This window comes from Rissa tridactyla, chromosome 20 (assembly GCF_028500815.1).
Source record: "Rissa tridactyla isolate bRisTri1 chromosome 20, bRisTri1.patW.cur.20221130, whole genome shotgun sequence".
NCBI classification, from domain to species: Eukaryota; Metazoa; Chordata; class Aves; order Charadriiformes; family Laridae; genus Rissa; species Rissa tridactyla.
The window spans coordinates 3,477,453-3,587,903 of NC_071485.1; the positions used below are offsets into that span (position 1 = coordinate 3,477,453).

General features: G+C 44.2%; 5 protein-coding genes across 10 annotated transcripts in view; 3 read left to right on the forward strand and 2 right to left on the reverse strand.

Annotated features, from left to right (window-relative positions):
• The window catches only part of VDAC3 (voltage dependent anion channel 3), a 12,814-nt gene extending 10,330 nt beyond the window's left edge, over nt 1-2,484 (forward strand). For all 3 annotated transcript variants that reach the window (XM_054224903.1, XM_054224904.1, XM_054224905.1), the window contains 4 exons: nt 1-181; nt 395-545; nt 1,694-1,751; nt 1,988-2,484. The exon at nt 1-181 is cut by the window's left edge and continues 47 nt beyond it. In XM_054224903.1, the coding sequence (XP_054080878.1) occupies nt 1-181; nt 395-545; nt 1,694-1,751; nt 1,988-2,079 (482 nt within the window). In that variant the 3' untranslated portion in view covers nt 2,080-2,484. The remainder of the gene's footprint in view (nt 182-394; nt 546-1,693; nt 1,752-1,987) is intronic.
• A 266-nt stretch (nt 2,485-2,750) lies between these two features.
• IKBKB (inhibitor of nuclear factor kappa B kinase subunit beta) lies at nt 2,751-14,300 on the reverse strand. The gene is made up of 21 exons (XM_054224895.1): nt 14,134-14,300; nt 13,948-14,042; nt 13,109-13,226; nt 12,307-12,376; nt 10,843-10,931; nt 10,271-10,360; nt 9,781-9,905; nt 9,337-9,444; nt 8,891-9,020; nt 8,249-8,443; nt 7,891-8,005; nt 7,381-7,504; nt 6,981-7,132; nt 6,805-6,866; nt 6,345-6,454; nt 6,036-6,085; nt 5,403-5,502; nt 5,022-5,169; nt 4,683-4,810; nt 3,858-3,948; nt 2,751-3,298 (listed from the first exon to the last, which is right to left on the reverse strand). The coding sequence occupies exons 1-21, from the start codon at nt 14,236-14,238 to the stop codon at nt 3,230-3,232; spliced, it is 2,274 nt and encodes a 757-aa protein (XP_054080870.1). The 5' UTR covers nt 14,239-14,300; the 3' UTR covers nt 2,751-3,229.
• Nucleotides 14,301-16,826: 2,526 nt separating this feature from the next.
• Nucleotides 16,827-31,703, forward strand: PLAT (plasminogen activator, tissue type). 3 transcript variants are annotated; one of them, XM_054224896.1, is made up of 14 exons: nt 16,969-17,097; nt 21,894-21,995; nt 23,014-23,053; nt 23,469-23,600; nt 24,012-24,125; nt 24,489-24,663; nt 25,231-25,322; nt 25,582-25,756; nt 26,096-26,181; nt 26,586-26,781; nt 27,249-27,385; nt 27,477-27,617; nt 29,081-29,229; nt 30,010-31,703. In XM_054224896.1, the coding sequence occupies exons 2-14, from the start codon at nt 21,915-21,917 to the stop codon at nt 30,166-30,168; spliced, it is 1,677 nt and encodes a 558-aa protein (XP_054080871.1). In that variant the 5' UTR covers nt 16,969-17,097; nt 21,894-21,914; the 3' UTR covers nt 30,169-31,703. The 3 variants fall into 3 exon arrangements, with proteins under 3 accessions (XP_054080872.1, XP_054080871.1, XP_054080873.1); XM_054224897.1 differs by lacking the exon at nt 23,014-23,053 and having other exon boundaries at nt 16,827-17,097; XM_054224898.1 differs by lacking the exon at nt 23,469-23,600.
• A 751-nt stretch (nt 31,704-32,454) lies between these two features.
• Nucleotides 32,455-41,100, reverse strand: AP3M2 (adaptor related protein complex 3 subunit mu 2). The gene is made up of 8 exons (XM_054224900.1): nt 40,742-41,100; nt 38,427-38,598; nt 37,787-37,924; nt 37,160-37,245; nt 36,486-36,619; nt 35,405-35,612; nt 34,473-34,617; nt 32,455-34,131 (listed from the first exon to the last, which is right to left on the reverse strand). Exons 1-8 carry the CDS (start codon nt 41,012-41,014, stop codon nt 34,031-34,033), a joined length of 1,257 nt encoding a protein of 418 aa, XP_054080875.1. The 5' UTR covers nt 41,015-41,100; the 3' UTR covers nt 32,455-34,030.
• Nucleotides 41,101-45,066: 3,966 nt separating this feature from the next.
• On the forward strand, nt 45,067-86,823 carry KAT6A (lysine acetyltransferase 6A). 2 transcript variants are annotated; one of them, XM_054224883.1, is made up of 18 exons: nt 45,067-45,208; nt 46,969-47,018; nt 47,132-47,902; nt 61,570-61,678; nt 62,238-62,353; nt 62,611-62,692; nt 63,008-63,143; nt 64,146-64,483; nt 66,511-66,629; nt 67,599-67,714; nt 69,913-70,054; nt 70,493-70,654; nt 71,674-71,767; nt 73,046-73,277; nt 73,976-74,186; nt 75,180-75,872; nt 76,671-76,986; nt 81,724-86,823. In XM_054224883.1, the coding sequence occupies exons 3-18, from the start codon at nt 47,300-47,302 to the stop codon at nt 84,309-84,311; spliced, it is 6,057 nt and encodes a 2,018-aa protein (XP_054080858.1). In that variant the 5' UTR covers nt 45,067-45,208; nt 46,969-47,018; nt 47,132-47,299; the 3' UTR covers nt 84,312-86,823. The 2 variants fall into 2 exon arrangements, with proteins under 2 accessions (XP_054080858.1, XP_054080859.1); XM_054224884.1 differs by having other exon boundaries at nt 64,146-64,459.
• The last annotated feature ends 23,628 nt before the right edge of the window (nt 86,824-110,451 follow it).

A 110,451-nucleotide genomic window follows, 5' to 3' on the forward strand; every position in this document is an offset into this window, starting at 1 on the left:
ATCTAGGCTGCAACATAGACATTGATCTCTCTGGACCAACCATCTATGGCTGGGCAGTGTTGGGCTACGAAGGCTGGCTTGCTGGCTACCAGATGGCTTTTGATACAGCCAAGTCTAAGCTTTCGCAAAATAACTTTGCCTTGGGATATAAGGCAGGAGACTTTCAGCTGCATACTAATGTGTAAGTATTATCTGAGCCTAGAAAAACATTATCAGAGGACTAAATGAATATTGAGCATTAATGGAGTTAGGTGAAAGGCAGGTCGGTGGAAGGGCATGCTGACTTGTTTCGAAATAATTTATATTTGGTTTTTTCATGTTCAGTACAACTAAAATGGGGGCAACTTTCCAACTCTTGGCTGTCTTCTGACACGCTTGCATCTATTACAAACAGGAATGATGGCACCGAGTTTGGTGGGTCTATTTATCAGAAGGTTAACAATAAGGTTGAGACATCAGTGAATCTTGCATGGACCGCTGGCAGTAACAACACGCGTTTTGGTATTGCTGCCAAGTACCAACTGGATGAGAAGACTTCCATTGTGGTAAGAATTTTGTTACCAGGACAAGTATTTCAAGCTCCCTTAAATACTGAAAATCTGTGGCATGAAGTAGTTGCTTTAAATAGTTACTGAGAAAGTATGGCACATGGCAAACTGTGGCTTCTGTTGTGGTTCAAATTTAAATTGGGACTCAGATCCTATTTGTGAAACAATGAAAAAAAGACAAAAAAAAATCTAAAGCACTCTTTTGTCCATGGTGAAGTAGTTGCTACTCTTGAGTAGTGTGCTTGGAGACTAAGCAAGATGTGTTTTCAAAACGTAATGAGAGGATGCAGTGTCCTTTTAATTCTGTAATTCTTATCTAATGCAGAATGTAAAACTGTACTGTAGTAAAAGGATGGAAGTTCAACTGAGCTTACATGCTTCTCCTAACAATTGGTTAACACTTGAAAGTCAGATGAGGTCCTCGGATAAGTGTTGTTTCCGATGCTTTCAAATTCTTGCAGAAACGTTAGAGCCAAAAAAACCAAAATAGTTTAAGTATCACTATTGAGTTAATAGAGAGAAAAAGAGAGAGAGGGGTTCAGGAGACAAAACATGTCCACAGGGAAGTGACAGTGAATAAGACTAATTATGTGTACGTTCTAACACTAAGAACTGAAGCAGCAAACATTTGTTATGCCTTAAAACAAGAATTAGTTCCAAGACAATTCAGCCAAAATTAAAGATGGGAAATACTATTGTAAACAGCTCAAAACTTACTAATGCAAAAATGAGTATGCATATTCAAATATTTATTGCTCACTTTAAAAAAAATCACTACTAAGCAATTTGTGAACAGGGGTCTGTGAACAAGACAGACTTCATTGGCTACTAAGGGACTGTAGTAACTAGCCCTTTAAAGGATATAAAGAGACATTGCTGGGGACAGTGAAGGCCAGGGTGGCATTTTATGCGGGCATAATGGTCATAATTTGAGGGAAAGATTGGAACTGTTACTTAAGCCCGTTACAGCTTAAACTGGAAACTCTTGAGGAGAAATGCAAGATTGGAATATGCCTCTGCTAGAGGTTAGTCTACAAGTAGCTGGAGGAGTTACTGCATAAATCACCTTCTCAGGGTGCTAAGACGGTTCTGGCTGAATACTTATACACAGTGTATAAATGGTGTGGTTTCTTGTTTTGCTGTAGGCTAAAGTGAATAATGCCAGCCTGATTGGAATTGGTTACACTCATGCCCTCCGACCAGGTATGTACGTCCAACTGGTAGCAGCAAATAGTACTGCTCTGTGGGTTATTTTACTGCCATCTCTAGAACAGAACAGATAAACAAATTAGCTAGAAAGCTTACATAGACTCACAGAAGGATGTGTACGTACAGAAGTTCCTATAGCAACTAAGACACATCAGTGAAGCTCAAGTACTTGAGGGAGGGCATTGTCCAGGCATATCAGTGCGTGAAGGGTCTCATTACTTCTTTCCTAGGTGTAAAGCTGACCCTCTCGGGCTTGATCGACGGCAAGAATTTCAGTGCTGGAGGTCACAAAGTTGGGCTGGGATTTGAGCTGGAAGCTTAATGCAGCTTTAAGTAGAACAACAGGTGGTGCTCTGGAAGATGAAGGAAAAGTGTACCCAGTGTGTTTCGGCCTTAATATTACTCTGAAATTTCAAGAAGTGTGAACTTTCTACTCTTCCAAAGAATCATTTTAACCCAACATTGAAGTGCAGAGAGTGCCAGCACATCAAAGGAAGATACTTGAAGGCATGCATGGAAGCCGTGATGTTTGTGCCACATTTCACTTCAGTCTCCTGTATTTTATTCTGTTCCTAAAAACAGATGAAAACCCCACCTCTCCCCACCATTATTATATTGCATCCTGCATGTCCTATACTTCACAACCTGTTACAAAAGGTGGTCTCTGCTGTAGTGAAAACTTGGGTTTACATCAGAATGAAATAAACTGGTCACAGTTGGAACGTGATTTGGTGTGTCTTGTCTCTCAGCGAGGTTCAGAAAAGCTATGTTCCATGCAGCAGTGTTTTCTGGTTGGTTTTTTTTTAAACTGTAAGCATGGTTAATAGATAATCTGCAAATGCTTTGCTAAACTATATGTGCACACAAGATTTTCTTCTCTGGCATCTCTAGGATCATATCCTTACACCTCTCATGTTTCAGAGACCTGTACGGTAAAAGCAGCTACATTAAAGTGTTACTGAGGATATCAAAAAGAACAGACCAAATACATGGTTTTTAGATAATTTCGTTCACATATAGGAAACAAGTATTAGGTAAGTACCACTGTTACACTTAAGGAAAAAAGTGCAAATCAGCAAATTTAAGAAGCTAAGTTCACAGTTCAAGTGTATTAGGAAGGTGACATCTACCAGTGACTGTGCAAGCTGATTGCATGCATTGTCCATTAGAAAGCCTAAAAGGCAGCAAAACAACCACATGTGATGCCTAAGGGACGATACATCAGGACAGAGGATAAGAATATCTGCTGTCTTAAGGCACAATTAAGAACTTTTCCCAAGCAGTTAGAACAGGCAGTTCCCTGTATCTTTGTGAAAAAAAGTGTTTGAGAGGTGGATACTAAGAGCTAGGCCACATGTGTCACATAAGCAGTGACAGTTGAAGGAGGCACTTGAAATTCCCTTCTCAGAGGCAGCAGCTCTTCACAGTTTGCTTCCTAAAGTAGCATGTCTTCAGAGGCAACTGAAGTGATTTTACATCTGGGTTTGTTCTGGACTGTTTGTTTCTTCTACCTGAAGCTGCAGCCAGCTCCAATCTAGAGCCTAAAGAATAAACAGTTAGAAATACAAAGTTCGACAAGAGCTTACAGTTGTGATTTGTCCAGAATAAAGGGGAAGGGATTTAAAAGATTTTAAAATTTTACTGTGAACAAGTTGGTCAATGTGGTTTTGCGATGAACCATGCAACTGCAGTAAAAGAAACCCTTAAGCTACTTATTTTCTCTAATATTTAACTTTCTTTTCAATAGTCTGTTTCATTAAATAAGTATCCCTGCCCACCACTGTATTGCCACCACAAAACCGTCCCAATTTTTAAAGTGCAATTTTACAGTATTTTTGTACAACAGCCAAGCACCTTCCCCCCATCATTTATTGCTCAGCACAACTTAAGTCCCCAGCACACAGCTCCTGGTCTCAGCAAGCAGGGAATATGTCGGTCAGCAGTTCAAGTTGGGCAACGGTGGCTTTCTATCTCCCCTAACTCCTACTCTCCTTCTCCAAAAGAGTAACATGCAGATTTTTATTAGCCGTATTACACATGCAGAAGTTTGAAGCCATGAGCTTCCCCAGTCCATTTATAGAAGAATATAAAATACGTTACCATGAAGCTCTGCTCCTGATCCTTCATTGTGTCATGCATCACATCTTCCAGTTGGCTACAGAGTTTCTGGGATTCCAGCAATAGCTCCTCACTGAAAGGGACAATTATTACACAATTATCTTCCACGGCAGTTTTGTTTAAAGAGATGCTGCCTCTACCTTTAAGAAATATTTCTGGCAGGAATACTGCCGAGCACTGAAGAATATTAACCTTTACCAGTCAGCTCATAAGCTGGTAATTCATATTGCGACTGGGAAAGTCAGTGGCATCCCCAGATTTAATGGGACAGGGGAAAGGAAGCATGTTCCAAGTTGGAGCTGGGTTCCTAATATGTGGAGTCACTGTTGATGGAGAAAAAGTTGTAAAACAGCCTATAAACTAAAGGATTAAGCAACATACAAATAAAAAAACCAAGGTCTTTTATTTCAACTGGTGATCCAGTTCATTTAAGCAAGACCAAACTACATGTGCTTGGTTATAGGAGTCTCTCCTTTATGATATAGCTCAGCTGCTATCACCTCACATGACAATGCTCCAACAATTCCTGTTGGCAACTTACTTCCAGTGAGCCAGCCATTCCAGATAAATCAACCCCCCCACCTATCGAGGCAGGGGGAAGTGAAGCTGTACATTATTCCCTGTTTTTCATAAGGAAGATTCACAACCCCCCAGGAAGGCCAGCTATTAGGTAGAGAAGACTGATAATGGAAGCTGAACACAAAGCGTAAAATGTGAGAAAGCCTGTGTGTCATTATTTCACAAAGCAGGAGCCACAGCTTTGTAGTGCTAGCATTAGCAGCTACAGAACTCCAGGCTTTGCCTCACCTTTTCCTGACAGATTCTGATAAATTGTAGGTTCCAGAAGGGACCTGCAGCAGCAGCTGACCAGGGTTACCAAGACGTGATGTGTTCATGCTCTCTGGGCTGCCAGTAACAGGACCGCGTACTTTACTCTGAAGAAAACACAGAAGATTCAGACTGCAGTTATTTCCACTAATTTCCAGCAGCCAGGAGTATGAGACAGCCTGAAACTTGGCTTTAATACCAATTCAAAAATAACAGAGAAAAGAACCATAGGACATATTAAATTTACTATTAATTATTTCAGTAACCTGTGCTACAAACCGTACTTTCAGGTTAAACTGAAGTTTTTATTTTACTTACACAAGCAATTTTCAGCAAGTTCCACAGTTCTTTCTGTCGTTTCTCCTGGAGCCTAACAACTGTTTCCTCATCTTCATTCATCAGATTCATCACTTTCTCCACTCTGGGGAACAATTCCAGTGCCTTCTGCTTGCAAACTACGGTTTTACTATTAAAAAAAAATAATCAGATCACACATGTGCAACTGCAGTAGGGGAGCATTTCTGAAGCTTCTTATTTCCTATAACACACTGAGATCTCATTAGCTGTACATGCTGGTTTTTAAATCTCTAGAACAAAACCTCTTACTGAAAAAGAAAAAGAATCAGCTTTTATTGGAGGGTTGAGAGAAAGCATTTTCTTTTTCAACCCTCCAATAAAAGCTGATTCTACAAGGCTCACCTGAGCTGAGCATAAATGACTCGGACTTTTTTTTCAAAGGTCTGGATTGCCTGTAGGAGCAGCCGTACTATTTCTTGGCTGTCACCGCTTGTCCTCTGATCTGGAATGAGAGTCAGAATATTACACAGAAAGGTAGAATTATACGACAGAGTGAGAGGATTCCTAGTGGCTTGTTTCCACTGCTGCTTCAATCCTGAAACATCCCGAGTTCAGGGCATGCAAGTCTGCATGGGATGAACTGCACTGGATTTTAGCCACCTTCTTCAAAATGATGAGAATTGGAAATCAGAGTTGTCAGGATGGGTATAATGCCTTGGGGCCGAAGAGCTGCGCAAAGGAACAGCTATGTCTTTCATCCTTCCTACACAGAAGCAGCAGCATATGCTTGCAGCAACGGCTTACTGAGAAAAGCTCCAGAGGAGTTTCAAGAAGAGCTCAGAAGGCGCCAAGAAAGCAAGGCTGGCCTAGTTTAAAACTGACTCCCCTCTCCAAAAAAAGGCAAGTCTAGTAGAGACCACGTGCAGCTAGAGGAGTATGGGCAGGCCTAGAATGCAGGGAAAGTTTTCTCAGTGCTCATTATTGCATCTCCAAAGTTACTATCCACACAAAGCAAGCCTGAGCTAAGTCTTTTACCTCTTGGCTTCTCTCTCAATCTCCGATACAGCTCTCTGGCTTGTTCTTCCCTAGAAGACAAAGGCACAGAACATAAAGGACTGCTCTAGAACCTAAATTACAAACAAGTAGTTCAAGAACTCGTCTTTTATATACCAATCTGCCATTTCAGACTAGTGACAGGTAAGGAGTCAAAAACTGTCTCTCAATGTCAAAGTCCTCCCAGTCTCCATAATTTGTGCTGAAGAGATAGCACTTTCATTGTCCTGCAGTGAATAAGCTTAGCTAGCAATAACTCCTGCATCTGAAGTTCATGGTAGTTCAACTCACAAATCCTCCAGTGTTCCTCCTTGTTTACGACCTAGTGGGCTTCTCTGCAGGTCCACAATGTCTGTCTGCAGGGCCATCATCCTCTTCACTAGCTGATCCACATCATCCTCCTGAAAACAGGGCAGAACATAACCTATGTTCCACATCCCCGTTTCAGCTATCCTGCCTCCAGGATTGGGACAGCAGGACACCCAAGAGCAACCACTGCAAAATCTCCTCTCGCATTCCCAAAGATGTCCCTTTTTCCCCTAAGCCTTACGAACACAGTAAGCTTCATGAAGTACTGGCAATGGACAAAAATGGTGCCACCCAAACCAAGGCAATGTGACATCTGGAATCAGCCTAGACGCAAGAAGCTTCTATTTAAGGTAGGACAATGCAGGAAAAAAAAAAAAAAAAAAAAAAGGAAAAGAACAAGCCTGTTTTTCTTTAGGATAAGCAGTTAGGTTTAGAAACATACCCGCCCACAAAGTTCCACAGCTTGCTCCATCTCTTTCCAGGCAAACAGCAGCTTCTCAGAAGCTACAGGAATGAAAGAAGAGCGATTGCTTTTCTCAGGTTCATACAAGAAAAGGTAGATACTTTGTGGGAATAAGAGGCATAAAAAGACCTCTGTTTGCCAGATGCTATACTCACTAATTCCAAATTCAATCTGCTCTTTATACTTCTCCAGATCAATTTGGATACTTGTTTTAAAGAAGTCCAGCTTTGCTTTCAGCTGCTGGGAAAGGGAAGCCATAGAATTCTTCATCTTTGAGAGGGTACTATTGTAACGCAATAGATTCATCCTGCACGGACAAGAAAAAGGTCCTGTTACCCTCACAAACTAAAAACGCAGACTTCCACTTATATCAAAAGTGGGTACTTCAGAGTGTAGCAATAAGCACAAAAGCAGTTGTGTCAGAGGACAGAGCACTCAGCTTTTCATTAATTGCTAACAGCTCCACTCAAGGGTTTCCCTTCCAACAGGGTCCCATTCCTGTTCTTTCCCTTAGCAAAGGCAGAAATAAGTGTTCTAGAGAAACTGCCACCGTACATGGCTGCTCGCTGCCCCTGCTGAAGCCGGTTACAATCCTCTTTCAGCATCCGGATTGTGTGCCAGATCTGACCCCACACTTTCCGCAGCTGGAAAAAGTGGAGATTCTTCTTTGGATCCTGAACTGGAAAAAGAGGCGGGGGGGGGGGTGGGGGTGGGGGGGGGTGGGGGAGGAAGGGAGGGAGGGAAACATACGTATCAGAATGAAGCCTATAAATAGTGTTATCACATGACAAACCAGATCAAAACATCACTCCTTTCAGAGGCATGTTACCTCTCGCAAAGCTTATAGTTGGCTAACCCCTACGCAGCTTCCCCAATATATCAAAATCAAACACTTCCTTTCCTCAGTTATTTTGACAAATTGAAAGAATGCTATGCCAGTCCGTTCTACTGCTCCTTCAGCCCCAATACGCCAAAGCGCTCTCTACTCCTTGCACATGATACAGAACACAGGCATCCCTCTCAACATGGACAACCTCTCACATTCACGCTAGAGAAAGTCCTTACGGATGCAGTCAACACTTTCTGGATGAGGACGCAAGGCAACCTGAGCCTCATAGGACACTTTCTGGTTATCGAAGAGGAAGAGGAGGTCTGTGTCTGCAGCTGCGGTATCATTCACCTGCAGAAGACAAAAGACCCAACTAGGTTCTCTCAGAAAAAGCAAGCCTCAGTAACACCATAAACAGAATATTCCTCCTCAGCCAAAGACTGAACGCCAAGGGCAAGAGGGTGTCTGTTCTGCAAGGGCTGTTAGGTCTGTGTGGTTACTATGACAAAAGCCTGCCAGAACAGCAGGGAGTGCTAAGCTAGAGCAGTGCCTGCCGATTCACTCAACAGCAAGGAAGGGAGTATCCAGACTCACCTTGCTGTCAGCTATATGTTTAGTGGCCAACTTCTGAGAAAACAATGCAAGTCCAGCTTCCTGCAGTAGCTCCTGGTCCTGTTCTGGGATTCCTGTATCTGACTGGATCCTGGCCTTCACCGTCTGCAGAGTGTCCTCCTCCGTCACAGGGTAGGTGTGCACAGTTCCCGTAACCATGTTCAAAACATGAAGCAGCTACAAGAAGAGTAGTATGACATGAGAAGGGATAAAGATACATTGGTCATGTTCAAGCAGAGATACCAGAACTGAGACACTGGCCACTGATAAACTGTTCAAAGCACTCGCAGGGCTCAAAAAGTCACTTCACAGCTACTTCATAACATTATGCCGAAGTCCTTGTCCTCCATCAACTGGAAGTGAGGCCACATGGCACCTAAACAGCTTCAGACACAGAATACGGAACCAAGCACATACAGAAGCTATTTGCTACTCCCAACAAGCTCAGGGAGTATTTGACCTCAAATAAGCACGAGGAAAGCACCTATCACAAACCATCAGAAGGCAGCTAAGTGAGATCCTGTACTGCTCCTCCTAGGTCTATTATTCAAGCCTCTTCTCTCATGGGCTACAGACAACTGCTCTCTGGAAAACTTTTCAGGGTAATACAGACCCACTGCTCACCTTCAAGTTCAAAATGTCATCCAAAGCTTTGAAACACCCATTGGGTCCATATGTAGGATCTGTACCCCTCTGCCGTGGATGCCACATTAACATGAGTTGCAGCCATTTCTCCAGTCTCCCAGCCAAAACACTGAAGGAACAGAACAAGGAGATCAGAAGAGGTAAAAGTGCATTTGCAGTCACCATACGGCCTGGTCCCTGCAAGAGGACTGACAAACAGCTTCCCCACCCCATTCCTCCCTCCGGCCCCGATCACAAATGCAGTGTTTAGAAGGCAGAAACAGTGACTCACAACTACACAAGTCTGATAAGGGACACAAGCATTCTTTGTGTCATGCGCTCAATTGATTCACAGATTAACATAGTAAGGTATATAATATAAACCTGGTCCTTTTGCAGAAGAAACAGTTTATCCCAGTGTGGCATAACAGATTTCTAGTCCTCACCTGTTTAGATTGTTCGGGCAGGGTAAACTGCTAGAAAATTTGACTTCTCCAGATAAGTCTTCTGAAACAACAATATCCAGCTCACTCTTCTGTCGCACTTTTGTATGCCTAATGAATTCAAGCAAGTACAATGATGAAATAATCACCTGCCTTTCCCAGCCTGCCTGTTAGTAGGCTCTTAAAGCTACTCTTGAGGTATTTAATACAGATGCCACTTTGGTTTTGGCTACCTGCCCTGCAGGAGTCAGTCCTGATCCCAAAGAGCAAGTATCAGGAATGCTGAACTTGCTCAGCTAGGTCAAACTCCTGTAAAGGGAGTCAGCCTCCAGAAGGGCAAGGAACATAGGGATACTACCCTAAGAATCAAGGGCCCACACTTCTTCATGTAAACAGGACAGTGGCATTGTACGCGCTCTTCTTATCACCTGTCCCCAGCTCACTCACCATTGCACTGGCTGCCAGTTGGGTAGGAATGGTCGAAAGCCTGTAATGCACTCAAAGGCCAGTGTGCCAAAGCTCCAGTAATCCACTGTCACCGTATACTTCTGCTGTTCCAGCAGCTCTGGAGCCTGAGACAGTTTACACACACATGAGACAACGCCACCCATCTCTTTGCTCTATCCCGTAAGAGCTCACTAACGTTTCTACAACAGATCAAAGATGGTGCTGAATGCTCTGCCTCTCACGAGCTTTGAGATCCTCTCCGAGTGAACAGCAGAGGTTATTGTCACTCCTGCTCTCATTTATAACAGACAGAGCTAGCAGACACTGTGAAAAACCAGTGTCAGCAAAAAAGCCACCTTTGCTAGCTGCAGCATCCCAAACGCACCCCGTAATAGGACAAGTACTTCTTCCCAGCCCAAAGCCTGATAGCAGTCAACCCCATCCCGACTGCAAAGTGGTAGCTGCTCTTCTAGCTGAATTCCTTCCTTACCAAGTACTGTAGAGTCCCAACAAAGGACGTGCAGAGGCTACCTTGATCCAACTCCTTAGCATAACCAAGGTCAATGATTTTGTGTATTAACTGAAACACACAACAGAGAATAAGAACACTGGAGAGAAGTCCTGTTAAAAGCACACCATACAGCAGAGAAAGAAAAGGTTCAGCTCTTCGAAGGTAGGCAGGAAAGGTGTCAACAAAGAGGTGGAAGTGGAAATGGGAGGCTCCTGTAGATTCCTAAAACCACAAAGTATGTAAAGTTGTTATTGGCTTGATACACACAGAGCTGGAGACATTACTGCTAATTCAGATCGTTGGTCAAATGGTACAGTCTGATTATTTCCTTAATAGTTGAAAGTCAAAACGTCGGGTGTTATCAGAAGACTAATACAACCTTTCATCTCAGCAGCACACAGAATACTGTTCATCTGACACATGGATCTGAGCTAGCTGTTATCCTGTGTTGAGTGCTCTTGCAGAGGGACCACTGTAACTGCATGAAGCACATGCATGTTCCTCTTACACTTACTAGTCTGGGCAGGCAAAGACATCTGGTTCCTGCTTACCCTTTGCTCTCCTTGCTGCAGCACAATGTTCTCTGGTTTCAAGTCTCTGTGGATGATCCTGTTCTCATGAAGGTACCTGAGAGCAGAAGCTGAGACAGAAAAAGCTACTTGTAAGAGTGGAACTAACAGTACCTAGCATGAACTTAGTAAGGATTCATTTCTACCTAGTATAAACATGGCTTTTGGGTCAAATCCCTTACAATCAAACATACAACAAAACACCAAGTGCAAGAGGAAAAGTCAGCATCAGCACTTCTGGACACTAACAGAGTTTGCTCTCTAGGTCTTCCCTCACACCCTTTCCGTAAATCGGAATAACTAGCTTCCAGTCAGCAGGGACCTCCCTAGACTTACAAGACCTTTGGTAGATGATCAAGAGGGGTCCTGCCATAACATCCACCAGCTCCTTCAGTACTCTGGGGTGAATCCCGTCAGGCCCCATGGACTTGTGAATACTCAGCTGATACAGCTGGTCCCTTACAATTTCAGCGTCCACAAATGGAATATCACTGTTCCTGCACTTGTGGTCCTCTGACTCAGGGCACCAGGGAGCCCAAGGTCTATCAGTATTATTAAAGACTGAGGAAAAAAAAAAAAAAAAAAGCACTGAATGCCTCCACTTTTTCTTTGCCCCCAATTATTCGGGTGACCTTCTCCAACAAGTATCAATCCAATGTTTTCTTTAGACCTCCTTTTGCTATTAACGGACTCTAAAAAGACTTTCTTGTTGTCTGACACAACACTGGCCAGTTTCAACCCTAACTGAGCTTTGGCCCTTCATGTCTTCTCCCTGCATTTATGAACCACAGCTCCATAATCTTCCTGCGAAGACTGACCTTGTTTCCAGAGATCATACAATTTCTTTTTCCTCTTGAGTTCCACGAGGAGTTCCCTGTTCAGCCAAGCTGCTCTTCGGTCCCGCTCGCTTGACTTACAACACACTGGAATTGCCTGCTCCTATGCTTCTAAAAGGTGGTTCTTAAAAACTGACCAGCACTGACGGACTCCTAAACTCTAAAAAGCAGATTCCCAGGGTACTCCACTAAATAGCTCCCTGAATAGCTTGAAGTTTGCTGTCTTGAATTCCAGGGTAGCAACTCTGCTGTCCTTTTTTTCTTATTACACTGAAAATTTTAAACTCAACCGTTGCACAATCACCGTGGCCAAGACAGCCACCCACCACCACAACTCCTTCTCTATTCACAAAATAGCAAGTCTAGGAGGGCATCTTTCCTAGTTGGCTGAGTACTTGTGACAAGAAGTTATCTCCCACAAACTTCAAGAATTTCCAAGACCTGATCGCCATAGCAGGGAGGGCGGTCACGCAAGACAGGAAACAAGCATACTCTGCAAAGGTCAGTTTAAGATGGAGTCATTAAGGTCACTGCTGCGTATCCTTTGAGTGGATTTGGCACTGAAAGGGCTTCCATAGTCCAGACAACTGAAGGTACTGCTACCACTTACCAATATCAGATAACAAGATGAGGATAGCTTCTTCCCGCAAACCACAGCAATTCTCCAGCTGATTCAAGTACTGCAAGAAAACATCCCTCTTGTATCCTGAGCGAGGCTCACAGTCCCACAAACTCTCACAGATACAAGAAGTTCCAGTAACAGCAATGCAACTTCTAGAAGCACAAAACTCTACGTGATTGTGACCTCTGGTAGGAGCAATTACAGCTTTGGGCCTTGGTCTAACCGCACGGGAAAAGAGTGGGTGAAAGAAGTCAGTGTCATCCCCGTTCTCTTCCTTCTACGTGCTCCATCCTGCATAGCCATTTCCCCTGTGCCTGGCCGTATCAGCTCAAATCTCAACTCTAAGCTCTGGGTTTTATCTATGGGCAGATTACAGCAAAGGTTAGAAAAACAGTAAGATTAGAATTAATGTGTTATTTTTTCCTATGACAGATAGGAGTTAACCACTCTCAGGAAGGGTATAGCCCACAGACGTACCATGCCCTACAATGGTCTTAGCCATACTCACATCCTGTTGCACATCCCTTACACATGCCCTCATCCTCTATGTGCAAACTCCTCACAGAGTCACTTGCAGCCAAACAAACATGAAAAACTTCATAAAGCATTTAAGTCTTCAAAAGCTGAACATAATATCAAGGACCAACCCACCAAAACCTTTTGGTGCCATGACAAGAATTAAGAAGCATCAGGATGTGAAAACACAGGTTTTACAGGGAAACTTCACTAGAAACCCTAGGATCAGCTGAGAAGCTGATCCAGCCCTTGGTCACCATCCTAGGGACCTCACCTTGCGGAGGTCTCCACCTTGGCAGTACTCCATGGCCAGCAATGGTAAGTCATTTGGTGCAAGCTTCTGCATCCCTTCGGGGACGTCACGGGCAGCTACCACATTGGGATGGTTCAGCCTGAGGAGTGGAAATGAGGCAAGTACACATGATGAGCGTGACCAGAGTGACACCTGAAAGACAATTGTTCTGCAACAGCTATGCAGTTTCACCTGCTCACGGTCAACACGCAAAGTCCTACAAGGACATTGGTCCTTTTAGAAACTCTAAAGGTCTGCAATTCATCCATCCTTCATGGACCTAATGTCATCCTGACTCCTTGCGTTTCACATGCAGTCAGTGCATTCCCTCAGTGCACATGGACAAGACCTGCCCAGGCGCTACAGGACCATGCCTTGCCAAGGTGTGACAAAGTCTGTTGTCACCCTCCAGAAAAGGCCCAAACCGCAATCAGACCACTGCATCCTATAAAACCAACCCAACGCCCCAAAGGATGACCCAGCACAGCCATGAGGCTGGGCGAGGCTGGGCAGAAGGGCAGCGATGCCGCAGCACGGTTCCAACGCAGAAGGCAGTGGCACAAGTGCCGAAGGAGGCCTGAGACCCGAGACTGACCAAACACAACGCCAGCTTTTCCTCAGCGTGCGCTTACCGCGCACCTGCCCTCGCGGCGGGCCGGGCGCCCGCAGCCTCTCCCGCCATTTACCACAGCGCAGCCGTTAGACCCGCGCTCGATGCCGCGCCCGCTGACGCGACCCCGCCCCGCCCCGCCCCGGCGGCCCCGGCTCCTCGCAGCCCGGCCGGCAGCGCCGGAGCCAGGGCCGGCCGCCGCCCCCCTTACCGCTTCATGATCTGGATCTCCAACGCCCAGCGGTCGCGGTTGCGCGGGCTCAGCTCCTGCCGGCACTGCTTGATGGCTACCTGCTCGCCGGTCTCCTGCGGACACAGCACGGGCCGGGCTCAGCGCGGGCCCCGGCCGGGCCGCGCCGGGGCGGGAGGGAAGGTGGGGGGGCCGGCCGCCGCCTACCTTGTTGTGCCAGCGAATGACGTTGCCGAAGCCGCCCGTGCCGAGGCGCTCCTTCATCTCCCAGGGGCCGCAGGTCTGCGCCTGCAGGGCCGGCGGCCGGCTCATGGCGGGGCCGCCGCGCTCCGGCTCTACAGGGCCCCGGCCGCCTCCGCCGACGCTTCCGGCTCCGGCGCCGGGCGCCCGCCCACCCGCCCGCCCTTAAAGGAGCCGCGCGGGGCGCGGGCCTCCGGCCCTGTCGCTAAGGGCAGAGTGGTCGCCGTGGTGGCGGCCGCCATCCTCCCCGGAGTCAGGGTCTCGGGTAGAAAGGGTAGAGCTCGAGGGCTGTTGAAGTGAAATAGGAGAATAGCGGAGCTGCTGTCTGCCTCCCACGGCTTCTGTAAAATCTGCTAAGTGTACTGAAACGTGCTATTCTTCTCAGCTCCCACCTTGCCACCCAAGCCAAAACGCTATTCCGTGCATTACGTCGCATTGAGATTCTGCGTCCTCGTACCTACAACATTAAGCTCCGCGGTGCCAGGGCAGGGGCATGCAGTGCAACCGCAGCAGGGCCAGCGGTGTGTCCCGTGAGGGGGTGCAGGCCTGCTGCAGGGTGTCATGGTGACACGCTTCATAGGATCATGGAACGGCTTGGGTTGGAAGGGACCTTGAAGTGTTGGAAGGACACATCCAGTGTCACCCCCTGCCTAGTGGGACACCTCCCACCAGCCCAGGTTGCTCCAAGCCCCGGCCAACCTGGCCTTGAACCCCTCCAGGGATGGCGCAGCCACAGCTTCTCTGGGCAACCTGGGCAACCTGGGCCAGGGGCTCACCACCCTCACAGCAAAGAATTTCTTCCTAATGTCTAGTCTAAATCTCCCCTCTTTCAGTTTAAAACCGTTACCCTTCATCCCATGGCTCCCATCTGTGATCAAGAGTCCCTCCCCAGCTTTCCTGGAACCCCTTTAGGGATTGGAAGGGGCTATAACTTCTGAAATCTTCCCTCACTTTGTGGGGTCCATTACTTTGTTGGCATCTTTAGTCTACACGTCCAGCAGCAAATAGCTGTTATCTTCAAAAATAATATAAATTTACCCCTGCTCACTCATCAGTGTCCAATCGTATTTTTCTCAACAACTGGGAGTCCCTTCTGGAAAGTCAAACACAGCTGCCCTTAAATCAGATTTATGGCAGTAATGTTACCGCTAGCACTGAGAAATACATGTGATAATTTTGACATAGATTTCCATACAGAGAACAGCTAAACATTCAGAGTAACCAGTGTTTCATCTTTGCCAATATGCAAAATAACCGCTGCCATGCTTCCCAACCGGGGACTCTATGCAGCTGCTTCCTGAAGACGGAGATCCCTCACACACCATTTCTTATGTCTGCGCTTACACTGAATTGTATCAGGAAACCTCATTTCTAGTGAATCAGTTCCTAAAAGTTAGGACACATCCATTAATGTAACAATCGCATCACCGACAGTTTTCATAACCCAGCCCTAAGTTCTAAAACCAATCATTCAGATTTGTCTGCCACACTTTGATAACTCAGTACCTCATGACCGCACCCTAGTGAGTAGGATTAATTTCGTAGGATGGACAGTATCAGCAAACATTTAACTCTTCAGCCCTCAACATACTATTCCTTATTTCTAGCTAAGGATCCTTGGAAGTTTTGCTCATTGTCCCCACTTAACTGGAATGCTCCTCCGACCGTTCTTCTCCCAGTGGCACTGTTCCTGGCATGCGCTGCTCCACAGATGGGTCAGGGTCTCTCTGCCAAAGATTATCAATGGATGCCTGTTCTGATTTGAGAAAATCCGTAACAATTTATTGTCGTTTAGACAATCATTCTATCACCCGATGACCCCTCCCCACCAGGAAAGGGGAATCCGGGAAAGCAAGGAAACACGAGGGTTGAAATATAGATTTAATAGGATAAGACTAAATAATTAACAATAATACTAAAGAACCAGTATTAATCCCAATACCAATATAAGATATACAAGAATTATAGTCAGCTAATTATATCAGTAGAAAGCTGTGCACTGCCAGCAGTGGACAGTAAATGTTGGACACTGTGAGCGCAACAGCTTCGGGGGGAAAGGAAGGCCTCAGGGATCCGGCACCAGGGCAAGCAGCTCTCTGGACTGCTGCCATCAAGGGAGAGAGAAACTACGCAGCAAACTTTCTATCGAATGTGACATTCATGGCATGAAATAATCCTGTTGGCCATCCTGGGTCAAATGCCCAGGCTCACTCCTCCTCACCCTGCACCTGGGCAAGGCTCAAACACAGTGAGACCCTGAATCCCACATAGCCTAGCTGGCTATAAAGTAAATATTTTCCCGAATTCAGACACTAGAGTCTTCCAAAAGTGGAGTTTCCCCCAGTATCAGAAGAGAAATTAGTCCTGTGTCACTCAACCCAGGACGGCGCCATTCAGAGCAGGGCACACGATGCTCTTGCTTCAAACAGGAGTTTCTCAGTACGAGGACTAAGTCTAGGGATTGCAGACCCCGGGGCATGTTAGAAATAATACACCTGTGCGTTCACCTAGGGCACTGCCTGGGCAGACCCCGCCTCATTCCTAGAAGCTGGATGGGACAGTTCCTTAGGGATTCGTGCTATTGTCGCTTAAGGTGTTCATTGGGGAAAAGTTGCTTTTTCAATTGCTGTTGAAGCTGAAGGTGTTCAATGGGGAAAAATTGCTACGAAGACCGAACCTGCTCTGCGACTGGAAGAGAGACAGAACAAACTGAACCGGCTGTACCCCCCAGCCCGCCCGCCGGCGGGGTCCCCTCTCCATCCCGCACCCCGTCCCGGCGGGACCAGCCCCGCCGCCGCCGCAGTCTCCTCCCCCTCCAGCCGGGCTTTAAGGGCAGGAGCTGTTCAGAGAGACCAGAGACGAGACGCAGAAAAGATAAAGCCAGGCTGGCGTGGAAAGGAAATCTGCGGCAGCAAACGGAAAAGCAAAAAGGTAGGTACTGCTCTGCACCAGTTTCAGAAAGTGCATTTCCCGTTTTCAACGCCAATGGCATTGCCATTAAATACTATTAAATATTATTATTTGATAAATCCCACTGAAGCACCGTGGTAGTTAACTAACTGAGCGACTGCCTTTCAGCTTTTGAAGAGATTCATAATGGTGGGTAAAGCTGCTTGCTTTCGGTTGTTTCAAGAAGGCTTTAGCTGTTGCAGGGAAAGGGCTGACAGCCTCGGGCTCTGACCAGTTAGCAGGGAGGAGCCTCCTGCTAAAGGACATCAGCAAAAGAACTTAAAACAAAGGAAGAGTTACGGACAAATATCTTGATGGTAAGGAGAGACCCAGAGAGCTAGCTGTGAAAGGATAACCTATCCTCCTCCTGGGAGATCAGGCTGTGCCTTTCACCCCAGGCTTCCAACCAGGATAACGGAGGGACAAAGCAGAGGAGGGTGGGTTGTCTTGCAGTTCTCCCGAAACGAGCTTCTTTTCAAATGTAGCCAAAACCGCAGTAAATATTGAGAATGATTCCCAAAACGAAGCCAGAGTTTGAAATATTTTCTATTTCCTGTGATGCCTTCAAAGACTACAGAATCTTTTTTTGTTTTGTTGTTTTTAATTCTTTTCCCCAAAAGCAGAGGTCTGTCCACTGGTCTATTTTAAACAGAAATAGTACAAGTCTAATATTCATCTGCTCAGTTTAGAAAAGAGCTACAGAAGCGTTTTCTCCATTCGGCAGGAAAAGGCAGCGAGGATCTGCAGTCTTTTGCTTGGAACTAGATCAAGATAACTGTTCATCATCAAGAAAGCTGTTAGTGCTATAGATTCAGAATCAAAGTACTCTGGAATGGTCATACTAGGTTATTGGGAGGCATACAGGGGGGTGGGAGCTACTTTTAATTTCTGTTAATGACTTTTTGGTTGACCTTGATAATATACATTGCTTTTTTAGCTCTTATTCCACATCAATAATACTCACACTCTTACAGCTTAGAAGGACTGTTGTTAATAATAAATTAATATGTGGGATTTAAAAGTATTCCTGCTGATGATGCTTCCTCAGTGAGAGATAAATGTATGGTATTGAGTATCTTTATGTCCTAATGTACCTGAAAGCGTAGAATCAAAACGTCAGCACACCACATGGAGGTCTCTGGCTTATTGCTAGAGTATTTTTGATGAGAGAGGAAGCAAAGGGCGAGAGCAGAAGGCACAAACCGTTTAGCAGAGCCCTACCAGAAGGCACATTGCTTGCAGGTTTCTGCTTGGAGTCTTGTAAACATGGTATTTTTCAAACAGCCATATGCTTTTAGTTTGATAGGGCTTATCATTTGGAACATTCCAAGTGACTGGCCTAAGTTGTACCTTTCCCGAAATTGAAAATAAACATCTGGCAACATCTGTTAGCAGTTTTCCATGCATTTGGAGAGCAGCCACCAGTTTATGGGCAGGAGAAGGGGAAAGGAGGGGGAAAGGGCTGCAGCATGTGACACAGGGCTACGGCAGCAACCAGATGGCTCTCAGCAGAATTCACATCATCCGTTGCAGCTTTGGGAACATTGCTATGTAGTTCAGATTCAATTGAAGTCAATGCTTGCTTGGCAATCACTCTTACAGCTTTTAAAAAGGCCTGCTATACAATGTAAAACGCTCCTTAAGACGTGAGAAAGGGCTTGAAAGTATATAAAAAGTATACTGCAGAATCCCTGAGAAATTCTCTGAATTACAAGGATCCCATCATCAAGATGTGACCTAAAGATGAGACCTGGAGTAACTAAGGTTCTTGGAAGCTGTTCCTGTGAATCTTTTCAGTCTGACTTGCAACTTAAGTCTCCTCTTTGTGCAGTCTAATGATGAGAAACCACAGCCTAAACTATCCCGCTGTACTCCAGTTCTGCTTCAGAGATGAGTATTTCTGCCTTTTGCTTTTTCTTTGAAGAAATCTTTAAAAAAAAACCCAACCCAAACACAAACGCTTCCCCCTTTTTTAGCCTTGAATCCCAATTTATGACTCATTCATCTGTCATACTCCTATTTCACTAGCTGTTATCTGGTTTTATATAAACAGAGTCTGAGCTCCTAATTTCTGTAAGTAGTAGTAACTATTACTTTTAGGAAGAAAATTATAGGTTCAAGTCAGGAAACGTGTGATAAAGTTATTTGTCTTATTGTAAGAGTTCAGATTACGTAGTAATAACAACTCCAGTCCTTAAAAGCTATTACTCACTGTGAAAATCAATAATACTTGGACCTGTTGGAGTGGGTCCAGAGGAGGGCCACAAAGATGATCCGAGGGCTGGAGCACCTCTCCTATGAAGACAAGCTGAGAGAGTTGGGGTTGTTCAGCCTGGAGAAGAGAACGCTCCGGGGAGACCTTACAGTGGCCTTCTAGTACCCGAAGGGGGCCTATAAGAAAGCTGGGGAGGGGCTGTTTGCAAGGGCATGGAGCGATAGGACGAGGGGCAATGGTTTTAAACTAGAGCAGGGCAGGATTAGATAAGACATTAGGAAGAAGTTCTTTACACTGAGGGTGGTGAGACACTGGCCCAGGTTGCCCAGAGAGGGGGTGGAGGCCCCATCCCTGGAGACATTCGAGGCCAGGCTGGATGAGGCTCTGAGCAACCTGATCTAGTTGATGTCCGTGGTCACTGCAGGGGGTTGGACTAGATGGGCTTTAGAGGTCCCTTCCAACCCGACACATTCTATGATGCTTTGATTCTGCTTTCCCAGTTTTTAATAGATGTATTGGACTTTGCTATTTAATGCCATATTTCCGAAAAGTCCCATAGGCACAAAGTTTCTAAACTTCTGACACTGTATAATCATTTGTATCCACCTTACTAATTTAAGTTTTGACATGAACAACAGCTGCTGCCTCCCCCCGCAACAGAGAGTCCTGTTGGTACATCAGTAAATTCTCGTTTAAAGTCCTCAAGTTTGTCAGTGTTTCTAAATATAAAATAGAACTTTGCTAGCTACCAAACTCATGCTGCGAAGGTCAGGCTGTAATGGAGTTCTTTGACATACATACATTTGCCTGATCTTTTCCTGTTACTACAAGGTCACCAAGATAAAAGAATGGGCAAAATACATCTTCTTGGGGGTTTTTCCTACAGCAAAGCGCATTGCGTTCATAGGCAGCAGACCACCTCAGGAAGCCCTTCACTGCCTTTGTGTGTCACATCCAGTGTATTTTTCCACTATGCGGATGAGATGAGAAATGGCATTTAGTGCAGCAAGGGAAAAAAACCTGTGTTGCTTAATTTCAGTGGTAAAATTTTCTATAAAATCGAGACTATGCTGTGTTACGAGTGCACTCCCTGCTGCTCAGAATTTTCTCTCCTCCCAGCAGCTGCCCTGAATCGGGCAGCGCTTACACAAGGTGCTTGGCTTCGGTGAAAGAAATCATTTTTCCTCCTTTGTCAGGAAAAAAACTGGAGGAGGGGAAACCAGGGCACAAGATGGTAGCATATCTCACTGCAGTCAGTGACTACAGAAATCTAAATTCATGCTTCCGCCAAGAAACTTGCCTGCTCAAGGCCAGACAGAAATAAATTTTGCTACAGTAGGAAGAAATACAGATGGATTACAGTACCCAAATGTCCTTCCTATACCTATCTGTGGCCAGGTCAGAGCAGCAATTTCACCAACTAGGAAATTAACCTCTGATGAGTGAAGAGAGAAGTAGATTTTCAAAGCAAACAAGATGAATGGAAGCAGAAATTCCAGATTCATCCTTAACCCCAGCCACACCATAGCAGCCGGCGATCTCCCACAAGAGATCGTTGGAGGTTCTCTCCCAGGACTTCTGCTGTGGGAGACAGACTGTGTAAATCAGCCTGGAGGAAGCAGAAACTCTTGCTGTGGTATGGAAGAGGGCTTTGTCTGAAGTGTAAAGCCGCTGAAGGGATTAGAGGGAATAAGACGTAGCTGTGACTGCACAGAAGTGACACACGGAAAGAAATGCTGCAATGAATAAATGAGAACACCAGACCAAAAGCCATCCTGCCAGCTAACTGCTGTACTCTCCCTTTTTAGTAAAAGCATATGACAATAGCTCATTAGCAAGTGAAAATTTCATGAATGAATTAATGATTTTTCATTAGCAAATGAAAAGCTCAGCTGGGGAGAAGCTGTAGCAATACTGAAAATCAAAGACGTAGCGGTGCTGCCCCCACCCATCATCAACCAAAGTCTCCTTGCCGAGGGATCCTCTACACAGAGAGAAGCCCTCACTCTCACCCAAAGAAGAAGTCTGTGCAGAAAATGAAAATTTTCTTGAACCACTATTATCACAGACTGACCCTTCAGCATATTTTTGTGCCCCTGCAAGAGATCTCTTCAGTGGGCCTCAGTGACCTAAATCTCAATTAACACTTTCCAATCAGCATTACACTCCTTCATTAGACAAGTCCATCTCTCTAATAATGCACACGATACTGTTGGCTTCCAGCAACTTTGGGAAAAAGGATCGGAATTTACTTCTACCAGTCTTACTCCCCAGGAAACACCCTACGAGTTTCCTCCAGACCTGAAAGGGTGTGCTTTAGCGTGTCGGGTTTCTAAGTTTATCAAGTAAAAGCACATCTGTGTCCACCCTGGCAGTTTCCCCTGTCCAGGGACACCAGGACAGCTAGACCAGGTGGCTGAGAAACGCAGAGTAGAAAGTGTGTTTTAATGTAACAAGAATTTTCATAATTTAAAACCTTTATTTAAACTTATGACCTTGAACTCCACTCACACTGCAAAAAAAGCCTTTGTTCAACATCTTGTTTTTTCTTTTGTCTCTAAAGATAATTTGAGATTTGGAGGTGATGTGGAAGACGCTCGGAATGGAAGGCAAACTCCCATGTCTCCTCCTGCTGGTGGGAGCAGTCATGACTGCTCAATGCCAGGTAAGAGGTTAATGCATCGAATAATGCTCTTGCCATCCTCCTGTGTTTTTAGCAGCACTTCTTACCATCGACTCCAGCTGCCTGCATCAGACAGGAGAAGAATCTGGTTGTATCCCTAGAAATCAGAGGAAGGAAAACCTTACAAAGTAGTCTACCTCTAGACTGGGATTCCCAGTAATGTGTTATCCTGGCTGGTTTTCATTTCAGTAAGCAAGTCTTCTCCAAATCTTCTTGGTGTATCTGTGCACTGTCACCTTTCACTGTTAGTAAGAGTTCCATTGTGATCACCGTTTAATTTTCTTTCTATTGGCATCACCTTCATTATTAGTCTCACTTACAACTGGTGGTTCCCGTGTCCCCTCACTTTAAGCCTCACATCACACAGCTTGAGTGAACCCTACACAATTCTAAAATGTTTAGACTCTCAAAAAATTGCTATCCCAGCCTTCCTCTTTCTTTTTATGTTATTCTTTCTCATGTGGCCTGATCAAAGTAGTTTTCTAAGTCGGTTTCTTCCTTAAGACTTTATCCAAAATATCTTATTTAATTGGCTGCAGGAGACATATGTCTCAAAGGTAATCAAGCTACAGAGGCTTATGGGGAAACTGCATGTCAATGAGCAAAAATAACTGCTTGTTCACATTTACTTCTTTGGAATTATTTGTTTGAACCTCCTTCAAATAGCAGAAAGCTGACAAGCTTTAGTTATCACTTGCAATGCTCCAAGAGCACATCACCACTTCACGCATGATGTGAGCACAGCACACCCCAAGTTCATGTCACTTGGATGACAAGCAATCACCTGGGACTCTGTGGCAACTCGATTATTACAATTCTTGGTACCCGTGCTGAGGTACTAGAGGCACTTTTCACTGTACTGTCTGAGGAGGGCAGACAGTTGCCCAGAGCTCCGCTGATTTACAAGACCTCAAGAAGAGGATTGGCTCCTCGGAGGCACTTGTTCTCCCAGTTTTCTTAACAGAGCAGGTACTCACGGAATAACCTTCTTTGCTTGCAGGGCTTACACGTGCGTTTCAAACGGGGAGCCAGATCCAGAGGTAAGCCAGGCAAACTACAACCGTGTTACCTGGAGCTTTATGAACACAGGAGAGGAAGGCAGATGATGCTGAGGGAATGGGGACTGAAAGCTGTTTGTCGTGGTTATTTGGATGAGAGATTCAGAAAGCAAAATACCAGACCATTAATACCATCCACAACTCACAAGAACAGCTTTTTCCTCTCCCTCTGCTCTTCTTCAAAGAACAAGAGGCCGGTCAATAGTGGAACAGTACATCCAACAACGCAGCAGTAAGAGAGACGGGCCAGCTGCGGTCTGAGAAGGAAAAAGGGCGGCCCGTTAGACTGACGCTCCCGTCACAGATACTTTTCTCCCAGAAAGAGAAGGAAGTTCTTTTGCTCAGCCAGGTCTTTTCCCTGAATCTCTAAAAGAGGATTTCCTTTCTCCAATTGCAGCCATTTGCACAGACAGTTCATCTGGAGAAATATACCAGCACAGGGGGACCTGGCTGAGGCTCTCAGGGAGCAGAATAGAATACTGTAGGTGCGACAGTGGTCGGAGTCGCTGCCACACTGTGCCTATCAGAGGTGAGTATGAAGAAGAAAAAGAGAAAGGAAATGCTGGGCCAGGAGAGACTGTCCATCTAATCATCCTAAATAAGAGCTTGCTGTCAGGGGAGGCATTATCACACAGAAAATTTGGCTTGAAATAGAGTAAGATAGAAATTAAAATACCAATATATACTGATGCAGGCCAGACTAAGCGGGAGCGGGCAAGGGGCTGAGGAAAGCTCCTAATAGAGTATGTGGAGAGGATGGAGCAGAGGAAGAACATAAGCACTACACGAAAAGACTGTAAGCACCTGACAATAACAGGTAGGCAGGGAAAAACAGACCAGGCTAAAGGAGACTGACAGGAGAGGAAAGATGGGTATACACTGCCAGCTTCTTACTTCTGTGAAATCTAATGGTGTTTCCTGGCTTTTGCTTATTCAACAGCCTGCACTAGAAATAAGTGCTACAACGGGGGCCAGTGTTCACAGGCGTATTATTCCCCACAGCTCTTCATCTGCCAGTGCCACCAAGGTTTCTCTGGGAAGCAGTGTGAAATAGGTGAGTAAACTATGTCAGTCGCTGTGAACAATGCTACCGGTTTTAGCTATGCCGTGCAGAAGGATGAGTACCCAGAAGCTGCTGCTGTATACTGGGCTCTCTGTTAAGTTGCCTCTTTTTATTCTAAAGCTAATACTACAAAGAACTTACAAGGACGACACCTGGGCTGTTCTCAGTGTCTCTTAATAAAACTCTGAATTTTGTATCTGAAGACCTTTGTGTATACTTACAGTCTGCCCAGCAAGGCATTTTCACCGACTTACTAGACAAGACATCTGGGAGCCAAGTTTAAACAGAAGAGAGATGGGGAATCAGCGTTTGGGATGCTGTCATCATAGTAGTATTTTCTTCACTTTTGTTCAGATACTGAAGTTAAGTGCTACCAAGATGCTGGAGTAACATACAGGGGTACGTGGAGCATGACAGAGAGCGGAACTGAGTGTTTAAATTGGAATAGCAACGGCTTGATGGACCGGACGTATAGCGGCCGAAGAGAGGACGCTGCTGAGCTGGGACTGGGCAACCACAACTATTGCAGGTGAGGGGCTGCTGGCACCGGTCAGAGCCACAGGAATCAGCCCATTCTAAGAGCTTGGAGCAAAGGAATGGCTGTTTGCAATGGCCTAATACCAAGCGAGAACACTCTGCACAGGTGGAAGTACAGCACAGCCCATGAGCAGCAACTGCAACTTCTGTAGACGTATACGAGCTTCAGCTCTATCTAGACTGGATCCTTATGACAGACAACAAAATGCATACATCTCTTGCCCCATAGTCCTTCCCTTGTCCCTTCTTAGTGCCTAAAACACCCTTTGTAAGCTAGTTTCCTGCAGCTCCAGATCCCGCTCAAAGCTCTAAAAAGACAGTGCTTCCTGCACATGAACTAAACTGCACAAACAAGCTGTCACTCCTGCTAGCTGCTGGCTGTCTCATCCTCACTTCCATGTACTCCACAATTTTATAATTAAAATAGGAATCCAAACAACTTCTGATGGTTCAGTCCATGTCTTCGCTGCGGAGCAGGATTAAGTTAACAAAGTAGGTGGCAGACATGGGACTAATAACAGTAGCTTTATAATGATGTGTAATATCATAACTCTTTCAGAAACCCAGATGAGGATTCCAGACCTTGGTGCTATATCTATAAAGGGGGAAAGTACATCTGGGAACACTGCAGTGTGCCCTCCTGTTCAAAAGGTACATGCAGGGGGACAGGGAACAGACTTTAGAGCTTCCACTATTCATTGCATATATAAGAATTCTCTCTGGAGTTGTGCTGTTTCTGTAGCCTGAAAGTTGAGACTCTCCTATTAAATCACGTTTAAGCTTTTAATATTTATGACACCGAGAGATTGAGATAAGTACAGCTAATATATAGATGCCTTGACACAAATCACAGTTAGGAACAGCTGACGGGTTCATATCCATCAGTTAACATGCAGCTTTCTTACTGAAGTTGGGAACGTCAACTGCAAATCTGGAAGAGGCACAGATTACCGAGGCAGCCACAGCATTACCAGTTCTGGAGCTACCTGTTTGAGGTGGAATTCCCGAATCCTTGTCAACAAGTTATATACTGCTTGGAGAAGAAACGCTTACCAGCTGGGCCTTGGTAGTCACAATTTCTGCAGGTATGTAGTAATTTTTAGAATTTAAAAAATCCCACCAAACTTTCTGGTGGTACTCTTGAGTCAGGGCTCTAGTCTTTTATGTGGGTTATTAAAGCACAGGAAGTACATTAGTGCTGGGAACGAAACTCACTGGCAATAGTAATTCTATTCCATGTGACCTGTCTGTGCTTCTCTAACATCAGACTCCATAAATGCAAATTCCACGTGCCCCTAGGGCCCTCTGCATCTCTGGAAAAATCAAAAAGAATACACTCAGGTCACAGTCTGCCGCCTTTAGGACTCCCCAAACTCCCTGCAGATCTGATAAAACAAATAGCTCTTCTCTTTTCTGTGCCGCAGGAATCCTGACAATGACAGCAAGCCCTGGTGCCATGTACTGAAAGGAAATCAGCTCACATGGGAGTACTGCAACGTGCCTACTTGCTGTAAGGATCCTGGCACTCCTGATTCTTCTCCTTCTTTGGGGCATTACTGTTCTGCACGTCATTTGTACTAAACTCAAACCTCTTAGAGTGAAATAAGAGCTGGGGCGGGGTGGGGGAGGGAAGCTTTTTGGGATAGAAAGAGATTCTGTGGCTCCACTCTCACAGAAGTGCCCTTTTCTCTGCCAGAAGGGAAGACTGCAGAAATGGAGGACAGAAAAGGCAGGGTTTCCTTACTGTATTTTTCAAATCGGAATAAGAGTTTCCTAGGAGACGGGAATGAGTCAGATACTGAACAGTTCATGCCAGGCTGCCTCAGCATGCACTGGCAACTAACAGGCTCTTAACCCAAACTCAAAGGAAGAGTGCCTGAACAAAAAGCCCGTTTCTGGGTTTGTCATCCACAGCCACCTGTGGCTTACGGCAGCGCAGGGCACAGCAGTACAGGATCAAAGGTGGCTCCTACGCAGACATTGCCGCTCACCCGTGGCAAGCTGCCATCTTCGCGAAGTATCGCCGAGCACCGGGAGAGCACTTCCTCTGCGGGGGGATCCTGATCAGTTCCTGCTGGGTTTTGTCAGCTGCTCACTGTTTTGAGGAAGGGTAAGTTAAGGATTCAGTACTATATGGGAGAAAAAAGTCTGGAACGTGGAAGCATCCAGTATAGCCTTACTGGAAGGGTAAATGACTTGAAAAAAGCTCTTTATCCCATTAAGTCACTCTACACTAAAGATTATAGAGTTAATTGTGCTGAGAATTACAGATGGGCAAACTAGCGGCACAGTACCACAGCAGAATATCAAATAGCTGAAGCACAAAGTTGTCAATAGAGATGCAGAGCCATGTGAAACTTGAGGACAGCAAGGGGCTGGCAGAGGAACTTTGCCATGATGGCTGTAAGCAATTAGTGCAAAACCAAAGGCAAATAGGACACTTGAGGGGAAACTGCCTGGGCAATGAAGTAGTAAGAACAATAAAATTAGAAGAGCAGAAGTTCCAACAGCACATCTTCCAGGGACTGGTCCACTCCAGTTAACCTGAGAAGAAAGTAAGACTCTCTTGTTCTTCAGCTTTAGAGCAAATCAGCTGAGGATTGTGCTGGGTAGGACTTCCCGAGCAACTCCCGAGGAAAATGAACAAAGGTTTCAAGTGAAGAACTACACCGTGCATCAGCGATTTGACTCCGAAAATTTCAACAATGACATTGGTAAGAATTTTTCTGGCCTTGTGACTGGAATGGCCATGGCTGGGTCCAGTTTGTGGTTAATGAAGTGGGGATTTTTTTTTCCCCTCTTCAGCTCTGTTGCAGTTGAGCTCGGATGCAGAAGATTGTGCTATTGAAACCGACACTGTCCGTGCTGCCTGTCTCCCCACACCAGGACTGCAACTGCCTGACTGGACTGAATGCGAGATCTCTGGTTATGGCAGAAACGAAGAATGTAAGTAGGAGATACTATGTCCAAAGTTTGTGTCCCCTGCCCTCAAAGAATTCAAGCCTTTAGCATCCCTTAATGTGTGACCACCCCCTGAATTATTACACGGGCTTATATCAGCACTACAAAAGGTATGCTTAAGTGGGAGATACACAAAAACAAGTTTTGCTTTAAGTTATTTCATTCATCTGAGTTCCGTGAGCTGCATGGGCTAGTAGAGTCTTCCTTGATACTCTCCAACAGTAGAAGCACAAAAAATGGCACAACGGATAAGGTAGGAATAACAGAAAATTTGCAATCAGGGCTGTCCCATTTCTGCTGTACTGAGTACATTTAGATATTGTCATTCTGACAGAAATCCATTTCTGTCAAGATTTAATATACTATACAGTTGCAGGTGGTTGCGTTATTCTAAAAGATACAATTGGCTGTACAGTGATAAGGAAAAAAAACAACCCAGAAAACAGGTAAAGAAATAACAATCCCAGATACATATTAAAAGGTTGGCTAAAGGGTTTTTGAAGCGAGCTACAACAAACAGGAATAAAACCTGTCTGAAAGTATACACGGGCTGACCTATATTTAAAACAAACCAAAAAACCCAGCTCTTATTTTACTGGCACTTCTACTATTTTCTTTTTATTATCTAACTTGTAAACTCTGAGACAGAGACTGTGAAGCATCCATCATAACAAGACCTATCTGTGATTTGAACCCATAGGGGTTTTGGAACAGACTTGCAGATTTAACATATAAGCGTGGCATAAAGTGTTTTTAAAGTTCTTTTAAAGCTAGTCCTCAGCATTGCTTGCAGGGAGTACAGGATAAACTCTTTGAGAGGGAAAGGATGCTGCAACTGTAATTCAAAACTAGACTGAAAAACAACAACCCTGCCAACTTCCAGCTTTGTGCAATTGCAGCTATGCAGGAGAATAAACCCAACACCCAAATCAAACAAACAAAAAAATCCCTTCCATTCCAACATAACACAAGTGTACACTCCTATCCAGTTACTCAGTATCATGTACGACAGGGCATTGGATTTTTGTTAGTGCAAATCTGAAGATCAGGATCCTGATTCATACAGTTAGTGATTTTCACAGGCACTTCCTGTGACTTCATTTTAATTGATGTAACTGTGCAAAGATGACTTATCCACCCAAAAAAACCCATCAGTCTTTAATTTGGAGCCTACAAAAACCTCTCTAGCATTTAAGCTTGCTAAAGAAGCAATGCTCTCTCTCACCTATATTTAAGGTGTTCTCACTAGCAAAGCAGAACCCACAATAATTAAAAAAGACCCTTTGGCAAGGAAATACTAGTTGAGCAAAGCCCTCACACCCTACCCCCAGCTACTTCTGTTTTCTCTCCCCCAAACTACAGAAACTGAACTGCAATATTTATTTTTTTTAATATACACACACAACCACAGACATATATATGTATTTATATCATCATTTTTCTTCCAGTTTCTCCATTCTATTCAGAGCACCTGAAGGAAGGCCATGTCAGACTGTTTCCAGCCAGTCGGTGCACAACACAGCATCTTGACAACCGGACTGTTACAGATAATATGTTATGTGCAGGAGACACAAGGCACCTTGATGACGCCTGCAAGGTAAACCCAGTTCTGTTCTTTCCTTTTTAGGTCTGTCCTTGATAGGCTGAGCTAACCAAACAAAAAGTGTCAGAAAATAGTTTAAAGAAGTTCTGCCTTTGGCTACATGGAAGTTCTAGTAGACTTTTGCTGAACAGAACTGCTGGCTTCAAACCAGAACAATACACTGAAAATCCCAAATATAGGAAATACCATAAAACTGAGCAGGAAACTCTACCTCAGCACCATTTCCTAATATTTTCTCTTGCGAGCATGCAAAACACTCAGCAGGAGGTTCTGTAAGAGGAAGCGGGTGCCGGTCTACTGAAAAGTGGAGAAAAGAACACTAAAGGCTGAAAGGTGGTGGAGAACGAGCAGCTGTAATGTAAGGAAAAAGGAGGGCACACATTCAATCCCCATCCTTTCCGTTTAAACAGCTCTTTAATAATTTTGCTTTACTGTTACACACAGCAGCATAAACACCCTGGATCTTTATAGCTTGAATAAGAGCGTTCCTCTTTTTGGTCTTATCAACATCTCACCTACATTTCATAAATAAGCACTATACAAAGTTAGAGGCTTTATTGCTAGTTAGATTTTTTTGGGCCTCTCCCCATGAGAGGAGCATTGATGGAGTCTGGAACACAAAAGTGGCTTATGGGAAAGTGCTGTTACCAAGAGCTCTTGATTTGTGCACGTACTATGTAGGGTATTTCCACAGTGCACCACTAAAGCCAGTGGGGGGGGAAAAACCACAAAAACAAACAAGGAGATTGTTACTAACCTGCTGCTTCTCTGTAGGGTGACTCTGGAGGGCCTCTGGTCTGTATGAAGGATGATCGTATGTATCTAATTGGAATCATCAGCTGGGGAATAGGCTGTGGCCGGAAGGACATACCTGGCGTTTATACAAATGTGAATCGTTATCTTGACTGGATTCAGGACAACATGAAACCCTGAAAAATGAACTATCCACACTCTTGTGGACACAGCCTCGCAGCTTCCTTCTGGGTGCTCTCGGGATGCTGACAGGGTTTCCTGTTTCTCCAGATGTTTATGGCTTTCAGTACAAGAGGAAGACAGACTGCAATGTGTGGGAAGGGCACGTTCTCAAATTAACTCTCCGTTCCTTATTACAGGTTATCGGAAGCTAACACTCCTTTCCCCCCACATCCCCAAGCTTTCTCCTTGCATCAAATCACATGATACAATTAAAAATAATTTTTTGGCCTGAGAGAATAAACCAAGCATGGGATGCTCACACATCCCATGAACAGCTATGGTATTTTGGGAATGGGTGTGAACTAAAGTCAAAGGGGACAGATTTAATTTCCTGAAAATTTCATCTCCCTCCTTATTTATCTGTAAATTTGGGAGACGTTCCAGTCAGGCTTAAATAACCAAAGTAAAAATGGTGTAAGGACAGAGCTTAAGCTGGTTTCAGCTTGACACCAACAGAAAGAGCAAAGCTGTAGGCATGGACTGTTTATTTCCATATCCACGTACTACTTGCTTTTTCAGTTTGGAACCGATTCATTAACAGGATGGCATGCTTGTTAGGACATTTTGTTTTTCCACTTGCTTTTCCTCCTGGTAGGAACTAAATATTTAAATAAATATAGAATAGGTAAAAATCTTCACACCAGCCTTATCTGCCACAGAATCAACGCATTACTTTTTGACTATTAAGTTTCTATGCATTATCATTTGATAGGAAAGCAAAAGCTCTCACTTTAGCGCAGCAGCGCAGGACGGAACAAAGGACAAGTGTAATGGTAGCAGTTTTAGGTACCTGCTAGATTCACATCCACTGTAAAGATCAAGTCAAACATCACAAGGCTGCATTTGTCGTTTAACAGAAGACAGGACAGGTATAACCAAGTCACTGTGAACTAGAATCTCAGTAACCAAGCATTACTTGCTTGCATTGCAGTTGCCACGTGGTATCTCTGCATGTCCTAAGAGTTAATCCTCTTTGAGAGATTCTCTTGTGCAGTTCGTTTACAAATTAAGAGAAAGCAGGTGCGACTACTGTTTTACAAAAGGGAAAAATTATATTGAGACTACAGAAGCAGTTTAGCTTTAGTATCAACCAGGCATTGTAGCTAGAGAACTAGTCTTGTTTTATTTGGGAAATTCAAAACACTGTAACTCAAAGTGTTTATGCTCACAGTTTTAAGGAGCTCTCTGATGATCTACTAGCACAGCCTCTAGTCCAAACAGAGAACCTCATATAACAAGCACATACAGAAGAGAGATTTGGTATGGATGCCCATTACTTCCTCAAATGGGTTTTGTAAATGGCAACTTTACAAATGGCCCATGTCTTTCTAGCTACCAGCTTAGAAACTGACCTCAAAGAGATCTTTCTCTAATGTCGTCAGAGAAATGGTGGTCTAAGTCCAGTTAGCCTCAGCAATGAGTCCCATATTCCAGCCAGTGGAATTCTTGGGGAAAACACCCCAAGGTGTTTAATAAACAATAGTCACAGTTCAGGTTTTTTGGTGTGTTATTGTTCTTAATTGTATTTTATTAAGTAATGACCTTGAAAAAAAGACAAATTAATTTCCATTCCTCTCTCCTGAGTCAACATCAGCATTTGTTGCAACTGAAGTACACAGCTACACCTCACATTTCTCCTAAAACTCCTTATATCATCACCTACCAAGTTATCTCACTGCTTCCTGCTTACCCCTTTTGCCCCGACTCTTTCATTCCATAAGAACTTGCAGCCATCGCAGACTGATAGAGAAAGCTTGTCATAAGGGCCAGGCACTCTTATGCATATAAGAAGTCGTTCAAGATCTTGAATGACATGAATCACTTCAACATGAAAGAAAAGATACTTAAAAAAACCAACAAAGCTACAAAGCTAAAGGACAATATTAGTACTTGAGGAGCAGGAAGGTGAAGAGGTATTTCATCGTCTTCATAATTAAAGCACAGCCCTTAGCCTGCTACCAGAAACCCTACCTAGTATACAAAAATGGTTCAGCTGTATTCCTAAAGACAGTTTCACTGACGTTCTCCTTTTAGGAAACAACAAGAAAAATTACTAAGAAAGTAACTAATTTTAGCTTTTCAGACAGTGACTTAGTCCCAAACTGACAATCCCAATTGCATAAAGACATTTATCTCCCTAAGGCACCCACTATCCACAATCCAATTGGTATAATTTACCTTCCTCCTTAAATACCAACTGTGTTTCTTGTAAAGCCCACACAAACCACTCTGAAATGACGCAGATGACATGTGAAAATGAATTTTATTGATGCCCTTGATGAAGGTTATATTTGCATTGAACATGCTCAGCAGTAAGGCCACCTGCTATGGCATTCATCATTTGCACTGGGACTTGCAATTCCACATGCAAGATGCCACTCATCCACTGCAAGTATCCATCACATGCAAACCAGAATGTATGTTATCCTTCGTTTAGGGTCACCTTGTTCTGTTCACAAGCATGAACTGTACATGGTTGACAGCCACCTTACAGATGCTGTAGTCGCATGTACAGCATCTTAGGGACAAGTTCTGCTACCACAGATAAAACGCATTGCCGTCTAGTGGCCAAAGAGCACATAACAGACAATATGGAATAGTGCAGATGCCTCTCATTTTATATTTATGCTGTACAGAAAGACGCAGCACAGACTGGAATGGGCAGGTGCAGCAACAGGTCCTGCAGAAGAGATGGTCCCAGTGAAAATTCCAGCGTAGGCTTGAATCCACCTGCACAGCAGCTGAGTGGTACAGGAACTGGAATGAGATAGGACAGCCAGAAACACTACAAAGGTACCAGGACACAATTATCTCAAAGACATCAGCGAGCAGGAGAACAACAGTATCACCTTCATTTGTAATAGGCAGGCAGAGGCAAAAGGAGGTTCCAACAAGTTACTAGGATAGCGATCGTCTTCATTTAGATACAGCTTCAGTTTCCATCAAAGTGCTATGTCTCCACAAAAATTCTCCTGCCTCTCCCCTGACTCCCCAAAAAAGCTAGGAGAATCCCTACCTTCAAACACTGATGAAATACGAGAAGCAAAAATACATTCAGATGGCACCACCCATCAGTTACAAGATGACACGTGCTACAGTCACGCCTTCATAGGATACCATACTAAGATTTGGATGTGTTTCCAGTCTATCTCCAGAGATTCAAGATACCTGATGACCAAGATGGCTTACGAAATATCTAGAAAAAGCATCCACTTCTTCCCTTCCTCCCTCTGTGGCACCATCCCCAATCTCAGACTTCTTTACTTCCCATCCTGGGCGGGACAATCTACCTTTCCACTTCTTCCAGTCCCTTTGAGGCAGAATGGCTAGATGATCTCTCTGCTGCCAAGAACTATACAGCTTTCCGCCCTAACACCCAGTGTTGGGGAAGGGCAGATGCCAGACCATCGCACCGGAGTTGAAATTTGTGGAAATTCAACTTTGTATCATCTACAAAGGGATAAAAGCCAACGAAAATATAAGGAAGAGGAGTTACAAAAGGCAACAAATCCCTAGAATTTCTTTTAAGACAGCAAAATGAAGGTGATACAAGCTTATGTAGCCGACTCACTAATCCCAAGGGACCTGAACACCTCTCCCATCTGCCATTGTTCCGAATACTTGAGATTCATCTAGGGATGAGATGGTTTCAGGTCAACCTTACTTTTCCCTGCTCCCCAGCACCCTAAGCACTGGCTCTCCTGCTCATGCTACTACAGGCAAGGGAGCAACCCTAAACAGATGGATGGGGTAAGAGGCTGCATCCAACAGCCACGGACAGGAGAAACAGGAAAGTGCTCTTCCTCACTATCGGAATCCTCTAGGTTCGGACTTGGAACTTGCCAGCCTTAGTCATGTATTTTATCCCCTTGAAGGGCTTGTACTTCTCCCCATACATGTCCAAGCGATTCACCTTCAGTCCTAAAGGCAAACAAACACAACATAAGACTGACTGCTGACACAAAGCAAGCAGACAGGCCTTCAGGATAAAGGAACAGAAGATCACGCTAGAAGTGCGGAAAGCACAGGGAAAGTTTTAGCAAGCAGTAAACAGAACGGAGAAAAGCTGACAACTGCTCATTGTCAGAATAATTCCTTACAGAACAAATCCACATATCTGTAGTCAAAGCACACAATTTTTTTACTTGAAGAACATGTTTCAGATAGAATGTACTTCAGAAGGCCTGCAGAGCTATTTCAGCTATGTGCAGAGTGAGCACTGCCACAGCAGAGAATATTCAGCTTCTTTACCTGACACTTACCAGATATAGCCAGCTGCTGAATTTTAAACTGCAAGTTAATGGTGGGGTTTTCATCTGGTTTTGATGTCCCAGCTTGCAAGCTCACACTCCCCTTGAGGCTTGGCAGCTTCTGGGGGTTTATTTTCCCCACATCCCATGACAGCAGCTTCAAGGGACAGAAAATGCAGCAGTGAAGCAGAAATGCCGTAACACCCTCTAAAGAAGGGTCCCCTTTTTGTTACTTTATGGAAAAGATCTTTGTCTTAGTATCTTGCCTTTCATATTGGACAGACACAGTACAGGTTTAAGGAGCAGCTGCCTTGGACTTTTGTTCTCTCTCCCTCTCTTTCCATGAGGTTCCCCAAAAGCCTACCATGAATGATATTTTCACTACTTGTGCTACAGGCCCCATTTCCTATGTGTAACAGTGACAACAATAATGCAGAATTGCCTCCTTTCCGAATGGCTGAAGCAGTGCTGCTTGAGGCTCTACTCCAGGTAAACCATCGAATTTAAGTTTGCAATAAGGAAAAGAAGTGAAGTCGAGGTGGGGCAGGCCAAACAACAAAACCAGAACACCCCAAAACAAATAAAAACCCACTAACCAACCCAAATCCTCAGTGTTTGCAAAGGACATACAGTACTAGGCATGACAACTAGACATACAGAAGTTTGTAAAGCATCCACCAGACGAATGCCTCATCATACAATATCAGTTCTTGGATTTTCTGCACACACCAAGCAACCAGAACTACTTTCCAGTCAGACACCAAGCTATTTGTTGTGGGGATTAAGACAACTTCTAATATGCAATTTCCTCACCCCAAGAAAAGATACTGCTTTCAGAAAAACAACGTTCAAGGACATGTTTGTGTAAGCATGAACAGCTCAACTTCATTTGCCGAAAGGTAAAAAAGATTAAAAAAATATCTAATTTTTCTCTTTCGTCTCACCTTTGTAACTGGATCGAAGATATGTGTTCCCTGAGAGGGTGTAAGGGTCATATTTAAGACACCTTTTGGCATCTGGCTAGTGACCATCACTCCCTCTACAGTCTTCCCCATAGTCTGCTTCGGCCCCACTGTGATCTCAAAACGTCCCAGTGAGCTGTTATCACGGAAACTGATGTTGTGTTTAACGTAGACTGGAATTGCCACAAGACTAGAATAAAGACATGAACAGAAAGTCCTTGTCAATCTCTCACCTTCGTCATTGCTTTTCCTGATGCAGTCCTTGCCTTTCACACTGAAAACATTGGAAAACAATCTTCTTAAAAGAAAAGGAAATCCTACACTCATTTGTTTGATCTAAGAGCAAAGTCAGAATCCTGTTCTCAAGTCGTAATTACACTTTTTTTTAATCAAGCTTGCCATGTCTTAGTTTTCTACCTCTACCAGACAGGTAACTACATCCAGCACAACAGGAGACTTGAGCAAAGGATGAGGAACGTTTTTGCATGTCACAAGCAAGCTGGCAAGTAATTCCAGGCAGTACAGCAGCACTTGAACTTCACGTTTGTGCTTTCGGTTAGATATCCCACTCCTTTTCATTTACTTGAAAAGTCTGACAAAGCCTAACAAAATGCTTTAGCATCTGTAACCCCAATTAGTACTTGGTAAGCTGCTTCTAGAAAAGAGTGCAAACAGCAGACAAGAACTTGTAATTCTATTAAGAGAGCTGTCAAAAAAACAAGATTACCAAACTATCTTGTTTTATTCTGAAAGTTTTTTTATAAACTTAGGAAATCAACAGCTTGGTTACTCCATACTGCCTAATTCTTTCCCTCTCTAGTTCATTTATCTGCTACTAGTCTTTGAAAAATGCTGGCTGACCAAAAAGAAACAACGGAATCACTGCTCTAATCAAGGACAAAACACAGGTTTTAAAAAAGGAAAAGTGCACATTACAATGCACCTCTACTTCATTTGGCACAACATGCCACCTGATCTGTAAAAGTAATTCCCTTCCCCTCCCACCCCCTTCAGCCAGGAAGATCCAAATTTTGTAATTCACAGCACTACATTTATCACCTACTTCTGAGCACTAACATGATAGGAGAGCAAGCGAAAGTTTCCATCAGGTGGAATGAAGGAGAGTATTCTCTCTGACTCCCAGCGCTTAAAACGCACACAAGGATGAAAGCTAACATCATCCAATAACCGAGGGTTCTGAAAGAAAAGAAAGTCACAAGGTTAGTGAAAGCAGTATTACTTAAAATAACCTCCTCTTCTTCTCCTCAGTCTTCTATCCATGAAGGGTCTACCATTTGACGCACTCTGCCCGTCTGAAGGTATCTACATTCAGACACGATAATCTGTTTGGTGCTGTTACATCTGTGCAATAGCAGTACTCAATAACCTCTATCCTATTTTAGAAAATTTAGTCATGTCAAATAATTACATTGATGCATACTCATAAAAAAAAAAAAGATGGCCCTTTAGGATAGCTGCCTAAAGCACCACTGTATCTCAGAAACTTAGTCACAGCACACACTAACAGTACTTTTAACAAAGAATCTGAAAATAAAACCTTTAGGCTCAAAGTTGCTGAAGTTCACTATGAATTTCCATTGTCACTTCTTTCGCTTTTGTTTGGCATACCGAGGTTCTGATCTACTGGAATCCATCAGCATGAGACTGAGATCCTAGTATCAGGGCTGGGAAACCCTTTTCAAAATACTTAAATAAAGATACATCCTTGAGCCTTACCATGAAGGAAAGGGTAAGGTCTGGCATCCCAGTCAGCTTGACACAAGCATCAATCACCCCTTGGATTTCAGCAGTAATGGTGGAACCTGCGACAATAAAGCAAACACAGGAAGTTATGTGAACCTGATCAAACAAAACACAATGTAGAAAATCTGTCAATGAGGAGGACAGAAATTTATTATCTTTATGAAATGTCATGGCTCATTATGTTGCTTGCTCAACATTTTTCTCATTCCCAACCACTTCCGGAGAAGATCCATATAAATAAGAACCACTGGCACCAGCAATGTCCATTTTGATGGCCAAGGACAATAGCTCCCAACACTAACAAGACTAAAACGCACAAAAACTAAGGAGATAGCGCTATGCACAATCTTCGTTCACCTTCTATCTTCCTAATATAGAATTGCTTACAAGACCTCAGGAACGAGGACAAGTGAAAACCTTGGTACTTCTATAAAATTTGTGACTGAATAACACCTATGAGTTGGCAACATTCCAGAGTAAGAATAGGAATAGAGTTTCCCCCACCCTTCGATAAGGGAGCTCCTCTTTGAAAACCTAAATCTCTCTTCAGGCGCTATCAGGACAAGTTACCATTGTCTTAGCCAGAAGCAACTTCCATACCTGATTTGTCAATGATTGCATCTATCTCCTCAACCACATCAAAATACGCCTCATTGTTGGTATATTTTACACCAGTACGTCTCCAAGGCACCACTGATAGCTGTCCGGTAGGAAGCTGGTCACCCACATTAGTGCTTCCTGGAAAAAGAAAGGCAATCACAACCACCACAGAAGTTAGACAATGCTCCAGAACAAGTAATTACCCTCCTATAACTTAATTGTAATTAATCCCCGAGAACCTCTTTCTCTTTGTAGGAGAGCAACTACTCTTCCAGACTCACTGTTTGTGTTCTACAATTTATCTCTCTCTTACATCCAACTCTAAAACATACCACAGTAAGGCACGGGGAAGCGTAACTAAAAAATAAAGCTACCCCAACAAAAAACCCACACCAAACTAACTCATCCAGGAAGTCATGTCATGGCTGTAACTGGACATGTAATCTGTTTGTTTGGGATAAAAAAAAGCGCAGCTTGTGCTGGAACTAGAAGGAACCTCAAAGCAAAGCACTAACACAGGACTCCTTAAATACACCTATGCTGGGGTTTAGAATGGTATAGAACAACATGTTCTAGTTTACTTATGCAGGAATATTGCCACATGGCCTCCCTAGGTTATCTACTTTTTGTTTCCCTGTACCTGTGATGGTGTTGACAACTGTTCGCAGGATAGTTGGAGGTTTTATCAGTTCCTTAAGAATATTAGATTCTGTTGCCAGTGGAAAGCCATTGTCCAGCATCTCCTCCAGCACCTCATAAACCACCACCACGTTGTCCTTGATCATCACCTCTGAACAGACACCAAAATAATCCTGTGCAAAAGAAATAATTACTCAAAAACCTCTGAAAGAGAATCTTAATGATCATTCAGTTTGGTGTCCTCCCACACAGAAATAAATCAATCCTCTTCTTGGAGGAGGTGAAACAACACTGAATCTCCATGTATTAGTACAAGCACATCAGACAGACTGACCACTCCAACAGACATGCACAGCTCTGAGCATACCTCTGCCACCACCCCAGAGAGCTGGCAAATCACCGCATCATCATACACTCTTATTTCCTTTCTGTATAACAAGATTCCCTTTGATAGCTAAGAGATCTTTTAATTAGCACTTGAAAGTGGCTCAGCTGCAACCAATTAAGCAGCCACCTTAATATGAAAAACTTACTTCCTGCAGCCATTACTGAATTACGTGCAGTTATGCCTTTCATTACACTCCAGTATCAGATATCCTTCCTCAGCTGGTCTTTACCTACATTACTGTCAATATTTTAACCAGACAGCACTGCTGTTTGAGGAATTCAACCTCTCCTCCTCAAAGCTTTTCATTTACTTTTGTTATAATGCTTGCATACATGTGGTCAATACTACAATTATTAACTTCAATTCTGTGAATATTTTTGAGAATTTGTTTTGACGTGGAATATAGGGGAAGCACAGCTTCACACCCTCCGCATATTCTGCCTAAGTCCACATTTGTTTTACAGGAGAACATTTCTGAAGTCTGTCTAGCACACTACCTGTGTTTTTTCATTCTGATACCACTCGGGATGCACAGACTGCTTACATATCCTAGGATGTATTAGACTAATAGCAGAAGTCCAGTATTATGAGAAGCCTGAAAAATAATTCTATCCAATCCATGTATCAAAACTCCCCTTCCTCATAATTTAAGAGGTGTATAAAGCAGAACCTCAGACCATGAATCATAAAGGATCCTCAGACTAATTTATTCCCCAGCTTGATTCCTCTACTGTTTCTTCAACTTCTACTCCAAAACAATAATTAGCAATATTAAAGTTTGCAGGAAAAATATACCAAGTCAAATGGTAAATCTGTAACACAATGTAGGTATAGAAATTAAGTGGAGATATTTCAGATTCGGCATATGTTACGGGAAGCATTCCCAATAACTCAGCAATTTAAAAAACTGAACATTTAATGTAATCATAGTTTTATTCTATGGGGACTTCATGCATCTTTCTGGAGAGCGATCAAGCGCACACAAACACAAAGAGATCAGGCATTCTGCACAAAGCGTGAGCGTACATAAACTGTGACGCTAGTCCTGCACTACAAACGCTATTTCTTTCTCAGACCTATCAGGTTTTAACATACAGACAAGCCAGTGAGGACGACACACTCACGCCTTTGTCCTCTCACAAAAAACAAGGCCTAAACAACCGACATAGTACACTTTTGGCCTGAACAGCCAATCCGTGTCCTGAACTGAGTGAAACATAACTCAGCCTACACTCGTGTTCCGATTGGCACCTGGAAGCAAAAACTCACATGATACCCATATTTCCTGTATTCTGGTAGGGATGCTGGTCACAAGACATTTCAAATCCAGACTACACACCCCTGTTCTTGGCAGGCAGCAAACAGACATCTTCACTATTTCCCTAAACTGCCCAGCAGGCATGTCAGCCATAGCGCAGAGGGAATATGGCTGCTCTGGGGCAACTCCCGTGACTCACTTCTTTAGGAAGCGGATACGCTTCCAAGGAATATCACTAGATACAAGTACTTTGGTCGGTTGTCACAAAGTGACATGGATACGAATTGCAAAACCTCCTTGTGAGAACAAGGCCCGCTTGGTCTTAGTCCACAGCTCCCAGAAGAGACCAGGCTGCAAAACAGAAATATGAGCCTTGACAAAACAGAAATATGAGTCTTGACTGGTGAAAGGTCCTTCCTGTGCACACTGGCTTATCTCCAATCCATCACCATCTCAAGCAGTGCGTTCCCAACCATGCAAGCCCACGAGACACACTCGAGATCCTCGCAGGTTCAGGATGTGAGTTAAGAAATGGGAAAAAGAGAGAATATTAATTGCTGCTAACTTGAAGAGCTCCCTTTCCCTGCCACCGCCTTGTTCTCCTCTACACCACGGCAGTGACCCGGGGCTCCCCCTCGCCCCCCGCCGGGGCTGGGCCGGGGACCCTCACCTGGAAGGTGTCGACGACGCGGTGCAGGAACTCGATGACGAAGAGAGGCGGCACCTCGCTCTGGATAACGGCCACGAAGAAGATCTTGTGGCGGTACACGCTGAGGAGGTAGTGGTGCGGCGTGGGGATCACCGGCGGCACGTTCTCCGCCTCCGAGGCCCTCTCCTGCGCCTCGAAGAAGTAGTCACAGACGGAGCGGCTGACGACGCTCTTCCAGTGCTTCTCCAGGAAGATGTCCCCCGAGGAGTTGATGAGGAACAGGCTGTGAATCATGGCTGCAACGGCCGGGCCCTCCCCAGCGGCGGCCGGAGCGCGGCCCGGCCTCCCCTCCGCGCACCGCCTCACGGTCCCCGCGTGCCCGCCCCCTTCCTGCCACCAGCCCCGCCCCCCAGCGCGCAGAGCTCCCCCTCACCTCCCCGGACGAGGCTTGGCCAGCGAGCGCGCTGACTGGGTGACCCACTAACAGCCGCGCCCGATAGGCCGATGAGAGGCGTGCGGCGCGATGACGCACGCGAACGGCACGCCGCGCTCGGCTCCGATTGGGCCAGCAGCCTGCTCGGGCACGCGCCCAGCAACGCCCCGCCAGCTAAGACGCCCGCCCACCGCCACCACACGTCACGCGCCGCCGCCCGGCAGGGGGCGCCGCCGCGAGGGAGCCCCGCCCACCGCCGCGCCACGGCCACGCGCCCTCCCGCGCCGCAGCAGCGCGGACGGGCTCTTGCCGGAGGCAGCCCCGCGTCCCCCCGGCCCGGCCCCCCCGACCGGGCGGTCAGAACGCCCCACGCTGGGCAACCGTGCCTGCTTTTGGGGTAGGCAGCTACGCATAGTCTACAGAAGGTGTTAAGCGGCCCGGTTTCTGCAGAGGAGCAGCTGGTCGAACGTCCTCCACTGTATTATTTTGCTGGTTTGTTCACCACAGAGTATTAACGCTACTGAAAACACAATCCAACTGGCACGAAAGTGACAATTGTCGTGCAAAATGCACCTAAACCCTGTGCCAAGCGATTCCTGTGCGGAACAAGAGCAGGCATTCCATGTTCATACAGCAGGTCTCTGCACTTCCGAGTCAGGCAGATGCCATTACAAATAATTTTCCAATTTTACTACTGCCGGGAACAAACATAAATACAAGAACAATGAAAAATACGTCCTTTCTGTTCCTTTAAATAAGGTGTCTAAGCGTACAGCCTTTATTCCAGGGGAATAAAGGTCCAGCATGGAAAGGTCAGGGCTGAGTCTTTGCACCCAACTGCACTTCAAACCCTTTAATGAGCGACACCACCAATTCTGGAAGATGAGAAAGCTAGTGGATGGATTATGTCAGAATGCAAAAAAACTGCACTGTTCAGAGTTTATATTAGATCTTATTTTCTATTGATATGTCGTACCTATTTTCCGCCCCCCCCAATGGCTCAGAGGTCAATTTATTTACTCTGACATTACCTTTTAATACTACTGTATGCATACATCCTTATTTAAAATATCAGATAACAAGCGGTAGATGAGCTTTTTGCAGCAGCAGAAAATAATGAAGGAGAAATGACCTATATATTAATTTCTCTTTTACAGTCATGATTTGTATCAAATGCATTTTTTAAACATCAAATGTTTTTTAAATGTCTAATTCAAATTACTGTAATGAATCAACAAAGGGGTAACAATTTGTAATTACACCACTTTAGATTTAGTACAATTCTTTGTGATTTTAATATAAGCACTTTACTTTTAACATGAAGGTATTGTAAAGATTATTGTATCCGTCTGTGAGGCTGTTGGAGACTATTATTGAGAGTCATATAGGTATCACAGACAGAAAGCGCCAGCACATAGTTAAATTGACCAACAACATAAAGCCTTTATACATTTGGCTCTCCGAGAAACTCACACCTTTCTGTTTTTAACCTGGACCTTAAAACCAACAGTCATGGGACATGTCTTTTCAATACAGGCATTTCTTTTTTGTCTCATGAAATGCAATTCAGTTTTGACTGTATTATACGTTACTTAAAAACTGACATTTCCCTCTGACTGCTTGCACCCATCACCAAAATTGTTAGTATTCTACCCAGTTCATGATATTGTCACTTCTGCATTTTTCCTATGGTTACTTCAGTTTCTTTAGCCATCAAGAACGCTGGTGCCACTACAAAAGCAACCATAGGCTAATTAATTATTTCTGCACACCGAGGAAAAGGTTGTTGAGGGAAAAGGGAAAATACATTTCTGCTTTAAAATCAGACAGGTTTATTAAGATGTCTTGCTGGCACCTGCAGAGAACAATTTGTAGTTTCACCACTGTTTACTGATGCAGAAACGCTGCCTGGCTGCTTCCAAACTGTTAGCACAAAGATCATGTTTTGTTCTGAAAGTCAGTCTCCACAGTGCCTTGGGAGCTTATACAAACTGGAACATAAAAGGAGAACACGGCAGAAGATGCTGCCAGAACAGAACTTCATTTTGCTTGTTAATTTACTGACTGCCTGAAAACTGCTCATTGAAGGGTACTATACTTTAGTTACAGTACTACGCTACTACCCCCAGAGAAACCTAAGCACAGCCAAAGTCAAAACGGTGTTGCCAGTCCGCGCGCTGTCTTTACGATAAAACAATTCCCTACCATCTGTAGTTTGCCATATGCAGGAATTCTGATGATTTAACTGTTAGCCTATGCTGCAAAAATAAAACAGAGAGTAGAAGAAAACAGGCCATTTTAAAATTTATAATGGTCAACAAAACCAATTAATTTTGCAAGGGTGCTAATAATAACCCACTGCCAGTTCTGAAACAGAATAGAGCCGACAGATTGATACCCTGTGTTGAAGAAACACAACTGGATTTCACTGTTATATGCTGAATCCTCTTAGTCTTCCTTTACTTTCTTATCTGAAAATTATGTTTATATCTCCATTAGCTTTTCTGGATACAGCACAACAGCCTTGTAACGTAAGGCACTGGAAGTCATGCGGCACAGAGCCACGCAAATTCTGAAGAGTCAGTAAGAGGTGGGAGAAGAGATTAATTCGTAGGGAGAACCCAACCCTGACAAGACAAGGCCAGACCTGTACAGTCTACATGGCAGAAAGAGAACTGTTTGTACAGTACCTTGTGCAATAGCATCTCAAACCCCATTGGCTTCAAGTAGCCAGTAACTCGCTGAGAACGTTTAACTTTCACACTGAAAAACCTATTCTCTTAAAATGTGAAAAGAGTTCCTCTTGCTCAAAAGAGAAATTTCTCACCTCAAGACACTAAAGAAAGCCATTCAGCAAACATCGCAAGTTTGCTTTACCAAGTCTGTCTCCACACCGTTTCTTAAGGTTTTTTCATCTCTAAAAAGGGAAGCTCGCACGAAACTTTACACAACAGGTGTCCTTAAAGGCAATGTTGAAAAATGCTCCGTAATGTGTACGCACAATGGGTAAGCTCAGATAGAGGTTAGAAAAGGTCAGAGAACTGCATGCGGCACATAGCCATTCGGGATGGATACCAAAATGAGACTCTTTCAAGCAGATATAACCTAGGAGAGAATGCTGTAAAATGAGAATTTGCTCTTTGCTCATTTCTGCCAACTTTCAGCACCTGCCAGCCCAACGGCCCCAGAGAACCACGGGCCAAGGGCCACCATCCGCTCCCGATCAGAAAATCCCGCTGGGCTCCAGGGGCAACCACCGGCCCCACGTGGCCAAGGCCAGAGTGCTCCCAGGTTATTTCCCTGGAGAACAGCTAATGTTTGAACAGCGAATTTTTACTCTACAAAGCAAAACATATCGAAGGTGTCAGAAAGTTACACAAATTACCTCACAAAGATGCCCAAGGGCAGAGCCGTCCCTCCCCGGGCTGAACGGCGCCGTTCTTTCGGGATCCCGCCGCCCCTCCGCACCTTCACGTCGGCAAAACCCAGAGTCGCCGGTCCAAGCGCGAGATTAATTACGCCCCAGAGGTGGATTTCCCACTTACAGCCTACAACCACCCACCGCCACAGCGCGATCCTCGGCCCGCGCCCCGCCGTTCCCGCCTGCCCGGCGGCGGCAGGAGCACCCGGCAGCCGTGTTCCCCGCGGGCGCGGAGACTCCCCGCGGGGGCTCCCGCCCGAGCGCCCTTTCCAGCCAGCCCTCACCGAGCGCCGCCCGAGCGGGCCCCGCGCACTCTGCCCACATGGGGCCACAGGCCGCCGTCGGCAGCCGGCCCCAGGACGGCAGTGCCCGCTCGGGCTGCCCTGGGCGCGCCCCGCCTCCCGCTGCCGCGGACCGGCGGCCCCAGCCCCGGCTCCGCGGCTCTTCTCGGCGGCGGCCGCGCCCGCCCCGCCGCGCTGTTCCCCGCGCGCGCCCCCGCCCGCCGCGGGCTGTTCCCCTCTCGCGCCCCCTCCCCCCGCCGCAGAGCTCCGGACCCAAGATGGCCGCCGTGTCAGTTTCGGGCTTCGCCGCCGTCCGGCCTTTGCCTCTCGGTTCCCGTCTCTCGCAGGCCTCGGTGAGTAGCACTGGCGGGACCACCCCGCCTCGGGTGCCCGGTGCCGGGGAGCTCGGGGACAGGCGGCTGGCGAGCTCGGTGGCCCGGGGAAGGGGGAGGCCCGCTGGGCGCTCCAGGATCGCGGCCTGTTCCGGCCCCGCCGCCGCTCTGCGCCAGGCCCGGACCCGGCCGCCCGCTCCCCTGGGGCCCGCCGGGCCTACACTCTGGGGAGGCGGCGGCCAGGGCAGGGTGCGGATGAGGCGGGCGGTGCGGGCCCGGCGGTCGCGGGCTGGGCTTCTCTCTGTCTCCGGCGAGAGAGCGCGGCGGTGGGAGGCGGGCGCGGGCCCGGCCGAGCCGGTGCGAGGAGCCGGGCTGCGCTGCCCGTCTGCGCGGGAGGGGGGGGAGGAAGGGTGTGGGGGCCGACCGGCTGCCGGGGCTGCGGCCTGCGCTCTGTTCCTCCCGATGCCGCCGGTGCGAGCCCCTTGGGGCGGCGTGCGCGGGGCCGGCGGCGGCGGGGATGGGGACGGGCGGTAGCAGGTGCAGGGGCCGCTCCTAGCGCAAGGACCGTCCCGCCGCCGCCCCGGCCGGGCCGGGTGGTTACGTAACGCCGCGCGCGGGGAGCGGACGGGACCGGGACCCCCGGGAGCGCGGCGGCCCCACTGGGCCGGCCTCGGGCAGCGCGCTTCCCTGGACGCCCGTTGTTCGCCGGGTGAAAGAGCTGCGAGCCAGCGCTGTGCCCGCCCCGGTCCGAGCCGTGGTCCCGGCTCCCCGGGACTGGCTGCGCGGAGCGGTGCCGCCGAGGCTGATGCTTGTATGCAAATGCGGTCTGTGCGCTGATAAATTCTTTGGTACTTACTAGAAAGCAGAATGGGAGAACTGTGTTGACGACTAGCTCCTGAATAAAACTTCCCTTGCAGAAAATCTTATATCTTGTGATAAAAAGTTTATAAATCCTTGTCCGTTAGTGTACTTTTGTAGTAGAACTTCAGTTCAGCATACTGTTATCGCACTTAGAAAAAAGTCTTTGTTAAAGACAACTAAAGGCTGTGAAGTAGAGCCTCGTACCCTTCCATCTGCATATTTAATTAGTAGTGTCATAAGCATTCCTTCTTCATTGTGTACGGTCACCTGTTACTTTGTCCTCAAGTGTTTTCAGTGTGTCTCATCTATACTGAAGATCATAATGTTGTATTCTTCTTTTCTACGGTCTCTGAAAGTGGAACATTTAATTACAATCTCCATCTGCGTTTCTTCACTTTTTTTCTTGATGGAACAACTGTCATAGCTTTTCTTAGCAGGAAGGAATCAGACCTATGATTACAGTCCTGGAGGCGCTCTGAAAGTTTCTTGCTGTTTGCTCAAGACTCTTGGCTGTTCCTACTGCTTTCTATTGAAGTTTCAGGCAGTGTCTTCCATGTGCAAAAATGATGAAAGTTGCTGCTTTTTTAACATCTTTGTTGTGGGTTCTTCTCCCCCACCCCCCATATTAATTTAGGTTGTGCTCAGCAATGATGTAAAACTTGGTATTGAATTTATGATGACTTATGGATTGAAATAAAAAGGGCACGCTTTTTCCTCTAGGTTGGATGGAGTTATTTCAGTGTTAAACCATGCTTTTATTAGTAGTGAAGATGATACCTTAAGTATTAATTCAGTGTTTCAGAACTGTAGTAGTGGATTAAAACTCTGCTATGTGTTTAATGAATTAACGTTGGCTGCTAATTTTTTTTTTCTTTTTCTAACTGTTCTTTGGAAATATCTCTCCTCTTGTTTTCTTCCAGGCCTGATGTTACAGCTCTTCTGATTGTGAGTGTGCAGACCAGAATTTGAGGTGAGATATGCTGAAATCTTTATACCTTTGTGGAAAAACTTTCTCTGAAGCTGTTATGGGAATTATTGGAAAGAATGAGAAAATTTCTAATCATTTTGCTTTCCTCTTTTCAGTCCGAGAACAAATAATGTTTGAGAAAGGAGGAGTAATTCAGAACAGAAAACGTGTATGCTATGGTTAGCTGGTTCCCATCATTCGAGAATCTGTTTTCTCATCGTGTGAAACTTGTTCAACATCGGGATAAAGGATAACGACTCTATGGATATACAGAATTCTTCACCATGGTAAAACTCGCAAACCCGCTGTACACAGAGTGGATTTTGGAGGCAATCAAAAAGGTAAAGAAGCAAAAACAGCGTCCTTCAGAGGAGAGGATATGCAATGCGGTGTCGTCTTCGCACGGTTTGGACCGCAAAACTGTTCTGGAACAGTTAGAGTTGAGTGTTAAAGATGGAACTATTTTAAAAGTCTCCAACAAGGGTCTCAACTCCTACAAGGATCCTGATAATCCTGGGAGAATAGCACTTCCGAAGCCTCGGAACCATGGCAAGTTGGATGGTAAACCAAACGTGGACTGGAATAAACTTATCAAACGGGCAATTGAGGGCTTGGCTGAGTCTAGTGGCTCATCCTTGAAGAATATCGAGCGTTTTCTGAAAGGTCAGAAAGATGTGTCTTCGTTATTTGGAGGTAGCGCTGCCTCCATTTTTCACCAGCAATTACGATTAGCTGTCAAACGTGCTGTTGGCCATGGTAGGCTCCTTAAAGATGGACCTCTGTACCAACTCAACACTAAAGCAACCACTAATGCTGACGGGAAGGAGAGTTTTGAGTCTCTTTCCTGTCTCCCTCCAGTGTGTCTCCTTCCCCATGAGAAGGATAAGGTAAGAGCCGGTTTGCGTGGGCATTTTCTTGTGATTGATGAAATGTGTCAATAGAGTTGCAGTTTGAGGTCAGTGATTCGTTTAACTGGCATCTTGTAAGTTAGAAATGACTAATGTTCATTTAGGATCCTACTGTGTCCAAATTTCGAAGTGTGATCAGAGGAGGTGTAATAGATCATAATTTGTACTTTGGACCTGAAAATGGCAAATGAACTAGTGTGAGGAATTTACCTCTTAACACTTCCGTACAGCAGAATTGATGTATCTTACTTTAGTTATGTTAGCAAAACATAGGAAGTAAGCTTCCTCATTTCAAGGTAAGGTGGATTTGCAAAGCAAACTTGTGATCATCTCTTATTTTTACATTTCTATTTGACTGACAGTTCGATTTCTTATTTGAATACAGATAACATAGTGAAGCACTGATTATCAGTTGCCACCTAATGCTGTCGTATAAGCTTTCTTTGTACACAACCAAGAAATCACTTGCTGTCCCAGAACAGCTTTGTTGTGAAATAGAAAGAAAAGGTATATAGGATATAGCGGTTGGAGAGAAGAGTGAAATCAGGATGTAGAGAGTGTGGAAATGCTAGAATGAGCACTCATGGACTTCTGTTCCCTTTTGTGTGCCTCCCCCCACCCTTCTTAAATACAGTTCACTGTACTAACCAAAGTATTTTTCTATTGTCTTATTTTTATGCTTCCCACACACACACCTTTCTTCCATCCTTCTGCATGCCTAAGGTCTTTGACCCTCCACTCCAACCTCAAGATGAAGTTGCTGGAGTGAAATTCATACCCAGTCAGTATCATTCCTGTCCTAGTGCTACTGTGGAAGCAAAGTAAGGCGGAAGTCTGGCTTTGTTTACTGAAGAACAGTTTGCCAGTAATTCATATCTTTGCAATACTAGTCTTCAGGACTTCTAGAATGTGAAAATTATTTTTTCTATCCATAATAGATATATTTTTCAGCAGTGTTGGAAATTTTTTGTTGTTGTAAATATCCCCTTCAGGGATGAGTTCTCCGAATGTGTGCTGTTTGTATTTTTTCAAGTCAGCTGCATCTCTGGTGAGAGGGCTGCTTTATGATCTATTAGGATTTGAAGGCTTAAAACTTCAGTAGGAGTTCTCTTCCTCAAAAAACCAAAATTTAAAATCTCTGCCGATTTATCACCACTAAAGTTTCTCTGAAGTTCTTATTTAACTCTGGGAGCTCTACTGTGGACACGGTACTTAACTAATCAGAGCGTTCTGTTGTGGGCTGGTGGAACGTAGGAAGTAAGAATTACTGTGCTGAAAATTCCAGCAGCTTCCTCTGCCCTTTTTCAAGTGTTCTGTCTACAAATGTTTCCGATGTACTTCTCCAACTGTATCTGTAATGAAATCAGTATAGCTGTAAAATGGTATGAAAACTGGATGTAAACAAGCCCAGCACATGAGACAGCTGGATTGAGAGTGGTAGTAACAGTGGAAAATATTAGCTGTGCATATTATTATTAACACAGTATGTTTTGCAGCCTATTCAGTTTTCTTGTAATGTGCCAAAACTCAAGACCAGATTGGTATTCTTTCCAATGAAGCATTCCCTGGGTTTTTCTTAAAATGGGATATATCAGAGTGGTGAATGATAATATGAGCTAATATAAATGCTGAATTTGGTCTGGGGCTTGTTTTTTATCCCTTAAAAAAATATGTGTCAAGTTCCTGTGTGTGTATAAACAATGCACGCGTATATGTATATGTGTGTTGGGCTGTTAGATGCGCTCCCTAATTCCTTTCCACCTGTTCAAGTCTGAGCAGCTTGAACACCAAAAGGATTGATAGTAACATTAGAATGCGTAGTAGCTATAGCAGAAATTTTGCAAGTGATTTCTTCAATAAATTCTGATTATTTTTTTTTTGGTATGTATTAAACTAACATCCAAATTTTCTGCTCTACATGTATCATCTTGCTGTTGTATAACCCATGCTCAGCTTCATACTAGTTTTTTAAGTCATTTTCAAGGTATATTAAAACATTTATGTAGATTATATGTTGATTACCGGCCTTGCAGTACCTAAAAGGGCTCCAGGAAAGCTGGGGGGGACTCTTGATCAGGGAGTGGGGCAGTAGGACGAGGGGTAACGATTTTAAACTGAAAGAAGGGAGATTTAGATGAGATATCAGGAAGAAATTCTTGGCTGTGAGGGTGGTGAGCCCCTGGCCCAGGTTGCCCAGAGAAGCTGTGGCTGCCCCATCCCTAGAGGTGTTCAAGGCCAGGTTGGACGGGGCTTGGAGCAACCTAGTGGGAGGTGTCCCTGCCTATGGCAGCGGGTGGCACTGGGTGGGCTTTAAGGTCTCTTCAAGCTCTAAACATTGTACGATTCTGCCAGCATTAATGGCAAGTCAGTGGCAGCTAAAAGATCAGTTTCTGTTTTATAAGATTTTTAAGACAGTTTGCTTTTTGAGTTGTTTTTTTCGTTTGGTGGTGGTGTTTTTTTTAATGCAGACACTATGTCGTAATCTTCCTTCACTCTACTATTTTGTGTTAAATCTCAACCAGTTACGCAGGTGGAAAAGGCTTACTATGCTGTAGTAATTTTCTTGACTTACTAGGTGCTTGAGAGTGGTGAGGGGTTTTGGTTTTTCATGTTTGTTTGTTTGTTTTTGTTTTTTTTTTTCCTTTTTCTTCTTCAATGGAATTATTCAGTACAGATTCTTTGGGAGTATTGTGACAGTGTTTCTTTTGATTCTTAGAAGAGCCTTGGCAACAACATGAACAAAAGCTCAGCCTCCCAAACCTGAGAAATCCTAATGACCCATGTCTCTTGTGTGTTGTTGTTAATCTTTTGCCCTTGCACTGTTTGGTCTTTAACATCCACTTAAGAACTCTCCATATATCATATGATCCAAATTTATGAATCTTAAAGGTGTAATATTTCTTTCTTTCATTTGTTTAAATGTAGTTTCCACTCAGCTGTGAGTGCTTACCTGCCTGTTTGTTAGTAGTGTCACTTTGTTTAGATGCCTAGAAGTGAAGATTCAATTCTGAATAGTTTCCTGTGTATTATGAAACTTGAGTACCTTGCAGGAGGTCTATGAAAGTTGAGGCTTAAATTTTTTTCAAACAAAATAAACGTAAAGCAACGCTACAGAAGCTTTGTTTAAGTAAGTATTGTTTGTTTTTTTCCAGGTCTTATTTTTTATTTCAGTGTTCTGTGAATACCACATTCTAGTGTTCAAGGGCAAGTTATCATGCTTTACCAAGTAGTAATGACATGCTGCTGACATTATGGTTTTGAAATCCCTGGCCTAAAAACGCTACTTGGATGAAAACAAGCAAACGGAAAAAAAAAACCAACGTGCTGATGGGCAGAGCTCAGTGCTGAAATTTGCTTATCTGTTAGTGACAATGGTTGACAAAAGAAGGTGTCTTTAATTTCGGTTTTAAGCGCTATGGGTGCTCATGTGTGGGCTTTAGGGAAGTGGCCTTTTCTTTCTTTTCAGTTTCCTGTAGTTTAGAAGCTAAAATGGGAATTGCAGTTAACAGCTATTTTTGCATTCCTTGTCATGTTTTGGATTGAATGCTGGACTTGGGCGTTGTTTCTATGAGAGGTGACAGAGTGGTAAGATTCACAATGCCTACCCCTGTTGTGGAAAACAAGAAGGTGGGGGTGGTGGCAAATTGTTGCAATACCTAAAAGTAAAGGGAGTTCATACTGAAATTGTAATGAAAGAGAAGATGGTTGAGTTGCTGCCTCTTGGTAGGTATCAGGCATCACTATCTCTTCAACATAGCTGGAAGTAGGGAAGTGTACGTGTTGTGCCTCCCGCATCAGGTCAGCCAAAGAGGTGATAAGCATGGAGCAGAGAACGTTTGGCGCCGAGTCCACCATCCATCAGTGACATCTGTAGGGAATGAGCAATACTGTGCAAGCTAGACTCTAAAATAAGTAATCCCGCTGTTACAGTGCAATTTCTACTGTAAAGCCCTGATTAAATATGCATGAAAGATTTCTTTAAAGTATAACTGTCACTTCTGTTTCATGTGTAATTAGTATACTTGCGGACTGAAACAGGGTTTTTACTTTTTAAAGCATTTTTTTTTTTCTTGAGGAAAAATTGCTGTATGCTAGTATTGGTTCAGAGGAACAGTTTTGCCTTTGGAAACTTCCTACTAATTATTATTTTAAAGAATGTTTTTTCTGAGGTGGGAGAAAATTTCTTTGGTGCTGCTTTGGAAACCATAACTTATCTTTAAATGAATGCCATGTATCTTTAGGTAGCTGAGGGCAGACTCTTTTTGTGACCTTTATAAAAGCTGAACAGAATAAACGATGCTGTTTTAACATATACTGGCTGTTGAGACATCTTTGGGAATAGAAAGGCTTACATGAGTATGGAGAAAAAACTTAGTATCTTGATGAAATTTTCTGGGATATTTCACCACCACTTCATTGAGTTATTAGTTTGGGATTTGGGGTTTTTTTTTTGTTCATGATTGGGGCAGGTGCTGTAGAGATGATTCAGAAAGTTAATTTTATTCATACTGACACCTTGCATCTCTGCCAGAGGTTACTGCAGCCATTGCAAAGATAAAGCATGTGGTGTTTTGCTCCTTGGCTCCTGCAGTTTGTAGCCCAGTTTATTACTATTAAATGAAATTGTTGGTTTAAGTTAATGTTCTGTGTTGTGAAATGCAGCTGCTGCTGGAGGGAGAGATATCTGATGAAGGGACAGAGAAGGCAGTGCAGGGCGGTAGCCTTGTTAATCATGTCTGTTGTGAACTGGTGCATCATCAGAGGCTCTGGTTGCGTGCTATTGAGCTGGCCATGCAACCTGCTGTTTTATCTGTACCATTAATACCTTTATTTCTTTGATTACTTTTTGGCACAAACGGTGGGTTGCATTTGCCAGACGAGAAAGACTGATTTCTCTCTCTTGTAGGCACTTAGTTCGATATGCTCTATTTGTGTATTTGAAGCCCAAAAAATAATTGAGTATCTGATGCTTATGTATGGCTATCAAATGTATATCATGTATTTAATTGTGAGAAACTTCTCGTGCAGTTGTGGGCTGCGTCTTTAGAATGCTGGGGAAAAGGATTGCAGATTGCAGTGCTTTCAGTCTGTTTTGATCAGAAATTTTGAAATAGATAACTTTGCTCTAGATAAGGACAGCGTGCTCCGCTTTTGTTGACACTTGTTACAGAACACAGGTTAAAAGGCTGTAAGAATTTTTGTAAAATTGTTATTATTAAAAAAAAATATGTTAACACATCAGCTAACTGAAGGAGACGTTGACATAATTGATGTACACATTGGATGTTTCCAGAGCATTTGAAATTTGACCTCAAGACAATAGTAGAACTGTTTCTTCCACAATTAAAAGGAAAATACAGATGGTATTAATTGATCTCCATTTGCATTCTCCTTGAAATAGTCTTTTATGTCAGTTAAAACTGGATATGGCTGTAGCAACCTCTAAGTAAATACCTTAATATTGTCCTGCAGTACAGCTGAGAGTATTAAAACAAAATTCTGAAAGTGCTTCCTGAAAAAAAAAAAAAATGAGGGAAACTTCTATGGCTGAAAAATAGGAGGAATTCCCCATGCTGCTGTCTCACGTGTTCCTTGTGGCATGTCTGCTTCCTAGTTTTGTGTTGCTATTTATACCTGTTGGTACTTACCAGTCACTTAAACTGTGGGTTACTGCACATGCAGCATCCTTTAGGCCTTCCCGTTTGCAAATAGTAGTTCTAGATCCCAGTGTGCACTTGTGTTTATCACGTGAAGCCAAACTTCTTTTTCGAAAGTTCACGTGCTTTGAAGGCATCCTAGTTGTTTTGAAGGCCTTTAAGCATACAATAGCTATTACTATATTGTGCCTGTTTTAGGTTAATAACTGTTAATTCCATGTCTTAAAGCAAAGGACTGTCTGTCCCATTACTGGTAAGGAAGTTATTTGTGGATTGGTTTGTTTTGGGTGGAGTACGTAAATGATCTGCAACCAGAGCATTGTAATTACATTTTGGGAGCTCACCCTTGCTCTCCAAGGGCACTCTTCAGGCTTTGGCTCCCAGCTGGAGCAGGGTTAGGATTCACTCTCTTCCAGCTCATTCTGTAGAAGAGAAGGCTGTAGTTCTGTCTAAAAAATAATCATGGTTGATAACAGATGGCCTCCATCTGTACTCTGTGTAACTCTGTAAACTCAAGTGCTGAAAAATTACTTTGAACTTGATTCACTCAATTAGTGAACAGGTGAAGTAGCTCTTAGTAATAGAACAAAAGTAAGCATGTCAGAAACGTTACTATCATGGACAGCTATGAATGGGTGCTACAGGATGGTGCATTTTGGATGAAATGTTGTGGAATGATACCAGGAGGCGCTCTGGCAGTATTTGGAATAATGGTAACTTAAAGGCAAAATTTGTGACTGTGGGAAGACATCAGGTGGTGTGATGTGTACCTGCGTCAGTGGGGGGCTACTGTGGAGAAGGGTTTTTAACGGCATTCTCTGACACAGTTCCAGCAGAAGCTGAGTATCAGGCAGCTGGTTGAAAAGGAGGAGACTAGTCCAATATGTTGGCTGGGTCCCCATTGTTAGTCCTTTCTGTCCTGGAGATTGTTGGCAGATATGGAATGACAAATCTCTAAAGTTTCTTAATAAAGGAACCTTATTTACTACAGAGCTTTAAAGTATAGTCAGTCAGGGAGGAGGGTGGGTGATGGAGAGCAGTGCTTAATAAACAATGGCTTGATTCCAGTCCTAGCTTTGTTATGTAGCAAGGGAAGAAAGAGCAGAGAGAATGAGGGCAGGTAATTCTGTCCCTGCCCTTTCCCTGGTTGCCCAGCAATTTTATCTTAAGTCATAGTGGTGGTGGGAAAAACAGTTAAAAAGGTGTAAATATTAAATCAATTAATGTAATTTTAGTTGAAATATAGGTTCCGTGTTCTTAAAATAAGTACAAATATGCAATCAACAGAAAATCTGATAAACAAATCGTATATGTGACACGCTGCGTATATGTCAAAGAAGTATATGTGACTTCTTTGACCTCTTGTCCTCTGTGGAGTAGGTGGGTAGATATGTTTTATTCCTCCTTGCCTCATTAAAGGGTTTCAAACTAAATTTATCCTAATGAGTTGTGGTGTTAGCCTTCCTTTCACCTACTCAAGTCTTCTCTTTATTTGTTGTTAAATCTGACTTAATTTTTCTGTCCTCACCAATGTTTTCTGACTATGTGAACACCTTTCCTTGGAACAGCTGGCAGTCTTTCCGTTGTCACTTCTATTGTGGTAAATCTGGACTTGTAGTGAGATTGAAAAGAAAGGAGGGAGAAGGGTGTCCAAAAAGACTGACCGTTGCATAGCAAACAGAATCCCATTGATAATATACTTGCTTGTTTTGAGTTTCTCTTGAAGGCCAGTTATCAGTCTGCGGACCCATGCATGAACGATGAGTTCTGAGTTGAAAATGCTGAATCTTTAAAGCATGTTTCTATGAAGACCTATGAATTGCTAAAACTTTTCATTATCAATACCTCTACCAGCTCACTGTATTTCTGAAAATGGGATGGAACAAAGTATGGATCTCAGTACACAGCTAAATTCAACAATATGCAGCCTCTCCCAGGCGTTAGGTTTCTCCTCAGTCTTTGAGATTCAATCCTGAATATTTAGTAAGGAGGTGTTTTGAGTGGAGTGCTCTGAGCTTGTCGGGACTCGTAGTGAATTCCTTGAAGGTGTGCGTGGAAGGAAAGAAAGTAAATCTGCTGCTCAGCGTTACAATGACTAAGCTTCAGAAGCTGCTAATCATTAAGATGCAGGCAAAATCTTTAGAGCGATCTCAGGAAAAAGTAAATGCACTTGCTGTATGCTGCTACCGATTTTTTATTTTTTACTTTTTAAATATACATCCATAAAAATACAGTGACTGTTTGCCTTACTTCAGCACAGACTTCACCGGGCTTTGCAAATTCAGGGTACCTTTGTATGGGCAGTCTCCGAGCAGCAGACCTGTTTGGAAAAGGTTTTATCTGCGCCTGTGTGGGGTTTTGCCACACTTGCTGTAAAAGGCTGCTCACGTGGGAATGATCTGTGCGGGGAATGGCACTGAGTGAGGACCGTGGGTCAAGAACATGGGACTGCGGTGTATCTTACTGTCAAGAGTGTTGTATTGAGCAGTGGATTTTGATATTGAAGAATTATATGCAGAGTGTTTATTTTCTTTTTCCCTCCAATCTCATGTTCAAGGTGGTAGAGCTTCAAAAAATTAGTAGGATTTGTTCCCGTAGTTGCATATGTGTGGGTATCCTGAGTAAAACTACAAATAGCAGCCTTGTATCAGATAGATATTTTTAACGTGCACGAAGTTCTCATTCACAGTTCCTTTTGTGCCTTCCCTGTTATCATGTTTATGTGGGCCCCTGCATTGCGTTAAATATTTTTGTTCATGTTTGTTTTGTAACTGAAGTATTTTCCCTTCTTTTAGGGATGCAGCTAATGTTGAAGTAAAGTGGTGTACGGTATCTAAAGATGGAATAATTATCTATGTGCACAGAAATTACCTAAGTGTTTACAAAAGTCTCTTCCACAAAGTAATTTGTTATTTTTAGAAATCAAAGTCAATACTGAAGTTCCTTATTTTTTGTGAAAACCAAAGTATCACGGAATGCAAACTGTTTCCAATGAGAGGAGTTAAGATTTTAGTTTGCTGTTCATTTGAGGGGTGTGTTCTGCTTTTGCAGCTGTGGAAGTCTATGACTTCTTAGAAATATTATTTCATCTAAAACTGAGTGATATAATCATCTGTTGCTCCTAAGACAGGGTCCTTTGTTTTCTTGAAAATTAGGAAGCTCGGACAAAATATAGGAGAGAGCTTACAGGATATAGCTTTGGGTGAAGAAAACTTCAGTAAATTAACTGCCAGGTTCCTGAATCCGTGTCAAATGAAGGGAGTTTCTTTATACTGCAAATAAAGAAATTTGAGCCTCCCTTCCCCCCCGCCCAGTTTGCAGGCAGGAAGTCTTGGCATGTGATTCTGATTGTGACGTACAAATCTTGAATTGTTTTAATCCTCTGATTAGAGGACTTGTTAGCTCTGGGAAGGTTATTTAACGATTGACTGTCTAAATATTTCCAGTTGACATTCTGTTAAGTTCTTATCATGCACATGTCTAATAGTAAGGCAGTTTCTTCAGTTTGAATGCCAGCCCCAGGTAGTATCCACATTGCTTTTTTTTTTTTTTGTAGATTTCCAGGTATCATAACCACGGCATAGAATGCAGCCCGCATATACTGCACTAATATCTAAGCTGTTAACCTTCATACTTCACTTTACTCTTGTAGCAGCATTTCAGATATTCTGTCCATTGTAATAGTCTTTCCTCAAACAGCAGCACTTATTTTGAATGTCTTTTGATTTTTCTTTTTAAATGACTCTTTCGAGTTTCTCTTAGGAAGAGGTATGTATGCTTGTCACTTCTTCCGTATACTTTTTTATCTTTTTTTTTTCCCTTACGCTTGTTTTAATGTAGCCTCATGGTTTATGCCATCTTTTTGACATATAAATGTCCTTCTTCTTTCAAGTGAGACTCAACTAAGGGAATCGGGGACAAAATACCCATTGACACAGGCAAACATATATACTACATGTGTTATTGTAATAGTTTTCCACGTCTATTACAATATTTAGCGTTGTTTTCTTAAGCACAAAGAGTATTTTAAGGAATTTCTGTTTTTACTCTCACTTGCTTCACATTTTTTCTTCTGGAGAAAAACTGGAGACATACTGTCTGGAGAGATCATTAAGATCGTTAAGAATTGTGATTTGGTAACTCAGAGTAAGAAGGGCAAGTTGGTCAGTAGCTTAAAAAACCTGAGCTCATTGCTGCCACAAGTTGATACTACTGAATAGTATTTCCCAAATTATGCTGTTTTCCCTATATACAACAACAAAAAATAATTGTAAAATTACTTTGGTAATATAAAATTTACTAGTTCTGATTTTATTGAAGCATGGAACTGAAGTGATTTTTTTTTTTTCCCCAGTCACTGATCCAAAAGGCATGGAATCCTGGCTCTGTGATGCCCTGCTCACTGAAACATGTTTCCGCATGTTTTAAATCACTTTCTTCACGTGGTGTAGGTTGTACTTCCCCTCTGGCTTTTCTGGTTCATCTGCTCTTTCCAGTAGCTTCAGCATTTGAGGCAGACCTTTGCAACAGCATGGGCTGTTTGAAGTGAGGAGTAATGCTTTGTCACTTATTTAAAAACAGACACACAAAACCCCATTACCTAGCATGAATTCTCAGAAGCCATCTATCGGTGATCCTGGATGATAACTTCCTAGCTAAGAAACAAAAAGTGGGCATGGTTCTGTAAATACTAGTTGTGGTCGATTCCCTCTCTGGAGGGCTCACATTTGGGATGTCTTAAAGAGCAAAGCAAAAAAAAAAAAGTTGGTGTGAGCGTATGTGTTTCTTTTACACTAGCTTTAATTTTACACCTGCTCCATTCCAACCACAATGACTATTGCAGGCAGATGTGTGATAATGGGGCAAAGACAGTCCTGATATCTAGTGAGCCTCTGGCGGTATTAAAATGTCTGCAGGAAATAAAGTGCAGTGGGTTACTGAGGGTGACTGCCGTGACAGCGTGGCCTACAGGGCTGTGAGTTTTGAGGAGTTTTCTACCTCATTTTTTCTGAATTAAGAAAAGTACAAAGCAGATGGATTGGCCAAAACTGAGGTTTTAAATTCATTCCCCCTCCCCCCCCAGGCACTTCTCTGTAGTGCCTTTAGGAGGGGGTACAGTCTGTGAATCCGTAGGGCGTGTTTGGTTTCTAGACACCCTTTGTATAGTAACAGCATGTGCCGAGAGGCTGGCAGGCTGTAAGACGTCGTCAGCCCAATTTGTTCTGGCTCCCATCCTCGCTGAATCTGGTGACATCACACCGATAGATGTGCTTGCAAGAAAAACAGCAGAAGGAGTTGAACGTCTGCCAAAAAATTTGCAGTATGAAACTGAGCTGGCTGCTTTCAGTCTTGTTTTTGTGAATCTCTCATTGTGTGCTTGCGTTTTTCACTTGCCAGGATGTTCTTTGCTGAACAAACACAGGGGCAGTGAAATCTCTCCATACTTAGCATAATGCAGTCTAACACAGAAGCTTTGGAGGAGTAGCCTGGGCTCCACATTTAAAGTTATCCAATTTAATAAATTGTTCTAAAACATTTTTAATTCTAATAGACTCTTATTCTTTATTCCCCCAAACTGTAGCTGATTTATCTTTTAAATGTGGCTGTTTGTTTGCAGCTTGTCAGAGGTGGTAAATACAGGAAACATTGAAGCTGTAAAGGATTGTCTTTGATCCGGTTCTTCCAAAGCTGGACAGTGTTTACATGTGGACATCCATGGGGATGAACAAGGTGTGCACAAATACAGGCTAGAAGAGATAAGAAAGACTATCTTTGACTGTAGAGAGGTTCTGAAAAATTCTCTTTAAATAAATTGCTCATGATCTTCCAGCGGAGGATACATGAAATAGTTTACTTCTTCCCTGAAAAGTTGCATGAATGCTCCAGCTTTGCTTTCACGAGGTTACTTTCACAAATGATATAGGATAGCCACTTATTATTCTTACAGGAAAGATGAAGGTTAGTTAATAATAACTTGTTCCAAGAGGTAGTAAGTACTCCTCAGGAAGAAGAGGTTGAAGGTAAGATGACAAGTGAATATTACTCAGAAGTAATTCTTGAAATCTTGACTCCAAAGAAATTAAAGCACTGACAGATCTTTAATACACGGTTTCCCCCCCCCCCCAGTAAACCTCATACTGACTGGGAGCTGCCACCTCTCTGGCACCCAGAGTCTGGTCATGGACAGAGAGAGCAATTTGTGGACAGTCAGCCCCCGCGCAGTGTTAGTAGACGATGGGGGATCCCTACATAGCTGGTTTTAGCCAACGTTACTGTGGTGGCTGTGGCTGGAAAGATGCTTCCTGTGGCAGTGAAGGTGCTGGTTTCCCCCTCCCACTTGGATATTACTGGTTTGTGTGCTTGGCATTAACTATCTGCAGTTGGCTTGTTCTCTCCCTTTCTCAAAAGCAACAGAAAATGGAATCCTTCAATTAACTAAACCTATGAATGTGTTTCAGACTGAAATACTGACGGACAGGTGATTTCATGTTAGTTTACACTTCTACATCGTCTGGGATTTACCCAAAGGCTAAGATAAATATGTATGTTCAGGATGAGGAATGTTAGGCTTTCGTTCCCAAGTAGTCATTCTACATTGTGTGGCTTCATTTTGAAATAGCGCATTTCCTAAGGTTTCTGGTTGTTTCCATCTAGTGGATGTTTTAAGGAACACACCTCAGTCTGTCAGTATACTGGATCTGTACACCAGAGTAAAGATACCAGTTTTTATATTACTGTAACGTAAACCAACCTATTTCTATTCTGGATATAGCTTTGGTTTTGACTTAAAGAATCCTTGAAATTCTTCTGGCATATGCTTCCATACGATAATTAACAGTATGTGCGTATGTAGCTGTATAATATGCTCTGAAAAAGGTATGTGTGAAATCATTAACTATAACGTGGTACAGCTTTGCAAAGAATGTGTCTCAAATATAGCATAATATCATTTTTTGTGTTTCCAGTGTTTTAAGTGTGATTTTAGCATATTCTTATTATATTTTTAAATTAAACTTTGCTTACATCTTTGTTCTGAAAACTATAAATCACAGACCTGTCTTGGAATTGGATTAGAAAGAATTTGCTAGATTATGAAATCTAGCACTTAATGATACTGGAGATAAGGCCATCGTTTCCCTCTCATCAGTTGATCAAGTGCCACTTTAAAGCAATCAGTTATTGCACTTGTTACTTCTTTTGAGGAGGCTGTTGTAGAATGTCAGTCCTGTGGTTTAAAAACTCCTGCTTATTCCGGGCCAAATTATTGCTGGCCAGTTAGTATCTGTTTGTTATTTTGCTAGTGTTGTGCCACGTCTTAAATATACCTTTTTCCCTACGTAATGCTTAACCCCCCTGAACTTTCTCAGAGAGATCAAACCTTTTTGTCTACTGCTTTTGAGTGCTAAACAGCATAATCACATAATTTCTTACAAGAGAATTTTCTTTTATTTTCATTTTTCATAACCATGTTAATAGTTGTACAGTTTTTGTACTTGTCCTGTAATGTGCTTTATTCCAGGTAATGTATTGCAAATGCTTTTGACGATTGCACTACTGCTTTCTGGATACCTGATGGGAATTTCTGAGGCTACTGTGTTCTGGGGTCATCTGTGCTTTTTTTCCACTGCCGTATCGCCTCATAGCTCATTCGTTTGTTGACAAATTAAGGCACCATGTCTCTCTAACTTAGTGTTCAGTTATGTATTAATTTATAGCCTTCTTTTCCAGCTTGTTTTTCCAAGTTTGCCCTAGCCCTGGAATTCCATTCTCTTTTCCTTTGTACCTGGGATTGTCTCTTGTCTTTGGACTTCTAACTTCTATTCAGGTTACAGTTAATGCAGTATTGTGTGGTGAGAACCACCTAATCTTTGTGACACATGGTGTATATTACATACTGTTTACATGTGATAGAAATGTCTGTATGATTTTGTGTATTATGATTTCCTCCCTTGATATACTCAGTGCTTTTATTGTCTGCTTTCCTCACAGCCGGTTGCTGAACCAATTCCGATCTGCAGTTTCTGCCTTGGTACAAAAGAGCAAAATCGGGAGAAGAAACCTGAAGAGCTCATCTCTTGTGCTGACTGTGGCAACAGTGGTAGGTGCTGCCAGTAATAACCCACCCACTTGAGACAGAAGAGCTTGATGTAATGACTGCTACTGACCCATACGTATGAGGAGCATGCATCTAATAATAACCTTGCTGCTGGAGACAGAGAAGTCCAGTATAGTGACTACTGCTGATCCATACGTATGAGGAGTATGCATTTATGGCATACAATACAGTTAGTTCAGCTGAATCTCATGCTCCCAGAGGGGAGACAGTTAAGTTAACGTAACACAAATAGTTCATTTGGCTCCTCGAGGTTTCTTTGAAAATGTGGTAATGGTGACAAATTTTATCATGTTTCTCAATTCAGTTATGAAAAAATATCTTGGTGTTCTTTTGTACGTGGGCCTGCCACTTCCTATCTAGGGTATTGTTTTTGTGTTATAAGTAGATAAGAACAGAAGCACCTAAAAATAGAGGAGTATCTGGATAACCAAAATTCTGCATTGGAATATGTAGTTGATAAAGTAATCTCTTGGTGAGCTATCTGTGAGCACTGACAGCAGTGGAATGGTTTTACTGGTATAACTTTCTTCTTTTTCTCTAGGTCATCCGTCCTGTTTGAAGTTCTCTCCGGAGTTGACAGTTCGAGTGAAAGCCTTGCGATGGCAGTGTATTGAGTGCAAAACATGCAGTTCCTGTCGAGATCAGGGCAAAAATGCTGTGAGTACAGTGGAATATGGACTGAATGAAGAGGATATCAGTCTTGTGAATGTTCTGTTAAACTGCAAAATAAAATAATTCTAGAGTCAAATATTTGCAGCTTTTGTTTGAGTCTGGTAGTCTTTCTGAGATCTGTGAAATACCATAAGTCTGTAGATAAAAACTGTGTGCGTCTTCTCTGAGATGGTGACAAATTAATGGAGGGTTTGATGCTGATGCGCATGTAAAGAGAGATTAACTTTATCTGTCTTCAACAGGATAACATGCTATTTTGTGACTCATGTGACCGTGGCTTTCACATGGAGTGCTGTGACCCCCCTCTTACTAGGATGCCAAAAGGTGAGGACTTTGTGATGAAAAGGGTTATTTAAGATGGTGTTGGAAGAGATTGGGGGCAGAAAGTGCTTCCACATCTTTGGTCCTCTTTTTAGCTACGTTTAACTTGTTCTTTACACCATTTAGGGGGGCATGTGTGAGAAATTACCCGGACTTGGGTTTAGAATGCTGAAACATAGACATAATTTTTCTTACGCGTATATGTGATAATTGGTACTGTTCCTGCCCTTTCTGTTGGAAGGTCTGGGACCTGTAATTCTCCTTTCTGTTCTATATAGATGTCCCTTGCATTCAGTGATGGGGACTTGTGTCTTGTAGGTATGTGGATATGTCAAATATGTCGGCCACGGAAGAAAGGAAGAAAACTTCTACACAAGAAGGCAGCACAGATAAAACGACGTTATGCTAACCCAATAGGACGTCCTAAAAACAGGTTAAAGAATCAAAATACAACGTAAGTCTGTCTATAAGGAGGAGTAAGGTTTGAGATTCTACAGGGCAATTGGTATTTTTGAAGTGTCTGGTCTACTCTGTGAGAAGATTTATTTTACAATGAAGATTGTAAAAATTTAATGCTAATAAAAACATAGAGGGAATGTCTCTCTTAAACATCCTAAATTTTTTCCAGTCTCTTTGGTACCTTTGCTTAGGGGAACTCCCAATGTAAGTCAGAGGGGAAAAGGAAAGCTAGCTATCTGCTGTTGCCGTTTTATCTGTCTTAATTTTTATTTCATTATTTATTCTTAATTTTTTTGCGTTTGTTCCATCATTTAATTTGCAACATACATCTACAAAATTATGCACAGATGCTTAGTTTGTCCTTTTATGAAAAAGCAGCCTATTTCTATTCAGCTTTCTAAGACAGCCATCGGTCTAGGGCAATCTCTCTGAGAAATGTTGGGTACTCAGTTATCTCAATAGAGTTTAAAAATTTCCAGCCTGAAAGATGGCAGCTGGTTGGAGATCAACTCTGTTTTCTGCTAAGATGACTGCCAGTGGTAGAGCTTCTCAGCAAATGTGCATGTCCTGCATGCTTTAACTTTCTATGTAGATCTTACAACAATCTGCTATCAGTATGAAAACTTTGACAAATGACAAGTGTAAATGTTTAATGACTGCATAAATCGAAACCTTCTGTGCAACGTATTCATTCTGGCTACTGATCTTAAAATTTAATGTATTAAATTTGGTGAAAATCTATTGTTTATACTCAAATTTATTGCACATAATGTTCAGCATGGAGAAAAATAGCGCAGTACTATTGAACTGTTTAGAATCCTGGCTTGTCTAGAATACACATGCTCTTGACTACTCAGTTATTACTAAATTCTCCAGTTCACGTTTAGCTTCTGTGTGATTGATAAATAAGCAGGGAAGATGGTAGTCCACTTTGCAACCCAAATCAAACTACCTTACTTAGTCTTCTGACCATATCTTTGCCCTTCTCATTCTTTAGATCAAAAGGCCCTTTCAGCAAAGTTCGAACTGGCCCTGGTCGGGGTCGAAAGCGTAAGATTGCTCTGTCCAGCCAGTCAGTGTCATCAGAAGGAGGATACCTGGAGCAAACAGATGTCTTGGACTTCTGCAGAGATGGCAGCACCACCTTGAAATTTAACAAGAAAACCAAAGGGCTTATAGATGGCCTTACTAAATTCTTCACTCCCTCCCCTGATGGACGAAAAGCTCGAGGGGAAGTGGTAGACTATTCTCAGCAGTATAGGATCAGGAAAAAGGGTACCAGGAAATCTAGCACTTCAGAATGGCCCACAGGTAAAGATTTTTCACCCTGCCAATGTAAGTATCCTGTATACCAAGAAAACGTTCAAAGGCTAGGATACTGAAGTGACTAGAATTGTTAGAGGCTAGAAACTTTGAGCTGAAAGGTGACACTGAAATGCAGTTATCTTTGATGCATTGAGGTAGAATACCAGTTGGAAAAAGGATGCGATCCTAGAGACCTTTGCCTCTTTATATATAATGGCAAGGTGTGATGAGGGATTAAATGATTGCTGTGAGGTAGAATGCCCTTTGGTAATGAGGAGCTCGCAGGTACCCCTAGGAAATGTGCTAAATAATGTCACATTTGAAAGAGGTAATGTAGGGAGTGTTTAATGAAAACCAGAACAGTAAGGTAGAAGTATGAAATGGAAAACAGATAATAAAAAACAGTCTGACAGACACATGAGTTTCCAATCTATGGTATAGGCTTGCATGCAAATGTTTCTTAATTTTTGCAGCCATAGAGGAACCAGCTCCGTGCAGTTTGGTACCTTCTTGCTGGAGAGCATCCCTTCTTTTGAACGCAGTTCTGCTTTCCTTGTTTTCTTTTCTAGCTTAAGACATTATTCTATGACTGGACCTTGACTTAATCTCTACATTCAGATCTTTGCAGTCTTGTTGAGTAGTTTCATAGCTTGAATTGTTCCTAAGCAAGCTGTGGAAAATATTTTCTACAATAACGTACCAGGTTTATAGCTTTAGAATAGTTATGTGTGTTAGCCTGGCTGGTGCTGGACGAACAATAATGTATCTTAATGCTTTGGGGGTGAGGTGAAGTGTCTTGTGGGTTTTGTTTGCTCTTTTTTTGTCGAAGGGGTATTGCCTGGGTGATGACGTAAATGTTAAAGGAGAAGCTGCTGCCCGAGCATTCACAGCCCATTCAGGGAGTCACCCACACGCCACCCGGGTCTGTGACTGCCAGCATCAGGGTCCCTTTGCAGCGGGTGACACCAGTGAGCCAATGGGTGCCCCTTTCGACTACACCAGCACACATCAGGCACGCTCCCTCCTTCTTCAGGCTTGACCCTAGGTTCCCACAGCAGAGTCTTGGGCATCAGATTTTATAAAAATAAGTCATTTAATTGAAAGGTACAGCAGCAAGGTCATCCCTGGCTGGGTGTCTCTGAAAAGAGAGGGACCTTGAACAAAGAAAAGCCTGGGCAATGATATCCTTGCGATCTCTATGCCTGCCCCTCATGTGCTGTTCACGTGTCTCTTAGTCAAGTGGTGATTTTTGGTCTGGGGTCTTCTAGCACCTTACTGGATTCTTTTTCTGCGTCCAGGCAGGCCAGCCATTGACTGCTCTTACCTTGTTGATTTGCAGTCTCTGCTTATGGTTGTAGCCTCCTTATCTTCCGCTTTATGCTTCTTGTGCACCTGCGCTCACTGGCAGAACATGGGGAACTGAAAAGTCCCAGACTTAGGGAAAACAATACCAAGCCATCAGTGTGTTAGCAACATTTTTCTTATACTAAAAGACTAAACACAGCAGCGTACCAGCTGCTAGGAAAATTAGTAAGAAAATTAACTCTCCGGCGAGCGAAAGGCTTCAGCAAATCTAGCTACTCGTGCTAAATAAAGCTAAGCAAACAGCATAAATCACACCATATTATAACCCTAAGTAATTTATTCTAATTAAAACTTACTTATCTAAGCTAAACAACTAATATCCCTCAACAGTAAGTGTCCTGGTTTTGGTTGCACCCGATAGGGCATTTAAATAGTTGTGATCCTTCTTTGTGAGAAACGGGCATGGTGGTAAGCCATTTATCCCAAACTGTCTCATTGTTAGAAATGCCTTCATGGTACTATGAATGGCTAAGTGGTGAGTTTTGGACGTGGTTAAATGTATGACAATACTTCTTACATGGTCACAAATCCAGAACTTGTTCATCCCTTGCAGTCCCAAATCTGAATAGAAAATCCCATCAAAAAAACTTGGCACGGTGTCTGAATACAGCCAGATGATGTTTGTCACTGCACTAAAAAGCAAGTACTCCTTTGTAAATGTAGGTGAAGACAATCTTCTCTCTCATTTACAGACAATCAGGATGGCTGGGATGGAAAACAGGAGAATGAGGAGCGTTTTTTTGGGAGCCAAGATGTCTTAACTGAAAAAGACATGGAGTTGTTTAGAGATATTCAGGAACAAGCACTGCAGGTAAAGTTAAATTTTCAGTGTCTGGCAGAAAGTAGCAAATCTGTAGAAGAAACTTAAACCCAAAAACCCCAACCCAAGAACAAAAATGAACAAGAAATACAGACTCCAGATTAGTCAGTCTGTCTTAAAAGCTAATGTGCTTGGTTTCTGATGCTTGAGAGTGATGGGGAGCTGATCTCGAGAGAGCTGAAGGATAATATAAAAGTGAGCATAAGAGTGTAAGAGGTTAAGGTGGGCATCTAAAAAGCCTTGATGGCTGTGGCTTTAGTTCTGTCACAGCACAGCTGTTAAATAGCTGGTAAAATGTGTGGACTGTTAAAACAATAAAATGTGGGACTCTGCTAGCAGCATGGGTCACATAGGGCCTCTGGCTAAATAAAAGATTCTTTTTCACGGAATCACGGAATCTTCAGAGTTGGAAGGGACCTCTAGAGATCATCTAGTCCAACTCCCAACTAGTTTCTAGACACCTTAACTCCATATGGAACAGGAGGGGGCATTACTCTGTATCTATATGCATATATGTGTGCATATACATATGTGTATAATGTGTGTGTGTGTATTTCAATAACTGTACATTTCAATAACTCGAATGGTCTTATGACGTAATTCCTTCTGAGGCCAAAGGGGCCAAATGAATTTATGCAGTGACTTCCACAAACAGTGCTTCACCAAGTACAACTGTCCTTTTAAACTTCTCCAGTACTTAAAACTATGACATGCAACAGCATGAAAGGTAGTGGAGGTATATGGTATGACAATGCTTTCTCATTCTTCCTTTTTCTGAATCACATGCTTGCTTAAATGTGGCTGGTACTGGTTTTTAGTGTCAGAAAGCAACATCTGTGTCTTTCTAATTCTCTGTGAGTTTGAATAGTCTGGACTGTGTAGATAAGAATGTTATAATTTATTTCAGCCTCGAAGTCTTTCACTCGGAAATTCATGACAACTTTTTTTTCCCTTGCATAGAAAGTAGGGGTGACTGGGCCTCCTGATCCACAAGTCCGATGCCCATCTGTCATCGAATTTGGCAAGTATGAAATCCAGACCTGGTACTCCTCCCCATATCCACAGGAATACTCAAGGTATGACTGAACATTATTCTTTGTTCTGCTTCAGTGTTTATGGGCAAGCCATACTCCCAGCACACGTAGAAATCTTAAGAAGATTCTATCTGAATGTAGGACAGAAGCAAAGTACTCATAATCCAGATACTTTTAGTGGTAGTTAATAGATGTCTTAAGGTCTTTTTAGGCTGAGTCAAAAAGTTGATCAGCTCTCTGCAACAACCTGCATATGTTGTGAGCATTTGAACTGCCACAGGAATATAGGATTAGATGGATTCCCAAAGAACTGACACATTCCATGCTCTGAGGAGGGAGCAGCCTCAGCTAACTGACCTGGTACTGGGCTGTTATTAAGCATGTAAGGGATTAGAGCATCTGACTCTGAGTACATTGATTCTTTACGTGTGGTATCATAGAATGGTTTCGATTGGAATGGACCTTTAAAGACCATCTAGTCCAACCCCCCTGCCATGGCCAGGGACATCTTGCACTGAATGAGGTTGCTCATAACCCTTCCCAGCCTGACCTTGAACATTTCCAGTGATGGGGCCATCTGCGGTGTCTCTGAGCAACCTGTTCCAGTGCCTGACCACCTGTCGTGTAAAAAAATGTCTTCCTTCTGTCCCATCTAAATCTACCCTCTTTTCAGTTTAAAGCCATTGCCCTTGTCCCATCACTACGGGCCTCAGTAAAGTGTCTCTGTCTTTCTTATAAGCCCCCTTTATATATTGAAAGGCTGCGATAAGGTCTCCCCAGAGCCTTCTCTTCTCCAGGCTGAGCAATTCCAACTCTCTCAGCCTTTCTTCATAGGAGGAATGTTTCAGCCCTTGATTCATTTTTGTGGCCCTCCTCTGGACTCGTTTTGACAGGTCCATATCTGGTACTGGGGACCCCAGAGCTGGATGCAGGACTCCAGGTGGGGTCTCACCAGAGCGGAGTAGAGACGGAGAATCCCCTCCCTCGACCTGCTGGCCACGCTGCTTTTGATGCAGCCCAGGATATGGTTGGCTGCCCGGGCTGCAAGTGCACATTGCTGGAGATACACCAGTATCTCCAAGTCCTCCTATGCTGGGCTGCTCTCAATCCATTCATCCCCCAGCCTGTATTGGTACTGGGAATTTCCCTGACCCAGGTGCAGGACCTTGCACTTGGGGTTCTTGAACTTTATGAAGTTTGCGTGGGCCCACTCCTCCAGCCTGTCAGGGTTCCTCAACTGCAGCACTTCTCGTGATAAAAAATAATAAATTTGTTTAGGGAATAGGATGTTAACTGTGTATTAAATTATTTGATTAGAAATGGCTGTATATTATCTATGGGAATTGAAAGAGAAAAATAAACAGAAATTTCACGGGAATTACTTTTGTATATTATTTTTATGCTGTATGTAGTTAAACACAGCTAAAGAGGAAATGTTCAATGTTACATGTTTTGGCATCCGAAAGATTGTTCTGCTGGGATGCATGTATAGTTGTTTTGGTGTTCTCTTGCTTAAGAACTTTGCAAACCGTCTAAACTGCAAACTCTGAACTTTAACTTGATTCAGAAAGAGGAAAAACTTCTAGAGGCCATTGCTAGAGAGAAAAAATGAAATAAAACTCTTAATTCTAACATTTAATAAGAGCGTGTGCTCTGTCATGAGGAATTACTGTAGCTCTGCTAAAGGCATTGAAGGTAACCAAAAATAGCATCCCTGCCCAAGCTAGAGTATGTAAATGGAGTTTAATCACAACAGTATGGGGACACTTGTAGTCAAAATGTTCATGTCAGTGTAGTATGTAAAATGGTTTAAAGCAAACAGATAGATGGTGGTGTGACCCGTTCCTCGGGGCTACATAACAGCTGTCTGTTACGAGGAGGGAAGGCAGAGAATGGGAACTATTTATCTAAGCCATGCTAGCGTCACTAGTGCAAAACTGGGGTTTTAGTGCTATTTTTTGTAGGATTTTAATCGACGCATGTATTTCTTCTAACATCAGTTAATGATGTGAAAGTAATTATGCGGACATTAAGTACATTTTTTTTTAAATGCATTTGTTACAGAATAAGTAAGTGCCATGACTTCAAGTCTGGTAAGGTGGTTTTGGTCTGATTAGCTCATACACAAGATTGGTATATACTGGGCTTGTTTTCATCAAGTTCTCCATCTGCAGGAGTGAGGAATTTTATACAAGTGTCTATATCTTCAGTCTTTCATCTTTCTTTATCTTTGCTTACAGACTACCCAAGTTGTACCTTTGTGAATTCTGTCTAAAGTATATGAAAAGTAGAACTATTCTCCAGCAGCATATGAAAAAATGTGGCTGGTTTCATCCTCCAGCCAATGAAATTTATAGAAAAAATAATATTTCAGTCTTTGAGGTAAGTTAGAAAACTAAGCCACTCACTTTTATCTATAAAATAGGGTCTTTAGCACTCAATTGTGTGATAAGTTTTCCATAGCCGTAAATATACTTGTTCATGAAGCATTCAGTTGCTACGAGTGAAGAACCACAAGCAGTGTGAGCTGACCTCATGTATAGATTATTCATCCATAAAATATATGAGAAGGCTTGCTTTGTAAAAATGCTTTTTCATTTTAGGAAAATTAATTTTAAGTTCTCTCTTAATCTAATGAGCGTAACAGTGACTTGGCCGCGGCTGTTAATGCTGTGGAAGTTGAAGTCCTTGAGACGCCGCCTGTGACAGAGAAGCCTTCCTCTCGTGTTAGACATTTTGAATGTACAGGGATACCCAGATGAAGCATGTCCTTGCATGACAGCAAAATGGAGTGACAAAACTTTTCCTCATTTCTGTAAGGTTGATGGCAATGTCAGCACTATCTACTGCCAGAATTTGTGCTTGTTAGCCAAACTCTTCCTGGACCATAAGACTCTCTATTACGATGTGGAGCCATTTCTTTTCTACGTGCTGACACAGAATGATGTCAAGGGCTGTCACCTTGTTGGCTACTTTTCCAAGGCAAGTATTTGAATACTTAAGACTTGGAACTGCATTTGCTATGGTGAGAAATGCAACTTCAGAGTCTTTAAATTGCTGTAATATAGGCCCTTGCAATTGATATAATACATTGCGTAATACAGGTGTAAACTTCTGTTGCAACCAGAGTTTATTTATGTTGCATTTGGAGACCACCAACTGCACCAGCTAATAAAACCAAGTTTCCTCATAATGTTGAATAGCACGTATTCTCTAAGGAACTCGAACTGCAGCTAGTAGCTAAAAAAACCCAACTCTTCCAATAACTTCCTGCTCTTGGTGGTGATGGGCAGTACTGTTTGTGAGATAAATATTGTTAACCAAGTAGTTCTATCCCATCTTTCCTTCTGTAAATACATTGTTTTCTAAACAAGTTTGGCAATTTTGCACCTCCTTTCAAACCTTTCATTTTTTTTGACAGAGCAGGGCCAAGATTTCGGATAGGCCTTTTCTTAAGGTTTTTATCTGTAATTGTTTTACTTCTTCTTAAATAGCTTTAATTGAAGCTTTTCCTTTCAGTTTTCAGAATAGCAGGTTTGAGATTGAATTTTAGTATTATTATAATATTTAATATTATAAATAGGTTATAGGTTATAATATTTAAATAGGTTAAGATATTTAAAGATTCACTGGACTCTGCAATTTTTTTCAATGAATTTAGTTGCCTTCAGACTTACGCTTTGAACTTTATCTGCTATGCAGCCCGTGTTCTTTACTGTATTGTGTCCAAGCAGAACATGGTAGTTATGTCAGGGTTTCATGTTTTTTGATTTTCTGAACTGAAATGATGGTAATAGAGCTTTAATATTATTATTATCTTTTTTAAAGTCTTTCCTTGGCTCAGGTACATTGTTGTTCCTAAGACACTTTGACTGTGGCTTTCCAGCTCAGTTTTTGCTATAGAAGTAATCAGGGACTTCTACAGAACAACTTCTGCTGTGTCTCACTGGTTTGGTTTTTTTGTTTGTTTGTTTTTAATTTGCTGCCTTTTTTTCCCCCAGGAAAAACACTGCCAACAGAAGTACAATGTTTCCTGTATAATGATTCTTCCACAATACCAGCGTAAGGGCTATGGCAGGTTCCTAATTGACTTCAGTAAGGAACTTTTTCTTTGCTTTTTTTAGTCTTTGTCTTTTAATATTTTAAAGAAAGGCTTTACTGTAGAAGCGATTATTTTCTCAAATTAAAAACCATCTTGGGACAAAGGATTCTAAAGCTCACAAAATCATCTGAACTTCACAATTTATTCTTATTGTTGGAAGGCTTCAATTCTAAAGAAAAATTATTCTCATAATTTCATGTTTCCTGTGTAAGCCACTTATGGTGGAAACTACAGGCACGTTTCAATAGTGCTTTTAGCAGAAGCTTACCTTGTGTGTGTAGCTCTTTCTACTGAGAGCCAACCCTAAAACTGCAGGGTCTGTTGAAACCTTCAGCAGCTTGATTAAGTGAATGGGTGCCTTAAGCAAAAGGTAGTCATGTTTTAATTCAGCTTTGAGAACAACAAAACCAGACATACTTAGGCTTTGAATACTCAATTCTCAGTTTCATACATGGATCTCGGCAAGTTCGCGGGGAAACTTGCGGCTGTAACTATATCTCTCTTATGCTGAGTGCAATCTAATATAGCCCTCCCTGTGGGCATGCTAATTTTGAAATTAATGTCCAGAGGAAAAACGCTACCAGTATAATTAGAGTAATTTTGCTGGTAAATATCCTTGCGTAGATAACTTGTCCTCCTGAAAATATTGGTGAAACAAGGAACTCAATGATGTATCTTAAGAAATTAAAAAATGTGGGCTATGTTAGAGCAGCAGGGAGAAAAGACGTTTGTGAGCTGGTTCCTCCTTTTCCCCTTTGTCACACTGGGGAGGATAGAATCTCTCGGTCTTTATTGAACCTGTGCAGTGAATCAGTACGTCCCTCTAGATAGAGCTTGGTACTCTCCAGTATGGCGAGTATGCTGTTTGACAGCAGAGCATTTTCAAGAAAATTGTTTGACATACTAGTTTTAAATGGCTAAAATGTGTTTTCCCTCTGTCATCTTCAAAATTGCTATTGCAATTGGAAGATACTCAGCAGACTGTTTGTGTACTTCGGACTTAGTATAGTTTCTAGGTAGGCAGCTGCTGCCATCTCGTGGCATTGCCCATAGCCAATGCCTGATGGCAATGTAGTTTTGAAACTACATAACTGCAGTTAGTTTTGAACCAAAAAAAACTAATCGGACAGACTACTCAGTGTATCTTTCAAAATTGTAATCTATATCTTGTAGACAGCATTCAGCTACTTTATGAAAAAATGCCTTTGTAGAAGCTGGAGCTGAAGCTATATATGCTAATTTTTGAAATTTTTTTTCTTGTATATCTTTAGGTTATTTGCTTTCAAAGCGTGAGGGTCAAGCAGGATCACCAGAGAAGCCCTTGTCAGACCTGGGGCGCCTCTCATATATGGCTTATTGGAAAAGTGTAATATTGGAGTGCCTTTATCATCAACGTGACAAGCAATTAAGCATCAAGAAATTGAGTAAGCTGACTGGAATCTGCCCTCAAGATATCACTTCCACTCTACATCACCTACGAATGCTTGACTTCCGTAGTGATCAGTGAGTACAGGAGTCCTGTTGTATTTCCAAATAGCTTCCAGGTGTATTTGAATGAAACTTAATGGTGTTTGGAGATGAGTCACATCTAATAAGCTTGATTTTATTTAAGACTTAAGTGTCCAGATACTGGCTGTAGAGACTTATGATGCTCATGTGCAATGCAAGAATTGTTCAGTGACAAAGCTGGATCCGATTTCCAGCTGTGCAGCTGCGGAACTTCTGAGTAATTTGCAGCCATGAGAGAAAGCAAGCTGGTCTCTTGGCCATGTTCTTTGGGGTCCCTCAGTCTAATCAGTCCAACATACTTGCAAAACAGAGCAAAGAATAAAATGCGCTCTGGTAGTGGGGCTGTAACTTTTTTAAGCAGTCCTTTTATTACCATTCAGTATCTTTCACCTGATGTTGACTCTTCCCCAAGTGGTATACCCCATGTCCGTTTAACACATACTAAAAGTGACACTCTGCAGCTGAATGTTACTCATGGAAGGATAATGGCTTTGTTTTCTCAGTTTGAAGACGCTTTCTCTGGTAGTCTGATGGTACTGCAAATTGTACAATTTTAATGAGCTTTCTGTCCTCTCTGAAGTTATTCATGGCAGCACTTATTGAGACAACACAGATTTTTCCGTAATATATCTGTTTCACATGACAAGATGTACAGTATGTAGCCTGTTGATCAGAGTATTATCACTGTTTAGATTTGTGATCATTCGTCGGGAGAAACTTATCCAGGAACATATGGCAAAGCTTAGAACTAATGTCCGACCTATAGACGTGGATGCAGAATGTCTGCGTTGGACACCTGTTATAGTTTCCAACTCAGTTGTGTCTGAAGATGAAGAAGAGGAGACAGAGGATGGGGAAAACGAAGAGCAACAAGAGCCGAAAGAAAAGGATCCAGAGACCAGTGTAAGAGTTAATCTGTTACTTCTGTGTGTCGTATAGTTTACACCTGGTGCTTCTGCAGGCAATGCTAAGAAGAGTTCAAATGCCAAGCTTGGGCATTTGGCATAATTGTAAAAGGCAATGCAGTCATGGTTAGTTCATGTATCTTTATAGTTTCAGATTAGAAACTAAAAATAGGGAAAACGTTGGGGCGTAGTCTAGAGAAAGGTTAAAGACTATCTCTGAAAATAGTAAAAAGGCTTTTTCTACCCTTATTGACTTTTGCAGTATATGTTGTGTTTAAAAAAAAAAGAAAGTCCAAACCAAAAAACCTGCCTCCCACTCTCAAGCAACCTGGTCTCTTATCAAATTGCTGAAATGGATTTAGGTTTGAAGGGCACAGTATTTCTGTAAGTGACAAATAGCATAAACGGAAATGAATCAACAAAAGCTTTTAACATTTTTCACCAAAGGTTTTTGCTGTGTACTTTGCAAAATCATTAATAGCTTTAGAATTACTGCCCACAGAGCAGTGAGGGTTTATAAAATCTAGGCTGCTGTCCTTGAAGGCTTCCACTCTCTCATCAGGTGATGAGCACTGACTAGAATACTGAGAGGCAAATTATGCGCTGTTACCGTATTTGCATTAAACTAATTGTACATTTTAATGGAAACATTGCTTCAAGTTTGTCTCACTTTTTTCTTGAAAATTACACAAATACTGTGGTTGAATGTAGCAAGATGACGTTTGCATTCCAGCAGGCCACTGGGTGGCTGCTGCTGACTGAAGTCACTTGTTGGGAAGCTAATTGAGGTACATTATCACCTGGGAGGAAAGGAGTAACAGCACTATTACAATCTTGCGAAGGTCAATTCTTTTGTATTCTCAGATTCTTAAAAGTCATTCTTGTTAAATTTTCTGACTTCTCGCTCAAAAGCTTTTGTGGAATCGAATTCAAGATAGATGTGCATGCTTAAATAGAAAGTGTGAGATCTGTTTGTTTTTATTTAAATCAGATGGTAAAATCTGTGTCATGGGAGAAGAAAGAGCAAGAGCCTTACTCGCCTACAGAGAGTGAAAAAAAGCCAGACATTGTTGCTGCAGCCAATTCTGCACGGCCAAACAAACACATTTTTCCCCTGGATAGTCTTCCTGCAAACAGTCAGCCATCACGAAGAGGTCGGTGGAACCGCAAGGGCAAAAAACTTCGGGAACCCTTTTGTGAGAAGGAGGCAATATTGCCCATTGAGGACAAAACAGTGGTTCCCAGTGGGCGATGCAGTGAATGTGAGGAGAAGTCGTCAGCCTCACGAGGCCGGTGCAGTGACTGTGAGGAGAAGTCGGCAGCCTTGCAAGGAAGATGTGGTGAATGTGAGGAGAAGTCACCAGCCCCAAGAGGCCGGTATGATGAAGATGAGGAAAAATCTGCAGTTTGCCAGGGACAGTACGGCAAAGGTGACAAATCTGCGATTCCCCGTCGTCGGTACAGTGAAGGTATGGAAAGGTGGAGAGGGCAGTTGAAGAAGAACACGGAGCCATTGAAGTGCAGATTCCCAGAGGACTGCGACAGATTACCCCGCCGCTACAGTGATAGCGACAGGGCACTTCTGAGGTGTTTTAGTGAGAGTAGTGAAGAGGAAGATGATGAGCCTGTCAGTCCTCGATCAAGCTCTCCCCCTGTTCTCACCAAGCCAACATTAAAACGAAAGGTGTGTGTCTTGTTTCTTGTTGTCTCTGACTTTATCGTGCAGTCGGTTTTGTCAGTATGTTGGTGCTCTCTGAAGGATTGTGCAATTCAAGAGGTGTGTATTAAACGTACAGGTAGCATCTGCTCGGCATTCCAAACTCTGTCTGGAGAGTACTTCCTGCTCCCTTTTTGTAGTGGTGGTTTTTGTTGAACCAGAGCTAGTGGTTTGTTTTTTCTTTAAATTCTAACTTGTGCTTGTGATTTTTTTCCACCTTGGTTATTAAAGTTTTACTCAGTTAGGCAAAATAGAAACAGAATATGGTCCTACTTTTTTAAAAGAAGCTTGCAAAACACAAATGCTATCTAAACAACTAAAATCACAGCATAAAGTCTTCAGAGAGATTTACTGTGGAGATGTGAATTCTATCAACGTGACCAAGAAAATCCTCTCTTTGTGGGATGCTGCACTAAAAAGTTCTCTTCGGTATCATCTTTGCAGCTTATTCTAAACTATTCACATCTACATTGTAGTGTCTCTGAACTTTCAGCTATTGTGGATGGGCTGTTAGCTTCAGCTATTTAAATGCTTTATACTATTACACAAATGTCAACCTAGGAATCTTCGTGGAAGTCGGTCGTCTTGCATTGTATTTGACATCTGTCTAACTGAAGGCAGGTGCTGATCAGTATTTCCAGTGAAGTCTGGATTCCAGAAGGGAGTCCTCTGGTCCTGCCTGGTCTGTTGAACTCTGCTTTATCAGTGTTTTATTTCTACTGCATGTGATAAAACGTCTTCTCTTCTCCCACCTTCTACTTTCAGAAACCAATTCTTCATCGGAAGAGGCGAGTCCGCAAGCGTAAGCACCACAACAGCAGCGTTGTCACTGAAACAATCTCAGAGACCACGGAAGTGCTGGATGAACCGTTTGAGGACTCAGACTCTGAACGACCAATGCCCCGATTAGAGCCTACATTTGAGATTGAGGAGGAAGAAGAGGAGGAGGAGGACGAAGAGGAGGAGAACGAACTTTTGCCCAGTGGATACTTTCGACACTTAGCCCCACCAGACACACTCAGGCATAGACCCTCTTCTAAGAGGAAGTCCAAAGATGAGGAGGAGTCTGATGACACTAATGGTATGTTTGGTGGTATGCTGTTGAAAGTTTGATATAGATAGCGTGTCAGTGAGTGTCAGATGATGCTAGCTCATGATGGAACAAGCTGCTTACCTTGCCATGTAACTTCTAGCCAAAATGTAGGGTTAGGCATAAATTGCCAGTCAAACCAGCCTCAAACGTTCCCAAGTCTTATGAAAATGTGGTGAGTGCTTTTAAATATCTGATTAACAGTGACCTGATCACAGGGTATCCTTTCAGTTCAGCTTTCCTTGTGGAATTGGTATCTGTGATTGTGGAATAACCTATGCAGCAGGGTCGCTTACAGAAATAAGACAGAAATTAATTGGAGAGCCCTCAGTTTTCCATCACAAAGAGAAATAATAAACTGTCTCTTTTGAGATCCTGTTCTTCATCACATTGCACGTCCTGCCTTTCAGCTTCTCATATCTCCTTAACGTTCTCTGAACCTTCAGTTCATAAAATAAAATAATTTGGTTGGAACTGGTTACTTAGAGTGCAGTGATAATTCAAAAGAAACATCTGTCATTCAGATGCTTCGTTAGTAATCTTCATTATGACTGTTATGTTCTGTTCTCCTGATGGTCTACATAGTGCAAGGCAGTCAGCCAAATAAGAACTGTGTGAAAGAGAAGTATGGTGCCGTTATCCCACAATAAAAAATAGTTACTGGAACAAATTCATTAATTTATGGCTTTCAACTATCCTGTGGCTATCAGAGGAGAATTTTTCTTTAAAAGTACTTAAATGCGGAAAGCATCAATATGATTATAGCCGTGTATACTATCCACTTAGCATCAGTTACCCTTAAATCCTTATAGCAGCATATAACTGTAAATGTAGTGCAAACACATCTTGATGCAGCATTAAGTTTGCTTAGTGGGAATATATGCACAGTCAGCTTATACTGTTGTTTTTTTAATTCTGTTGTGATCAGTTTACTCATGAAATACATTTTTAGGGTATTCTAGCACCATTAGTAAGAGTGCTGAATTGGGAGAAGATATGTTAGAAAAGTGATTTTCAGTCTTTTTCACTTGTGCTCTTCTGAATGTTTTCTGGTGGAGATGCAGATCCCTTTAGAGATTGCACATGCATATATTGCTTTATAAAATACATCAGTGATTTTTAGCCATCTTTTGCAGACTGCAAATAGTCTATAGAGTGCCCAGGTGCAATGATAAATTTCTTGCTCACCTACTTTATAAATACTTTACTTTCTTACTCTCCACTTGTAATTCAGTGCTTTCTGTTCCCTTGTGTCACTTCTGTTGCTTTTTTTTCCGAACTTCTGCAAATTTGTCAGAACCTCTAAAGTAATAAAGTAGTAAGCACAGTATTTCAGGGTATTGCTGCTCCTGACATCAGACGGTATCTGTTGCCTGCTTATGCCTTTAATGCAGGTGCCTTTGCATATTCATAATAAAACTATAATGATCTTAGAGAAAATACAGTGTACTTTCTGTTACCTAAACAGCCCACAGGGATAACCAGTCATCATAAACACCTGGTCTTTTCTGATAAAAAATTCAGCTGGGTGGAGGGGGGCAGCACTGCCTTATGAGAATTCGGAAATACGGTATTGCAGTCATTAATACTTGGGTCAGATTTAGACTATTTTGAATCATAACTGTGGGTTAGGAATGTTTATAGGAAGCTTAGATTTTTGGGAAGTTTTCCTATCACTACAGAAACCCGCTTGTAATTTCCTTTTTTTCTTTGTTTTTTTTTTTTTTCTTTTTAATACTCTGAGTAAGGATGGTTTGGGTTAGATTTTTTTCAGATTTTTCCCTGAGAACTTAATCTCTAACTGAGGCAATGCACTGAAATTGTTCTATGATTTCCTCGAAATGTAACATTGCAGACTCTTAAATTTGGTGTCTGATGAGGATTTGAATTGGTTCTGATGGCTGTCAGGGCTACAGTGAGAATGGATAGAGTGATGTGGTGATTTGAAGCCAGTCTTTAATAAGGTTTAGGCATTCTGGAAGACAGAGTGTGTTCTGTGGTGTAGAAAACAAATAAAGCTTGTCTCTCTATATTCTGCCAATTCTGTGCAACTTGATTAGTGTTGCGTGGGGGAAGATGGAGCTCTGAAAAGGCTGGGCTGTATTATTTTGCTTTTCCTAGTTCTTCCTGTAAGTTTTACTGTGAATGTGAATACTGTAAGGATCTTCTGTTCAAGCTTGCATGCACACGGATGTTTACCTGCAACTGAATGAGCATGTACATACGTTTCTCAGTAGCCTGAAAAATGATGCACATGAAACCTTGAGGGGTCATCAAATCCATGTTTTTTGCGAAGATGGTGTCAAGCGTATATGGTAAAAATCACAGTCCCATGAGGTTGGGAAGGACCTCTGGAGGTCACCTTGTTCAGCCCTTCTGCTTAAGCAAGGCCACCAAGAGCCAGTTGCTTAGGACCATGTCCGGAGGGCTCTTGAATATCTCCAAGGAGGGAGACTCCACAACCTCTCTGGGCAGCCGGTTCCAGTGCTCAGTCACAGTAACGAAGTGTTTCCCGATGCTCAGATGGAACCTCCCATGTTTCAGTTTGTGCCCGTTGCTTCTGGTCCTGGCACTGGGCACCACTGAAAGAGCCTGGCTCCATCACCTCTACACCCTCTCTTAAGATAATTGTACACATTGATAAGATCACCCTCTGAGCCTTCTCTTCTCTAGTCCCAGCTCTCTCAGCCTTTCCTCATCAGAGAGATGCTCTAGTCTCCTGGGCGGCTTAGTGGCCCTTTGCTGGGCTCTCTCCAGTAGCTCCATGTCTGTCTTGTACTGGGGAGCCCAGACCAGACACCTTTAATATCACATTATTACAAGGGGAGCTTGCCATCATAAGATTTATATTTGGTTTTTTGTATTCCTAAAAATATTAAATCCATGACAGTATGGATAAAAGCAATGGGTCTTTACCTAAGAGGTGGTAAATCTAATCCTCTGTAGTAGATAGGAAATATGAAAGAAGGGGAAAAGAAAGAGTGATTTTTTTTTTTTAATTTATTTTTTTTACTGATTTAAATAGTAGGGTGACTGGCTTATTACTCAGTAGAAAGTCTGGGGAGGGTTATTTGCTGAATACAAATGAACGCTAGTATGTGAAAAATGCATTTATCAGACAATGATCTATTTTTACAAGACTACAGCTTGTTTAATAAGGGTAATTGATGTTACCTACTTTAGTGTTTTGAGAAGTATTTGACTTAATCAACACCACTTGCTTAAACTGAAATGTTACAAAATCAAGCTAATATACATTAAATAAATCTAGGGGCAAACAAGGAGAAATTAAGCAGCTTTGTTATTAGTGGGGTGCAAGGCAGTTGGAGTAGATGATCATTGTAGGTCCCTTCCAACAGAACTATTCTAAGGGAGATTGGTCTGGGTCATGTGTCTGTACTGCTATTTTATGGATGGATTAAAAAAATAATGTAGCAGCTGACAGAAAAAGAGGGGATTTGATAAATGAAGTGAAGGGCAATTCACTGACAGAGTCTATGAGAGAGTATTTGAAGCTCATGTCCAGTAAATAGCATGGTTTTCTAGCTCAAAGCCAAAGAGATTCAGGTGATCCTTAAATATATGAACAGGGGAGTGTCAAGTGGAGTAGAGACATGGTCATCTCTTTGTTTCACTTTGGTGAAACTACTACAACCATCTTTACTCGGTTATTCACGCTTAGGAGTATTGATAAACTGGAATAGTTCAAAGAACTGTTGTGGGCTGATGAAGACACTAGAACAAATGTTCTATAGTGATAGATTCAAAGAAAGCAGAGGCAAGAGAGTGAGTTGATAAATTTACAAATTACTTAGGTGAGAACTGGTATTTGGTAAGAGAGATTTTCTGCTTAGCTGATAAAAGCAAAACTAATACAGAAGCAAATTAAGTAAATTCAGTGTCTGAAGAGAGAGCTTCAGATGGTAAAGTGTGAATATCAACTAGTGTCAATGATTAACTGTTGCAGTAGTTTACCAACAGTTGTGTAAAATGTCACTGACTATCCTAACTGACGGGTTCAAACCAAAATCAATTCAGGGAGTGCCTTACAGTATTCAGTAAGTTCTCAGTAAATGATCACGTTCCTTTCTGGCTGTATAAGCTCTGAACCTATGCTAGTGTTTGGAAAGTCACTGAAATGCAAAACTTACTTCATCAAAAAAAAAGTTAGATGAGAGAGAAATTCAGCTTACTTTCAATGATTTCTCAGATGAAACAAAAAAATAATCTAGCCAAATTCAGTCATCTTTGTGTTTCTATTGGCATTTAAAAACATAAGTCATGAAAAAAGTAGAAATACTTCCTTTCTTTAGCAGATGCATAAAATACAGATCTAAATGGAAACATGCTTTTATTGCAACTTTGTGTTTTCCCCTGCACTGGAACATTTTCATTTGTGAACTTATTGTATAAATAAAATTTCTAAGGCTGGTGAGTCTTTCCAGGACTTTATCGTATAGCCTAGTGTTTAATTTGAATTGTCTATTAAAGGCTCAGAGCTTTGACCACGCAAAATCTTGAAAGCAGTGGTGTCCTTTGAAAGTGTAATGTGCAACGTGATTGCTAACAAGCAAACCTTGATCCTTCTTGTTACCCTTCACAATAAATCTCTAAGCTAGTATTGATACATAAAGTTGAAAAACATAATGGGAATGCTTGGGAAAGCTTCCGTGAATGCTCAGGCCGAACAAAAATGTTTGAACAGTGTCTTTCAATTTGTGTTTTCAGGTAACCCAACTTTGAAACCATTATCTATGCTGAGAAAATGTGAAGCCAAGGATTCTTCACTTGAGCCGGATACTTCTACACCCATGAAGAAGAAGAAGGGATGGCCAAAAGGGAAAAGCCGAAAACCAGTCCACTGGAAGAAAAGACCTGGTCGAAAACCAGGTTTTAAACTGAACCGGGAAAAGGTGCCACCATCAGTTCAAGATGAAGAAGTTGAGGCAGTGGTAGCTAATTCAAAACCAGGGCGTAAGCCCAAAATTTCAGATAAAGAAGAAAGCGTTGAGCAGAAAGAAGAGCTGCCTCTTAGTGAGGAAAGGAAAGAGGAAGATGTGAATATGGAAGCAGAAGAGGTAGGAGAAGGAGAAGAGGAAGATACAGCCAGCAGTGAAGTAAGAGCAGTTTCTCCTGTGGACAGCAACAGCAGTCCAGTGCCAGAAGTAAAAGAGCCTGAGATCGAAGAGGAGGTAGAGGAGAAGCCACGGGTTTTAGAAGAGCAAAGGCAATCAGAAGAAGAACAGCAAGAACTAGATGAACCTGAGCATGACCACGAGGAAGAAGAGGAAGTTGCAGTAGTGACAAATCAAAATGAAGATCATGATGCTGATGATGAAGATGACGGTCATTTGGAGTCTGTGAAGAAAAAAGAATTGGAGGAACAGCCTGTTAGAGAAGGGGTGAAGGAGGAACCTCAGGTGCAAGAATGTTTTTTAGAAACAAGCATACCAAGCAGTAGAGAAGATGCAAAAGAAAAAGATGAAGCAGAGGCAGATTCTGAGGAAGAGCAGGCTTCCAATGAGACATCGGTGGGCTCAGAGCACGTCCCTGGGTCTGAAGATGATCACGAAGAAGAGCAAAGTAATAAAGAAGGGTTAATTGAATTAAAGGAAGAGGAGGAGATTCCTCATAGTGAACTAGATCTTGAAACTGTTCAAGCAGTCCAGTCCTTGACACAGGAGGAAAGCAATGAGCATGATGTAGCTTACCAGGACTGTGAAGAAACTCTTGCAGCTTGTCAGACTTTGCAGAGTTACACCCAGACTGAGGAGGATCCTCAGATATCAATGGTTGAAGATTGCCAGGCCTCAGAACACAACAGTCCAATATCCTCTGTTCAGTCCCACCCCAGCCAGTCTGTACGTTCTGTCAGCAGCCCAAATGTGCCTGCTCTGGAGAGCAGTTACACCCAGATAAGTCCTGAACAAGGATCCCTGTCCGCACCCTCTATGCAGAACATGGAGACCAGCCCCATGATGGATGTGCCTTCAGTATCGGACCACTCTCAGCAGGTGGTGGATAGTGGCTTCAGTGACCTTGGCAGCATTGAGAGCACTACAGAGAATTACGAAAACCCCAGCAGCTATGACTCCACTATGGGAGGCAGCATTTGTGGAAATAACTCTTCCCAGAGCAGCTGTTCATACGGAGGACTGTCCTCTTCCAGCAGCCTCACTCAGAACAGTTGTGTTGTCACTCAGCAAATGGCAAACATTGGCAGCAGTTGCAGCATGATGCAGCAGAACACGGTGCAGCCTGCAGCAAACTGCAATATCAAGTCACCTCAGAGCTGTGTCGTAGAAAGGCCTCCGAGCAACCAGCAACCAACCACGCAGCCGCCGCAGCAGCAACCGCAGCCGCCGCAGCCGCAGCCCCCACCACCGCCGCAGCAGCAGCCTCCACTGTCGCAGTGTAGCATGAACAACAGCTTCACCCCGGCACCCATGATCATGGAAATACCCGAATCGGGAAGCACTGGTAACATAAGCATCTACGAGAGGATTCCAGGGGATTTTGGTGCTGGGAGCTATTCACAACCGTCAGCCACGTTCAGTTTAGCCAAGTTGCAGCAGCTGACAAACACCATTATGGACCCTCATGCCATGCCTTATAGCCATTCTCCTGCTGTGACTTCCTATGCAACCAGCGTCTCTCTGTCCAACACGGGACTGGCTCAGCTCGCTCCCTCTCACCCACTGGCAGGCACACCACAAGCACAAGCCACCATGACACCCCCTCCAAACCTGGCGTCCACCACCATGAACCTCACGTCACCTCTGCTTCAGTGTAATATGTCTGCTACCAATATCGGCATTCCGCACACGCAGAGGCTGCAGGGGCAGATGCCGGTCAAGGGGCACATCTCCATTCGCTCCAAGTCGGCACCGCTGCCCTCGGCAACCGCACACCAGCAGCAGCTCTACGGCCGCAGCCCGCCCGCGGTGGCCATGCAGGCCGGTCCTCGTACCTTGGCTGTTCAGCGGGGCATGAACATGGGAGTCAACCTGATGCCAACCGCCCCTTACAACGTTAACTCCATGAATATGAACACCCTGAACGCCATGAACAGCTACAGAATGACGCAGCCTATGATGAACAGCAGTTACCATAGTAACCCTGCCTACATGAACCAGACAGCACAGTATCCTATGCAGATGCAGATGGGAATGATGGGGAGCCAGGCCTACACCCAGCAGCCTATGCAGCCAAATCCTCACGGAAACATGATGTACACGGGCCCCTCCCATCACAGCTACATGAACGCTGCTGGGGTGCCCAAGCAGTCTCTCAATGGACCCTACATGAGAAGATGAGCGAGACGAACTTGCATCCTAAAAACTGAAATATATATAAATAAAGGAACCTTTTATACTGACGAACCAGAGAAAATGGACCTTTTTCCAGTTAAAATATTGCTGTAGATTTAGAGGAATTTTCTTTGGTTTATTTTATTTTTTAGGAAGCCTGGTCTTTATTTTTTGGATTTTTTTTTTGTTTTGCGTTTTTGTTTTCTTCACAATCCTGAAACATTTTACAGCTAAAATCATTTACAGATGTTTTTTAGACGGGAAAACATGCACAAAATCTTTTCATAATTTAAGAAGAGCCTTACTTTGCTGACAATGTGGACAGAATATGTGTACCAGTGAAATCATCTTTCTAAATATTTTTTTTTCAAATGTATGTCCTTCTCCCTCCCCTGTGCCCCTCTGTACGCAGTTTCTAGTGCTGCAGTCATGTAAAATGTTTGACATCTCAAAGAATAACAACCCTTCCCTCTAAACCCCACCTAGCATTTCCTACTTCTAGCAGGAGGCACTTATTGGGAGACTTGGAAGGGGACACAGAGGATAAATGAAGCTCTTTATTTCTGCAAGTCAGGAAAAATTTTAATCTTCAATTTTCCCTGACTCCCTCGCCCTCAGTAAAATTTGGAGTTACGTGTAAACAATAAACTATTCACATTGGTGTTTTTGTAGACGAGTTGATTGAAATTGTATGGTTCATGCTGAAAATACCATGTAACTTTAAAATGATCCCATTCACCACCCAGACGTGCACGTGCGCACACATGTGCGCGCATGCACACGTGTTCTGTCCCTGAGCTACTGGAAGCATTTCGAGAGAGAACTGTGTGTGTCCCGTATGCAGTCAGGAGGAGGACAGGGTGGTTAATGGCCTGTTAGGACAAGAAAATGGTTGCAGGCTCTTCTGGTGAACTCCGAGATCCCAAACTCCACTTTAGTTTGTACTTCGAAATGCTGAGGGTCTTGGTTCTGAGCCTTTGAGTCGGGCTGAGCTCAAAAGCTGCTGTTTCCAGTGGTCTGCCTCGTAACCTCTTCGCTTGGGTAATCTTGGAAGATACAGTGTACGTTTCAAGTGACTTGACGGGAGCCCCATGGTGTCCTTGTCACTCTTCCATTCCTGGTATGAGGTAGGAAGTTGCTGGATGTGCCGCACTCCGGGGGAGTCGGTGATGTTTTCCCTGATTCTCCCACTGTGTTTGAGACCCACTTTATAGGAATAGCCACACTTTTGATCTAGTGTGGGAAAGAAGGGAGTTGGCCTGTTTTACAGGAGTGAAACAGTCCAGGCACCATCGTAGGATGCAGGCGGCAAGATTTTGCTGTTTATTACCACATAATCCAATTTACACTCTTCTTGGCTACACTGCTGGCATGTCACCCAATACAAAAAGGGACACCCTTTAATGTAAAGTTCTTTTTCTATTGTATATGAAGTAGAAATACAGGCACATTAATAAGACTAATTTCTTTTGTTTTTAAACCAAAAGAGTCTAAAAGAAAGTTGGGGTTTCTTCAGATGCACTAAAATGGACTTTCCTCCAATAACTGCTAACTGTAAAAGGCAGAATTCAAAGGACTTCCACTTTTTATTTCTGTTTCGTTTTGAGCATGTACAAGGCTGTGTAGGACCCCATTTCTCTGTATATACTATTGCAGTTTCAAATACCCGTGTAGAAAGCGCACTGTGCTGCCCTCTCCTTCCTAGATCTTCAGCTGTGTCACTGCTTCCTGATTGCTGGGGGGGGTTAGGGGGTGGGGGGGGTCTGAGACAGGAGGAGAAGCTGTTGAAACGAGGGCCGTGAATTTAGTTTGTTTGCCGTTACGTTTGGTTTGGGTTTGTATGTTTTTTTTATCAATTGGGCAGCTCCCTTTTCCACAAGCCTTTGTGACTGTAGAACTATTGTAGAAAAAAAAAAATGTTCTTTTCTATATATAAAAAGAAATTATCCAACGCAGTAATATTGGTACCTACCATTTTTTCACTTCTGTTTAAAAAAAAAAAAAAAAAAAATATGTATTTTTAGCAAGATAACTTGGGTAATCTTCTAAAAGAAATTAAAAAAAAATCTCACTGTTAGTGACTTTGATGCCTTTTAAAAATAAGAGCTTTTTCATTTCATTCCATCTTTAAAATTTTTTATCTTTGTTGTAGAATATTAAAAACTATTTTAAGAAAGATAAAAATTCTCTTTAAAGAGATCTCTAGAGTGTGTGAATAGGAGCTCCAGATGCCTCTAAAAGCCGCATGTACAAATGAAGCTGAGTCTATTCCTGTCTGTTTATATTTGCTTTTCCTGTTTTGTAACCTCTTTGTACTTTGTTCATGGTGACTTGTAAGCTAAGGGGAAGGGGTGCCTAGATGCCTTTGTAATTCTCCATGTCATACGCTCCTGGCTGGATGGTCTCCCTTCCTCTCCTTGTATGTAATATCACTTTTTTTTCCCCTTTCTAGCAAGTACTTTCAAAAGAACTCTGTACATTTTAACATAAAAAATAAATTATGTTGAGCCATTTTGGATGTCAGTTGTGCATGTGGGTTTTTTTTTCTTCCATTTGCGCAGCGGTCTCTATCACCGATCCTGGGTCCTGGGAATATGATTCTCTGTTGGCCTTTTGATCCGGAAGAGAGGTGGTATTTGGAATGTACTTGCGAGATCTCTGTCCAGGTTAATTTTTATCTACAGCTTCTAATGAGAGAAAGACTAAGAACAAGAAGAAAAAACAAAAACTCGAAAGCTTCTCCAGAAATCATCGCCTTTAAATTCCTCTCTGCAAGGGCTTCCCAGAGCTGAAGCAAAGGGAGTTAGCTGGCTTTTGTCAGCGTCTGTCTGTACAATCGCTTGAGTTGTGACTTGTGCACTTAAAAAAAATGGCAATGTGTGTTTGAAGCTTCCCCCTCCTCCCCCCAGTTGCTCTCTCATCTTTATAATTAGCACTTTGGGTAGGAGAACTAGAAATCTTCCCCAGCAGAGTTTACCCGGCAGCTTCAAGGCAGAATTGGATCATTCTCCAGCTCCGTCTGGCTCCTGCTGCTGCTGCGCGGTTCCAAGCGCGCTCACGAATTCCAAGACGCTAGATGGAAGCAACGTTCCAGCGATCCTGCCATTGTGGCCAGGGTTCCCCTGGTGAACCTCGCAGCAATAACCCCAGGCCTGCGGGGACAGAGGCTCTTCCCAGATGCGCTGTCACGAGTCTGTCTTCGAGGAAGCAAACTCTGTGTGTGTGTTGTCCTAAACAAATGGAAAGGACCTTGAGAACTAGTAAAATTAAATTTGACATGCTTTTCGTATCTCCAGCCCTCACCACGATGGAACGTAAGTTTATGTGAGGTGAGGATGATGCTGCATCTTCCTCGAAGCCGATTTATTTTTCCTTGGACTCTATTATAGGTGTTTTATTGAGGCTCCTGAACTTTCAGATCAAACACATCAAGATACAGACAGAAGTTGTTCGTACAGGGACGCTCCTGGGTGATTCGTTCATTTATTCTCACAACAGTTTTTAGGTTATTCAAGCGTGAAGGAGAGGGAGGCGGGGTGACCTGTGGTTAAGGTTTTTGCGACTTTAATCACTTGTGAATTGCAGCGAGTACATCAGCGGTGGTACAGGTAAGACCCATCAGGATCTGGGTACATCCCGTATGCGTATTGCTTCCCCATAGCGGGTGCTGGAGTTAAGACTGAATTAACCATTCTGTGCCAGAAAAGCTGTAGTCAACCGCTCATAGCTCGCTTTTATTTATTTATTTTTTTAAAGTTGTTCATTAAAGGAAGCTTTGGCACCGTCCAGTAGTCATGACGTGGTGGGTGCCACCCCAGTGTGCCCTGGTTTTTTCATACTTAAACGATTGTGGTTTGGGGTCTTTCGGGTTTTGCTTGTAATTTTCTGCATACACTGAATTTAGCAGATTTGATTTCACCATTAAAATGTGGTCAGCTTGAATTGTTATCTAACGATGATACTGTTTGGGTCAGCTTTTATTTGTTACCAATTTTCAGAAACATATCTTATTTTTAGGATTCAATATGGATTTTAAAAGTGAAACACCAATTGGGAACGGTTGCATGTTCTCCAGCAATACAAAATGGCTTTGACTTCCAGAATTAACGTGCTGAGTTACTAGACTAGAGCATAATTCTGCTGCTTTAGATAACTCTGGAATTTGAAGTGGTCATGGCAAATCACTTCCATGAAATAACAGTAAAATGCTCGTATCACAAACTGACAAGCAGGGCAATTCAAAGTCTTCATCTGATGCCCTGGCACCAAATTCTTGTTACGCATGCTGATACGCGATGCATCTCTAATAACTGAGATCTTTGCAATGTTTAATCACAAGCTGTCAGGCTAGGGGTGAGCAGGGTCAATACTAATAATAATTAAACAACTTTTGCATTTTTCAGTTCTTAAGGTAATTGAAACTATTTTAAGAAGAAAATGTCTAGATAGGAACATAATGATTAATAACAACTTTCTAGCTTTGTGGGACAAGGAACAAAGATAACTAGTTATGGAAATCTATAAACAAGATCATGGAAATACGATTCCAGAGTTAATGAGCTGATAAACAGTAACTGGTACTTCAGAAATGTTTATAAAGAGCATTATTTGATCAAATAGGCTGCACTGTTAATAGCCTCTGCTTTATCGTTCAAAAAAAAAAAAAAGAAAAAAAGAAAACCCTTTTGTGTGGGCTAACTTGATGATAACTACATTCAGGAGCCATGAACAAGGTGACCTTTTTTTTTTTTAGACTCTTGCCATACAAACTATCAAAGTCCGCTGTTAGAGAATGACTAAGTAGGGGAGGGTTTTTTGTTGGTGGCTTTTTTTATTTTTTGGGCGGGGGGAGAGAGTTGCCAAGCCAGAGCAGGGTTGAAATCAGACTGTCTCGAAGTGCAGGAGCCTTTAGCACCTCATAGCACGGCGTGAAGAGCTGCTGCTGCGGGCAGGTTCCCTACTGTGGTCGTGGTGAGAGTTGTTCTGTTCAGCAGCGCCAGGTTTGCTCTAAATTAGTTGATACGTGGTCCAAAATGTCTGTTACCAACTTTCGATACGCAGGGCAGGGTTTGAACGCAGCAACATGCAGACTGCTTCCTGGGAGACGGGTGCTGCGGGTTTGAAAGAGGCTAGCTGAAAGGAGAGTGATCTTAAAGGGGTCTGACAGTCCTGAAAGCTCATCAGTGAGATAATTAAGAACATGCTAAAAAGAACCGAACTGTTTTAACTAGGTTCCCAACTCGGGGAGGGAGCTCCTTGCTGAGACCCCATCTCTGCGGCAACAGGGGAATGCGGACAGACCGAGGCAGATGAAGTTTACAGCAGCAAAGGTGGGGCCTGCAGCATCTTTATCTTCAGAGCTTGTCAGACGGAATAATATACCCAAAAATAGCTGCCTGAAGTTGAGCTTTGAATGCGCCCCTAAAGCAGAGAATCTCAGCAACTTCACCAAAGGCAGATCTTCACCTAGAGCAGGGCCGGGCTCCAGCTACATGTTTAATCTCTGGAAACAGCGGTGGTACCTTGCAGACCGGGTCAGGAATTGGGTTCTCTGCTTCCCCCCTCACAGGAGGTTCTATTCTGGAGGACAGCTCTGTATGTTGCATTGGCAAAGAATGACCATGTTCATTTTGTGTGATTATTTTCCTAAGGGTTCCCCTGTCACTATCTATTTGTTCTCGGTGAACTCTTTGGAGCAGGGACTCTGTTATTGGTATGTTTGTCATTTGTGTCACGTGGTAGAATCCCAGTCTGTGACTGAGGTACCAGAGAGTTATCACAGCACAAACAATCTGTTTTCACAGGAAAAAGTGATAAATACAGTACCCTGTGTGAAATAATTAAACAAGATTCTTGAAAAGTTTCTTTTCTACTTATGTGTTGGTTAGTATATGCAGATGGTACCTTTCAGCTGAAGGAGGAAGTCTGTTTACTGAGATTCTGTCATCCTTTGTTTCCCCATTTTATCCGACAGGAACAAGCAGCAGCAAGATACGACACGTCTACTGTTCCAGACTCTTCCCAAACAACTTCTCCAAAGAAGAGCAAAATCACTGTTGGACAAAAAAAAATGATGTGGTGGGATAAGTGAAATTACTGCTAAGTCCATTTCCCACTGAGTTCTTGTGAAAGAGTAGAAATGGTGAAGCAGATGAGCTTCTCCTCATGTACAGCAGAGCTCTACGGTGCCTGTCTACCAGCCACACACCTACAGCACATAACAGCTTGATACCAATCGTAGGCCAAATGCTTCATAGGTTAGAACATCGTGAGTGCAAGCCCCTGCCTAGGACAGTCTTATGTGTATGGCAGAGATACCTGATTCCAGTTAACTTGGACTTTTACATTGTGCTGTCAAACTTCAAGACAGATGTTTCAAAAACAAACTGCTGGTGGCAGCGGCTGACCTGTTCCTCCTTCACAGAGCGGCGGGCGGTGATGGAGGAGTTCAGCCCGTGGGCTATAACACTCGTAATACAAGGCAGAATCCTGAATTCAGAATTGAGGAGCTCATGAAAACATTCCTGTTCCTTCTACGAGGCTGGATCTCCTTCCTCCTGCGTGTGTACTGAGAGGGAGGCAGTTTTCAGACAGTTTTGGGAAGGTGCTTTTCTGTTTTGTCCCCTGGACCAGCAAAGGCACGACTCCACTCACTCACGTGTTTTTCTCCCTGTATCCCGGTTCTCTCTTGACGATTGCTGCTTTTGTCCCGTGCCCGCTCTGTTCTGGCTTGTAAGGAGTGAAGAGGGGGGCTCTGTTTGCAGGAGGAGGCAGCGTCCTACAGGCACTCAAGGACTGGGTGTACTGCCCGCGCCTGATGCCGTTTAGCTGTGCCTATAGCAGATGTTTTGTTGACATCAGGGGAAAAAAGGGATGTCTGTGCCAAAGTCTGGAGCGCAGCGCAGCTACCCCTTGAGTGCAAGTGCGCAGACCCTGCCACGTAGCGGCGCTGGGTTTCCAAAGCCTGACGCTGGAAGACAGGACTCGGGTTAGGGCTGAGACGCGAAGTCACAGCAGCGCCTGGCTACAGCCTTTGCTTGCCACGCTCGGAGCCCCTTGTGTGCCCAGCACTGAAAGGCTGCTGGTGCCCAGACACTAGTGAGTACACGTGGTGGGAACTGATGCAGAACTTGGTCTCGTTCCGGGTTTCCCTGTTTTGAAAAATTAGGAAATTCCTCAGAAAGAATTCTAAACTAGCTGGTTTGGGATGCAAAGTCAAACACATGAAACTTGAGGAGCTCTCAGTGGTTAGTTGTGGCAACTGTTTTGCCTCCTGTGTGCCCGTTGCTGACACGGGTCACTTTTTTTTGTTTGGCCTCTGCTTGGTTTGGCCTGCAACGTGCTGGTGTGGAAGAGATGCAATTAGGGTGACTCGTGCAGCTGTGCTCCTGGCACCTCCTCTCTGTGGAGCCTCTCACTGTGCAGCTTTTATTTAATTTTGTAACTTTTTTTTTTTGCATAGGCATTCACAGGACATTGATATATAAAGATGTGCAGCTGTATCTAGACTTGAGTGTGTTATTTATCCATGTGAGTACAGTACACAGAACTAAAGCTGTCCTTGCAAAAGCTTTGCAAAATGTGATGATTTCCCAGTCTTCGTATTTTATTAGGACCTTCTCTATATTCTCAGTCATCATATTCTTTGAAAACTATATGATACACCAGTCTTTTTCCTGTTTTTAGCACCCTCCTTGGTCTGTGGGTGAACCAACAGAATTAGAGGAACTTCAAAGGGAAAAGAAATGCAGGAAAACTTACTCAGAAAAGTGAGGTATAGTGTCTGTACAATTAAGTCTGCATCTTGGCTTCTTGCCAGTCTAAATAACCTATGACTGTCAAGTAGTTGCTGAGATGGACATTAACCCCTGGTTTGCCATCTTTTGACACAAAAGGGGCCCTTTCTGTCTAGTATTGGGGAAACCGTGCCAGAAAAGTGCAGCGTGTGCAGGGCTTCCACCTGGGCAGATAATTTTCCCAGTGCTTTGCCCGTGGGTTTGCACACAGGGGACAGATTTTCTGAGGGACAAGAATTAAGCTGATAAAGGCAGGGGGTGCTCAGGAGTGCCTGAATGTAAAGCACACTTTGTTGCAGGTCATGTTATGGTCACCACCAAAGAGCCCACCCCAGTTTTATGCTGGTGCAGGAACCAAAGTTACACCTCCAGGCCTTACCCCTGGCTTCCAACATGGAATTGTTTGTGCTTTTGGAAGGCAGCTGGAGGTGAAATGTACACCTGTGTGGAGAAGGGGGGGCTGACTCTCCAGGAGCCTTGACTGGGCATCCTCAGAGAGGACCCTGGCGATGCCTGGGTGAGCAGGAGCTGGTGGCTCCAGTTTACTTTTCTGGTGCTGTGTAGTCAGAGCAGACTGAGCCCTTGGTTTCTATCTCCCATTCACAGCCAAGATCCCTCCCCTCCCCTTGCTGCTCATTCAGTGGAGAGATGCGAGGAGGAAAGGATGCTGTTAAGCTGCACTTTGCTCCAGTACTTGGCATATCCTTTGCAGTATCGTCTGTTTTCTGAGCAGAGATGCTGCCTGCCTCCTAACCAATGCAGTGATTCCCTCTTGCTCCCCTTGAAAGGAGCTGGAGTCGTAACCCAGAGAGCGAACGAGCGATGCGGCTGCTGCACAGAGAGAGACTGAGAGGAAGAAAATTGGAGAGACTGGAATATGTGCCTGCCTCAGCAGCACTGCAGTGGTAAAGCCACTGACTGACTACATGCAGGTTACTGCTCTTTATGCATTGCTTCAGAGAACCCAGAAGTCGGGATGAAATGCATCAGCCTCCTTTTCCGCCGCTTCTCCATTGTCATCGTGCATTAATTGCTGAGAGTTATTTTCCTTCCTGTGGCTGACTGCCTGCATCTCTTCTCGTGCTGCAGGAGAGACAGCGAGGGAGAGAGCACAGCACCAGCCCGGTGCCCTGTCCCACAAGGCGGATTCTGCATGATGTGCCAGCGCAGTCAGGGGCTGCTGCAATGGTGCACAGAGCCTCTGGAACAGCTGGATTTAGGATTTTTAATGCTTTATAAAGGTGTCCCAGACTCCATTTAGCAATTAGCTGGAGACATCGTCTGCCCTTTGGGGCTTGCTGACTGCTTTCTATTTTCCTCTCGTTACTGGTTTCACGCTCATCTGGGTCGACAGCATTTGAGCAAGGGGAAGGGACTTTCTTGGCCAGGAGCTGGAGGGTGCTGTGGAAAGTGCAGGTGTGAGCTGTGGAGGGACCTGCAGTCTGACCGGCCATGGCTCAAGCAGCGAAGCAGCTGAAGAAAATCAAAGATATTGAGGCTCAGGCTCTGCAGGAGCAGAAGGAGAAGGAAGAATCTAATCGCAAGCGCAGGAACCGCTCTCGGGACCGGAAGAAAAAGGTGAGTGGCCCTGGGGCGAGCAGCCCTGTATTGTGATGCCTGCGCTTGTGGCAGTGAGTGATGTTAGTGTTTTTGGCGGGGGAGATGACAGAGGGACAGTCTGGTCCCTGTACAGATCTCTGTGCAGTCAGCACAAGAAACAGTCTGCCAAAGAGAGGACAACTTTTGGGGCCAGGAATCTGCTGTTTGTCCTGATAGCTTAGGCGGCGGGGGGGAATATAAAAAAGCCTGGTGACGGGAGAAGGGAAGCGGGGGGTTTGTCAAGGCAGATAAAGATACTTACTTGGCCTATTAACAGATTTGATCTCTAAGATAAAATTGCTGGCTTCTAGTTTCATGCAGTTTCCCAGAGTTACTCTGTGTCTGCAGAGCAAAGGGGCAGAAGCCCCCCACCCCTTTCTCTAGTGCAGGAGCAAGGTTGACGTCCACGCCGTGGCCTGCTCGATCCCTGCAAAACACTGAAACCTGGCTGCAGCGGGAGCAGAGCGCTGACAGAGAAAGCGGCTCTGTGCAGGGGACGGTGAGCTCCGCTGCTGCTCGGGGCAGGCTGCCTTTGTGCGAGCGACACAGGTCATCCCTCACAGCAAAGGCATGTTACCTGCTGGCAGCAGGTGAGGGGGGGTCAGGAGCACAACGAGGTGTCTTTCCCCTCTGCTGACACTGACGTGCTGGAGCCTGGGCTCCTCCAGCCGTTCCAAGCTGTAGCTCCTCTCTGGAAAGTCACTGCCAGTTTTTTCTTGCCGCCAGCTCCCTGCAGGAGCAGGCATGTTGCTAAGAAAGCTTTGCTGCCCCTTGAAGACCTCTTGAGCTGAATGTTCTTCTCACAGCAGGGCCTGAGGGGGTATGTGCTATGCACCAACGCAGAGGCAGCAAGGAGAGAGGTGACACCAAGGGTAATCAAGGATATGTGTGAGAGGAGGTTGCAATACAGGGATGTCTTAGGTGGGCTCCTCATCTGTCTTTAGCAAAAGACTGGGAGACTTCCACGTGCCCCCTCTAAGCAAGAGCCTCACAGCAGAGCTCTACTGCGTGGAGCATCTCAATAGCTGCGCCCTCAGAGTCCTGGAAGAGTCTTGCTGAGATGCTGGGGACAGGCACTGCTAACTAACCCTCAGGCTTTTATTCTTCCTGCCACACTGCCGGATAACTGCTGGTTCAGGCTGTCTGGGCTGGTCCTGGACACTGGAATTCCTAGATTTCATTCATCCCTGTTTCTGGTGAAGGCTCACTCTGTGAGTCTTTGAGAAAAGCATCCTCTTCCGTTCTGCCCTCACCCCCCAGAAGCAGTGTACGCGTGCCTTGGTGATGGGTTGGGAGATCCAAAGATACCTACAAAGCGTCTGGACTTCCTCAGCTGGAAGGTACTAGAGAGGGCACCTTCTAGCCAGCTCCTTGTGGGGGACCTGAGCTGCACTTGCTGCCAAGACATGGTGTGGTGCAAGTGAGGGAGCTGGAGAAGCACTGCTGAATGCACCCAAAGGGGTCCGCTTCCCTGGGGTGGGAGAGACCTTACAAGCCTTTTGTAGTTACTGTTTGGGGTTGTCACAGCGGGGGGAGCATGGAGCAAGAAACCGTCCTTGCAGAAACCATCAGGGCTGTGGTGCGCTGAGGAGGAGCTGATCTTCAGCCGTCCCCTCCTGAGTGGTGAACCCCGGGAACGGACTGGGAAGGGGGACCTGCTGGTGTCCCGGCTTGGTGATTGCGGCCAGAGCGGGCTGAGCCCCTCTTGACCCTCCTGCTCCTCTTTGGACCGAACCTGGGTGTAAGAACGTTTGCTTTTCTTAATGCCAGGGCAGCCCAGGAGGGGCCCCTGTCTGTCTGTAGTGAGGGGGAGGCCGGTGGACACATTCAGGACAGATGTGAAGTCTGCAGACAGCAGCGAGGAGGTTGGGTTGGGGTCTTTCAGCTGCCACGCTGTCGTGTTGAATGCTGCCTTCTTCAGAGATAACTGCTTGCTGCCTGCAGGCCCATGGCTTCTCCCTGCAGGGCTCCTTGTTCTTGGGGCTGGTGGAGCAGCTTGTCTCTTACGTTGTGAGAGGGCTGTGAAGGGGTTCGTGAGTGAAGAAGCACCAAACCAGGACATTTTGCTGTTGGGCCAGCTCTCTGTTCTTAGTCCCTGCCACCAAAGCTGAGTGTCTCTAGTGGTGGTGGTTCACTGTGCAAGTCTCCCTGGGGCCAAGCTGAGGGCTGCCAGAACGTGTTGGAGTTTCTCATTCTGTTTTGCTGCGGCAGCTGTGGGAGTTCAGCCCGCGTTAGCCGGGGTGTCTGCTGTGCCCCCTCCGTCTGCACGGGCCTTGTGCCATGTCCCTGCAAAGGCCTCTCCTCCAAAAAGCTCCGCACGGTTCTGTCACCGGGTCCTACTGCTGCCTTTGCTTCGTACGCAAAAATAGGCTCGTTTGGGCAGAGGCTGTTTACTTGCTTGGTGTTTGTACAGTGCAGCGTATCAGCGTCTTGATTTTATGACTGAGCCCGCCGTGCGCTGCTGCAATGCAAGTTATTATTAGAGGGGTAACCCATGATCCAAGGAAAGGCTAGCATGATATGAAGTGGTGGAGATGGCCAGAGGAAGGAGATAAGAGCCCCAGAACCAAGTTTCTTCTCATCCCATGCAAGCTGATGTTACGTCTTGGGGCATGAGAGCTTTGTATCCCTTAGTGTTTCCAGCCATTTTTGTGTGGCTGTGTGTCCCATGAACTGCATGGCTGAATCCTGCAAGAGCCTTGTGTCCTGTGACACCTGGAGGCAGTGAGTTGTTATTTAATGCTGTGTTGCCCAAAACCCATGGTCTCCTTGGACCATGATTATATTTGTTACTTTTTAGTTTCCATGGCAATTTCTTGGCTTCTCTATTAAATGCATGTAACGAGAGCCTGATTGACCTTGCACCGTCCATTTCTGCGTTGTGTGCCTCTCATTTGTCTCTCAGCACGGGGACAGTCCAGGTCTATAACCTTGTCGCTCCACCGGTATTCCCTGCCCCCAACCGTTTTAACTCAGACAATAAGAGTTGACGTTTCATTGGACACGGAGGATTTGAGGCATGGTATCTTGTCACTCACCCTCGCTCCCTGTGCAGCCTGGCCACGCTTGTGTTTTGGGCCGAGCTGTCCATTTGACAGACAGACGTGTCCGGAAGAGTGCTCCTGCTCTGCAGGCCCTGCAGCACAGCTGGAGATGGCCTCAGCCTGAGGATGACTCTAGGGAGCAAGATTTCAGCGTCCCGTCCCTTCCCACATTTAGTGCAAGCACTAATTGTGAGGAATTATGAGGTCTAGCATAATGTGTTGGTGGCTCTTCAGGGTGCCCTGCAGACAGAGGAGCCCGTCAGCAAAGGAGGCTGTGAAGTGAATAACAGAAGTTCACTGCCATTAGAGAATTTGCCAAGCATCACCTGGGCTGGCTTCTTGCTATCCCTGCTGCAGTATCCTAGCTTCAGATCTCTGTGCATTTTGCTTAGATGACCAGTTCACAGGTGACCAGAGCCACTCGGTTACAGCTGCTGGGCTGTATGTGGCATCTCTGATGTGTCCACCTGCACTGACAGGCAAGTGGTGACAGAAAGCAGCATCGGGGCTTTGGATGCAGCTATCTGTCTTTTCTTGCGGTTTTGGGAGGTAGCGATGGTCAAGAACGCTTCCTTCCTTTCACTGCAGGTGTGCTGTGATCAGGCTCCTCAAGAGGCAGAAAGCCCTCGCTTGGAAGTCACTTAAAAGATACAGACCTGCCTTCTGCAGGATAAGTGGGGAGCAGCACAACACATTGTGAGGACGTGGTGTTTTGACGCAGTTTGCGGGGCAGGTCTGTAACTTTTTATGTGAACACACTGCAGTTGAGTCCTTTTTGAGTTGCACGTGGCTGCTTGTTGTGGTTATGTATTAAAGGTAGAAAGTGGACCAAATCCCTTTCCAGGAACTCTGGAAGCATTAGCAGAGCTCACCAAAGAGGTTGTTAGAAAGGGCCCCAAATATCTAACCCCCAAACTGTGGCCTGGTACTTGGCTCACCCCTTGTTTCAAACATGCATCAAAGTAAGTTTTGCTTGGACATCTAAAGAATAGAGGACAAGGCTGCCTGAATTTACCATTTCTTTTTTTCTTCTTTTTTTTTTTTGGGGGGGGGGCGGGGCGGGCGGAGAAACTGCTGTTTTATTTCCACTCCGGTCTAGTTTCTTTGTCTTGCAAGTGTCCAAGGGCAAGACAGTCTCTTGTTATGGATTTGTAGAGCATCTCACGTGATGCATTCTTGAATGGTAAAAGAGAATGATTCCTAACAAGAAACTCTGTGCATAAAAGTCCTTGCATTTTTTCTAGTTGTCCTTTTCCTGGAAACAGCATGCAGCCCAGTCTGAGTGTTCATGACTCCACAGTACAGGCTGGCACTTGTGCTTGGTGCAGTGTTTCTTCTGCACGCTGCAGCAGGAAATATTTTAGTGCTCACACACACACTGAAATACATCCTAGCAGGAGAGGCTGGAGGGTGCTTCAGAGAAGGGAGACAAGAAAATTGAGAGAGGGTCTGAAATAGGTGGGAAAGAGAGAGAGGTGTTTCTGTTTGGTAGGAGCTGTGGTGGAGAACACTCTTCTAGCAGTCAGAGGAAATGGTGGGAAAGGGCAAAGGGAGCATAGAGGATGGAATGACCCCCTTTGTATTCTCAAGCATGGATAAGGAATAAATGTGAACATAACCAGCTGACATCAACTGTCAGAAGAAACTCCAAGCTGAGGTGTGTGAGGTGAGCTGGGAGAGGAGCTAGATCCTGGATGGGCAGCTCCGAGAAGATTGAGGAGACGTGGAGGATGCTAATGAGAATGCTTTTGCATTCAAGAAATTTTGCATGCTTAGGAAGCTAGGGAAATGTGGGAAGTAGAGCAAGTCAAGTAGGGTCTGGAACAATAGTTACAAGTTCAATCCGGCAGAGGAGCAATTTCAGATAGTTCCTTAGTAGGACAATTGAGTGGTCGCATAGGGTGACCACGCTTCTTGTTGTTAAGTGACAAGCAAAAGAGGTCTCTTACCTGCTGTTCACTGATGAGCTGTATCAGGCTGAAACTTAAGTCAAAGTTTAGGATGCCTGAGATGGAAAATCCAGACACCTCTGTCAGAATTATGCAATAAGCACATGAGAAACAAACTGGGGTGAGAAATTGCTGCTGGAGTGCTGCCAAGAAGAAGCCACTGGGGCTATTCTCTCTGCTTGCCTGCCATCCTCTCCAAGGGCTGTCACTAAGCAGCAGCCTTCATGTTGCCCTGGGTTTAGAGAGGCTGCAGAGAAGAGAGTGATGGACAGAAGAGGGCAAAGGATTTCACCAGACCCGGGCTGCATGTGGCTCGGAACATCTCCAGGATAACTGGTCTTCTGAGCACTATTGTGCACTCCTCCCATGGGTGCCTGGCCTGATACAGTTGCTGGATTGGGCTACCTGGATTCTTGCATTCAGTGGCAGTAGATCCTGCTGAAGGTGTGATGTGTCTTTCGCCAGCCAGGGCTTCAGTGGCTGCTGGGAGCTGTGTTGGTATCTAACCTGCAAGCTGGAGCTCATCAGCAAGAGAAAGGACCGTGCCACCTGCAGAATCTCGGAGCAAAAAGCTGCTTTGTCTCCTTTCTCTGCCTGCTCCTGGAGCAACAGCTCCAGCTGCATCTTCTGTTGTCTCCCACTGAAAGTTTTGTGGGTTCCATCAGCCAGAAATCTTCCTGCCCCTCCTTGCATTGGAAGAGCAACAACCACGCAGGCACCTTCCCTGAGAAGATAACCAGCTTGTGGTGTGGCACAGCACTGAAGGAGGCACCTTTAGGACCATGTGGGATCAGCACTAGGTGAGGCTATGAGCACACCAGATGCTCCAGCCAGGCACCAGCTATTGGCAGCATCTCTTTGCAGCAAGGATTCTGTGACTGGACTCCAACACTCTCTGTCTGAGGCATTTCTTCTGCAAAGGAATCGTGTCTTCTGCCTGGAACATGATGGTACGGTGCAGTGGCAGAGGGAAGGGGCACGGGATATCAGGACAGCCAAAGCCTTTGAGGCTCAGGGAAGCCCTAGCTTTTACCACTCTGAATGTAACCAGAGGGACAGTGTAGACAAAGAATTAAACTCTGTGACTAGGAATGGGATCGATCGTTAGCTATCTAGCTATTATGTAGGTTTTCAAAAGGATTTTGCAAATCAAAGGGCCATCTTAAATCTTCCTGCGGCTTGTGTGTGCTAGGCTCAAGGCAGCAGTACAGTGTCGAGTCTTTTCTGTTGTAAATGTCCAGTGCATAAAGCTGTGAAGGTGTTTTGTCTACACAGTTGCTGGAAAACTGGGGTAAAGCATCAGCTCCTTTACAGGCGATCCGGGCGCTGAGGGAGGGAGCAATTGAGGATTTGCACCCCACCTCTGCCCAGTGTGCCGACGTGGAACTGCTTTGTGTGACTGCAAGGTAGCTGTGACCCTCCAAGCTCTGCCAAGGTTGTTGGGGAATCAAGTCCCGTCAGGATCTGGGGAGGATTACGTCAGCTGGCTGCACTGTCAGGAGATTCAGACCTCTGATTCATAGAAGCTTAATAAATATTTAGTTCTTGCTTTAGGCTGGGTTGGGAAGTACAGGGTCTGTGTGTGACGATGACTTCCTCTGATGCCGCTTATCTGACCTGCCACTGGAGTCCTGTACAAATGGAAATGCTGTCAGGATCAAAAAAAGCATCAATGCTGCGCTGTACCGTACTGCTCTGCTTTCTGAGACCTACGAGGGAGCATTTTTCTCACAACCCGCTGAGGTTTCCACTCCATCTCTCTCTGTTTCTCTCTGGTGTGGAGTTAGCAGGAAGAAGAGGCTGTTTCAAACTTACCTTTGACTAAACTCTGTCCAATTTCACTCGCTGCTGCTCACAATCACCCTCTAGCATTTTCCTATTAGGTTGCAATGCAGCATGCACTGGTTATAATGGGAGCATCTGTGCTGCCAGCATTTGTGTTTTGTTTCCAGTGTTTGCACTGGGTATGGGAGAGGGATGGCAGAGGACGGTGTATGGCATATTCGTGTGCAGGAAGGAAAATGGCCATGCAGAAGTTACCCTGATCTCAATGTTCCTTCACAGTGGGGAGCTTACAGGAGTTTTGGGCTGAGCACAGTTTGTTGCAATGGGCACAGAGCAAGAGCTCTCTCAAATGGCCCAATTAGAAAAACTGGAACATTTACATGGTAGCGCTTCCTCGCTGGTGTTTACCTTTTTCTTCTTTCACTGTCTGCCTTGCCCTTTGCAGGATGTGGTGCCAAGAGAGCCTAGTCTCTCAGATAATGAGAGCTAATATATAATGAACCATGTTTGACTTGGGAAGTCCATCCCTTTCCCAGTGAATAGTTGTCCACAAATGCTAAAGTCAGTTGTAAGTGAAGAAGAGCTTGTACAGTACGTAGCTAGCACGGCATTTTAAAGCTTGTGCCTGTGTCCTTTCCTGACATACCGTGATGGGAGGGGGAGTGGCACAACACAGCAGAACACAGCACAACACAGGCATTGGGGTGGGACGGGGGTGTCAGGTCAGAGCAGACCCTGCTGCTGCAGGGCCTTGCTGCTGGGGGAGGAGGCAGTGAGGGGAAGCTGGTGCCATTCTGCTCTGCTGCTCTGCAGGCTCTTAAATTATTCAGCTAATAATGGCATCTCTATCAGCTTGGGGAGCCCACCCGTTATCAAGGTACTGGAATGAGGTGAGCAACGTTTGAAACCCTCTAGCCTTCAGAAATCTGTTTCAGGAGCAAGTTCTTTCAAACTGTGCCCCATCCTCAGTGCCTGGTCCCTTGGCCAAGGTGTCTGCCCAAGAGGGCACCTGCTGTGTGCAGGGAGTGAGCCCTCTCTAGAGCAAGTGCTTCAGGAGGATGGGAAGCCAAGGACAGTGCCCTTTGTGAAAGTCCTGGGCTCCATAGCCCGTGGGGCTCGGTTTAGTCACGGTAGGAAGCTGCCTGTAGTGTGCTGGAGCTGAGGTACAGCAAGCTACATCTGAGCTCAAAGGAAAGCCGCTTTACAGAGTGCTAAAATTAGAAGTTTAGTCTGAATTATGCTAATTTGTTTTAATTGTCTAAGTATGTCAAGGTTCTTCAGAAATGTACCCTCTCTGTGCTGGTCTGGGAAGGTGCAGCATCGCTGGGGGCGTGATGGAAGGATGGGTCAAGGATTGCAGAGATTTCTGGGTTCCCTGCCCTACTTACGTCGCTTTAGCAGTCCTCACCTCCAGCTCTCAAGACGCCATGAGGGTTGATTCTGAAAACGTTAGCCCTGGATTGGACAGACCAGCCTTGTTAAAATCTTAGATGAGCAGAGGACAGCCTCCTGGGTGCAGGGAAGTTCCCGATGCCATCTCTCTGTAAGGGGAGTGAGAAGGGGTTCTGCTCGGTATGGCAGAACCATCAGAAAATTCACGTTGCCTTTCACAGCTGAACTGTGTCACGTTTTGAGCCACAACACCGCAAACAGCAGCAAAATTCAAGCTCCCTTCCTATTTGCAAACCAAATTTTGCTGACTGGGTGAAACATTAAACCAGAGCTGTACATTTCTGTGTAGGGGACTATGTGAAATCTATGGCTTCAAAATGTTGCAGCCTCAGTGAAAAATCTACAGCAGAAACAAAGCAGCAGGTATTCGCTGAAGTGTCTCGGGAGGCGGAGAGAGAGAATGCAGCAGCAGGAGAGCATTTAGAAAACAGACGAGGTTTCTATATTTATACAGAGATGAGGAAACAAGGAGACAGTGTGCGTGCGTGTGTTTGTGTGTGTGTGCGCGCGTGTGTGTGTCCAGGTCACTGAGAAGACTCCTGTTTAAGCAAAAAGGTACTGCAGCAAGACAACAAGCAGAAATGAAGGCTATGGTCCTTCACTGCACTGTCGTGACGGGACTTTTCAGGGCTTGTAGGGTGCATTTATGTGCATATGCTGGACCTTTTAAATGGGAAATGCAGAGAACAGAGTGCTGAAATCTTTTGCAGAGTATAAACTATGTTAGATTTTTAACTAATCTGATGGTCTCTGCAAAAGAATGATAAATATTTTCACCTTTTTACAGTGTCGTTTGTCCAGAAAACTTAAGGCTTCCAGATAATCTGCAGGAAATGCATAGTGTTTTGAGAGTCCATTTAGTTCTGTCATGATGCCATGCCTGGAATGGGGAGCATTGTGTCTTTCCCAGGACTTGCTGATTAAAGCACAAAGCAAAGAAGAAGATAAATGCTATGCGAATGTGCTGTTTTGGTGGGTGAGACAGACAGGTGTGGGGTGAGCTAAGGGCAATTTCAGCTTTAACACTGTACTTCCCCGCTTGCACAGAGCATCTCTGAACACAGGGCAGATCCTGCCCCTTTCTGTGGATGCCCCAGCAGCACTGTGCAGATTTCTGTCTGCTGGCCATGGGCAGCAAAGATGCTGACCCATCACTGCGACTGCTCCATCTAGATCTCGTTCCAGTTCTACCCCTGCGTCATCTGGTGCTTTCATGGACCCTGAGGCAGTACAGATGCCTGGCATCCTGATGCACTGGATGTGACGTACTCTGAGGGTCTGTTTTAAGGGACATACTGAGAAACAGAAGAGGGTAGTGTCTGCTGTCACCTCACGGGGACTAAGCTCGCTGCTCAGCTCTCTGATTGACTGAACCAGCCTGTGGTCACGCAGGGTCTCAGAGCCTTGCCTTGGGTGAGCGTTGTGGGAAATGCTGTACTAGGCTTTCCAAGCACTTGACCCTTCCACCTCCAAACATGCTGCTATTAAACTTAATATCTTCTCAGATACTTCAGCAGCTTGCTCTCCTTCCTCTGTCCCCAGCTGCAGGCACTGCCTCTCAGTCCTGAGAGCTGTGTACAAGTACACATACATTGCTCTGCTTGGAGAAACTGTTCTGCTGAGCAGTAGATGCTAGTTTCTTCCATAGCCCAGCTTTAATTTGTCATTTACAGGTTAGCTGTCCCTTTTGCTCCATTGTTCTCTATAGTCTTTTAAAAACAAAGTTAAGCTGGTGTTATCAGCATGTGGAAAGATTCAGAAACTACCAGCCTTTTTAACACCTTGTATTAGTTGGCTGGGAGAAGCAAAATCTTAACATGCAACATATCAAAACTGTGAAAATATGCTGCAACACAAGGCAAATTTTTTCAAGTCAGTTGTCCCTCTTTTTGCTGTTGTCATGCAAGCTGTAGCAATGGACCAGAGAAATGGCTGCTTTGGGCTGTACCTTGCCTCCACTGGACAGCATCTGTCAGAGATTTAGGCAGAGGTGAGGTGCCAACCAAGCTCTTTCTTCCATTCATCTGAATGGGGAATGGAGAGAGTAAAAGAGATCTTCCTTTGGTCTGCCTGGGATTCAGCTCTACTCTGCTGATGAGTGAAGTGCGAGCTTTTACTGTGTGGTGTAGTCATATGCACTCCTCTTCCTTTTCTAGGTTCTTACTCTGCTATTGGAATCAATAATGTTCTACTGTAAATTATTTCCATGGATTTGGTTATAGGAGTAAGTAGTGTGTTCTTAAATAAGATGCTAAACTTCAATAATCCAGTGTCCTTGACTTAAGAATCCCTGCATGGAGTTTCTCTTGTTTTGGGTTTTTTTGTTTCCTTCTTTCTTTCCCCGCCTCCATTTGCCTTGTGGTGGATGAAAGCACTCAGGCTGGCAGCAGCATGGGGAGCGGAGTGTGGGGTGGTGGTGTGCTAGAGAGTTCTCAGAAAGGGAAAACTTACCTAATTGGCTTTTGATGTTGGACTTTTACTGCAGTGAGGAGTGTTACGGTTCTCCTTCCCATCTTTCATGCTGAAACAGAGGTTATATCTGTGGGCCACTGCCTTTGGCATGGGGGTGTTTAGCTCTAGGAGGTGCCTGCATAGGATCTGTATTTGGCCTGCAGGCTATAATTTTCTAAGCTTTTTCAGTCTTCAGCTCTTTTCCTGGCAGAATCATCTCGGCTCACAGTGACAGTAGATTTGGTCCAAGCAGGAATTGCTCAGCGGAGCATGGCGTGGCAGCTCTCTTTACACGGAGCTTGGACGTGCCGCCGCACTGATGCATAGCAATGTGTGCCTGTTAAAGAGCGACTGATGGTCATCAGGCTGACCCCCTTTCTCTGGGCGCCGGGAAGAACGCTTCCTTGTCAAGCCTGCTGTCAAATAGCTGCAGAGCTGAGATTGCAGTAAGAGGAGCTGCAGTATCACAGGACAGAAGTATAAAATATCTGCTGCCCATCAGTACTCCATCAGCAAAACTCCTCAAAACTTGTGAACTCATCTCTGCCAATGGCGATTCCGCCTCTCGGACCTGCCAGAGGAGTTGTCCAAGGCCAGCAGCAGCTCAATAAGGCAAGATCACCCTCTCTCCATCCAAAATGTGAGGCAGCAGCATTTGCTGTCCCCTGACAACATTTCAGCAGGGATCAGCACCACCTCCCTGTGGGGCCTCCCAACACCCTGCGTGGCACCACCATCAGCAGCAGCAGAGGGGTCATGAGGGACGTTTATTCTGCATTTCTTGTACTGACACAGACACTGTGGGTAAATTGCAGATATTTGGGCAGAGAAGCTGGCACCTCTTACTAATTCGCTTTGCTTTAAAGTCATGCTTTAGAGCTGAGAGTACTGTGAGGACACTTGGAGCAAGCTGCTTTTTTGCTCTGCTCGCAGCTGCAATAGTGAAGCATCTTCCTCATGAGGCTTGGAGATAAAGTCCATTCACTGCAAAGGGGCATCGCACATTGGGAGTTTCAGTCTGAACAGACTTTGTCTCTGCAGAGGTGGTGTGTTTTGTACGTTCTGCTGTAAATAAATGCAGTGTTGCACACAGAGAAGCAGAATGGAGGGTGCCCAATAATAAAATATGAACCTGTAGTTTGTTCTTGACAGAAAGAATCTATTGTAACATTCTGGGAGAACAAAAAGAGCTCAGCAGAGGAGGAAGCTTCAGAGTTTCCTTTATTGTTCAGACTAAGCAAGTAACGCGCTTTTTGTCCTCTTTTTGGAGCTGCAGCCGCTGCAGTCATCTCCCCACCCTCAAGCTGTCTGCTGTTTACTGACGAGCTTTGCCAGCAGGTTAGTGAGATAATGTTAGGCTTGTTTAATGACGAAAAGTACCTAGAAAATATACATATGTCAATTTTATGTTTAAATTAAAAGACGTACATGACATGCCAGTGATGTGATTGGGAGCTTCCAGGAAACAACAGAAATTCAAGGCATCTCTGTGGGTGCCCAACCATGAAAACAAGGACCTAATTTTGGCTCTGTTTTCGAAGACCAGCATGAACAAACATGCATACAAACATGTTGCTTGGAAGATGTTGTGCCTCTGAAGAGGCACTAAGGCTCACAAAGAGATAGGAGAACAGACTACAATGCTGGAGGCTTCCAGCAGGCCCACATTCCAAAACACAGTCAGCAGGTAATGCAGCAATGCAGCTGCAATGAAATGGGTGCGCTCTCACGTCTCTGCCACAGTGGGCATCCTGGCCAGGACACATTTCTCAGTCTCTACCTGCTGGCAAGTTCTTTTGGGAAGAACTTGAGGAAGCCAAAAGAGGGAATAATTAATAGGATTTTCTTTACTGCTTAATTCCATTCACAGGCATGCACAGCCACAGTATTCACCGTAAACCAGGTACTTAGACTCCCCCTATACTCCAAGAAGTTAAAAGGAGAAAATCTAAAGGTTTTAGGTTGAACTGTCTTTGTGAGCATCCTCTGTAGTTGCTGTCAAAGATCCTGGGATGCTTTTCCTAAGAAAGTGTGTGTGTGTGTGTGTACGTGTGTGGATTGACTCCTCTATTCAGCCAAGATCTTTATCAGGTAATTGCATTCTGTTTTCTTCAAGTCCTGTGTTTTTCCAGTTCCTTGAGTTCTCTGTAGCATTTCTGTGCTCTGCTGAAGGCTGCCTCCTCTTACTCTGGGTATGGGTGCATGTGAATATAGGGGAAACTTTGCAATTGTGGAGTAGGCCGAGTCTTCAAATGAAAGTGGTAGAAATGTCAGAGTGCAGGACACAGACGTTCTCTTCCCTCTGTAGAAGACAACTTCAGGTTTCTGTGTTTCATATTGTCAAGCAAATTCTGTCAGAAGTCTAGCATAAAATGTTTCAAGTCTTCCTCTGTGCCCTCACATCTCGGAGCTTCTTGGGTTGTAGTGACCGGGTAGCTCAGCAAGGGCACGGGGTTTGCAGGGTCAGGGCCTAGCATTTCCTGGCACTGAGGGCATTGGGTTTTCGCAAAGCCTCAGGGAATTCTAGTGCTAAATGCTACAAGAGTGTTAACCTTTGAAGGTAAGCAGTTGTGCAGTCCTCCTGAGCCGGGAGGTGTCCTTGCGATGCAGGGGATCTCTGCGAGCTCTGGGGAGGGGACCGAGCATCCTGCTCTTGGGGGGTTCGCACAGCCTGTTTGTGGTTTGGAATGACTCCCTCCTCCTCCGCCTGCGATGCAGTGGCAGATGGGGACAGCGTTGTGCTGCATGTTACTTGGCTCTGCCGGCTTCTCTGGGGCCTGTAACAGCCCTTCCCAATTTCCCATTAACTGCCCTGTGGCTGCTACTCCTGAGTGCTCAGCTCCCAGCGCTTGCTGCCGGCGCTGATAACCTGGAGTCACAGCATCTTATTTTTGAATCATTGGGGGGGGGGGGGCAAGGGGATTTTTTACTAACAACCCAAATTACCCTGTGAAACAGCAGCTTGTCTGATGTTAAATATTAAACTCCACTAAGTGGGTGAGCCGGAGCACAGAAACAACAGCATGCTGGTAACGACTTGCTGTGAAAGGAGATGGCAGTGGTGCCTGCCAGTGTGCATTTATCCTTGCTCCTTGGAGAGTCTTCCATCTTCAGGGCGGTCAGGTGCTCCTCCACGCAGCTCCCCGGCTTCTGAATGGCATTTTGCATGCTTTAAACAGATCAGCACATCAAAGGCTGGCGGATCCTCTCTCTGGCGTTGCCATGGCAGCAGCAGCTGAGAGGATTTGGATGTTTCTGGGATGGGATTGTGTTGCTGGGTGTGTTGGGGCAGAGCAGGGATGCTCTCCATGCACCTCATCCTGTGTCATTGTGGACACGAGCCCACCCGGAGCTGCCTGTGGCATGTGGATCTCTTGCCGTGCAACGGGAGGGTCTGCCCCAGCTCAGGGATGCTGTGGTCCAGACCTCTGCGTCTGAGCCGCTCACCCCAGCTCCCTGCAGTCAGGGAGAGAAGGAGGGAGCCCTTCCCATGCTGCACCGCACGTGGAAGTAGGTCAGATGAATTATACCCTCAGAAATGCTTGTTTCTCTCCACCGGCTCTCAGGGGAGCCGAGGCAGCAAGCCCTGCTTCAAGTGTTGACTCTGTGGGTGCCTAACGCTTATGGTGAGCCTGCCCTTGGGATGTCTGCCTCAGTGCCTCTTCTGTCCCCTGCAGCTCCGCACACGTGGATGCAGTGGATTTCCAGGCATGAACATAAAGCTGAGCTTTAAACACAGTGAAAATATGACATTGGTCTGGCTGTGGAGAGGAGCCGTTGTACTGGTGTTTTGCAGGTGGCAAAGACACCCCCACACTTCCTGTATGGTGGCTGACAGAGCTTTGAGGGGCAGGTTCCAGAGAGGCTTTGTTCCCTAAATTTTACTGCTGAGGCCAGGGAAAAGTGCTGATACTGCAGACATTCAGCGGAAAAGGTCCGCTGGGAGAAATAAAAGAGTTGATCTCCTTCAATTTTAGAACAATAGTGAGGCTCCTGTTAGATCTGCTAGGTCGGTGGAGCTCTATCCTATGTGGGGATAGGAGCTCACTCCTGTTGTGCAGAATTGCTCACTTTCCAAAGGAGTGTACGAGTGAGTATTTCTGGGACTCTGCTCTTCTCATCCAGAGGCATCTTATGTAATTGAATTAGACCTTAGGAAAAGCTACTGTGCGATGAAATCATCCTAAATGCTGATCAGCGAGAGCAGGGCTGTGGGCATACAACAGAAATGTGCACATCTCTTCTGAATCATTCATTAATTACCCTTAAATGGAACTCATGGGTTTCAAGTGGATTTTCTGCAGATATGCCAAACTGTTCTTCAGAGCATTGCAGTAACTGGAGGAAGGTGCAGGGTGTTGTACTGTGAGCAGAGTGTGGAGTTTGCTTTTGGTGGAACCTGAAGTCGAAGAGTTAGTGCTTTTTTTATTGTGGGGTTGGTTGGTTTTCTTTTCTTTCTGTTTTGTGGGGTTATTTGTTTGGTTTTTTGGTGTTTTTGTTTGTTTGGTTGGTTGGTTTTGAGTTTTTTTACACAGGAGCCAGAAAAGCAGAGATGAGTCCTGCTCTGTGAGCTGCTGCAGTATAAATATTTCATCATAATCTCAATGAGTCTCACTGAACAATCCCCAGGAGCAAATATTAGTGACAAATGGGTTTTGCTAGTGCTTTATAGTTTCACACACATTCTTTGCAGTGCCTATTATGGATTTTGTTGTTGATGGTGTAACCCAGTTATTGCTTATCCAGCTCCCAGGAGGGGGGTGTCTAAAGACTCAGATCAATTAGAGGTACGCAGAGAATGGAAACTTCCCATGACTTGTTTTCCTTTCATTGTTCCTTCACTCTGTGACCACAAATTCATGGTAACCTGCAGCACGTCACTGCCGCTGTCACAGATGTTGCCTACAAATGGCTGGGCTGGGCACCACAGTTCCACCAAGCTTCTTGCTGATCCTCCTAATTTTGTTAATTCTGCCCAGCTGCATGCCAGGTCTGTCCAGGGGAAAAACTTGAACGAGTTGCAGCCGACTGTGGTGTGAACATTGATTAGAATTAGTTTCATTTTTGGTGCAAACATTCCTGCCTTGTTATTGATATCTGAGCCCGTCATCAAACTCCAGAGAATGTCTCTGTCAAATCACAGGTGTACAGCTAGTTTTGTTTCTTGCTGTGAATGTTAAAATAGAGACTTCCTCCTCTCCTCTGTGAGCTCCGAGCAGAACTCGAAACCTGGCAGGCCTGCTGGAGAAGCAGGTGACAGGATATACCTCGCAGAGTGCCTGGAGGTTGAAGGCTTTTCTTGCTGATACAAGCGCAGAAGAAAATATTTTGACAAATCTGAAGAGAAGAGGTTTACAGAAATGGTTTCTAAGTTCTGAACTAACATGACTGAGCAAGACGACATTAGTGCAGACCACAGCGTCTAGGTATGTTGCAGATCCCGGAGACCAGGTGACTGCTGAGAATAAAGGTACATTGAAAGTGTGGGCTTAGATCCGAGTTCTTGCTCTCCCGCTCGACGCTCAGCAGCAGAGCAGAAGGTTTCTTTCCAAGCGGAGCAGAGTGCAGCCTGCCAGGTGGGGACTATGCATTCATCTGCTCTCACAGGAGGTCAGTCTGCACTGCCTCCAGGCATGCACCACAGCCAAGTGCTGGATATCTCTCCATCTTGAGATCCCCAAATAGACATAACATTGAGGTATCTCAGTGGATCCATGGTCTTGCAGATACGATAGGATCAATAGCTGGAGGGGATTAACTGCAGCCTGAAAGGGCCTTGTTACGTCTTTCAGATTGGTACCTGCCTGAGTGAAAGCAGAAATCTGCACCATAAGCAGTAATTAAGAAGTGATTTGCCCTTGGCCCATATTGTGGGCATAATGCCAAACTCTGAGTTCCCAGAGCTGGGATTTTTCAGATTCAGGCTGCGTTAGGTGATGTTTTTGCTCTCAGAACTGCCTGGTCTCTAACAGGGGGAAAACCAGTGGATGTTGATCCTGTGGGTGAGATGTCTTCTGGTCCATTGGTGGATAGGAAAGCTGGATGCAGAGGTTGCTGAACACTTTCTATC

Excerpts from the sequence above, each read along its gene's own strand:
- IKBKB (XM_054224895.1), bottom strand. The coding sequence starts at position 14,238 with ATGAGCCGGCCGCCGGCCCTGCAGGCGCAGACCTGCGGCCCCTGGGAG. Across the intron at positions 10,361-10,842 it reads TGCAGCAAGGAGAGCAAAGG|TTAATACACAAAATCATTGA; the intron begins GTAAGCAGGAAC and ends TGTGTGTTTCAG. Across the intron at positions 4,811-5,021 it reads ACTTGCTGAAAATTGCTTGT|AGTAAAGTACGCGGTCCTGT; the intron begins GTAAGTAAAATA and ends TGTTTTCTTCAG.
- PLAT (XM_054224896.1), top strand. The coding sequence starts at position 21,915 with ATGTGGAAGACGCTCGGAATGGAAGGCAAACTCCCATGTCTCCTCCTG. Across the intron at positions 21,996-23,013 it reads TCATGACTGCTCAATGCCAG|GGCTTACACGTGCGTTTCAA; the intron begins GTAAGAGGTTAA and ends CTTTGCTTGCAG. Across the intron at positions 23,601-24,011 it reads CCACACTGTGCCTATCAGAG|CCTGCACTAGAAATAAGTGC; the intron begins GTGAGTATGAAG and ends CTTATTCAACAG.
- AP3M2 (XM_054224900.1), bottom strand. The coding sequence starts at position 41,014 with ATGATTCACAGCCTGTTCCTCATCAACTCCTCGGGGGACATCTTCCTG. Across the intron at positions 37,246-37,786 it reads TGCAATCATTGACAAATCAG|GTTCCACCATTACTGCTGAA; the intron begins GTATGGAAGTTG and ends TTATTGTCGCAG. Across the intron at positions 34,132-34,472 it reads TCAGCAGCTGGCTATATCTG|GACTGAAGGTGAATCGCTTG; the intron begins GTAAGTGTCAGG and ends GTTTGCCTTTAG.
- KAT6A (XM_054224883.1), top strand. The coding sequence starts at position 47,300 with ATGGTAAAACTCGCAAACCCGCTGTACACAGAGTGGATTTTGGAGGCA. Across the intron at positions 62,693-63,007 it reads TCTTACTAGGATGCCAAAAG|GTATGTGGATATGTCAAATA; the intron begins GTGAGGACTTTG and ends TGTGTCTTGTAG. Across the intron at positions 74,187-75,179 it reads AAAAGGATCCAGAGACCAGT|ATGGTAAAATCTGTGTCATG; the intron begins GTAAGAGTTAAT and ends TATTTAAATCAG.